The 144,179-nt window shown below is 36.1% G+C and overlaps 2 pseudogenes; one reads left to right on the top strand and one right to left on the bottom strand.

Annotated features, from left to right (window-relative positions):
* Positions 1-24,669: 24,669 nt before the first annotated feature.
* Positions 24,670-101,941, bottom strand: LOC118729638 (annotated as a pseudogene).
* A 9,538-nt stretch (positions 101,942-111,479) lies between these two features.
* Positions 111,480-114,906, top strand: LOC118729637 (annotated as a pseudogene).
* The last annotated feature ends 29,273 nt before the right edge of the window (positions 114,907-144,179 follow it).

Below are 144,179 nucleotides of genomic sequence, written 5' to 3'. Positions count from 1 at the left end.
TTTTGTGTCTTGCTGTGTTTTCAAATTCATTGATTAAATCTTGAATAATTTTTGGTGGAATCTTTAAGTTTTCTATGTACAATATTATGTAATCTGTGAATAATGAGAGTTTGACTTCCTCCTTTCCATTTGGATTCCTTTTATTTATTTATTTTTTCCTTTATCCCTGTTCTTAGGGGAAATGGTTTTAATATGAGTAAATATTGATATTAATAAAATAAGAAAAAACATTATTCTCATGTATTTTTAATTATTTTAACAGAATCAGTTGTACTAAGATATATAATGATTACCTTATTTAGAGTAGATGTACATTCAATAGAAGTAAGATAAATTACTTCATAAAAATAGAATTGCTAAAATTAGGAATATTATAGTGCTAAACAGTCATATAAATAATGTTGGTAATAAATTTAGACTGATATTTCCCATAAAAGCACATTTTAAATTAAAAATTTTGCTTATTATTCAACACAAATAGACAAAAAACAAAACTAAAGTGCATTAAATTACAAATGCTGATACTAGAAATGGATGTGAATAATCTTATCGTATCATAATCAGTGACTGAAATACTGTTAATGTCTCCTTCAAATGAACTTCACAGTATTTAGTAAAGGAGTGAGAAAAATGGAAGGAAAAATAGAAAACCATATATACACTACATACTACATAGAAAAGCATTTCTTATCCCACCTTACAACATAATGCAAATATTATATATTTATGTAAAATTACATAATAAAAGCTATAATATCTAATTAGAATTATATGGTATTCTAATAAATATAGAAATTAAAAAACTCTAAAATAAAGTTAAACTTTATTTCAATAAATAGTGTAGCCCTAACCAGGTTTGGCTCAGTGGATAGAGCTTCGGCCTACAGAATGAAAGGTTCCAGATTAGATTCCAGTCAGGGGCATGTACCTTGTTGTGGGCACATTCCTGGTTCAGGGGTGTGCAGGAGGCAGCTGATTAATGTTTCTCTCTCATCAATGTTTCTAGCTCTCTATCCCTCTCCCTTTCTCTCTGTAAAAAATCAATAAAAATTAAAAAAAATAAATAATGTAGCTTTGTTTTAATAAAACTGCATCATAAGTATTATATTTATAATAGTTGAAGTTCAAATTAACATGAGGAATGCTGTCATGGGTGTTTACATGTGGACGTGCGTGTGGTGTGAGAAATTTAGGAAATTTCAGTTTATTAACAGATTTTCTTCTGTTACATTTAAAAAACATTTTAAGTGTAAATTTCCTTTTAGAAGTGGGTAAAATAACTGCTAGTTTATATTATTAATTCACCAATCATTTTTTAGTTACTAGTGTATGCCTGTAAGATCATAGTACATTAAAATTAAATTGATAATATTGTATGGGCAACTATATGTTTGAAACTATAATTAAATTAAAAGAAAAAAAAGTATTGCAATGTTGAAATTTTGAATTCCTTGAAGCTTAGTCTAATAACTTATTGTCTCATACAATATATATATATATATATATATATATATATATATATATGTATGTACACCTTTGCAAAAAATATATAATTCTAAAACTAAACTTGCTCTTTCTATTGCTTATAAAACTATAAAATTTCTAAAAATGCAAAATAAAATAAAAGCATGATAACCATGCTCTGACTATAGTAAATATGTTAAAATATTTTTCACAAATGTTCCTATTACATAAGTTCAGACTGTGATTATTTTTCAACTAATAATGGAATTCAGCATGTCCCTGCGGCCTAGGGCACAAGATCTGCTTGAGAGACTGGCGTAAGTGGCACCACTGGTGATAAGAAAAAGTGAGCATTGCGAGGTAGGAGGAAAGGGACTACACTCAGGCTATCACTTTGACTTTCAGAGTAAAACACTTTGTCTAATTTATTTTACCTGATTCCTCCTTCCCCTTTTCCCATTCCAATTATCTCTCTTATACAACACCTATTACAGATCTCCGCCGCTGGAAAAAGTTTCACACAAGGAAGATTCCTTTGAGGCTGAAGCTCATGCTCATCCCCGGATTGCCCAATAGTACCTCTGCATCTTGTAGCCTGAATTCCCAGTGCACATCACCCTTACTACAGCAGCCGGTAACCCCAAAATGATAAGTGGAAGCAAAATGTTCCAATAGCTTATGGTAACTTTACTTGCCCAAGGTCGGAACAACCGAGTGAACTGTTTAACAATCCCTGGTGAGGAATTGTACTGATTTTACCTTTCTTCTGAATGAGTCTGAAGCTCCAAAACGCCTTGTAAAAACAGAACGGTGAATTTGAAAACACAAATCATCTTCATGACGGCATTGTCTTTAATCTTAGCTACTCACCTGAGCATTCTTTGGACTATAACATAAGCGATGATTTGCTTGAACAAAAGTAGCTAAAAGGAACATGCATTGCAAGCCCTCTGGGATTTGGTGACAGTCTCTCTTAAATAAACCTAGCAGAGGAAGTCGCAGGGAGGGAAGGCGTGGGTAAATCAAAATAGCCTAGAAAGTAGCACAGAAAGGCAGGTCAAATCATTAAGCTAATCAAATAAATGGATTGAACTCTTATTTTTTCTGGAAGACGGCAGCTTCTTTCTTAGAAAACACTTAATCATTACAAATTTCATGCTCAGCTAATAAAAGTTAGTGATTATCCAATTAGTAAGTGGCTCTGCTGCTTACATGCTTAATTAAAGATGTTTGACATAATTTCTCTTTCCTAGGTCTTGGAAGCTTAAAACAGAATTGCTGCTGACAATTCAGCAACCACAGAATGTTAGGCTTCTCCACCCCTCAGCATTACATTACCCTTCCCAAGTAATTCCTATTGATAAATAATAGTCATAAATGAGACAAGGTTTTTAGGTGCATTCATTCTATTCTCAAAAGGGTAGAAATCTGGTATTATTCTGCTAATATTTTCTTACGCATATGAAGACATTGAGGCTTATAATATTATATACTTATTCTAAAGTCTTATTGATAATAAATAGAAAGCAGGTTTCGGAAACCTGAGATTTTCACACTTGCAAGTCCATTGTCTCTCTAGTCAAACCAATCTGTGGGTGAGGTATGCATTATAACAAATGAGACTAATATCTTGTAGAAATTGATTGGCTTTAGGAGGAAAAATGCTGACTTTTTAAATGATCTCAACATTAGAATCACAATTTAAACAGCACGCACAAAGAACAAAAATATTAAATGTTAACAAGAGCATATAATGTTTAATGGAAGTTTTGGAGGAAAATATACTAAGGAGGGATGTAAAACATCCAAGGATATATGTATATCTCTTCTATATCCATAATACACTTGCATACAAATATATACTTGGCATACACAAATGCCAACTTTTAATGCAGTTCTTTTATACAATATTATCTTATTTAGCTACTGTACAACTATTTGTTAACTTATGGTTTTACACAGCACTCGGGTTAATCAAACAAATTAAATAATCAAATGCATTGATGGCTAGCATAAGTTTATATTTATGTATAAAATATGTAGCTATCTCTAGTTTATATATTTTTTTTAATTTAATACATTTTATTGATTTTTTACAGAGAGGAAGAGAGTGGGATAGAGTTAGAAACATTGATGAGAGAGAAACATCGATCAGCTGCCTCTTCTTCCCCCTACTGGGGATGTACCAGCAACCAAGGTACATGCCCTTGACCAGAATCGAACCTGGGATCTTTTAGTCTGCAGGCCGATGCTCTATCCACTGAGCAAAACCGATTTTGGCTAGTTTATATATTTTTAAAGCTTTTTTAAATAAAATTTATTGGGATAAAAATGGTTAATAAAATTATAAAGGTTTTAAGTGTACATTTCTATGACACATGATCTGTATATCTCATTGTGTGCCCACCACCCAAAGTCAAATCATCTTCCATCACCATATATTTGGTCTCATTTACCCTTTACTACCTGCCACCTCTTCCCTCTGTAACCACCACAGTTTCAAATTTCTATTTTTAAATTTTACCTAGTAAAACTTTCAAAGGTCACAAGAAGTAGCTGCTAATATATATATATATATATATATATATATATATATATATATATATATATATATATATTTTTTTTTTTTTTTTGTATTATTAATCTAGAGGACCAGTGCACAAAATTTGTGGACTCAGGGATGTGTGTCACACTCAAAAACAACTTTCAGAATGCTTAAATGTTGCTCAAAAAACAATTTCTGATCATTTATAAGCAATGAGAAATATTTTAAAGGAAGGAAAATAGGTGCCACATCAACTGAACAAAAGACAAATGGAAAACCAAAAGGTCATCAATAAAATGTTGCTTCAATGGCACGAGAGTCTTTTTTTTTTTTTTACATCACATTGTAACTGGCCATTAAAAGTGGATTTGCTTTGAGAATCCCAATACACAAAATCATGGGTTGATTCAGGTCAACTATCAACATGGACTGCAAGGCCAACTTGCTTAGGAAAGAAGACAATGCTTTGTGTTTGGTGGGATCAGGAAGGTGTGGTGTATTATCAGCTTCTAAAACCAGGTGAAACCTGTAACACTGATCGCTATTAACAAAAAATAATCAATTTGAATCACGCCTTCATCTTGAAACAACCACAATGGGCCAGCAGACATGACAAAATAATTTTGCTTCATGATGACATACCATCACACACTTCAAAATCAGTTAAAGACACGTTAAAAGATCTTGCCAGAAAAGTATTAACCCACCCACCATATTCACCACACCTTACTCCTTCAGATTACCACTTGTTCCTATCGATGGCACATGCACTCTCTGAACACCACTTCAAAGTGTATGAAGAAATGAAAAATTGGGTCTCTGAATGGTTTGCCTCAAAACAAGAGAAGTTCTATTGGGACGGTATCCACAAATTACCTGAAAGATGGAGGAAATGCATAGCTAGTGAGGGACATTTCTTTGAATAAAGCACTTTTGATGTTTCTCTTGAAATTATCATGTTTTCTCTTATTACAAAATCTGCATTATTAACTGATACACCTAGTACATGTTCTTGGTGATCCTATATGCTGCACTGAATTAATTATATATTTCTGTTTAACAAATAACCCTTAAAATTATTGGCCTTAAACAAAAAATATTAATTTATTATTGCTTCTTCTGTTTGTGAGCCAAAATTTCAGTTAGAAAAGAGCACAGACATTCTCATTGTATGAGGCCTCAGGAGGAAGCATTAAATACAACAATGGTGGCTTCTAAAGGGAATGAACCACCACATAGCTGGTGGTTGGTTTTGGCTCCACCCTGGAAATTTGGTCAGAAAAAAATAGATGTGCCCTTTCTATGTAGCCTGGGCTTCCTTACAACATCTTGGCAAGATTCCAAGGGTAAGTGTCCGGGGTGAGAGAGAGATAGCAGAGTAGAAGCTATATTTCCTTTTCTGTTCAACTTTTAGAAGTGAAGGCAGCATCACTTAAACTGCATTTGATTCCTCAGGCAGTGGCACCTATCTGTCCAGAATATGTTTCAAGAAACAAAGACCCCTCACTTTTTCAGAGAGGACTGTCAACTTAATACTATACTAGAGGCCTGGTGTACAAAATTTGTGCACGTGGGTGTGTGTCCCTCAGACTAGCCTGCACCCTCTCCAATCTAGGACCCTTTGAGGGATGTCCGACTGCCCGTTTAGGCTCGATCCAGGTAGGATCATGCCTAAACGAGCAGTCGGACATCCCTCTCATAATCCAGGACTACTGGCTCCCAACTGCTCACCTGCCTGCCTTCCTGATTTCCTGTAACCACTTCTGCCTACCAGTCTGATCACCCCCTACCCACTCCCCTTCCAGCCTGATTGATGTCTAACTGCTTCCCTGCCAGCCTGTTTGCCCCTAACTGTCCTCCCCTACAGTCCTGGCCACCCCTAACTGTCCTCCCTTGCAGGCCTGGTCACCCATAACTGCCTTCCTCTGCAGGCTTGGTCCCACCCAACTGCTCTCCCTCACAGGCCAGGGTGCCCCCAAACTGCCCTTTCCTGCAGACCTGGTCCCTCTCAACTGCCCTCCCCTGGTGGCCATCTTGTGTCTACATGGAGGCAGGATTTTTGATAACATGGGGGCAGTCATCTTGTGAGTTGGAATGATGGTCAATTTGCATGTTATTCTTTTATTAGATAGGATTAGATAGGATAGAGGCCTGGTGCATGAGTGGGGGCCAGCTGGTTTGCCCTGAAAGGTGTCCTGGATCAGGGTGATGGTTCTCCTGGGGTATAGAGTGGCCTGGGTAAGGGGCCTGTGGTGGTTTTCAGGCTGTCCGTATCCCCCGGTAACCCGAGTGGAGGCCCTCACTTCTGGGATTTATTTATCTTCTATAATTGAAACTTTGTAGCCTTAAGTGGAGACCAAGGCAGGCCAGGGCAGGTGGAAAGCCTGGCTTCCTCCATTGCCGGGGAAATCCAAGCCTCCTCCTGTCTCTGTGACCACATTCATCTTGTTTGTGTTAATTTGCATACTTGCTCCTGATTGGCTGGTGGGCATGGCTTGTGAGTATAGTGGAGGTACAGTAAATTTGCACATTACTCTTTTATTAGATAGAAAGATATTGTAGAATGGGTTAGCTTATCATAGTTTGTTTTTCAAGCCACAAATATAAATAATTTCAACTCCCCCATAATCCTTATGGTTTATTGCATTATGGTGTTAGATCTTAGTCCAGGATCTTATTGTGTAATTGAGATTCAAGATCTTCTTTATTGCTGTTCCTAGAATACAACTCTTTCAGTGCAGTCTGAAGATTCATGAAATTAAGAGAAAAGTGAATATGCTCCCACATCCAATTTGCAATGGTAATGCAGACATAGCTTCATTACAACAGACAGCTCTAATTAGAGAGAAAAATGAAGTCACGTAAATATGACCAGTCCATAGAAATTATGAAATTCATCAGAGTATATGATATATGCTAATTACTTGATTTGGACCTATTTCCTGGGAATAATTTTCCATGGCTGTTTGATATACACTCTGGTTTCTTGGCTGCCTTGTGAGCCATTTTTCCATCTCCATGAAATGTGGCCAATGCCTAATTTTCTCAGCCTACTCCTGTCTATAGTTTGTACTCCAAAGGTATATTTATATTTGGTACTATCTTTACCTCTGATGCTGATCTGTTAAAAATCTGTCAATACAAGTCTTAAAAAATTTGTGAGGCCTCTGTGGGTTTTATGGGTGTTTTTCTATTAAAAAACCACATATAAAAATTTGGATGAAGTATACTCTTCTCTACATTAGATTTCCTATAAAGCAGCTGTAGGATAAAACTATAAAGATTCTTAGAGGGGACTCATATTTTCTGTTTGAGGTGCCAATTTAAAATTTTCTGAGATCTATTGTAAATGAGACTTACAATCACAATGTCAGCTTTACTTTTAGATTGTCATTAATACCCTTGATGAAAGATTATCTCAGAAGCCATTTCATAATTTTATCATCACTCATCATCTACAAGGCTAGGAATGAGAAATTCATTTTAGAAAAAGAAAGATATAGTTTCTTTATGTTTATTCTCATATCCTTAAGTTTATCCCTCTGTATTCACATTTTACTAAATTCATTTAGGAGAATCAAGCCAGTATTTTCAGCAGATAGCTTGTTAACTTCTCATTAGGTACACGTTTTTTTAAGACGATAATTTATTTTTTTCCTTTTTTTCTTTTTTAATTATTTTTTAAACAGTGATAATGTTTTATTAAGCAAATTTTATATAAAAATATGAGATACAATATTAAGTGATGATTTTTATTTCACAGGAAGACTCCCCAATTTTTTAAATATTTTTCTAATTTTTTATTAAGGTATTATTACGATATATGTGTACATTCTTACCATTGCTCCGCCCATACATGCTCTCACCCCTCAGAGTTTTGCATCCATTTATAATAGCTAAGATTGGAAACAGCCTAGATGCCCATTAGCATATGACTGGATCAGAAAACTATAGTACATCTACACAATGGAATACTATGCTGCCATAAAAAGAAGGAATGCTTATATAAGCATATAAATTATGCTTATATGCATGCATACAAGTTCTTTGGTTGATCTCTTTTCTCCCTCACCTCTCCCTAACCTTCCTGCTGTAATTTGACATTCTGTTTGATGCTTTACTGTCTCTGTATCTATCTTTTTGTTCAACAGTTTATAATTTTCTTCATTATCCATAAATGAGTGGGATAATGTGGTATTTTTCTCTCATTGACTACTGGCTTATTTCACTTAGCATAATGTTCTCCAATTCCATCCAGGTTGCTGCAAATGGTAAAAATTCCTTCTTTTTTATGGCAGCATAGTATTCCATTGTGTAGATGTACCATAGTTTTCTGATCCACTCATCTGCTGATGGGCACCGAGGCTGTTTCCAAATCTTAGCTATTATAAATTGTGCTGCTATGAACATAGGGGTGCATATCTTTTTTTATTGGTGTTTCCAGTTTCTTAAGATATATTCCTAGGAGTGGGATTACTGGATCAAATGGGATTTTCATTTTCAGTTTTTTGAGGACACTCCATATTGTTCTCCACAGTGGCTGCACCAGTCTGCATTCCCACCAGCAGTGCACTAGAAGATAGAAATTATATCAAGCATCTTCTCAGATCATAGTGGCATAAAACTGGAAATCAACTACAATAAAAAACAATCCAAAGAAATAGGTTTTAATGATTTTATACCTTTACATAATAACATCTATAGAATCGTCCAAAGGTCATCATACTTCTGCTAATTTTATCGTCTAGTAGGTCATTTTAACTTGAACTGCCACTTGATCTCAAAGTTTCTGACTCGACTTTCAGGGTTATTTTTGTTTTGTTTGTGGCAGAACTATACTCTTAGTTGTGTAGCCTTAAGTAATGTATGTTAGTTACTTATCACTATGTAACTCAATACCCCTAAACAGCACTTTAACAACCATCTATCAATTTCTTTGGATGGGATGTCAGGCAGAGCCAGTGAACACTGATTTTTTTTTTTTCTCTGTCCCACAAAGCCTACTACCTCATTTAGAAAACTTGAAAGCTGGGTACTGGAATTGATTGAAGGTTTACCACTTAGATTTTTGGTAGCTACAGAAAGTGTTGGTTTAGTGACTTAGCCAGATATATTTTTAGAGTATACACACATAGACCCTGAGGAGACTTATACTTCCTACCACATGATGGCTGGGTCTGAAACGCTGTACCCAGAGAGAAAGAGGGATGGGCAGAAGTGATTTTATCTTTTGTAACCTTGTACTACCTTTAGCTTAAAAAGTCATGCAGGATTAATTCTATCACATTTTACAGAGTAAGGTATTCTGCTTTGTCCTGTTTTGAGTAGGAAGAGGAATCCTTCTTTGATATAGGTATGCCAATATCATAATGAAAAAAGAGTATGTGGGATTGAATATAAATAGGTGTGGTCATCCTTGGAAAATGCTATCTTCTAGCACCACGGGTTGACTAAAAAGTACTGAGAACATGAGGAATTTCAGCACTCATGAGAAAAATCTTATAGAAGTAGCATGTTGTGCAATAAAATAATTACTTTAATCAAAGCATCTATATTTCAGAATATATTGAAGTACAAGCAAATTTTCTGTCAACATTTTCATGTGATACATTTTTAATGTTAAGAACAAAGGCATAGAAGAATATGTACAGTCTCAAATTACTCTTAAAAATTTTATTTTTACCAACTGAGTCCCAGCTACTTTATAAAAAGTGGAAAATCAAATATATATATGAGTTTCAATGGAGGTGAAATTTTATAGGTGTGTATCATGTGCAAATTTTTAATAAAATTACAATCTGTGTGTAATGTTTTCATTGAAGTATTTGGTAATAAATTAACACATATTATAATAGTTGTTGTTGTTTTCTGCCAGCAAAAGTCTTCATTCTGCCTAACTGGGGGTCATAATGTTTAGCTAAAGGTTTGAGACAGTAATGGTAAAGCATAAATGAAAAAATGCATACCCAAGATTTTTTAAAAATATATATATTTTATTGATTTTTCACAGAGAGGAAGAGAGAGGATAGAGAGTCAGAAACACCAATGAGAGAGAATCATCGATCAGCTGCCTCTTGCACACTCCCTACTGGGGATGTGCCCGCAACCAAGGTACATGCCTTCAACCGCAATCGAACCCAGGACCTTTCAGTCCACAGGCCGATGCTCTATCCACTGAGCCAAACTGGTCCAGGCTGCATACCCAAGATTTAAGGGCACACCAGGAACTTCATTCTTAATTCATTCCCCCCCCCCTATAATCTCCTGGTGTTCAGTGAAAATATACTGAAATTTTGGCCAGAAGAAAGTTTCAGAAAGCAAAAATGTGAGCCGCTTGCCCAAAAGCTGTCTGCTAAAAAGATTAGAATTAGACTCTTGGAGGATCTAAAATTTTATATTCTGTTGGAAAATGTTGGTTGAAACAGAATTCCCATGAAGACTATATACTTTTACTAAAGGTGAATCAAGACAAACAAACCAACAGACCGGTAAGGAATAAAGGCATAAAGGCAACGGATTTACACTCAGTTAGCTGAAGTTAAAAAGTATTCTCTGAGTGAGAAGGCCTCATTTTTCTCACAAGAAGCTCTAACAATGCCTATCATTTATCGCAGCCTTGGCACTTAAGGTAGGTGAATGGCAGGCAGAACACAAATCAAGTAACCATTATCATTATCATCATTCTCATTCATCAAGAGCATATCAGTGCTTTGTGCATATGCTGAATGAAAAAAATCCACGATTAAGTGTGGATTGATGGATACATTCACCTACCTCAGAGTTTCCCCAGTGAATGACCTCTTAGAAGAGATTAGAACTCATCATAAACACTGTCATTAGTGTAATCAGTAGAATTCCATTACACTTGCTGCTTATTTGTCAAATATGCTTCAGTTGAAAGCTGAATAAAAAAGCCTCATGTGCTTTGTCTCCCACAGGTCCGCCAGAAGCCAGCAACCACTGTCACTACATGAATGATGCCCCCGGGACAGGCAGACTGTCTGGACTCTACTACATTCTGTGTTCTTTCAGAAGAGTGAGCAAAACTCCACAAAAATTACCTGGGTTTGTTTACCCTAATTTTTTTTACTCTTCCACAGTGCAGTGGGATAATTGCTTTTATAATGCATACCTAAACAGGTGTTGGTGAAATCTGCTTAAAATATTTGTTTTTACCTGCTGACTGTCCAGAAGGCCCCAACTGCCTCTTTCTGGTTATCCCATGCTCCACGTAGGAGTGTAAATTGGAACTCTGAGTTAGTGGAGTTTGCTTGAGACCTGCTGTGTACTGTGTTATCAGTAGTTATTTCAAAGTCCAGCATTAATAAACATTCACCTCTATTTTCTATTAGTGGAAGTTCTTTAACCTTCACTATAAGCCTCAGGACTGTATTAGAAAAATTTACTGCTGCTAACTTTGCATTTGACTAGGGGACGTTCAAATTTGAAACTGTATTAGTAAATTTTATCCAAGTGGCAGTAACACAGCATATTAAGAAAGACTTTTCTGCCAGGACCAGTTTGGCTCAGTGGATAGAGCATCGGCCTCAGGACTGAAAGGTCCCGGGTTCTATTCAGGTCAAGGGCATGTACCTTGGTTGCGGGCACATCCCCAGTAGGGGGTGTGCAAGAGGCGGCTGATCGATGATTCTCTCTCATTGATGTTTCTAACTCTCAAATCCCTTTCTATTCCTCTCTGTGAAAAATCAATAAGATATATTAAAAAAAAAACTTTTCTGATATTTTTCCCTTTATTGACTATTACCTTCCCATTTTTCTTCTGCATACTGAAGTACAATATGCATGTATACAAGAGCCATTTTAAAGTACTAACGTTAAGAGGCAACAGCCCTGCCCAGCATCTTGTTTACCCTCATGAGCATAAAAGGGAGATAAACCAGGGGGTCTTGTTCAGAAGATTATGAAATCAACTGGAAATTGATTGCTTATAATAACCTCCTATACTTTCGACATTTTAAAAAACAAATACATTTCATAGCTTGATATTTCTGGAAGAGTATCTGTGCTTAAAAGTATACGGAAAGCACCATTGATCAATATTATCATGATATACTATGCTATCTATATATCAGGATGTATAAGTCACTGATATTTGCTAATAACTACACAGAGTCATTAGTTCAAGTGAATTGATAATTTCATCCTACATGTGTGGAATACTTTCACGTCAATATACTGTGAAGTGCCTCAGCATTAACTAAATTTCTATAGGAAGGATGTCTTATATATTATTGTGTAATGTTTCAAATAGAAATTACACTAAAAAATCTATTTCCTTTTAAAGGTATATAAAGGAAAATAAGAATTTCATTAATAAGATATTAAAAATAATTAATTTAAGTATATGAGGATTCAATATATCACAACAGTAGCATGACATTATCTTAGATTATTCATGTTCTTAATGCATCTTTCCATTTGCAGCTACTATATCATGTTGATTGTAATAGGTACTTAAATATTTAGTGTTTGTAGGGTGATATCAATGTACAGGAGGAAAATATTCTAAATTAATTTGGTAAGTCACAAAAAAATTTATCTTAATCATCAATGTCAGTGAATCAAAATAGTCAAAGCATGAAATTATAAATAATTATTCCTACATAATTCATACATTTTATGTTAAAATATACAAATATACTAATGTATAATCACTATTATGATTTTTGTGGAGAGTGTTTTCTTTAGAAAGTTGTTTTATTTTTTGTTTGTTTTGTTGTATAAACAACACTCATAAAATGTCATCTATAATTTTATTTTTTCTAAAATACTCAATGAGACAATAATTTTAGTTTTTTCTACTTACAATGTTTTACAAAGTGTTTAATTAAATTTTTCATAAAAATAATCATTTTGCAATTAAAATGTTTACCTTGTTAAAAATATTTAATTAAAAACAGAATCATAGAAACAATTATAATGGGCATATCATGGCTTATAAAGAAATGCAACTCACTTGTAAGAGCACCCAGCTTACTAGGTTGGAGCAGAGGTGCACATGGAGTTATGAGAAAAGGAATTTGTTATTTTCCTATCTAAAAAGCTTAATGTACTTTCTTCTTCCTAAAATGAATTTCCCCATAATGTTCACCTGGAAAAATATTAATTTGATTATGTTGAGCCTTGCTGAAATATCATGTAAAGTATAAAACCTTGCCAGATGTTTCTCATCCCTGTTAGTGGCTTTCTATTATTGCCATAGTACAATTACTTCTGCTTTGCTTTCATAATCTCACCACATGCTGTTATAAATTGATTAGCTTTTGCATGTGAGAATTGTGTGTGAATTTGGAACATGAAAATCATCTTACCTATTTTGTATGTGAACACATAAAACATATCAATTTATGTCATGCAGACATTCACAAAATAAATTCAATATTAAATTTTGATTATTTAACATAAAAAATTATCTAGAGAAGCACTCTTAGAATGTCTCTAATATTTAAAATATATTTTATTTATATATATATATATAAATAATATTAGTGACATTCTAAGAGTGCTTCTTAGAGAGAGAGAGAGAGAGGGAGAGAGAGAGAGAACGGATCACATTAGCACTAACCCTAAAAAGAACCAATATTTTTTTGAGAATTTTGATATACTAATACCTAATTATTGCTTATTTACTTTCAATTATTTCTAAATTTAAACCAAACGTATTTAAAATGTTAATTAGCTACCTAGGCAGTTCATCTGGTTAACCACCTCAATTTAAAAATGACATTTAATCAAGGAAAAATATGGGTGAAAATAACATTTGAGCATATTCCTTTCCACTGTTTTTTGTTGTTGTTGTTGTTGTTTTTTATCTTGCAAAATAAAGTACTTAAGGAACATCATATGTAAAGGAATTCATCCTTGATTTTCTAAGACATAGTTGATAAACATTTTTACTTGAAACTCCCAAAATTCTCACCAGTCCAAACCAAAGTTAGTACGTATCTTCCTCCCCAAAATAGCTCATGCTGCATTTTCTTTATTTTATATATTACTGTTTTAATCCCTCGAGCCTATAACATGGTGAAATGTTACTTTTCTTTGGTACCTAACTCAACTTTGTCTGCCATGCCTCTCTCACTATCTTTCATGACTGTCATACACTATTTCCAGAGTTACGCTGCTGATTCATGGCCTCGATTACTGCAATGTAAGAATTTAATATTACTGGCTTTCTACCATATTACCTAACCTAAAATTTACAATGCCTCTTTATTGCATAAAAATAAAATTCCTCTGATTTAAAAGGCCTCCATGTTTCTTCCTAGCAATTTATCACACACTGCTAATTTATCTTCTCTGAAATAATAAGACACTAGAGTCCCTGAAACTTTCGAATTGAAGGAATTGGGAGGGGCGATGGACCAAGCTGGGCTGCCACCTGGACATGGAGGATCAGCAGCACGTGGCTGGTCTGGAGGTCTTTTTAAGGGGAGGAACAGGAGAGGGTTGGACCCAGGGCGGAACAGGAAGGGGTGGGCTCCAGGACACTTTGGCACGTGCTGATTGATGGCTCAATGTCTTGGAGATGTCTCTGTGACAGATGCCAGTAATGTCATAACTCCACCCACCAGTTGGGAGGAGGGAGAACCTTATACTCAGGTCATTGTGATTTCTGAAGTTCTTCCCAGTAATTATAATTTTTTTTTTTTTTAATGTGAAGAGTCTTTTTAGAAGAGTCTCTTTAGACTCTTTATCAGCACTTCCTCACTGCCTCTAATCAGTTACCTCATGGTCCAGGCAATGGCATGTGAGTGGTTTTATGCCTCTTTAATGGAATTTAATCTGTAGCCTTTGTGGGCCTCTCATTTAGAGGCTTTGCTCTCAGTGCCTGCTTGGTCGTTGCGATGTGCTGTTCGGTTGCTTGTCTGCAAAGTATTAAATGTCCGAACACTTGTTTAGAAAAAAAATGGCAAAGTCAATTCAAGATGAAAAATTATATAATTTAATAGTAGAAATAAGAGATATTGAATTCATGGACATATATTTAGTGGTGGTAATAGTGTCAATGTTCCCAAGGGCCTTTAACAGTATCTAATAAAATCTTCATAATAATGACTGAAAATAAGTATCATAATCTTATTTTAAAAAATAAAAAAATTAAAATTGAAAAGTTAATGTTCTCATAGGGGTGTCAAACTCAATCAGAGAAGGGGCCAAAATCTAAAATCCAGCCTAAATCGCGGGCCAAATGGTTTACTGAACAGTCATAAACTGTCATTGTGATAGAAACGCAGCGGAATGCAGTGATGACAGCGCGGTGCGGGCCACATTGCAAGGCCTGGAGGGACGGATTTGGCCCGCGGGCCTTGTGTTTGACACATGTGGATAGGTCACTGACTCTGCAAATGATAGTGCAGCAATATGTGCTACAATCTATCTTATGTGGAAATTTATTCCAATATAAATCTTTAAACTTTATAAGTAGTGAGGAAAAGTTTTGGTATAAAAATAAAAGCAATTTTAAATTTATGTTAAAGTAGTTGTTTATTTTTCACTTACTAAGGTAGCACAGTAACCGGGAATCCTAGAAAAGAGGAACATGAGATACTCTGTATTTAATATAACAATTAGCTTAAAAGGACTTATTAGTCTCCCTTTTACTTTTGGAAGCTATAGCAGAGCATAATAAGCAGCTGTGTGGACATGGGCACAACTTATTTGAAGAATAGAAATTTCTCATTTATTTCCAAAGTAATAAACAACAACTCCTCTAATTTTTCATGGACAATTTAGAAATATGATGGAGACAGGGTCACAGCATAATGAATTTGTTTTGTGGCTAATAGATGCAGGTCTATTGTACTTACAAAGGCAATCACAGATTAACAAAGTAACCCTTATGTAATTAACCTACTACAAATACACAGATTAATCAGTCCTTTTCATCACTGACCTAGTTTGAAAAAAAAAAAAAAATCTCTCACATCTAAAACTAAACAGCAAAAGAGAACATGAAGAGAAAGGTAATAATTCTATTGCTTTCCTAAGACATTTACAAATGACATATATGAAATAGTATAAATATACATATTAAGAATATAATATCTATACTGTTTGTATTTGGCTGGGAAGTTTGGATCCTTACCAAAATATTAATGAAATTTTGTATAATAAATTTTGTATAATAAATTATGGAATCATTCAATGGAATGGTGATATAAATTTCACTTATGTTTGAGAATGCTATGAGTAATTTACCTATATTTTAGGTTATGGGAAGCTTAATTGATTTGTGGAATCATCTGCTTATACTTTTTTATTTTCCTTTTATCAAGTATTTAATTCACTTCATTTAAGTAGATGCAAAAAGAAAATGAATTGCTCTATTTAAAATATTCTTTTACAATCTCCCTTCTTTACCTAGTCACCAGCCTTTAGGGAAAAAAAAAAATACACAAAAAAACCAAGGGGGTTTAAAATTAAACATTATATCTGGCCAGACATAGGTACTCAGCATCATTGATAATTCCTTTCTGAGGAAATATAATCTATATGTATAAAAATGGACAACAATTCCCTTTGATGAATTAAATATAATTCAAATTTCAAAAGTAAACACAATAGAAGGACCAACAAAAAACATGGAATATGTAAATGTAGGTGACATTTATTATTCTTCACTTAGTTTTGATACATTTATACAAATGTGAATGTTACAAAAAACATGCTTATTTTCAAAAAAATTTTACAAGTATTTATATCTCATTGGATTATTCAGTGCTACCTTTAAATTAATTTTAGCCTTCCATAGTTAAATCACACTTGCTGGGGATGTCCTTATGTCCAAGTTATTATAATATTATATAGCAAATAAAAATAATTTAAAGTTGTAAAGACTCTGAGAAAAAATAATACTAGCATCTTTCATTAAGAACCTGATAATATTAGAGAAAGTTAATCTGGCCAAAGTCACAGAAGTATTTATTGTCCTTGATTAGCACCTCTAATTCCTTTTACCTTGTTCTCTCCATAACATCTTCATTATGCTCACCAAAGGTATTTGCTATTCTGCTACGGTTAAAAGATTTCAATTTTCATCTATATGAACACTGTAGTCAAGGAAATGTTTTGACTTTCAAAGTCTTAACTATAGAAGCATTATTACATTTTCTGGCAACGTGTATCTGTACACCTAAAGGCATAGTAAAATCCTGAGGGTGCTAACTCATTATGAGTTGTGGTAGAGAAAAAAAAATATTCAGAAAAAGAGAGAAATATAAAGCTGTAAAGTCCAATGTATTTTTTTAAAAAATTTATCTGATTTTTAGGAAGAAGGATAGAGAGATAGAAACATCCAAGAAAAACGTTGATCGGCTACCTCCTGTACACCTCCTACTGGGGATCCAGCCCACAACCCAGGCAGGTACCCTGACCTAGAATCAAACTGGAAACCTCTTGGCTCATAGAAATGCTCAACAATTGAGCCACCCTGGCCAGGAAGTCCAATGTATTTTTAATTAATGTGTTCTTTTGTTAAATAAAGTTTTATTTAAATCTATACAGCATGTCAAATCATTTTATTTTTAGCTTGTTATAATATACTTTAATCTGTACTAAATTAAGACATTGATACCTTGTTAGCAACACTACAAATTGCCATTGTCACCAAACTGTGTTCATGTCACTAACTTCAATATACATAGTGATAAGAATTTTTCCCATTTGTAACAAGTAAATTTATTCACATTGATAAATTCAAATCAAATGTTATGCATAGAATAAATATATGGGCAATTTGTATTAATATGATAAAATATTGTGAATATCTTAGATTAGAAAAACTTGGTAGTCATCTAATTAGAAACAAACACTTATAGTTGATGGTTTTCTTACTCAAATTAGAGAATATTTTCTTCTCCACCTTAAATAACATGCTTTACCTGGAAAATATATGCACAATTAGATATTATAAAGCTGTCAAATTTATTTCATATTCCTTATTAAATAGAAAAAATGACAAGCAGAAATCACCAGAGATGATCTCATATTGCATGAAAACTCATATATTCTCTGCATAGCCATGTGGTCACAATAAGTCTCAAATAGATATAATAAAAAATGAAACATTCATGTAAGGAAAACAAAATTCATGAGTATTATCAAGTTGCTCTAGCAATATATAACGGTCAGAAAAATAACTGAATAATTTAGCAGTAAAATTATTTGAAATAAATTATACATATTTAACAAGTCATGTAATGAAATATTCTTTTGAGAATTAGATCAATGTAAAAAAAAAAAGGAAAAACAAATGTTGGAGTCATGGGCCTAAACATTATTGTTGACATAAATGACTTAAATTTTCAGCAAGATAGATACTGTCTAGAAGGCTGAGAAGTGCTAATTTTGGTATAATTAATTTTTTTCTTAAAAGTAATCTCACATTTTCTGCATGCATCTATTTTTTTAGGTTGATCTAAAATCTAAACTTAATCACACTGTCACATATCTGTAGCAAATATGCAATTTTGATTATATATATAGTTCTATCCAAAGATATTTTTTTAATATCTTAAAATATTGTGATTTTTAAGGTTTATATCTAAGGGATTGGGGCAGAAAGTCTTACATAGGATATTCTGTTTGAAAGAAGATACTACCTTTTAATGATCAAGTTATCAAATTATGACATACTTCCAAATTCTCCAATTTAATTTCCTCATTTCTGTAAATATATAGTAAAAAATAAGCAGCGTCAATGTTCATTGAGTTAAAATGTATTATGCCAAAAGAAGGGTCTTAGACTAGATACAGAATGGGTCAAAAGTAGGCTTACAGTTGTCCATATGGAAAAAAATAATACGATGATAAATTAATAATAATGTAAGAATAAACTGTATTCCTCATCCTCACTACTGTAAGCCCACTTTTGACCCAGGCTAAATTGTGGTTCTTTTTCTTTAATTCTAGAAGATTTTCATATCTTAGAATATATTAATACTAGAAGCCTGGTACATGAAAATGTGTGCATGTGAGGGGGGCGGAGACAGAGGGGTCCCTCAGCTCAGCTTGCACCCTCTTACAGTCTGGGACCCCTAAGGGGATGTCCACCTGCCAGCTTAGTCCTAATCTTCAGGGAATCGGGCCTAAATTGGCAGTCAGACATCCCTCTGGTAGCCCGGGAGCCCTTGGGATATGTCCCACTGTGGCTTATTCTGTATAATATAATTATTTTGTTATATACTAGTTCATTATTTTTCATTATCTTTCAGTTTCTGATTAATTCTCTTTTTACAATACACAATACTAGAAAATTCAACAGTCTAGGAGAGTCACATAAGGGTATAAGTATCCCTTCCAGTTGTATGAAAAAAAAAGAGAAAAAAAAAAAAAAGAAGAAAAAGAAGAAAAGCAGAAAGATAGGATGAAATTACTCATCTTCCAGGGAGAACAATAAATTGTGTACTCTTTTCCCTATTGATCAGAATGTTACTAATACCTAGAGCTTTCTCTCATTTTACTTTAAATTTCTTACTTAGATTTTGTGGTGATATCGTTGTGTCAGAATGCATGGGAGAATGATCAGCAGGCACTCTGAGGGAGGAAATTTTAACCTTTATTTCACAGATCTGCTAGTCCAGGGGTATTTCAGATCCAAAGCCTGAACTCAACTCATGGGGAGGCTCTGACCTACATACCTCCTCCTGTGGTGGCCCCTGAGGGTCTCCACAGCTCCGCCCGACAGTCAGCATGGGGAAGTAAGACCACAGTTTTAACCAGATACTGACCTAGGTTGCAAGCACCCCATTTTCCTTTTCAGTATCATAATGCAATATTAATGACTTTTTAAATTGTTTTTAAACATCTTATGATATAACACAACCATTCACACCTATAGTTTTCTACCCTGTTTCCCCGAAAATAAGACAGTGTCTTATATTAATTTTTGCTCCCAAAGATGCGCTAGGTCTTATTTTCAGGGGATGTCTTATTTTTCCATGAAGAAGAATACAGTACACATTTATTGTTAAATGAAAATAAAGAAAATTTATTACTGTACACGGCACGGTAGTAAGGTAGTTATCAACACAAACCAGACAAACTGTGAATCCTACACTATCAAGAATTGACTCATTTATTCAGTGACAATCATGTCATCATCTTCTGGAACATCATCATAACAATCCAATTCCTGAATTTCCTGGTGAATTTCTTGTGACTCCATTTCTTTCAGAATCAGTGGACCAAATCTCTCATGTTTAGCCTAGGGGGGGGGGGGGCTTATTTTCGGGGGATGCCTTATATTTCACTCAGAAGGAAATCTGTAAGTAGGTCTTATTTTCTGAGGATGTCTTATTTTCGGGGAAACAAGGTATAGTGCCCCAATCTTTGTAGGCTAATACTGATGGACAGTGGAGTAAGTGAAACAAAGGTCTATGGAAACCTTATTTTTGAGCCCTGCATGAGAGAGTAGAAAATTTGAATTTAAAAGTATCTCAGTGATTTTTTCTATGGTTTCCAAATGTCTCCTATTTTCCTAAACTCACAACTTTCCATCCTCTCCTGTGTATGGTTTTATGCTCATTGCTATTTTCTACTAACCTCAATCCCCCATGCTTCTCTCAGCACCAGACTTATCTATCCAAATATCTATTTTAAATTTCCTTTTAGAAATCTGAAGGCAATTTTTTAGGGGAAGAATTAATTGCTTACTCCTGATATTTCCTTATAAGTGCATAGAGATCTAACAGTCGGGGTGGGGGGACCATCCTAACCTCATTCTATATTTTATACCATCACCAGGAAAATTTATTTGATTGGAGAACTGGGAGTAGTTATGTATAGGCCTGATCTATCTAGCTTTCTTCCCATTGGAACCAAAGAATCATCAATGGATATATTCTTTACTCTGCTTATGCCTAGTCCTTTACTGTGTTCTCCTTTCATTGCCACACACTAATACAAGAAATTAAATTTAAATTCTGACATATCAATAGAATAGGAAAGGTTTTTTAGGCTATAATTTGCCTTAAGATCCAAGTAGCCATAGAGAACGAAACAAGTGTGCCTAAAGAGTAAACGCATTTTTAAATCCTGCATTCAAGGTGATTTAACAAACATCACAGAATGACACATTCTGCCTTCAAAAGGTTAATGCCTGAGGCTGTCAAATAGACATGAATTGATTAAATGAGGATAAAGAAGGATAAATTAAAATTTCACCCTCAGCCATGATATTAAATCTTTTCAATCTCAACTATTCATCTCCCATTTCTGTAAAATCCTCTCTCAGAAAGAGATCATATATTCAAAGTTAGCTGTAGCAATAAGGGTTAGAACACTATTCTGAAGATTTTAAAATAAGAATACAAAAGTACGTATTTCAAGGGCCTAACACACCCCACAGGAGATCTAATTAGTTGCTTGTGGTCATTTTGAGCATTCTACTGAATACATCTGCCCCCAGGATGTCCAATATCCCTCCATCTGCTTGGTCAGCTATATTCTTGAGGGCTCAACATGAAATATTGAAATAAGCAAAGTAAATGCGTGGGTCTTAAATAGAAAACTCAGAGAACTGAACAAAAACTATAGAAATAATGAGAAATAGTTCTAATCAATGAAGTGTTAAAGAGAACATTAACTGTCAGATGTACAGAAATGATTATATTTGGAAAGTTACAAAACAATAACATGTTTGATATGTTCAAGGCAGAAACTTCATAAAGCACCCAAGGTGGGAAGAATGACTGGGTTGTAAATTTTTATGTTTTAAAAAACAAAAAACTAATGCAATGGATTTGATGACTAGAGCGCTAGTCTTACATTGTAATTCCACTAGGAGTCTAGTTCTCATCCAATGTTAGTCATACAGAAAAAGAAAAATTGTGCCAAATTCTGGTACAGTATATAAAGTCTCTTTTCTGATACAGTTCACTCTGCCAACAAAACACTCAGTCCAAATCAATAAGTAAATAACTCGAGGAAAATACAGTTTGAAAAGAATTGAAACAGAATTAAAGTGTAGAGGACAAAAATAAATCCTTTCACAATACTGAGAGATTTCTGCATTATTTCAGTCGTGGAATGCACCTGCATATAACTAACTCAAAATTGGGCATTTGTGAATCATATATATTTCACACATGTGAAACATTGGTAAAAATGGACATAATTTATTTTATTTAATTATATTTTTAAGAGTCCTTTTAAAAATAAATTGGAAGAGGGTGAATGTTTTTTTTAATTTTTATTAAAAAATCAATCAGCAAACAAGTTTACTGTTAAGAAGTAGAGGTGAATTCTTTATATCGATATATTGAATATTAACTACTTATTGGAGCTGTTGTTTGCAAATATTTCCCATTATGCCTTTTTGTTTCATTGGCAGTTTCTTTTTGCTGTGCAAAAGCTTTTTAGTTTGATATAGTCCCATTTATATAACAATCCAATTAAATAATGAACAGAGTTCCTAAATAGACAATTCTTCCAAGAAGACATACAAATGGACAAGGGACATATGAAAAGATACTCAAGCTTCATGAGCTGTTAGGAAAATGGAAATCAAAACTCCAGGATACCACATCACAACAGCTAGCATGGCTATTATCAATAACAAAAGTAATAGCAAGTGTTCGGAAGGCTTTGGAGAAAAAAAGACACCTCATTCACTGCCGGTGGGAATGCAGACTGGTACAGCCTCTATGGAAAACAGTATGGAGGTTCCTCAAAAAATAAGAACAGAGTTAGCACCTGGCCAGATGGCTTAGTTGGTTGCAGCAGCATTCCCTACACCAAAAGGTTTCTAGTTTGGTTCCTGGTCAGCACATATATCTGAGTTGAGGCTTTTATCCCTGTTTGGGAGGCAACCAATTGATGCTGCTCATCTCTCTCTCTCTCTCTCTTTCTCTCTCTCTCTCTCATTCTTTCTCTAACATATCCATGGGTGAGGATTAAAAACACACACCACAGAATAGAGTTTTCATATAACCCCAAAATGTGAAAACATTTATTTACATATATATATATATATATATATATATATATATATATATATATATATATAGATATAGATATAGATATAGATATAGATATAGATATATAGATATATATATATCTATATATATATATATATATATATCCCTATTTTCATTGCAGCATTATTCACGCTGGCCAAAGCATGAAAACATGATTACATACTAAAGATCTGGTACACATGCACAATGGAAATCTACTCAGTCATAAGAAAAGATGAAATACTGCCATAGCAACAACATGAATGAACCGTAAGAATATCATGCTAACCAAAATAAGTCAGACAGAGAAAAAAATTAGAACCATATGATCTCACACACATGTGGGATATAAAACGGAAAGCAACAAAGGAACAAACAAAAACTCATAGACACAGACAGCAGCACGGTAGTTACCAGGGGGAAGGGGAGTAAGGGGGTAATAAAGGGTAAAGGTGCTGGAAAGTGATTTTGCTTTTAAGTGGTCAACACACAGTGTAATATACCAATCACGTAGCATAGAAATGTACACTTGAAATCTACATAAGCATATTAACCAATCTCACCTCAACAAATTTATTAATAAAAAAGAAAGAGTAGCAAGAATGCGTGGCTTTCTAGGTGTTTTTGTAGAACTCCTTAAAAAAATAAACTTTTTCTTTTCTAAGTGTAATATTTTAATAACGATAATTATAACAGATGTTAAAACAGCTCATAAAAGCCAATTATTTCTTTACTATATCAGGTATTTGACATAATAACTCACATCAATTTTAATAACTCTCATATAAAGCGTGGTGAAAAGAAATTTTGTTTCATAATTAGGAAACTTATACTAAAACTTGCTGCAAAAAATCCAACAGTTTGAAAATATGATCTATGCCAAAATAGTATAAAATGATGCCAGAAGTCTTCAAAACAAAACATTTTCCTTCCTAATATTTTCTCTTACTTTATCTCATTTTATGCTTTCTGAAATTGTTGAGACTCAAATTCAAGGGATGCTGGGTTGTTTTGATTTGGCTCCTTCTGTACCTGTTTTTTTTTGTTGTTGTTGTTTGTTTGTTGTTTTTCTCTACCACTGTTATTCTTGGATTTATTTTCTTCCTTAGCATCTGTTTTTTTGACTTGTTTCCGTCTTGTCTTTCTTCATTCTAGTTTTCTTTCCCCTTTCTTATGATCAGCTATACTTCTATGATCTCATTCTTCTTTCTCTGAATCAGAATTCTTCATCATAAACTATCAACTTGTCTTATTCTCAAATAGGAATTCTCTCGTCTGTATTTTCTTCTTCTTCATTTCCACTGTCTTTATAAAAAGCATCTTCAGCAATAGCTTGCATTTGGCCATCAGGTGCATGAAGGAACATTTGTAAATTTTCAAATAAATACATTTTCCATATATTCTGGAGTGTTTTGTTTTGTCATGTTTGAAAGACTAGCACACAGTTTTAAGCCTGGTCCAAAATCTCAAAGTAATCATTATATGGCAACTCACTGATAAACTCACAATCCTGGGCAACTGTAATCTCATATGTAGAATATTGAACAACATTATAAATCATGTATCTATATTCTGAAAGCATCAGAAATGATAAATTGAAAGATTTTATAAGTTCTACATGTTTGAGCATCAGACTGAAACAATCAAGTTTATTGCCAGATAGTGAGTCTGTCCCAAACTCTAACTAGGTTGATGCATCTCCATCACTTTACTGATAATAAGCATATGACTTATCATCCATCTCAGTTCTCATGAGAAAATTGATAGCATAGTGCTTGCCTTTCCTTGTACCAATATCCCTTAAGTTTCCTTCTAGGAATGATGCAGTTGCTACATAATCTATTGAAAAGTTACTTCAACCCGATCACCACAATGGATATCAATCTATAATAATAAAAGTGTAATATGATAATTAGACCGGATGTCCTTCGAGATGAAGCACAGAGGCAAGGGCCGAGACAGAGGTGGCTGCTGCAGTGGGTGGGAGCCAAGGCCCTTGCACGAATTTTGTGCGTTGAGCCTCTAGTATCAATATAAGAGTCTCTGATGATATGTTAGTAATTCAAGGATGGCAAGCACCATATTATCAACATAACAGAATCCTGATGCTTCTGATTTCTTACCTTGATGTAATCCTCCAGCCAATTAACAGCCACATCAGTTTATTGTAAGTATAAGTTCACAGCCCCAGCAACTGAGCCACCAGTTGAGAGCTGACAAAGAGTCCATCAAACATGGGACAATGTTCTCCAACATCAAATATCTGCATATACTTCTTATACTCAGACTCATTATCTGGTCTTATTGAATGTTGCAAAGATTTTTTTCAAAAATAACAAGAAGCATTTGTTGAGAATTTTGTATGTAATGGCATTTTAGATACATCTTTTAAAAAATGGATTTATTGTTGCAAGTATTACAGTTGTCTCCCATTTTCCCCCCATTTGCTGTCCCAACCTTTCATTACACTATTGTCTTATCCATGACATAAAGGCATATAAATATTGGGTTAATCTCTTTCTACCTCCCCACTTCCCTCTGAGATTCCTCAATCTGTTCTATGCTTTCATGTCTCTGGATCTATTTTGTTCATCAGTTTATTTTATTCATTAAATGCCACATATAAGTGAGGACATGTGATATTTGTCTTTCTTTTACTGTCTTATTTTCCTTAGAATAAAAATCTCTAGGTCTTGTCACGCTGTCTCAAAAAGTAAGAGATTTTTTTGTGTGTGTGTGTTTTTAATAGTTGCATAGTATTCCATGCTGTAAATGTACCATATTTTTTTTTAATCCACTCATCTACTGACGAGCACTTGAGCTGTACCAAGATCCTAGTTATTATAAGTAGCACTGCAATGAACATTGGGGTGTATCTTTTCTTTCTGATTGGTGATTCAGGATTCTTATATTCCAGACATGGGATCACTGGATAAAATGGCAGTTATATATTTAAATTTTTTGAGGAAACTTCAACTGTTTTGCATAGTGGCTGCACCAATCTGAATTCCCATCAGCAGTGTACTAGAGTTCCCTTTTCTCCACTTCCTTGCTATCACTTGTCCTTAGTTGTTGACTTGTTATGGAGCTATTATGCCAAGTGTGAGGTGACATTTCATTGTCATTTTAATTTGCATATATCTGACAGTTATTGAATGAACATTTTTTCATATGTCCCCTTGCAATCTGTATGTCCTCTTTAAAAAAGAGTTCTATTTAGGTTCTTTGCCCTTTTTAAAAAAAATGTTTTTATTTCTTTTAGAGAGAGAGGAGGAGGAGAGATGGAGAGAGAGATAGAAAATCAATGAAGAGAGGGAATCATTGATCACTGCCTCCTGCATGCCCCCTATTGGGGATGAAGCCCACAACCTGGGTATGTGTCCTGACTGGAAATCAAACCTGGATGGTTCATGGGTCAAGACTCAACCACTGAACAACACTGGGTGGGCATCTTTGTCCATTTTTTTAGTTGTATTGTCTTCTTTTTGTTAAGTTGATGAGTTCTTTATATATTTTGAAAATTATCCCTTTTCAGATGTATTATTGGCAAGTTTGTTCTCCCAAAATAATGGAATCTATTTTCATTTTGTTAATGGTTTATTTTGCTGTCCAGAAGCTTTTTATTTTGATGTAGCCCCGTTTGTTTATTATTCCCTTGGTTTCTCTCCCTAGGCGATATATTGGTGATAATTCTGCTATGTGAGATGTCTGAGATGTTGCTGCTTATGGCCCTGATTATATAGTGGTTAGTATTTTGTGTTGTGAATGTAGAATTTTGATGTACTAATCACTGTGTTATTTTGTTATTTCTTTAGCAGTGGCTCTATGGGGACTGTGTATTTCCACTTTTCTGTATAATTCATAACTTAGCATCAAGTTATGGGTCATGTAGATTCTATTAGATGCCATAAGATGGCCCTGTCCATAATAATAATTTAAAATATCACAATTGTCATAGTAGCCCTTTATTTTTTGCCACCTCCTTGACAGTACACCGTGGGCATCAGGGCTATAGCCCGGTCTGGGCTCTGGCTCCTCCTGCTTCCATGACTGGGCAAGAAGAGGAAGAAAACTTTTTGAAAGGATCATATGAAACACACTTGAAAGTATAATCTATGACTTATAGCCAGATAAAGAATTGTTGTGTTCATATGATTAATGAAAAGCCCACACATTTCAGGGAGAAGAGGAACAAGAAAGGATAACATAAAATTTATTTGCTAAATAAAGATATCAAAAAGTTTTTCATACTTAATAAAAACTGGCTTTAGTAGTGGAGGTTTTTATAAACCAACTAGAAGCCCAGTGCATGAAATTCATGTCCTGGTACTTTCCCTATGCCTGGCCTGGGATCAGGTCCATTTTTCTCTGCTGCCTGCAGCTGGCCCCGCCCCCTGCCACCACCCACCTCCGGTTCCCCATTTGTCATTGGGTGATCAGGGCCTGCCAGCCAGGGAAAGGGACCGAGAGATGATCAGTGTGCCTCATAGTGACTGGTCAGCGGTCATTTGATCATTCCATCATTGGGGTCAATTTGCATATTGCTCTTTTATTATATAGGATTGGGAAACACTAGAATGAATTGTAGGAACCTACAAAGAAGATACATGAGATGAAGTGCATATTATATAAAATTATAAATATACACTGAGTGGCCAGGTTATTATGACCACCCATCAGTACTTCACTGGGCCACTTTTTTTGCCTTCAATACTGCAACGATTCTTCTTGGCATTGACTCCACGAGATGTTGAAAGGTAATTTGAAGAATCTGACACCACGCCTGATGAATAGCACTGTCCAGTTCTGTGATATTTTATGGTGATGGAACCAGCTGCCTGGTGGCTGTTTTAACTTCGTCCACAAATGCTCAATTGGGTTGAGATTTGGTGATTGTGGGAGCCACCTAAGCAAGGTAAAACCTCCTGCATGTTATTGAAACCACTCCTGCACAACATGAGCACAGTGGCATGGCACATTGTTTTGTTGGAAGAAAGTCATCTCCATTGGGATACAACATCAACATGATAGGATGGACTTGATCAACAACTGTACTTAGGTATGTTGTGTTATTCAGACATTGTTCCACACAAATTAAAATGCCCAAATCATGCCAGGAAAAAATGCCCCGAACCATAACACTGCCCCACCAGCTTGAAGGGTTGTACTTATACATGTGGGGTAAATGCTTTCATGCTGTTTTAATGAAATTCTCACTCTGCCATCTGCATGATACAACTGGAAATGTGATTCATCGGACCACATGACTTTTTTTCCAATGCTCAACTGTCCAATCTTTGTGTTCCTGTGCAAGTTGGAGATATTTTATCTTGGTAACTGTAGACAACAAAGGTGTTTGAACTGGCCTTCAGCTTCCATATCCCATATGATGCAGTGTATGGCTAATTTGCCTACAAACATATATATAGTTTGGTATAGAATTATGTTACTGAAAAAATGAAGTATGCATCAACACAGTATGATAATAAATTATAATCTAGGTCACTAGCCAGATAACCTAAATAAGATTGGCAAATTAGACTAAATTGTAATAGATAGATGGAAGTTCTTTATTCTAACTTGTTTTTAAAAAGACATGATTTTTTTCAATAAGTTAAATCAAAATTGATGACATTAACTAGGAAAAATAATTGTAAAAACAACATAGGAAACCTAAAGAACTATATTATATTTCATATATAAATGTGCTACTCTTTTTACAATATATAAGCATCTAAGGAATTCTTAATAATTATGTATGTAGTGTCCCAGGACATCAGAGCAATGGTGATGTGAGAGAAATCCTTGATCCCTCTCCTTAAAGTTTCCACAATTTGAACAGTAATTCTACAAAGGAGTCCTTGCTTAAAACACAAACACTTTGAGGTATCTGCATATTGAAACACTTAAAGGTGGGTAAGTGGGAGTGAATCAGAAAGGGGAGAAAGAAGAAGAGCTCAGAAAAGACTCAGATACAGCCTGCTGCTCACTGAGGGGTAAAGTGTGGAGAGGGAAGGAATCAGGTGTGGGCAGCATGCCCTTCATCCAGAATAGCAAAGAGATTTGTGAGCATTCCTGCAGGAGTGAGCAGTATGAGCTGGGCTGAGCTCAATGCCATGGGCAGGAATGGAGAGAAGGGGTGCAGCCATGGCTGTCTGGCAATGGCCAATACAGACTGAAACAAAGCCATAGACCCCAGGCCCTGAACTTCTTGTTGGAAAGCAGAGCACATTATCTTCAAGCCCAATAATAGTTTCTACAAAAATATGTTTTCCCTGAGCAAAAGACGCACTCTGCGACTATGGCAACGTCAAGTGGAGGCACTGGAAGAACACCACTGAGGTCTGCTGGTCACCATCACTGGGAAGGCAAAGCAACAAAGGAGACAGATTGGGTTTCTCTAGCTCTCTCCACACAGACACATTGAGACTGCGCTTATGGTGGTCATTCGGCTTCCAAAAACAACACTGAGATTTCAGAAAGTTAGAGCCCATTACCCACTGAGTTTCCCTGTGGAGTTGGTCCCCTGGGATCTGATCACTGTGGGGTACTAACCTTCTTAAGGAACAAAGGTCATCTGCATCACCCAAGGGAGATATGTAAAGTCAGAAAAGTGCAAGAGTGCTAAAAATCTTGTGATTCTGCACCACCTACTCAAAATAATAGAAAGACTTCAATTTACATATACATACTTCCATGGACAGAGAATAAATGTATCAAATACTGTGAAAAACCAAGGTATTGAGGTAACTCAGAAAGAAAATGAAAATATACAGAAAATAAATTTAAAGACATGGAAATATTTTATTTAACTGATAGAGAATTTAAAATGGCAGTTATAGAAGAACTCAACAAAATACAATAAAACATGATAAGCAGTTCAATGAATTCAGAAACCAAATCAATGAAAAAATAAAAGGAGTAGTATGCCAAAGAGATTGAAACTTAAGAAAACAAACAAATAGAAATTCTAGAGATGAAGAACTCAATAAAAGAGATTAAGAATGAACTAAGGAGCTAGAAAATAGAACTGACTGGATAAAGGAAAAACTTAGTGATATCAAAGATAAAAATCTGCAAATTATACAGAAGGAAAAAGAGAAGAACTTGAGTAATTAAAAACAAACAAACAAACAAACAAACAAACAAAAGCAAAAACAGACCGGTTCAGTGGTTAAGTGTTGACTCATGAACCAAGAGGTTGCAGGTTCGATTCCAGGTCTGAACACATGCCCAGTTTGCAAGCTCCATCTCCAATGTGGGGTGCTCAGTAGGCAGCCAATCAATGTTTCCCTCTCATTGATGTTTCTATTTCTCTAGCCCTCTCCCTTCCCTTCTCTCTAAATGAATAAAAACATTAAAAAAAAAAAAAAAGGAAACAACAAACAAACAAAAAAACCTTGATAAGAACTACCTGGCTCTGTCAGAAAGAGTAATATAAGAAGAATAGGCATGCCAGAAGAAGAAGAGATGGAACACATACCCTATTCAAATAGTTGAGGAGAACTTCCCAAATCTACTGTTACAGAAACTGAAGAAGAACCAAGCAATGCTTACTTAGAGAGATGGACTTACACTTTATTATTATGTGTGAGCCGAGAGAAACTATTTCAAATTCCAACCCCAACATGGAGGAACTATCTCTATTTATATGTTTTTACCTTCTTTGTCTCCCAAATGTGGAGTGTTTCCAGTCCCCTTTGCAAGTTCTTAAAGAGCCCTACATGCTGGGGTTTTGAGACCTCAACCAAAAGCTTAGCCTTGAGCCATCATTGACAATTTCATCTGGGGAAGGTTTAGGGCCTCTCTGGAATAGTCTTATTTTCCTTATTATTTAAGCAAGCAAGCATTTACAGAAGCCAAATAGCAGGATTAAAATTTCCAACAGCAGTGTTTATATAAGATGGATGCTTCACTATGGAAGGAGCTAGATCCTCAAATTTAAGAAGCAAACAGAATACCTAGTTACCTCAATCCCAAGAGACCTTCTCTAAGGCATATTGTATTAAAACTATAGAAAATTAATGACAAAGAAAGAATGCTCAAAACAACCAAGAATTTAAAAAAGTAACTTTTAGCTGAAACTGGTTTGGCTCAGTGGATAGAGCATTGGTCTGAGGACTCAAGGGTCCCGGGTTTGATTCTGGTCAAGGGCATGTACATTGGTTGCGGGCACATCCCCAGTGGGGTGTGTGCAGGAGGCAGCTAGTCAATGTGTCTCTCCCATAGATGTTTCTAGCTCTCTATCCCTCTCCTTTCTTCTCTGTGAAAAATCAATAAAATAAAAAAGTAACCTATAAAGCAGTGATTTTCAACCTTTTTTTTTTTTATCTCAGAGCATACATAAACTAATTACTAAAATTCTATGGCAAAGGAAAATATATATATTTTTTGCCAATATGACCAAAAAATCAGTATAATTTTGATTTATTTACACCCTGACAGGTTTTATTGTGTTGGCTGCTGTCATTTTTTAATTTGACGCAGGGGTCCTCAAACTTTTTAAAGTGGGGGCCAGATCACGGTCCCTCAGAGAGCTGGAGGGCCGGACTATATGAACTACTAATTCCTACTGTAACACCTCGGCTGCGCTCACTGCCCAAAAAACCTGGCGGGCCAAATCAGACTCCTCTGCGGGCCGCATGTGGCCCGCAAGCCGTAGTTTGAAGACGCCTGTAAGGGAAAAGAGGTCAGAGCCTCTGACTAAGTAGTCAGGTACTGCATGCTTTAAAACATGCTTGCTGCATGCTCCTATACCCTGGCACACTGTTTGAAAATTGATGCAGTCAAGGAGAGCTTATTGGGTTATCATTGGACTTCTCAGCAGAAACAAGCCAAAAGAGGGTAAAACCAAATATAACAACTGACAGGGGCAGAAACAGAATATTGGGGACCAGCTATAATTGTAAGAAACATTAGTCTTGCTCTCTGAACAGTGATTATTCTGTCCTGATTAAATAAGGCAAATTCTCTCCTGGTTGGTTGTGCAGGAGGGACCTAGGAGCTCACCTGGAAATACGGCCCATCCTGTCCACCTGGGAGCTGCCTATTACCATGGAAAGATTAATAACCTCATTGCAGAATCCAGAGCCACTAACCTTTGAAGACTCCCCAGCCTCTTGCATTTCAGCAAGCCTTTACAAATCTCCAGCCTGCATTACTTGTAAACTGCCCATGTGGCATACCCTTTTGCCTACTTCCCCTCGTTATCTTTGTCCTTCTACCCAATATAAACAACTGGCTTATGGGAAGAGGCAGGGCAGATGGGTGACCTGCTGCTCTCCTATACTGCCAGCAGTATTGGAATAAACACTCAAATAAGATTCAACCTTGTCTCTGTTTAATTGACTCAAGTAGTGTCAGGCAGCCCAGACCCATTGATTGGATGGTTACACAATTACTGAAAGAGAGAAATACAAAAGCAGAGGGAATTTATCTCCAGAAGGCTCTCATTACAAGAAATACTCAGGGGGGGTTATTTTACCTGTAAGAAAGTACAACAGTTCACAAAAGTATGAGTAAGCATTAACAAACTTATAGCATAAACAGAAATAATTTATGAAAACAAAAACATAAAAGGGGAAGTGGTAAAAGTCTGAATTTCCATCCTGTACTCTCCATCCTATCTGAAGAGAGAATTCAGTATATCCATTTTCATGTGTATATAGGTATGTGTGAGTGAGTGTGTGTGTGTGTGTGTGTGTGTGTGTGTGTGTGTGTGTGTGTGTGTTGAGAGCTACACTTTAGAATTTGCTTGAGGGCATTAGTTGGAATAAATATTTATTAAGGGTAAACTACTTCAAGTGGTACTTGTTTGCATAAGTTGTCCTTAGGTGTTAGGTGCTTAAAGTCTCTTTTGGGGATATTGCTTTGCATAAGATGTTTGCATTTAGTGTCCCTTTAGGAGATGTTAATTACTTTAACTGTCATTAAATTGTGAAGATTTAGATCCTGGTAAAGTAATAACCTGGAGTGTGACTGAGAGGAACTTCTGAGATAAATTATGTTTGAATCCTGAAGATTTGTTTTAGGATATATAAACCAGCCACTAGAAGGTAAGTCCTATGGAAGCAAACGTTGTGTCTCATTATTGATTTATATCAACATAGCTACTTATAGAAGACACTTAATTATCTAGTAGATGACTGAATGAGTTAGATGATGGATTTTTGTTTAGAAGTATTCATCTCCTGATTGCTACCCATTTTTGAAATAAAAAGCTCTTAATAATAAAAATATAATTTTTTTACTCAAAATATTCTTTGTACTCTGAAGGACATGTTACATCCACTTCTGGTGCCTCCATCTGGTGCATACTCATCTTTCCCCCCATCTCCATATACCTTACTGTGATGTTTAGTATTATGCATCAGTGGGACTGGGCTATAGTACCAGGTTTTGGTCAAACATCAGTCTAGATATTCTGTAAATTATTTTATATTCTTTTAGTTATGATTAATATTTGAATGGGGAAACCTAAATAAATGCAGTTTATGCTCAACAGTGAGGGTAGCCCTCATTCAATTATTTATCGTCCTTAAGAGAAAAAACCATACTCTCTTTCAGAGAAGAAATTCTGTCTCTATACTGACTTTGAACTCAACACTGCAACATCAGCTCTTGCCAGCCTACCTTGGTAATTCAGACTTGCCATTCTCCACAATCAATTAAGTTTATTTCTTAACAATCTTCCCCATACCCCCCGATTATTGGTTCTGTTTTTCTGAAGAACCTGGACAAATACACTTACCCTAAGTGAGTTTATTGTTGGCAATAAGATGTCTCTACATAGGAAAGGTTAGCATATGAAATGTTTTGTCTCTTAATATTATTAAAATAATAGTATAATCTATATTGTAGTATAAATTTGACAAGGCATTAGAATGTGATAGGAATTATTTCCATTTAACCAGGACAATTTTGTCCAACCCTTCCATTCCCAATTAATAAGATAAGGTATAATAACCATGATGAAATCTTAGGCTAGATCAATGCCAGGTGGTTTTATTTCTACCAACTACTTCAATAATGAAGCCAGATTTCTTCTTAATCACATAGTAATTTAGCAATACATTGGAATAAATTTAGTAAAAATTTAAAATTGTGGAACCTACATATATAAAAGACTAATTTGCTAAGTGTTCCTCTGCTCGTCTGACCAGTCATTATGATGTGCACTGACCACCATGGGGCAGACACTTAATGCAGAAGCTGCTGTGACAGAGAAATGGCAGCACAGACCTGGCACCGACAAAGCAATACTCAGCTCCCACCACGTGGGACACAGGCCTCGCCACCACCTGGGGCAACAGGCACTACGAAGACCCCATGGCCAGCCCAGAAATAGTCTCTGTGGGCATGGGTAATGATGTCATGTAGCAATGTTGTCATGTAGCTTCCTCTCCCTAGTGTAGGGGTGTCGAACTCAATCAGAGAAGGGGCCAAAATCTAAAATCCAGCTTCAATCGCGGGCCGAATGGTTTACTGAACAGTCATAAACTGTCATTGTGATGGAAATGCAGCGGAGTGCAGTGATGACAGCACGGTGCGGGCCACATTGCAAGGCCTGGCGGGATGGATTTGGCCCGCGGGCCTTGTGTTTGACACATGTGCCCTAGTGACTAGCCTCCTTGCATTTTTTTCAGCCCAGCTTTATAACCAAGTGCAAACATTTTACACTGTAACCAAATGTCTGTGAAGTGTTTGCCTGTGCCTCATTTTATTTGATCCTCAGAGAAGTCCTGGAGTAGGTAGATAGGAGATTTGGTGAAATTCTATTTTCTTTTCATTAGCAAGAAAACAGATATAGAAAGTTTAGAAACTTAACTCAACTGAAAAGAAGTAGGAAATGGTGGACCTTGCAAATGACTTCAGGTTTTCTCATTGCACAGACTATAGGCAAACATTGTTGGAGTTAAATATTTTACCCTTTGTTCTCCCTCAGTAATCTACGATAATAATCTGCTTTGTGTTGCTGATAATTACCTGAAAGAGAAGTTGGGGTGCTTCGCTGGGCCGGAAAAAGTTTAGCTAAATCAAAAAGTAGATCTAACTAAGGAAGTTTATTCCATATATATAAAAGGCTAAGTTGACTTGTGCATGCACGATACATATAAAGCTCTCGCTGGCGCCAATTGCACATCTGTGTTTTCAGTGGGAAGATGTTCCCTGAAGTTGTGCATTGCAGAAGCCCTATTGACAAATCAAAATTTAAAAGAAGGAATTGTTATTATCTGTTTTTATTTTATTATGCCCTGATATATTGAATATTAGACAAAATTTATTAGACTCTAAGAGTCCATCAATCCTATAAAATTTTAGTAATTGAATTCCATGATAAAAATGATAGCACAGTGGTTGAGTGTGGACCCCTGCATCAATAGGTCATTGGTTCTATTCCAGGTCAGGGCACATGGCCAAGTTGTGGGCTTAATCCCCCCATAGGGGGTGTACAGGAGGCAAATGATGGATGTTTCTCTCTCATCCATGTTTCTAGCTCTATGTTCCTCTCCCTCTCTTAAAAAAAAAAATCAATTAACTTTTTTTTGGAAAAATACCTTTTAATGTTTTTATGTTATGCTCTGTATTTCACTATCATTACTGACCTATTACTCTTATTAAGATAGAATTTTCTTTTCCTCCACATTCTCGCCAGCACTTTGTTGATTTATTGATGATATCCATTCTGACAGGTGTGAGATGGTATCTCATTGTTGTTTTGATTTGCATCTCTGGGATGATTAGTGACTTTGAGCATTTTTTCATATGTCTCTTAGCCTTCTGTATGTCCACTTTCAAAAAGTGTCTATTTAAGTCCTTTGCCTGTTTTTTGATTAGGTTGTTTATCTTCCTTTGTTAAGATGTATAAGTTCTGCCAAAACCAGTTTGGCTCAGTGGATAGAGCGTCAGCCTGCGGATTTAAAGGTCCCAGGTTTGATTATGGTTAAAGGCATGTACCTTGGTTGTGGGCACATCCGCAGAAGGGGGTGTGCAGGAGGCAGCTGATCGATGTTTCTCTCTCATCAATGTTTCTAACTCTCTATCCTTCTCCCTTCCTCTCTGTAAAAAAATCAATAAAATACATTAAAAAAAAAAGATGTATGAGTTCTCTATATATTTTGGAGATTAGGCCCTTATCAAAGATAACATTGGTAAATATATTCTCCCATACAATGGGTTTTTCTTGTTTCATTGATGGTTTCTTTTGCTGTGCAGAGCTTTTTATTTTGATATAATCTCATTTGTTTATTTTTTCTTTAATTTCCATTGCCCTAGGAGCTGTATTGATAAAGACATTGCTACAACATAAGTCTGCTATTTTGCTGCCTATGGATTCTTCTAAGATTTTTATGGTTTCCTGTGTTACATTTAAGTTCTGTATCCATTTGAGTTTATTTTTGTGTATTGTGTAAGTTGGTGATCTAGTTTTATTTTTTTGCATGTGTTTGTCTAATTTTCCCAACACCATTTATTGAACAGACTGTCTCGATTCCATGGTATGCTCTTGCCTCCTTTGTCACATATTGATTGATTGGCTGGATCTATGTCTGGGTTCTCTGTTCTGTTCCATTGGTCCATGTGTCTGTAAAGGCCTGGGTCCTGGGTATGGGAGGAAAGTTGGTACCAGCAGTCAGGGGAAGGAAGGCCTATTGTACAAATCTTCGTGCAATGAGCCTATAGTATAAGATAATTCTTTAGAACTTGATATCTCGAAAAATTTTCTTCTGAATCCTTCTTCAGTTTTTAAATCACTGGTATCAGAAAAAAATAAAAACACTCGCTTCAATTCAGATCTGCCCTTTCAGAAAGATATTTCTCATACCCTACAATATCTCCACTTCTTTGTGACCTCTGACATAGTATTCTCTAGGGAAACTAGAGAACCAAATCACTCCACAAAGATAATACTTTATGCTAATAGAGTGCCCATTATTTCCCAAGTTTTAAATTTACTACTTTTTACTACTTACATGAATTATCTTTTAAAATAATATGATGTGGCACATATTTTTATTATTACAAATGTACAGCATAAATATATAAATACAATCCTGAGGTCATATTTTTGATTAAACTAAAGTGCTGGGTTTTAAACCCTCACTGTTGATCTCAGGGCCCTTCTTATAAATGGCTGCACCAAGAATCAAGTACAGCCTGGAAACTCAGCAAAATGGTTAGCAAAAAAATGCATTACCTTTTAATTTATTTTAATAGCTTAGTGGTTTTGTTGACTAGGCAATTAATGTATATGTTTTATCAAATATATCACCATAGAGAATTAATTAATATATATCTGTGATTAGCAAAATGTGGCCACAGGGAAAAATCTGGCCTCTTGACTGTTTTTAAAAATAAAATTTTAGTGGAACACAGCACATTTATTAATTTAGTTGTTGTCTATGGCTATGTTTGCACCACATGGCAGAATTTAGTAGTTATAGCAGGGACCATATGGACTACAAAGTTTACAATAATTGCTATCTAACCATTTACAAAAAATGTTTCCTAACATCTGATATAGATTTATTTTATGTCCTATAAGACTATACAGAAACTACTTAGCTTTAAAATAAGTTATATTATAAAACTGAAGACACCTTTATAACCTACCAATAATTTAAAAAATATTACATAATCATATTTAAAGAGTGAATTATCTTTCTTATCTTTCTGTAAAAGTGACATTCAAAAATTTTGTTATATCCTATATAATAAAAGAGTAATATGCAAATTTACTGAACTGAGGAACAACCAATTGCTATGACACACACTGACCACCAGGGAGCAGAAACTCATATAGTATATTTCATATTCTTCCTATGAATACATGTATAGTAGTTTTTATCAAGCAATACACAAGTCTCTGTTTTTAGAGAAAGTTTAGGGAACTATGGCAGATAACTGCCTCCATTTTCTATTACTCATTTCTGTGATAGTCCAGACTATTTTCAAATAGTTCATTTAGTAATGATTGAAAAAATCAACATTGAGTGTTGCTTCAGCTGTTACTTGGCCACTCATCTAAAACTTTAACTAAAAAGAGTTAAAATGTAACTATCATGCTTGTGAAATACAATCAGATCCTAGCCAATTGTGAACAGATGAGAAAATCAGAGGGGACATTTTAAAGGGTTACTTTTTTTTTTTTTTTTTAATATATAATTTTATTGATTTTTTTACAGAGAGGAAGGGAGAGAGATAGGGAGCTAGAAACGTCAATGAGAGAGAAACATCGACCAGCTGCCTCTTGCACATCCCCGCCCGCAACCTATATACATGCCCTTGACCGGAATCGAACCCGGGACCTTTCAGTCCGCAGACCTATGCTCTACCACTAAGCCAAACCGGCTTCGACGACTTTTTCTTTAAGGAAATAGAAGAAAGAAGAGACATACAATTTTAAAAATACATATTTTATGGCTTTATTTTAAATCCATATCACCAAAAACAAATTCCTTCACTGCACTGAATAATAACATACTAAGCTTAAAGGAAAATGCAGCCATTTGTTTGAGGAGCTAGTAAAAATCCCTGGATAATTACACTTTGTTATAAATTGCTTTCTATGTGTATTAAATACTGATTTCATTTTCTGGTGCTGAAACATTTCTTCTTGAACTCCTAAATTTCATCTCATAAAGGTATCAACATTCTGCATCTCCGTATGCATTTCCACCACAAATAATGTGAATTGATCCTATTTTATAAGTTACATGAGCCTCTACAATTATAAAACCTGATTCAACCGGTGATACTTGTATATTTTATCCTGAAAAGTTGAAAGAAATATAGATACAGCTTTTAGACCAGAAAAATTATTAAGGTAAAATCTCAGAATTACACAGACCTTGGTTGTATGTGTAAAATTTTTTTTGAATTTACTTACAAACCAAGCTTTGTTCTCCTTCTAATATAATGTTAATATTTTTAGTTGCAATTTCAAACCCATATCAACTAATGTAAACTAATTCAGGACATAAAGTTTAAAACATATTTTATTAAAGTATTATCTGTGTAGTGCCACTATTTTACATTTTGAGTTTTGTTTTAAACTACAGATTTTATTTATTTTCCTAGAATCCAAGCAAAGTCCTTTATCTCAAGCTAAAACAAACAAAAAATGTACATAATCTATTTAGGGAAGCTATGAAGGATTATTTGTAAGTAGTAGATAAAATGAAGTGCTTTTCATTACATTTTAAATATATGATAAACAATGTATACCTAAGTTTGCTGATTTTAGATAAAGAAACTATTTGTGTATTTGGTCTTTTTATAATGGTTAATAATTTATAATATATCTTGATGTCTACTTTAATTTTATACAAAAATGTGATAAGGAGAAAAGTAACTTGGAAGCAAATTATTATATTTAGCATTTATTTTCAAAACATATCATTCTGATTTATACAAAGTTCAATTTACAATTTCTTAGCCCTCCTAAACAACTCATCACATCTATCACAAACATTAGTATTTACATTTAGGGAAAGCTCATTTTTCTAATCCTTTACTTATTTCACCAAAATAGGTATATATGAATTTTCATATGAATTTTGTGCATATATATATATATTGCATTGATTTGGCTTAAAATATTTGTTCTAGTGTATACATTCACATCTTTAAAAGAAAGGCTTTCATATAGTATATTTCATATTTTTACTATGAATCCATGTATAATACTTATCAAGCAATACACAAGTAAGTCTCAGACAATATCCTAAGGGCTTTACAAATCATTTACAATTTGTCAATGATTACACTCTGGTTACATTACCAGGCATTGCCATTACATTATCAGATATGGAAAAGGGAAAGTGAAATAACTTCAGTTTCTGGTGAATCATACAAAAATGCCAGGCTTTCTCATTACATTGAATTTCGTTGAGGATTTCATGTTTATTTCTATGCAGTTAAGATTAAGCTGCTGCTCCCTAAACCTCTATTATAAACAAGGAAGGAGTGCAGAGAGTGAACACACATACAGACTTTGAAGTTAGACTTTCTTAAGTCATATTCTAGGTTATGCCACTGATTAACTCGGGCATACAGTAGATAACGATTTTGAATTTCACATTCCTTATCTAGTAAACCAAATTAGTATAATAGATTAAATAAAATTAAAAAATTCTATTCATTTATAACACTGTGAAGCAATTAATATAATGTTCTGTATTTATATTTACAATACCTGATCTGCTATCATGTTAAGCATCAAGTCCACTTAAATTTAAGTTTTATTATTTGTTTTAAATTAAGCAAAAACAAAACAAAACAATTTCTAATTAGCCTTTATTTTCTCTACAGAATTAATGCCAAGAAAGCTAGAGTAGTAATTTTAGATGATTAATTGAGTTCTAAATTTATGAGTTAATACATTATAAAAGTATAATTCAACACTCTATTGTTTTTGTTTTATATTTTGGGGGCAGGAATAATCATTTATTCACTTCTATAAGTTTGTTTCTGGGCTTTTTTTCTTCTTCTTAGAATTTCATGGAGCTTGGACACATTTTATGTTCTCAAAATACATTTGAATGCTGAATAAATAAATAAAAACTATTTAAATAAATGATGTCCAAACCAGTTTTACTAAAACTAGAAAACAAAGAACATTGTAAAATATTTTTAAGCAGTGGCCCTGGTGTCAGGCTGCTGGGGTCCAAGTTTTACTTACCAACTCTGTAAATGGCTGAGTTGCCTACTGTTGTATTCAACTTTTTCTTCTGCAATGAATAACCCCTAAATATCAATAGCTCACTGACACAGATCTTTATACATATAATTGATTTTTTACAGAGAGGAAGAGGGATATAAAGTTAGAAACATCGATGAGAGAGGATCATCAATCAGCTGCCTCTTGCACACCCCCTACCAGGGATGTGCCCGCAACCAAGGTACATGCCCTTGACCAGAATCGAACCTGGGACCATTCAGTCCGCAGGTCGATGTTCTATCCACTGAGCCAAACCGGTTTCGGTACTGACACAAGATCTTGATTCTACAAGTTGACTTGGGCTGAGGTACTGTTCTGCTCTGCGGGGTCCAAATGTGTCTGACTCCAGCACCTACATTGTGTGCAGATGTTCTTTTTTATTTATAATATGTTTTTATAGATTTCAGGAGAGGGCAGGAGAGTGAGAGAGAGATGGAAACATCAGTGATGAGAGAGAATCATTGATGGGCTGCCTCTTGCATGCCCCACGTGGGGAATAGAACCCACAACCAGGGCATGTGCCCATACCCGGAATTGCACTTCATCCTCTTGGTTCATAGGTCAATGCTCAACCACTGAGCCATTCCTTTCAGGAAGTCAGAACTCAGTGCATAATCCTTGTGTTTTATAACATTTTGTTTTCACATTCTTCATCAAAGTTTGAGAGGACAAAAATAGCATCTCCTATAGTTTCACTTTCCCAAGAGAATTACTTCCTTGAAACTCTTTGTTTTTTTCTTCAGTTATATTCTATGGTTGCATTTGTTCTCATTAACAGTGAAATGACATTTCTTTCTAAGTGCTCTTCTGAAGAGGGGACAAAGTAAAACTTCCCTGAACTTCCCATTGCCTCTGCCATACATTCTACATGCACTTGGGCATTGTTGCATTTGTAATCTACACTAGTAAAAGAGAAAGATGCAAATTTACTATACCTTCGTGATGCCCACGAGCCGATCAGGAGTGGGTATACAAATTAACCCAACAAAGATGGTGGGTTAATTTGCATATGCAGGCACCAAGCGGCTGGGGATGAAGTAGACATCCCCAGTGGCAATGTCGCAGCCGTTCTGCACCTCCCCAGCTGCTCCAGGCCTCTGGGCAGTGTGGGAAGGCTGGAATGAAGGTAAAAATACAGCTATGAGCTGGAGCAAAGGCGGTGCCAACAGGGAAGGAAGGCCCTTTCTTGTACAAATATTCATTTATTGAGTCTCTAGTCTATTGTATATATATAAAATCCTAAGCCACCAAACAACTGTATGACAGGTCAAGTGGTTTCTATGATGGGCACTGGCCACCAGGGGGAAGACACTCAATGTCAACCTCCTCTGTGGGCCAACCTCTGGCAATCACTCCCTCTAGCTGGCCAAACTTCAAGGTCCTTTCCCCAAGCTTCCCCCCACCCATGGATTGGCCCCAAGCACTAGCTAGGCTGAGGGACCCCACCCATGCACAAATTTGAGCACTGGGCTTCTAGTAATAAAATTTTTTCAAAACACCCCTGAGATGAAGAAGAGCCTTTATCTAGATTGCTCAGTTTTCAACCGAGTGGGGCAGAGGGCGGGAAGGATGTTTCCTTCATAAAAAGTTTTGAATGTTAATCCACATTATAAGGTGGCAAAAAATGTTGATTACTTTTTTTCTGAGTCAAAATAATTTGACACCTAATGAAAAATAGAATATTTTTTTCTTTCAAGTTTCCATTTTTCAGTCTGAACTCTATCCTCCAACGCTATATTGAGTTTGCTGTTTTTTTCCTGAGCAGGATGCAAGGGTGGTTTCTTTCCTAGGTCCTATTCTAGGTCAATTCAAAGAATAAAGCCACGAACAAAAGGTGGTAGATAAAAAAGGGTGGAATTTATTGGAAACAAGTACAGACTCCTACATAGGGAGAGGGTCCCAAGGGAGGACCAAAACACTGAGCTCCTTTTTTGCTAAGGTTTATAAAGTCTGCAGCTCTTTGTCCTTGATATTCCCTTCAGCTTCAAAGCTCAAATCTCATGTGAAGCCCCCATGTTTTCCGCCCTTTTCAGTGGTACAATTCTCTATCTCCTGTGAAAATCTGTTTTTCTCTTTCTCCCATTTGTCAACATTTCTCCATCCCCTGTGAAAATTTGTTTCCTCTTTCTCCCCATTCCCTGTGTCTTTTTCTTATCTTCTGTGAATGGATGTCTTCCTCTCCCTCTCTCCCCTTATCCTGTGGGTCTCTCTCTCTCTCTCTCTCTCTCTCTCTCTCTCTCTCTCTCTCTCTCTCTCTCTCTGTCTTTTGGCAACCCCAAGCCCTCACCTTTGCAATCATCCCCTCTAATTCCTAAAACTCCCTAAACCTGCCTATTTTACACCTGAAACTCCTTTCAATATTATACCCTAGCACCATTATTTCATATTTAGAATAAGGGGAAGGGTACGTACTTCTGTCCACATATGAAAATGAGGTTTCATTAGTTGCTTTCCAGCAGACGCTTCCTCCAAACACACTAAATCCATGGGAGCTCTTGTATGCTTCCTTATCCCCACATGCCTTGATTCATCACCCTGCATCTTTCTACTTTACTGTCAGATACAGGAGCATAAAGGTCTGTTCTGCTCCTGGGACTACACTTTCCACTGCCTCCCTCTAAGTCTAAGGAAAGCTCTCCTTGCACTTGAAGAAAGCCTTGTACTTCATCCTTCATCCAGAATATCAGCTGCTACACTCACACCTTCTGTTTCTTGCTTTTCCAACATAAAATTAGACCTTAGATCTTCAACTTCCTATAATGAAGGTCAAAAAACCTTAAAGACAAATTTGCCGAGACCAGTTTGGCTCAGTGGATAGAGCGTCGGTCTGCGGACTGAAGGGTCCCGGGTTCGATTCCTGTCGGGGGCATGTACCTTGGTTGCAGGCACCAAGGTACCCGGTGGGGGTTGTGCAGGAGGCAGCTGATCAATGATTCTCTCTCATCGATGTTTCTGACTCTCTATCCCTCTCTCTTTCTCTCTGTGAAGAATCAATAAAATATATTTTAAAAAAAAGAAGAAAGAAAACCTTAAAGACGAATTTTACTTTCCACTGTAATACCTTTCACCCAGCCCATTGAATGCCAAATGGTTTCTTACTTAAATGTGGGAGTGAAGGGTAGCAGTTTAGGAAAAATGGGAAGTTCACTTAAAAAAAAATATCTCACATCCGATTTCTTTGAATTCTTTATTGAAATTTACTTTCAAACATTTCACCCTCTGATGTGCATCTCCTATTCTCCTATTTCAGTGTTCCTGAATTTCCCTGTTTTAAATGTTTCACCTCATTAAGACATTTTATTTATTGGTTCTCTCTGCTACATATTTTATTTTTTGCCTATTTGTATCTCATGATCATTTTTTAAATCATTCATTTAAAAATATTCTCAACACCTTTGGCTTTTCTTCCATGTGATTTGACTGGCATTCTTAATCTTTATTGAATTGAACTGTCCTTTGGCAGCTACTACTAGTAAAATCCTCTTTTTTTGATCAACAACCTTGGATAATTATATTGCCTCACCTTTTCTCAGTCTGATTATAGTCTCAGATAATCTCACTCATTTGCTCCCATTCTCCTTTGTTAAAATGGATCAAAGGTCCTTCCTCTTGTTAAAGGCCAGCCAGTTCCTCCATCCTTTCCTGTATATATTTTATTGTTTCTCTGCATCTTTTCCTAAATTGTCAATCTTTACTAGAGTGTATGTCTCATCATGGAAACTAGGTTTTTCTACTTATCCTATCTAATAAATAGGTAGTATGCAAATTTGCCATCACACCCTCACAAGATAGCTGCCTACAACCAAACTGGCATGGGGGTTAGTTAGGGACAACCAAACAACTGAACAGCAGGCTGTGTGGGGTGACCAGGCTGGCGAGGGGGCTAAGAGGAGTGACTAAGTCAAAGGGGGGGGGGGCAGTTGGGGGCAGCCAGGCCAGCAGGGGGCCAGTTGGGGGAAATTAAGCTGGAAAGGGGGAGGCATTGAAAGGCAACTAGGCCAGCAGGGAAAAAGTTGGGGACAACCAGGCTGGCAGGGGGTCAGTTCGGAGTGACCAGGCTGGCAGGGAGGAGGCACTGGAGGCTACCTGGCCAGCAGTTGGGGGCAGTTAGGGGCAATCAGACCAGTGGGGGAGGGGCAGTTAGGGGTGACCAGGCAGGCAGGTGAGTGATAAGGAACCAGCAGTCCAGGACTGTGAGAGGGATTTCCCAGATTGGAGAAGGTGCAGGTTGGGCTGAGGGGAACCCCTCACCCTGTGCACAAATTTTGTGCATGGGGCCTCTAGTAAGTAAATAAATAGGTATTCAGTAATACATAAATTAATAAACCTTGTGCTTTCCTCACATGTTCTTTCACCTACAGTCCCATATCCTTTTCAATTCACAATAAAAGTTCTGAAAAATTGTGTACCCTTGCTTCTTCACTTCTATATCATTGGGTTGCTCTTCAGTCTTTTGCACTCAGATTTTCATCAGGAGCGTTCCTCCAAAATTGCTGTACTTCAAGTCATAAAATGGTTTGCACCCTTCAAAATGTAATGGTGAAATGTATCCACATTTTATAAACTCTTCCCAAGACTTCCTTACCCATTTCCTGCCTTACTTTTTTCTTAAAACTATAGACTACAACAAAGCTTTTATGTTTTATATTTTTTCTTCTGTCTTGTCTGCTTCCCTTCTCCAGAATATTGTCTCAATAATTACAGAAATGTTTACCCACTCTTTTTACTGTTGCTTCTCTTGTCCCTAAAGAATCACTAGTGCAGGAGAGATTTTAAGTTTATATTCTTTGTGGAAAGACTGGAGATTCTGTCTTTAAATAACTAGCTCATTAGATTTATTGACCACTACTGAAACATCTTTTTCTCTCTTGGCTTCTAAGATAATACAGGATTTTATTCTCTATTTCAAAGATTTCAACTTTTCAGTGTCCTTTGTTGAGTTATTGTTTCTCATTTTATTTCAAGGTTTAAGGTTATATCCTGGGTATTATTACATATATATATATATATATATTTTTTTTTTTTCCCCCAGTAATGTTATTTTATTTATTTATTTTTATTTATTGATTAAGGTATTATATATGTGTCCTTCCACCCCTCACCCCCCTGGTGTCTATGTCCATTGGTTAGGCTTATATGCATGCATACAAGTTCTTTGGTTGATATCTGCCCCTTACTCCCACCCTCCTCTGCCTTCCCTCTTAGGTTAGATGGTCTAATTGATGTTTCTCTGTCTCTGGATTTGTTTTTGTTCATTAGTTTATGTTGTTCATTATGTTCCACAAATGAGTGAGATCATGTGATATATATATATATATATATAATTTTTTCCCCCCTGACTGGCTTATTTAACTTAGCATAATGCTCACCAGTTCTATCCATGCTGTTGCAAATGGTAAGAATTACTTCTTTTTTACAGCAGCTTAATATTTCATTGTGTAGATGTATCACTGTTTTCTAATCCACTCACCTGCTGTTGGGCACTTAGGCTGTTTTCAAATCTTAGCCATTATATATTGTGGTGCTATGAACATAGGGGTGCTTATATCCTTTCTGATTGGTGTTTCTAGCATCTTGAGATATACTCCTAGAAGTGGAATAGCTGGGTCAAATGGGAGTTCCATTTTTAATTTTTTGAGGAGACTCCATACTTTTTTCCACAGTGGCTGCACCAGTCTGCATTCCCTCCAGCAGTCAACCAGGATTCCATTTACTCTGCATCCTCCCCAGCTCCCCAGCTCCCCAGTATTTTATTTGTATCTATAATAACAGTTAATTAAATACAAATGATTTAAAATTAATATTCCCATCCAGACACTTCCTAATTTCTCCACATGTGTGTATTTATCTGACTACTTGACCAACCTCCTTAAATGTTTTTAGGCACTTTAAATTTAGCATGATCATGATAGAAAGCTTGATTTTTTTTTCCTAATCTATTCCTCATTCAGCATACCCCATCAGAGTAAAAGATACTACCTTACACCTGGCAAAAACAAGCATCCATGAATTCTCTGTGATTGCTCATATACATTCACATTTACATGAGGCATCATTAGAAGTAGTTAGTGTGATACATGGTTATAAGCTAAAATGTTAAGCCCCCACTTCTTATACACCCAAAGTATATAAAATGTGTTCACCTGTCACTTCTTAACTGCCATTTCACTAACTCAAACTATATTACCTTTAATTCAAAACCATTATATCTTGCTATTCCTGTTCTTTTTTTTCTATTATTTCTTCTCTTTGCTGAATAGCTAAAGGGTGTGTTAAAACATAAAAATTGATATTGTGACCTCCATGTTTAAATAGCTTCCAACTGATTTGGAAAGAACAAAAAACAAAAAAACAACAAAAAAAACAACAAACACAACTTTTTGAAAGTTTGCAAAATCTTCCTTGATCTGGAGTGTGAGCTCTTTTTAAAATTTATCTTGCACTTCCCTTAGTGTGCTTGCTGAGCTCAGGTACATTGTTTTTCTAGCAGGTCCTAAAAGAAGCAATATTTTGGGGAGTGGGCTTTGGTGTACTTGAATTTGTTTTTCTATATGCCTGTAATCTTCTGCTTTCTACTCTCTTCATGGCAGATTCTTCATTTTACAAATCCCAGGTAAATATATCCTTTGTGGGGATCCTTCTCTGACAAATAAGTTCAAATATTAGCTTCCCATTATTATTTCTAGGAAATAGAATGCTTACTTCTTAGCACATCAAAAGCTGTACATTTTTAATCTGATTTTCTTTATTGTCTACAGCTAAATATAGTATCAATTATATTTTAGCCAGACCATGTCTTTCATATTCACAGTAGAATCACAATGCATAACTTCATACTTAGTATAAGCCATAGATTATTAACTAGTTGATAAGTAAAATAATAAAAACATTTTTATAATAATATTTTATAATGATAGTTTAGAAAACATTTCATAGCTTCTGCCTAGGTAATTTATATTCATGAACTATTTAACACTCCTGGACAGTAGACCTATTTAGCCATCCTATCTAATAGAAGAGTAACATGCAAATTGACCATACCTCCACTACACCCACAAACCACACCCACCAGCCAATCATGAGCAAGTATGAAAATTAATCCAACCAAGATGATTGTGACCACTAAGCTGCAGCAAGCAAAAGGCTTGGGTTTCCCAGGCAATGGAGAAAGCCAAGCTTCCCACACATGTGGGCTGGCCATGAACTCCACTCAAGGCTACAAAATTTCAAGTATAGAAGATAAATAAATCCCAACACAAATGGCAGCAGCCACAGAGCTGGAAAGAGCAGGAGGCTTGAGTTGCCCATGGCAATGGAGAAAGCCAAGCTTCCTGCACACTCTGGCCTTCCCTGGCCTCTGCTCAAGGCCAAAATAGAAAAAAAAGTTTCAATTATAGAGGATAAGTAAATCCCAGATACCAAGGCCTCCACTTGGGTTACTGGGGGGATGTTGCCAGACTGCAAACCATCACAGTCCCCTCAGCCCATGCTCCAAGGGAACCCCAAACTTGATGTGGGACACCCTTCAGGACAAACCAGATGGCATCCACATGTGCATCAGGCATCTGTCCTACCTAATAAAAGTATAATATGCAAATTTACCATCACTCCAATACACAAGATGGCTGCCCCGATGTGGTCAAAGATGCTGTCCCCATGTGGACACAAGATGGCCAACACAAGATGGCCAGCAGTAGAGGGGAGTTACGGACCAACAGGCTGGCAGGGGAGTGGTTAGGGGGTGATCAGGCTGGCAGGCAGAGCTGTGGAGAGCCAGCAGTCCTGGGTTGTGAGAGGGATGCCTGACTTTCCATTTAGGCCTGATCCCAGAGGTTCAGCTAAACAGTTTTACTGTCCAGAAGATTGAGCCTAAATGGGAATTTGGACATCCCTGGAGGGATCCTAGACTGGAGAGGGTGCAGGCTGGGCTGAGGGACACTCCTTCTGTGCAAGAATTTGGTGTACTGGGCTTCTAGTATTTTTTATAGCAAAACCAGTGCTCAAAAATTTTAGCTAATGGCCTCTAGGGAGAAAATGATCCAGGCATGGTATGAATTCAAAGATTTATAGTATAGTGTATGATTATAAGCTTAAATTTCAAACAGCCACATCTACAAAAGTCAATATTATTGAAAGAACTTTTACCCTTCATCCCATTTCACATCTTTATTCTTTCTTTTTTATATTCATGGTAAAGGAGAGTACTTTTAACAATTGACACACATTGATATGTGAAGATTGTTATAAATATTTTAAAATGCTAAATTGGAACTTTGAAAAGCATTCCATGGCAAAACTTACTTCTTATATCAAAGTATGGTTATAACTTGCTTATCCATCATTTTAGATGAAACTGAGATGGTAGTTAATCAACTGTTCTGGTTAAATTAAACTTTATTTATGTTGTTTTAAATTGTTCTGTTACCCATTGTTCTAAAGCTTATAATAAAAAAAAAAACTTGGAAAAATGGAAATCAATTTTCTTTGTACAGTACTACAGTCTTTGCAACATACATTTATCTAACTTTTCAACATATGTGCATGCATAAGAAAGGGTCCTTAAAGTCCAGATATCTATAGCTTTCTCTAAAAATGATTTGTTTTCTCTCTTTTGATACATTTCACAATCACCATTACATTTTACAGTAAAGAGCTGCATGTCATAAATTCTAGAAAAGTTTCCATGAAATTAGAGACATCATGAAATGGAAGAGACCTCAAGATTTTTGGTTTATCTCTATACTCAGTGCAGGATCTATTTCTGAAATAAACATTTAAAGTAACTATTCATTTTCTATTTGCATTCTTTTAGTGAATAGATATTTAAAATTAAAAGACATAAAATAGTAGCTTTGATTTAGCACTAAATTCTGCTAGATAGACTATCAGGTAAGTTGTCATAGATGTTACATAATTAATTTTCATAACACTCCAACAAGACAAATGTGATTAACTACATTTTTCATGTTAAAGAGTTTATTTCTCAAGATCTTTCTTTTTGTTTTTATTTGAAAGAAACTGTGGGTATATAGAAGCAGTGTGTGAAAAGGATAAAATAAGATTCATTGATAACACTCAAGCCCACACATATACATACACACACATTCCCACATGCATTATACCTCCTCCAATGCATTCATCACCCCAAAAGGGTGGGCTGATAAGAGAGAATTAGATTCTAAAAATTAAAAAAGATATAGTGGTATAATTAGAAAAAGTTTAGTAGTCAGTGTCCCATAACAAGAACATTCTATTAAGGCATTCCCATGTTTAACTGTGTATTCTCCCCTGCTTTTGCATCTTAATGGACAAAGCGTGCAGTTTAAAAGCCTAATCACATGACTTTGGCTTCCAATCAGCTTTCTAAGGATCTTATCCCTATATATAAAAGAATAAGCTATACTTACCACATATTGTATAAGACTACATATAAGAACATAAAAAAGTTAAAAATTATGACCAGTAATAAAACAAACAAAAAAAAATTAAGGGTAAGTATAATAAACCAAAGGGTAATACATCAATAATATAAGAATAGAAAGCTTCATAAGAGAAATACTAAAGGATAGCAGCCAGCTTTTTAAAGTATAAAAAATCAGTAGAATGTTGAAAAGGAAAATATCTCAAAATGAAAAAAAGTAAAATAAAAAGGAAAGAATGTGAGTTAGAAGCTATAAACTTAGAGGACTAATTCATAATAACAAAACATGCATGATAATAAATTACAAGATAATTAATAAAATAAGCATAAAAATTTACTCAGCACATATATTAGGGAGAAAAACTCCACATTAAAATATATCATTTTGAAATTAAAATAAAGCAAATAAAAGTTATCTCAAATCCAAAAATAATACTTCGTCACCTTGATAATAATGTCAAGACTAACTATAATATAACAATTTATTATAAAAGCATTAAAATCGGGCTGATTATTTTTCTAATGAGCTTTGCTGTGAGCTAGTAACCATGTTGTTCTTAACAAGTTACTTTGGACATGTTCCAGTAAAATAAGAAAATAAACTTAACACAGAAAGTGTCAAAACACAGAGAATAGCTAAAAATCTGTTCAGTAGGCTAAAAGAAAATCAATGAGCATGAGAGTAACAAGGTGGCATTGACTGAATCAAAGATTTTGAAGACAAAGAGTAAATCTAGAGATCTGGCTAAGCCTTTGGGCAAACTCTAGAAATAACAACAACAAAATGGTATAAGGAAATGAATTATAGTGCATTAATTGGCTTTTAAATAAAAATATATACTTGATAGCAAAAGTGATGGACTGAAATATATCTCCCCAAAACATGCCTCTTTGGCATAAAAATTATTTTGACCTAAAGGCACTTGAAAAATATCAGGTATAAGAAGGGTACTTTACTTTCTTCCCTTCCACACTCCACAGTTTTCCTTTCCTTGAAAGCAGTAGATAAATAACCCCAAAAGAAGATATTCTTATACCAGAGGGAAAGTAAATTCTTACCATGACAGACTAAAAGTTAAAACTGAGAGAATTCTGTGCAAACAGACCTTGTTAAAAATAAGTCTTATCTTCCTTTAGGCTCCCCACATATTTAGTCACTTGTGTACAATTGCCTTTATTTGTTCACCCTCCTGCAAAACCATTTAGACTTACCACTTCTTTAGGTTTTCTTCTCATTAGGAGGGCTCCTGTGGTATATGAAATTTACATTAAATACATTTGTATGCCTTTTTCCTATTGAGTTCTCTTATATAAATTTAATTCTCAGACTCATCCAAAATTCTTAAGAGAACTGAGGTAAAATTTTGCCTTTCCTACAATACTATGCAGGGTCTTTTTATTTTTAACTTCTGGAATAACTCAATATATCATGGCTATAAACCTGTTGCTAATTTAAAGATTCAGTAGAAATTATGAATCTCAGTCATTAGTGATATAAACATGGAAAATATCCAAATCTGTACAGAATTTTTATGAGTTTAGTTGAGCCAAACTGATGACAATTGTCTGGAAGCAAAATCTAATCAATTGAGAAAATGCTCTGGGTAATGATAGGTTTACAGCTTATTTAATACATTAGATTCAAAGGAAGAGACATACAGGTATTGCATAAAACCCATTGGGGAGGTGGGAGAAAGCAAAGCAGTAAAATTTCTGAGACTGGATAAAAAGTAAAATGCTGGGACACATACTTCTTTTACAATGATAGGTATAGGATATTTAACAATTGACATTTACAGCACTCATAAATGGTATTCTGGGAACAAGATAACAATGAAGGGTTCTATCATCTGCTTTGGAGGCAAGGTTGTACTCTGAGGGGTCCAGATCGTATTCAGACATTCCAAGGGTATGTTATCTTAGATGACAGGCTTACTTAAGGTAAAGATTGAACTTTGTCAAGGAAGATACAAGCCTGGGATGTGACTATCTGCTATCACTTTCTTATAGTTAGGAATGTTGATGTTCAGACCATCTTATGTGGTGACTTTCAGTCCCTGAGTTTGTAGAGTGAAATATTTCACATAAAGCATATTATTTCCATTATGAAACAGAAAAAAAAATCAAAAGCTATAAATTTATATTTCTATTAGAAGCCCAGGGCACAAATCTGTGCATGGGTAGAGTTTGCCTGGCCTGGCCCCAATGGGGGTGGATCAGGACTGGGCCTTTCTTGAGAAGAAGAAAGGAGGTTGCTGTCCTACCCACCCAAAGGGGAGGTTGGCTGCCCGACCCACCCTATCGAGGCCCAATCAGCACCTGGCCAACCAGGGGTGAAGGGGCCATGGGCAATTGGCCAGCATGCCCCACCCCTGATTGGAGTTGGGGGGCTGATTGGGGTGGGCTGGCAGTGGGGAGTTGCTGTGAGCATCATGGCCAACTGGCCCCACCTCCAATGGTGTGGGGAGGCCAATAGGGGACAGGGACAGCTGAGGGGAGTGGCCACAGGTGGTAGCCACTGCCTTGCCCCTGATCAGAATGGGGGGGCCAATTGGAGGTGGAGCTGACTGGGGGGAGGGGCCTATGGCCGATAAGGATGGTGGGGCCGGTCATGATAAGGGGCTATGGGCTGGTCATGATAAGGGGCTATGAGCTGGTCATGATAAGGAGCTATGAGCTAGCCAGCCCCACTCTTGAGTGGGGTGGGGAGGACTAATTGGGGGCCAGTAGTTGGGGGTAGGGGCCATGGATGGTTGGTTGGTCGCCCCATCACTGATTAGTGTGAGGGAGCCAATTGGGGGCAGAGCTGACTGGGGGGAGGGGCCACGAACCGATTGGGGTGATGAGGTCCCATTGGGGGCAAGACTGACCTTGCAGAGGGGCCACAGGCAGTTGGCCGACTGGCCCCGCTCCTAAATGTGTGTGGGGGGCTGATCTGGAGTGGGGCCGGGTAGGGGGAGAGGCTGCAGGAGGTTGACCAGCTGACCCTGCCCCCTATTCGTGTAAGGGGGGGGGGGCGATCAGGTGTGGGGCCAGAGGGAGGGCCTGTGGAGGTTGTCTGCCATCCCCATCCATGATCAACCAGTTTGCTGGCCTCAGTGGGTGTCATAGCAACTGGTCATTCTGGTAGTTACAGTGTTCTGGTCACTAGTTATATATATATATATATAACTAGTTATATACATACATACATATAGATATATAGTAAGAGAGTGAGAATGTTGGAACATGCTTCCAGAGAGGCCGAGGACTATAGAGTTATCAATGCTGACACCGGTCTAGGCCTTGAGATACGGTCTCATGGCCCCTTCCCAGCACGTAGGCCTTCTTTCAAGGGCAGAGCAGGACTGACTCCGTTTTGTACTGTGTAACTGTCTTGTATAACTATGTCTCTGACATAACCCCTTTCTGAGAAAGACCACAAAATGTGTCAATTACCCAACCCACCCTTAAATCAGCCAATAGAAATACAGAGGGAAGTAACCCAGTGTACCCAGACCCTGGCCCTCACCCCACCAATCAGAACCAGCCAACTCAGTGGTTGGAGCATCACCTCACCACCCAAACCTAAAACCTATAAAAAGACACACTTTCAGAGCTCGGGGCTCTTTGCATTCTGCCACTGCATCAGTAGAGGCAGGGAGACCAGACTCTAGTTTGAATAAAGGCTCTTTTGTTTTTTGCATCGGACTCAGCTCCCTGGTGATCCTTGGGGATCTTGAAATCTGGGTATATATATATATATATATATATATATATATATATATATCCGTCAGTCCGCAGACCGACGCTCTATCCATTGAGCTAAACCGGTTTCAGCAAAATTTGCTTTTCTTTTCTTTTCTTTTCTTTTTTTTTTTTAAATATATTTTATTGATTTTTTACAGAGAGGTGGAGAGAGGAATAGAGAGCTAGAAACATCAATGAGAGAGAAACATCGACCAGCTGCCTCTTGCACACCCCCTACCAGGTATGTGCCGGCAACCAATGTACATGCCCCTGACTGGAATCGAACCTGGGACCTTTCAGTCCGCAGACTGATGCTCTACCACTGAGCCAAACTGGTTTTGGCCAAAATTTGCTTTTCTTAATTTCTCATAGTCTCCAAACTATTAGCCCCCTGCAATAAAATAAGTAAATCATTTTTCCCATTACTATTATGTTTAGTTTTATATTACCCATAAAACAGTTAAAAATTAATTCTTGCCCCATCAATATTGCTTAGTGGTTGAGCATTGACCCATGAACCAAGGAGGTCACAGTTCGATTCCTGGTCAGGGCACATGCCAGAGTTGTGGGCTCAATCCCCAGTAGGGGTCATGAAGGAGGCAGTTTGTCAATGATTCTCTCTCATTATTGATGTATTTAATCTCTCTCTCCCCCTCCCTTCCTCCCTGAAATTAATAAAAATATGTTTTTTAAAAATGAATTTTTTTTCATACACAGTGTTTTATTAGCTGTTCTAAAAATATTACAAAGTCAGTGACTTAAAACAACAGAAATTCTTCCACAGTTTATTCTTTCACAGGCAGGAGTCCAAAATCAAGATATTGGCAAGGCCACACTCCCTCCAACAGCTCAAGGGGAGAATTATTCCTTACCTTTTCCATCTTCTGGTAGATTTAGAAGTTCCTTTTTCCTGGGACTGCAGCACTACATCTCTGCCTCTGTTTTCACATGGCTTTCCCTCTTGTTTATCTGAGTCTCAAACTCCCCTTTGCCTTTCTCTTATTGTCAGACCTGCCATTGGGTTTAGATCTGACACTGACTCTAAGATACCTATCAAGACCATTTTTCAAAATGAAATCACATTGTCAGATTCCAGGACATGGGCTTATCTTCTGGAAAACAACCATTGAACCAATTATGCCATGCTAATAAAATTGAAAAGAAACCATTGTTTTAATAAAATGCTCTTTGAAAAATGGGAAGTATCATATTACTTGGAGGAAAAAAGCTAATTCTTAAGTTTAATTTTTAAAAACTTAAATGCATTGATTGACTACAGCTTGAGTCACATGTGGGAAAAAGTTACTCTTGTATAGAAATAGACACATAATACAAAATTTAAAGCCCAGATATAGAACTGCAATTATTATTATAAAAATAATGTATAAGCCATTGCAAAAATTCAATTGCATATTAAGTGAAAACTTTTAATAAATGGTGAATGTATGATAGAGTGCCTAATGCATATAACAAAAACCAGATGTTCTAAATATAATCATACATTTGTTAATGTAAATTCAACTACAAATTCTTAAAACTTTATCTTTGGAACATATAGATAAAAATCTACTGAAATTCTGTGGGAAAAGTAAAAATAAATTTTGGCATTTTTCTATTGAAGCTGGTGAGTACACAAATATAAAAAAGTAGTACATGACTACATTTAACTGCTAATTTTTATTTAGTTAAAATATCTATTGGACTTGATGCTCAAAATACTCAATATTTTAAGATTAAATATTATATATATATATATATATATATATATATATATATACACTTAAGTAATTTCTGGAAGTACTGAAATCTTCATGCAGATTAATCTAAATAAATTTTAATATAGACCAGGGGTAAAAAAGATAAATTTAAAAGCCCACAAGCTAAATCTGGCCAAATCTGTGACAAGGAAAATTCTGTGATGTCCTAATTTAAATGATAGCAGTGAGAGGGGGGAAGGAAGAGACGTGGTTAATCAGTTAACAACTGCAGGGCAAAACTCACAAGGACTGCTTATATTCCTTCGGTTTACTGAAACTTAATTCACTTCCAAGGTGACTGTTCCCACTTTATCTGATAGAGAACAGCAGGAGTCCCTGTGCCCAACTCTTCAGGTGGTTGTCTACCCAAAAGAGCAAGCACTTCTTTAGAAACTCTGCGCCTCTTTCAGAACTGCCCCTGCTTCAACTTATTTCACCCACCTTATCCGTCACCAATGTAAATTCCTTCAAAACCACTTACAGCTGTCACCCCCTACTTGAGGTATAAAGGAGCCCACCAGCTCCCGCCAGAGACAAGCTCCTCTTCTCCACCCAGCGCTGCTGCTGCAGGTTAGACACCATGCCTCAGCACCTGGTCCTTTACGACCCCATCTGCACTTTCCTTTTATTTTTATTCATTTTAGAAAGTAAGGGAGAGGGAGAGAGAGATAGAAACATCGATGATGAGAGAGAATCATTGATTGGCTGCTTCCTGCATGCCCCTTACTGGGGATTGAGCACACAATCCAGGTATGTACCCTTAGCCAGAAGCGAACCTGGGACCCTTCAGTCCATAGGCTGACGCTCTATCCACTGAACTAAATCAGCTAGGGCCACACTTTCTTTTAAAAAGCCTTTCACTGTTTTTTATTTTTTAAATTATTTTTAATTTCTTTATTGATTAAGATATCACATATTTCTTCTCATCCCCCCCCCCCCCATTCCCATCCCAAACCCCTCCCCAAGCATGCCCCAACTCCCCTGTTGTCCCTAACTACTGGTTAGGCTTATATGCATGCATACAAGTCCTTTGGTTAATCTCTCCCCCTTACCCCCACCCTTCCCTACTTTCCCTCTGAGGTTTGACAGTCTGATCAATGCAGGAGTCCCTGTGCCCAACTCTTCAGGTGGTTGTCTACCCAAAAGTCCCTGTGCCCAACTGTGCTTCCCTGTCTCCGGGTCTGTTTTTGTTCATCAGTTTATGTTGTTCATTATTTCCCCTAGATGAGTGAGATCATGTGATACTAGAAATACACTTATAAGAACCAAAAATGAGACAAGCAATAATGGTTATGCTGAGAGGCAAATGACTCAGTCTGTAGTGAGTTTCTTTCTGGTCCAAGAGTTCTTTTGAGTCCCAATTTCAATGTGTATGTGTCAGCAATGATTTTTTTTTTTACACCTGCATTGTAAATAAAGTTTTATTGGAACACCAGTACACTTGGTTTATCTGTTGTCAATACCACAGATATACCTGGTTTTCCAATACCATAGCAGAACTAATTGTAACACAGAGCCCACAAAGCCTACATTACTTAGTACCAGGCTTTTTACAGAAAATGTTTGCCAACCCCTGCTATTGTTCAGCATGTGCAATAAAACTTGCTGAGACAATTAAAATATTCTGTATGTGCTCTCTAAATAAGATTGCTAGGAGTCACATGAGGCTGCTGTTGAAGATTTGAATTGTGGCTAATGTGAGTGAGAATGAGCTTTGAGGGACAAGAAACTGAGAAATTTTAAGACAATTTGAAGACAAATTTTTTGTTTCAATCCTTTGTCTCTGTTAAATTTTCTAACCAATTGAGAAACTGAATTGTTATTATACCTATTTTTATTTTAAGTACTTACATGCGACTAGTGGCAATGTTACCAGACAGTGCAACTATAGATGGTACTCCAGTTGTATGTAGAATGGCATATCATTTTAGTTGAGAAATTTAATACATTGTGGCAGTTCCCCCCACCCCCAAGGATTCCTGTTATAAATACACCTGTTGCACCATTCACAAGTAATTATTTCATGCTAAAAAAATAAATTTGAATAAAAAGTTATTGAATGTGATAATTAACACAGTGTTACAGACTTTTAAAATGTCACAGAAATATTTACACTTTTCTGTGTGTGTTATACACACATCACTATTGACTATCACAAGGAGGAGGAGGATTTAAAATAATGTTAAAGACATTTTTTGGACAATTGAAATACAGTTGTCCCTGTCATCTAGTAAAAATACATGGCTCAATTTACTGAAAAGATGGAGTCAAAATTAGCTTTTTTTTTTTTTTTACATGAACCTATCTAAATAATTTGAACATTTCTTAGTAATTACCCACAAGCATATGTACAAAATATATAATTCAATTTGTTCCTTCTTAGTGAAATGGTTTCTTTGGGAAACTCATTTGGTGAGTTTCACATGCAGATATTCATTTACAGAAACGAAAGTAATACTCTGAACTATATCCATATAAACTATGGAATAAATATTGAATTTTACAAAATGTTCTCTGATTTGCTACTTTGTGAAAATGAACTAACATTTGTTCAATTCACTTCTCTCAATGAATATTGATAGTGTGAATGAAGAGTTTCAAGTGGAAGTTATTGAACTACAATAAAATATGACACAGAAAACTAAATATGATAATGCACTATATTAGAACTCGATAAATACATTGGGACATGTTATCATAGATATAAAAAAACATTGTGAAAAGATTATATCTATCTTTGGAAGCACTTACAATGGTGAACAGCTGTATTCTACTATAAAACTGAATATAATTATTTTTCCATGTTAAAAGATTCAAAGCTGACTTTTTATTGCATTCTACAGCCCAAAGTATAACAATGACATTGATAGTTCTTGATATAGAAGAAATGGCGACAAATAGCTAGAACCAAATAAAAGGAATAATAGTTTTGAAAAATAGTATATGCTATCTTTAAATGTGTCTATTTTCTGTATCAAGTGTAAAATGCAATACTTAATATAATATAGGTTATAATTATATTGTTTATATTATGTAAATAAAATAATGTTTTTGTATATAATAATACAAACAATATATCAAATAATGTGCTATTACAATAAACCAAAATTTGAATTTTATTTCTGATAATCAATTTTTCTATTTCTGTTCTGGTTCACTAACAGATTGGGGGCAAAGATATGTTAGTTGTTCATGTGAAAGTAATATAATAATTAATAAATAATAATAAAAGAATAAACTCCTATTTTGCATACTCACAACCATAAACCTATTCTGCCCCACCCTGTATTTCTGTTTACTACACTGATTTTGTAGCATTTGAGTTTTCAACTTTTACAATTAACAAAACAAAGATTACTTCAATATGCTTACAGAAAGAATGTATCGATAAATTATTAAACACAAGAGGCCCGGTGCATGAAACTCGTGCATTGGTTGGGGGGCGGGGGGAGTCCCTCAGCCCAAACTGCACCCTCTCCAATATGGGACCCCTAAGGAAATGTCGGACATCCCTTTCATAATTTGGGACTGCTGGCTCCCAACTGCTTGTCTGACTGCCTGATTGCCCCTAACCACTCCCCTGCCAGCCTGATTGATGCCTAACTGTTTCCCTGCTGGCCTGATCATCCCCAACTGCCCTTCTTTGACAGCCCAGTCACCCCCAAATGCCCTCCCCTGCATATTCTCTCTTTATTGGATAGGGTTTTTTTCTTTAACATATTGGACAGTGTACCTGCCGTGGTCTTGACAAATCAATAAAAATGTAAACCCAAATTAAACATGTCATAAAATAAACTCCTTAAACAGGAATTTCATGAGACCTTGGAAAGTTGATATCATGTGGTTGTTAGGCTTATATTTGAATAAGTAGAAGGTTTATAGGTGATGTCACACTTTTTTGTATTTTCTAAAAGTTTCCTTTTCTTTTATAAACAATAGACATGTAATCAACAGTCCATCGTTCCCTCCAAAAATTATTTTGAAAGGGCAAAGTCAATTGAAGCCAAGTCTGTTAAGTAATGTAGGTGACAAGATGGAAGGTTTTTTCACACAGAGGTCTACTAACACTGTACTTATCCATTTTCCCACAAACTTTTGGCCCATTTTTTCCCTTCTGCTAGAAATACTCCTTCTAAGATGCCTTTCTCCTCTTAATAATCTCAATCCTCTCTTCCTATGAAAGTTCTGCTGGGCCCTTTGAGGGTTGGCCAGGTCTCTGTGGCCTTCTCCTCATCCTTGCAGCCAGATCTGCTGGCTCCTTCCTCAGTGTTCCCACAGTGCCTTGCACACAGCTCCATCACAGTCCACACAAGCAACCAGTTGTCACCATTTCCTAAGAACATCCTGTCCTATTCTCTTCCCTTTACAGGGGAATCAAGCTGGAGTTTTGCAGGTTGGGAAGAAGCTGGCAGCGACTGAAAGAGGAACTCAAGGGAGAGGCGTGCCCACAGCTCTGGCCACAGCTGGAAGATGAACATGCTGAGAGGGGCACAGGGGTTTCCCAGCCTACAGGCCTACAGGCTCACAGCTGGGAGCTGATCACTCTGAAAGGGGAGCAGATACCACCCAGCTAATAGGCCTTACCCCTGGCGGCAGCTGAAAGGGGAGCATGCGGAGAGGGGTGAGACTGCTTCCCAGGCCCACAGTCCTGGCCATGGCTAAAAGCACAAAGCTCCCATAGGGGGGCTGGCACCTCTCAGCTGACAGGCCCAGAGTTCTGGCTACAGCTGGGAGCAGATTGGAGGCGAGGCTGCCTTCCAGGCCCACAGCCATGGTTGCTGCTGGAAGCAAAACATGCTGAAAGGGGCATAGGTGCCTCCCAGCTGACAGACCACAGCTGGGAGCAGATAGCACTGAAGAGCGTGGCCGCCTCTCAGGCCCATGGCAGGCTGGAAGCGGATGGCTTAGGGACCTGGCCACTTCGCAGGCCCATGGGCTGGGGCTGGAAGCGGATCGTGGGGGGAAGGGGGAGTTGGGTGGGAGTGGGAGCCTCCCGGGTGGACAACCAGGGCTGTGGCTGGGAGCAGATGGCGCCAGGGATGCGGCCACCTCCCAGGCCTACAGCCTGTGCCACACTGACAGCTCTCAGTGGCAGCCTCCCCGGGACTGGGGTCTCCGGCAGGCCTGAGAGGACTGGATGCCACCATCTGTGTGTATGGGCGCTGCCATTTTTATCTCAGAGTGATGCTTAATTTGCATATTACTCTATTATTAGATAATATAATAGGATAAGTATATATAAAACTGCAATTGATAGTAGGAGATTTTAGCATGAAGAGCTACGTTGAAAAGAGTACAAATTCAAATATACTGATCTTATAACAAATAATGGACAAGGTATAACATCTGGATTATTTAAACAATAAAGTGCAATAATATTATTTATATTTATAAGTATAAAAAATAATAAAATTATTATCAAATTAGAAAAGGTGAGTTTAGTTGGCATAAAATGTGGTAGGGCTTTATAACTAAAGTGAGAGATTTAAAAAAATGAATAAATATAGCATATTCTTTAAAAATATGGAAGACAATGAAATCTTAAAAATAAATAAATTCCCCAAAAGAGTTAGACTTGGACTTATGAGGAGCATGTCAGGGATTATTGCTGCTCATTATAATATTTTTTTTTTTTACCAGATTTGATTGTTTAATATAGCAGAGCATTGCTTTGTTAAAACTATTTAGAATATACTTTAAAATTTGAATAACAAGCTACACCAAAATAACAAAAAACATACTCAGGAATCTGATAAATTTGAAATACTTTCTCTTCTTGAGAAGAATGAAAAAAGGGGGAGCAAGAAGTAAATGCAGATTTCTTTTCTCAGTAGAGTCTAGTAGACTCTTTCATTTATTTTTAATAATGATACATATCATTTTAAATATACACAATAAAATATCTACTGAAGAACTGCTCATCAATCATTTAATACTCCAAATTTATCAAACTAAAATTTTAATTTGGGATACAATTAAAAAGCAATTACATTAAATTTGATAACATGTTAGAAAAAATAAGCTAGTGTGGACTTACCTAGCAATAATGTCTCACCTCGCCTAACCAGATCAGGGAATGTTTACTAGGGAAAGCTATATTTTACATTAAATTAGTTAGCAGAGAGTTCCTGAATGAGGTGTCACTGTCTATGACAGAACACTGTATGGAAGGTGTTGGGTAGTTCTAGAAATATAAATCCACCTATAACCCTCTTGAAAGGTATTTGGTAACTAAGAATTCATGTTTGTCAGTTGCCTTCAAATGTCATCATTTGTACATTGTAGGATCATGGTTAGTAAAGGTTTCCAACGTGTTAATATATATAAAATGAAATATAAAATTTGTACTCATTGAAAAACATATCTTTTAAACACAAATTATAAAGAAGTTAGAAAAGGTACTTTGCTCTTACCCATTAGGATTAATTTGTAGACTCAATACCACATCAGCCCCTCCTTAAGTTCTATAAACAAGAGCAGATTCCTGTTTCCAGGAAACAACCTTCAAAATCAGAAAATTAACATTGATAAATTTTTAACATCTAATCCTCAGACTATATGAAAATTTTGCCAATTACTCTACTATTTTTTATAGTAAAAAAAATATATAGTTCAGAATCATAGTATTTCCTTCACACTGGAAGGTTACATCCATTCCTTGTACATTTTCCACTCTTAAGCATAAGTTCAGTATATTTATTCATTGATTGATATCTCATAATAAATGGAATTCATGCTTTTATATTTTATTTAATGTATTAGTCTCTGTTAATACCATTATTCACTGTGATGTTAAAATTATTTCTAATTGGTACAGCAGAAGAAGCTCTTGCAAATTGGTTTCTGTGTTCTCTTGACCACTTTATTTTTTAGTAGACCAATATGGTTTTGATTCATATTTGCAGTTTATTTTTAAAAATGTTTTATTGAATTTATTGGGGTGATTTTGATTAATAAAATTGTATAGATTTTAAATGTACAATTCTATAATACATCATCTGTATATTTTATTGTGTGTCACCTTTCAATGGAGACCTCTGTATATGCCTACAAATATTTGGAAACAAAATTGTTCATTCCCAACCAGTTTACTTATCTATGCTAGAACATGAGAATATTATCTAATTTGATTTTTCTGTTCTATGTCACCTTTTTAAATTAATTTCCTTGCGCTAATTTAAATAAGAAAATTGTTAAGTGATAAGTATTTTAGTTAGTTTAGTAAAAGAAACAACATAACTGTGGGTATCTGGGGAGAACAGCTTGTATTTGCCAGCAAACTAGCCAGAAGGCATGCTTTACAATTTTTTCAATCCTTTTGCATTTGACAAGAATACCCACTGTTTCCTACCTTTCCAAAGGAAAGGTCGTCCACTTTTATTCACTCTTTCTCACAGCCACACCAGAGCAACAACTTTCTGCTCTGCTTGAGCTCCTCATCAATATCTATTTTTGCTCTCCTCTGTTGTGGAGGACAGATGTCCTTGATTTTAGTGGACTAGTACAGATTTTCAGAATCAAAGGCTACTCTACCTCCTATCATTTTCACAGATAATTCAAAGTAATCTTTCATCCCTCTTCCTTGTGGACTATCATTAATGAAAGTTGCATTTTTAATGTTACAGTCCTGCTGACCACCACATCTGAAACTGCAAGAATGACAGTCCATGCAAAAATCTATCCTACTGTGCTTTTGCTCAAGGTCTTGTGAAACTGAGAACCAGTACAGAGTGTCATGGAGTTTTGACAACTCATTTTGAATGAAAGCTTTGTTGTTTTGGCACCAGGAAAAAAAAAAAAAAAAGCTAGGGAGACTTGTTAGTTTACAAAGTTGGATAATTCCCAAATGCTAAAAAAATAACAAATATAAAAGTAGAAAACATATTTTATGAAAATGCTGTAAATCCTAGGTAAGAGAACATGGTGAAAGCTTTTATGCACTACATTTGGTTAACCTCCAACATTTAGATGTCTTGGACTCAACTTACATAATTCAGGCTAGTATTTGTAAAACAACTTTAATAACCAATTAGTTGATTCAGTACATTGGCAGACCTGTTGTACCTGGTCTATCCAGAAGAAATCATGATCAGAATTATAGTGATGTGTGCTCTCTTAAAAACTTTTCAAAACACCTTGAAAAAAAATTTTAATTCTCTTAGATAAGTACATGTATACCTGTTATATCAACCAACAGAATACTCATCTATGAGTTCATCTATGTTTTGCAGATTTAGATTACTAATTTCTTTGTCTATATCTTTTCTTAAATGTGTTTATAGTTACATTTTAATTTTCAATTGCTTGACTATAATCATATTGGTTCTGAAGAAGAAATAGAAAACTGTGTGTGCTCATTTCTTATTCTTAATGTGTATTCTCATATCTTTATCTTTTTACAGTTGTTAGTGATACAATAAAATTATCCATTTAATACGGAAACATCAAAGAAGCATTCAGAAATTCTTTTTTAAACTTTTTTTTAAAAAAATATTTTCTCTTTCACATATATAAAGTTAGTGGGAAATTTATAAGATATTATTTAAAGTAAGTCTTAGCCGAAGTGGTTTGGCTCAGTGGATAGGTCCCGGGTTCGGTACCTTGGTTGCGGGTGCACCCCCATTGGGGATGTGCAAGAGGCAGCTGGTCGGTGTTTTTCTCTCTCATCGACGTTCCTAACTCTCTGTCCCTCTCAATTCCTCTCTGTGTAAAATGAATAAAATATGTTTAAATAAATAAATAAAGTAAGTCTTATTGTTTGACAATATGGAAATATGGGAATGTTTTAACACAACAATTGATGATCTATATATATAAAAGCCTAAGCGACCATCACAACCAAACGGATGAATGAACAGGCTGCTTGTGGTGACCAGGCTGTCATTGAGGGGCAACCAAACGACTGGGCAACAGGTTGTGTGGGGTGACCAGGCCAGTAGGGAGGTCCGTGAGGGGTGACCATGCCAGCTGAGTGGGCAGTTGGGGGAAACTGAGCCAGCATGGGAAACACTAAGGGGAGACCAGGCTAGTGGGGGCAGTTGGGAGTGACCAGGCTGGCAGAGGGGGCTGTGGGGGGCAACCAGGCCAGCATGGTGGGGGGAACTAAGGGGCAACCAGGATTGCAGGAGGTCAGTTAGGAGTGACCAGGCCAGAGGGGGGGAAAGTGGAGATGACCAGGCTAGCAGGGGGCAGTAAGCGACCACTAGGCCAGAAGGAGGGGCAGTTGGGGGCAATCAGGCTGGCAGTGGGGACAGTAAGGGGTAACCAGCTGGTGGGGGGGGGCTGTTAGGGGTGACCAGGCTGGCGTGGGGTGGATATGTGGGGCAATAAGGCCAGAGGGGTCGGGGCATTTGGGGGTGACTAGGCTGGCAAAGGAGGGCTATTGGGGGTGATCAGGCTGGTAGGGGAGCAGTTAGAAGTCAATCAGGCCAGCAGAGGAGCAGTTAAGGGGTTATCAGGCAGGCAGGGGAGTGGTTAGAAACCAGCAGTCCAGGATTGTGAGGGGGATGTCTGACGGCTGATTTAGGCAAAATCCCCCTGAGGGGTCCCAGATTGGAGAGGGTGCAGGCTGGGCTGAGGTGACCCCCCAACCCTCATGCACTGGACTTCTAGTATATTATAAAAACATTATTTGAACTTAAGTTTTTTTAAAAAAAACTTACTTAAAATGGCTATCTTATCTCCTAAGTGTGTGCATATATATGAATGTATATGTATATGTATATAGATGTATATATGTAAATATGTAAGTATGTAGCAGTATCCTTTATGATTCTGTAACAGAAAGCAAATATTCTAACAAAAATAATTGTAGAATTTCTCATGTCAAATGCATGTTTCTTTGTATTTTATAGAAAATATATTCAAATCGAATGATTCCTACTAAAAGTGTCAGCTTACAATAAAATGACTACAAGCAACCCAAGAAAAGGATCTCTTTTTATGTCATGCACATGTGATTTCAACAACAGTATATATGCCAATTTAGAAGATGAAACTGGTAATATGCCAGGTGTAAGAATGGCAGATTGAATCAGGACAGACTTATCCAGTTGATATTTTGCAATTAGAATGATTTTTAATATTAAGATTGCAATTTAAAAATAATATTCCTTTGTAAATACTATGAAACTCCTAAAGTATATACATAAGGGAAAGCAGCAGACAAGATTCCTTTGTATGGAAAAAAAAAAACCCACAAAAAAACACAGGTGTTTTTGTTATTTGTATAGTAGCAAATAGAGAAGAAATGTTCCAATCAACCAACTTCCAAAAGGTCAGACCAAGGTAATCAGTGAAAGTAAAGTAGCTGTGTCTCAAAAAACAAATACCTCTTAATAAACTACTTCTCAAAAGGAACATGGCTTATTTGGCATTAGAGAATAGTAGTGTTACACACAAACATTACCATCTGTGTATGTTTCAAAGTATATCAAAATAGATTTGTTTTTGTGTGTGTTCTGCAGTTTCCATTATTTTGGGCAGTTTGCCTCATGTTACCAGAGTTAGTTGTTAAGTTACAAAGAGCATATCTTAGATTTTGGAATTCTGAACATCACCCTTAATACGGCTGAACATATTCCCTGACCACTCTGTCTCCTTTCATATCTCATTAAATGCACATGCTAATTTGCAATTAGACATAGTTCAGTGTAATAGTAGTAAGGGAATTGATAGTGGTCTGTTTGCTGCAATGCAGTACACTTCATTTCAAAGTTGTGCTTATATCCAAATTGAAAAGAATGCTCAGTATTAACTATTCTTCCTAATGTGATTGTATTATTTCATAGTCATGACTTATCTGATAATAGCATTTTGCAAAAACTCAAGACACATTTCTAGAACAATATATAAACATAAATTAACTATTATATAAAGGCCCTTTACTATTTCATGACTTATTTTTCAAATCTTTCATCATTTATTTCTTGTGATTTAACAATATATTATTTAAATTAGAGTTGTATGTAGTAAGTCAAACCATAAGCTATCTAAAACAAACGAGCTTTTAGGTGTTCTGTTCATCAAGAAACCCATTATTTTTGTAGCCAAGAAGTTCCTAAGGTATATGTTGTCAATAGTGTGGACAAATGAGCTCCAGTGTATACTAAAATTATCACAAGGAGTTAATTTTCATTTCAGCTATTAATAATATTTGTTTTCCATGCAACATAATTGCTAACAAATTCTAGGCAATGTGCCAAGTTTAAGGACTCAGATATGAAACACATAGGCCCTGTCCCCAAAATGCAAAATATGTTGTGTGGATTTTGAATTTCTAATCCTCTTAAAATAATACCTCTAAGTATTTTATTTGGCAAAATTCCTCTGAGAAAGTGGGGCATTTATTTAATCAAGAAAATGATATAGGTCTTCACAACATCCCCCTGAATTACCACAGAGCTAGGTTTTATTTTTGAGAATGGATAATAAGATTGTTTTTCTTTAAAATAAGGAATAGAAATTTATTCTGAGAAATATTTTTTTAGCTAAAATGTTCAGTGTTGATTTAAATGTTTATCAGATTATGACAAACATTTTTAAGCATATGTACAATTACACATGATCCATTAAAATAAGCTAAAGAAACATTAAGATAATCTGCAAATATGCTTAATTATTAACTATACATATATTTGACATTGTTATTTTTCTATAAAACATAACAATATCAATTAATACTTGTATGAATAAATAAATTATTTTGTAAATTAGATAGTTTGAATTGTCTTTCTGCTACTTAATTGTGACCTTGAGAATCTAATTTATCTGTTTTAAGATAAAATTTCTTTTGTTATCTGTGACTAAGAGATTATAATTGACCATATATCAAAATGTCTATTTAATAATAGAAACTTTTCTGTTCATAGAATATTGCATGTAAAATACTTACAAAAAGCAGTAATTTATGGATATTTATTATACATTTTGAAGACATACACACATATACTTCTTTTTTAATATTATAAAACTGATTTAAAGAAATCCCTAAAACAGATACTGAACAAAAAATAAAATTACTAGATGGGAGATTCACTTCTGCATTTAATGAGTTTTATATTATTAGCCCTTCAACAGATAGCAAATAAAAGTCTACAAAATATTTTTAAATTATTTGCTGTAATTGAAGACTGAAAAAAATGCAGAAAAGAAAAGGGGAGGCAAATCAAATATTAAACAGAGAAGTAGTAATGGGTGGTAGTTGTGTCCATGAAGGTTCATTTTCTCCATGAGGACACTCCTCACTCCACAAAACATGAGGCTGGAAAAACACAACAGAAAGTTCCAATTCAATTAGCATTAGGAGTCAGAGGACAGCGTCCAGGACTGTCAGAGCTGGCGAGTGAGGCAAAGCCTTTTCTTTGTCACAAAGGCAACATCCCATGAAGTGGAAAACTCAAACATATGCAACGAAACTCCATCCAAAAGCTTAGCTAGTTATTGAACTGCACATTTGTGGGGAAGACATTAACAGGCCCAGTGAAACATATTTGGTAACATTAAACACTCATCAATGAAAACTTCCTCAAGCCAAAAATGGTCCTACCCCACAAAAAACACACAAACAAACAAACAACAACAACAACTATATATATATATATATATATATATATATATATATATATATATATATAGCTAGTATCCTATTGATGAAATATTGAACACTTTCTTCCTAAACTGAGGAACAATAGAAGATTATTTACTCTTACCACATTGGTTTAACCAGAAGAAAATAAAGTCATACAAACAGAAAATGAGGCAGCCTATATAACAAAATCTATAATTAACTGTCATAACTAATAATCAAATTGAGCAAACAGCAGAGTACAAAGTCTATGTCACCATACATAATTTAAAAATGTAATTATTAAAATATATGTATAGTAGCATTTAAAAACATAGTAGTGTTTAGTGTATAGTGTCCAGCCTCTAACTCAGAACCACTCACGCACCTCCTCCCTCCCTATTGCTGGCACCCAGACCCACTTTTGTTTAATTTTTTATTCAGCACACCCACAATCATAATCAGGAGGCTTCTTCTTTTTTTTTTTTTTTAACTGGAAACTGACATGCTGATTTATGATTAAAAAAAAGTAGCTTGATACAGAATATTAAAAATAATTTTTAAAATAACTAGCAAACTTGAGGACATATAATACTGATTTATTTTTTAAAATACATATTTTTGTTGATTTCAGAGAGGAATGGAAAGAGAGCGAGAGATAGAAACATCAATGATGAGAAAGAATCATTGATCAACTGCCTTCTACATGCTCCACACTGGGGATCAAACCTGCAACCTGAGCTTGTGTCCTGACCAGGAATTGAATCATGACCTCCTGACTTTATAGGTCAACCCTCAATCACTGAGCCATGCCAGCTGGGTTATATTACTAGATTTTTTGATGTATAAGTACAAAAAAAAATTAGAGGTCCAGATATACAATCACATTTATTTTAATCAATTAATTTTTGACAAATCAATTGATTGAAGCAAGTCCTTTTTAAATTTTTATAATTTATTTAATTATTGGGGTAACATTGGTTAATATAATTTTATAGGTTTCATGTGTGCAATTCTATAAGACATTATCAGTAGACTGTTTTGTGTGTTCAGCACTCCAAGTCATATCTTCTTCATTACCATTTATCCCCCTCTACACTCTTATTCCTTACCCACCTTTCCCCCTAGTAATCACAGTATTGTTGTTTGTGTCTATGAGTTTTTGTTGTTGTTTTGTTCTGTTCTGCTTAATCCCTTCATCCTTTTCTCCCAACCCTGCAATCTCCCTCCCCTCTGACAGCTGTCAGTCTATTTCTTTTTTGCTTTTTAGTTCCTTTTGTTCATTAGATTCCGCACATTAAATAATATGGTACTTGTATTTCTCTGTATTATGGTAAGTGAAATAAGTTAGTCAGAGAAAGACAAGAAAGTCCTTCAAAAACTAATTGAATATTCATGTAGGAAAAAACAGGTCAATATCTACTACTCAGTATTTATTAGCAATGATTTGAGTTGTATCAGTGATGTAAATGTAAAAGCAAAACCTGTAGCATTTTTAAAGAAAAATTTCCTTAAGAACATGAGACAGATAAAACATAGAATGAAATATAAAAACTAGAAAAGGAAAACTAGTTTTTTGTTTTTTGTTGTTTTTTTTTTAATAGCATCAAGATGGTAGAATAAAGGTCAGTGGTCATTTTCCAATGGAAACTCTAATTTGAAAAACACCCACGATCCAAAATTTCTTAGTGGGAACTTCAGGATTCAGGTAAGAGTTTGTGACAACATGGTGGAAGTATAGATAAAGCAAAGAAGGTTTGAGAAGGCAGGTCTAGACCCCCAGTAGCAGGCACACCAACCACACAAACCTAGATTTATCCTATATCCCTGTGGAGTAATCTCCAGGCTTGCTCTTCCATTATCCTTCCACCAGTCTTAACAACTATGGACCTGACAGGGACTACATCTACCTGAGCCACTGGTAACAAGATAAATTCTGGAATTAACTATGAACCCAGAATCAGTCACATATGTCTGGGAATCCAGTAGGAGGCATACCTGCCAAAGTCTCCACTAGCAGGCTTCTGACAATGGACCTGACTACTACCTGGACCCAGAAGTATACCAGTCCACCTCCCACAGCCCTTCCTGTCTGCTCACCTGGAGGCAACCCTATCCTCAGACAGACACAGCTGGAACCATACCTCCAATGTCTGATCCACTGACCATGTGGTCCTAGAGGCAGCTCTGGTATTCCAATGATCTCATTAAAATCTCCTCCAGCCTTCTCATGGACCTGGCTCCAGTCCCACCCAACAGCAGACCTGGCTCCAGACATGCCACCTGCATCCCAACAGTGTTACTCTCAGATACTGGTAGTGGCCTTCCCTTGACAATACTAGTCAACCAGCCCAGGGATGAGAGGTTTTATCTGCTGAAATAAGTTTATAGAATGCTCCTTCAAGCCATCATACACTAATACAAGCTTACAATGATAATGAAGAATCAGAAAACATGACATCAGTAAAGGAACTTAGTAAAGCTCCACTAATTTACCTTAAGGAAATATAAATCCATGAACTTCTTGACAAAGAATTCAAAGTAATTATTTTACAGAGTTTAAAGAGCTACAAGAAAGCACAAATAGACAACTAAAAAAAATTGGGGAAATAACACAAGAACAAAATAAACTATTTCTTCCATAAATAATTAAAAACCATAAACTATAAAAGGGAACCAAAATAAATACCTGAGGCTAAAGAATATAGTGACTGAACAGAAAAACTCTATAGAGAATTTCAACATCAGAATTAATCAAGCAAAATAAAAGTATTAGCAAACTTGAAAACAAGTAAATTGAAATTTACTAGTCAGAGAGAAAAAAGAAAAAGAAAATAGGAAAAGGAAGCTTACAGGACTTAAGTTGTAGCATCAAGTGAACTGAAACACACATAATGAAATCCTGGAAGGAGGAGAGAAAGAGAGAGACATTTTACTAAATGAAATAATGGTTGAAAATTTTCCAATTCTTAGGAGGGAAATGTATATCCAGATTCCTGAAGCCTCCAAATGGGTTAGATATAAAGAGGTCTACACTGAAACACATAATTTAATTAACTAGTTCTTCAAGTTGAAATGAAAAGACACTAAACAACAATGCAAAATATTATAAAAATAGCATCTCACTTCTAAAGCTAAATATAAAGGAAAGCACAATATTGCAATACTGTGATGGTATTGCATGAATCACTTTTTATATTGTGTAAAAATAATTATAAACATAGAACATTTTAATGGGAACACTGTAAAAAAAGTAAAATCTGATATCAATTACATGAAGTGTCTGAGTAGAATAAGGTGTAAAGTTTCCCTACACAATTGAAGTCAGGTTGTTGTCCATTTAAAACACACTGTTATAGCTACAGAATTTGATGTGAGTCCTAGCTGGTTTTGCTCAGTCATTAGAGCAAAACGGACTTGGGGCTGTGGGTTCAATTCTGTCAGCACCCATGGGATGTCAGACCTGAACTCTGCTTCTACAGAGGTCCTGATGAAAGGGAAGAGCAGGCCTCTGCTGAAAAGGCTGAGATGAAGAATTTCGGGATGATTAGACTGCTCCAGCTCTCGAGTTCACTGCTGCTCAGCCTGAGGTCACAGCCTGGTCTGAAGGTGTGCAGTTGCCCTCTGTGCTGACTCAGCAGTTCCCTACTGAAGGCCCACCACTGAAGACTGGCCTGTAGCCCCCACTGCTCAGGTCTCTGTATGGGTAGCAACAGCCACTGAGTGGTCTTAAGCTATTCTTCCCCAATGAACTCTTAGCAGAATGGAAATAATGTTGATGGAAAAGAAAGTTTCTAAAAAGAAAGAAAGAAAAAAGAAACAGCTAATGAATGCATAAATAGACAAATTTCTCATCTTTCAAATCAATAAATTAAAATAATTAGAAAATAATAAACCAGACATAGTCCTTGATAAATATGTATGATAAATTTAGCTAAATATGTTGCTGAAAGATAGACTAATGTGTAATTATATGGAAAATGTTGGCATTTATTGGTGAGCTATAAAGAAAAAAATAGGACTTTCTCTGTGTATATATTCAACCAAATTTCTCCACTAGTATGTTTAATATATAAAATTCTTAATATAGTATACTACAGAATTTAAATCTATAGTTTGAATTCCAATAGCCCAAGAGTCCATCAATTTGAGTAGCAAAAGTCTAGAGTTTGCCCAGCCTGCTCCTCATCCATTACGCTCTGTAGGAAAAAGCCAGGGAAGCATACTCTGATTCTCACTTACCATCAGCCCTGCTTTCACAGCGGTGCAGAATTTTGATGTTCATTGCTCACGCTGTCCTTCTTCTTTGTTGTTGCTGGTCCTATGCACATGGGCTGTCATCTCTGCAGACACCAAGCACCCTTTTACCATTTTTCTCATTACAATGACTTGTGTCATTTAGATTTACCACTAAATACCTGAAGTTAACTGCTGTCTCTCTCTCAGTGAGTTAATTCTAAGACACCTTTCCCTACCTTAGCCCATAGTACAAAAGACATTTTTTTCTACAACTCTGTTTTATTAATCATGGGTTATGAGACATTAACATGTGTAGACCAAATTTTGTGAATCACCATTAGAAAACATATTGGGCATGGAAAGTTATCAAATGGAGAAGAATATAGTACATCAGAGTGAGTAAGAGTAAGATCACTTTGTGCAGGTTTTGCCTGTTAAATGTTTCTTTCCAAAGTATCCTATGGCTTATGCAAATCATGGGGTAATAACTCATAATTTCAGACCACTTAACTTGACATCTTATTGTAATCATTACAAATTTATGAATAAGGACTTTATTGAGCCCATTTTGCCTTCTGAGGAGGCAGAATCTAAAACATTGTAAATAACATGTCCCAAGTCATAGTTGTAGTTGTTGATAGATCTGGGACTCAACCTAAACAATGTGCCTAGGCTCTACCAGCAACCTCACTGCCCCAGGACTCTAATAATAATAATAATAAATTGACAATTGTGCAGTGACAGTTAGAAAACTAGTCTGCCCTGGGTACCAGGAAGGTTGTCTCTCGCCACAAGTCAATCATAGTGATATTTCTGACCTAGACAATTTTTATAATGCAAATAACATAGGTAAGGAGTTGACTTAATTATATATCAAAACCTTATAATGTTAATGATATCTTTAAATTGTGGAATTTGCTTTTTAAAAAGTTTTTCATAATTTTTAACTTTCCTAAGATTAATGCTTGAAAAGAAGTAAAACATAAATGAAGGAATCACAGTAGTCAAAGGTCTAGTGTTTTTTCCTAGTCAGAAGCTGACCACAACATTTTAACAAAGAAAATTGATTTTTATTTTAATTATAGGAAGGGAAAACTGGCTAGAACCTGCAAGTGCAATAGCAATCGTTTGCTTGGCAAAGATCCCTTCTAGCCATGATAGGTCAGTTTCCACTACACAATGTACAAAACACACCAAAGAAAACAAAACAAAAGAAAACAAAACAATGGTTACTCTAAGTGGTGCTGTATAGCTTTCAGATCTAGACAGATCCCAGAATGATGCTGATTGACACCAGAGGTTCAGACAGCTTTATCACTGCAAGTCAGCATCATGTCAGAAATAGTCTAACACTAGAATGTTTCTGCAAATGACAAATGACAAACTTTCTACTTAGGTTGTGACATGGAAAATATGTAGTTAATGATTTGAGAAACTTGTTAGGACCTCCTGTGTGTCAGGTATTCCTTTAAGTGAAGAAGAAGTTTGCTTAATTTGCTTCTGTAAGTGATCCATATAAAAGTTTATTGTTGTTCCAGACTAAACTATCTACAATAATCTATAATAATAAAAGCATTATATGCTAATTAGACCAAAGTCCTGCCAGACAAAGCCGGGGCTGTGAGGGAAGCCCAGGTCCTGGGTGCCAGTGGGAAGCCAGTGGCAGCACACAGGGGAAGAAAGTCTACTCTTGCATAAATTTCATGCATCAGGCCTCTAGTAATTTAAATAGACACTTTATAAAAAAGCTGAATAATATTTTAACAGAAATAATAATTATAGGTTAAAAATAATTCAAGTATAAATAATAGGGAAAAGAAATAAAATAGAAACATCATAATGATAGGAATTACAAATAAAAGTGAGAAAATATCAGAGGGAGATTGTAAGATTAAGAAATTCCAAGCATTGCAAGGAGGAACAGTAAAAAGTAAACCATTTGCATTCTGCTTATGCCTATTCATTCACTATTCCTTATTCTACCCAATTGTGTGATAACTGCTATTACTTCATTGAGAAATATGCCATTAATTTCTTATTATATTGTATTTAAAAATATAGGTACATAAATACTGCTGTAATAAAAGCGCACATTTACCTTGTGCATATTAGGCAATGTTAAGCCACTTCACAAGCATTAGTATTTATAATCCTGAGATTATTCTTTTGAAATTCAGGATAAATGTATGTGTGTGTAGGAGCTTGTGCATGTGCACACAAGCACATGTGTTATATATCTGTATTTATTCAAAGAAAAAAAGTGCAATATATAATTAATAAATTGTATTTCATATACAATGTATTAGGTATAGCATTTGTCACTGAAATACATTAACTTTTTCCTTAAGTATAAAAACAAAAATATATTTTTCTAAAATAAGGACAGCATTAAATACATTGTTTTAGCACTTCTCAACCTTGAAACATTACATACTTAACAGTTTTTATTCCACACAATCATAAAAGCATTATTAGACAGTAGAGGCTCGCCAAAACCAGTTTGGCTCAGTGGATAGAGCATCAGCCTGTGGACTGAAAGGTCCCAGGTTCAATTCCTATCAAGGGCATGTACCTTGGTTGCGGGCACATTCCCAGTAGGGGTGTGCAAGAGGCAGCTGATCGATGATTCTCTCTCATTGATTTTTCTAACTCTCTATCCCTCTCTCTTTTTCTCTGTAAAAAAAAATCAATATTATATATATATATATATATATATATATATATATATATATATATATTAAAAAAAGAAAAGAAAAGAAACTAGAGGCTTGATGCACAAAATTCATGCAAGAGTAGGCCTTCCTTCTCTTGGCTGATGGAAGCCTTTTGGCACCCAGGACCCAGGCTTTCCTCATAGCCCCAGCTTTGTCCAGAAGGTCATCTGAAAGGATGTACAATCTAATTAGCATATTACACTTCTATTATAGACTAGTGGCCTGGTGCACAAAATTTGTGCATGAGGGTAGGGTGTGTTCCTCAGCCTGGCCTGCACCTTTTCCAATCTGGGACCCCTTGAATCATGTCCCACTTCTGGTTTACAGGGATCGGGCTTAAACCAGCAGTCAGACATCCCTCTCACAATCTGGGGACTGCTGACTCCACCTGCTCACCTGCCGGCCTGTCTGCCTGATTGCCCTAACCACTCTTCCAGCTTGCCTTCTCACCTCCCAAATGCTCCTCTGCCAGCCAGATCACCTCCAACTGTCCTCCCATGCCAGCCTGCTCACCCCCAACTTTCCTCCTCTGCTTGCTTCCTTGCCTCCTCCCTCCCAGTTGTCCTGCTCATCCCCATATCAAGCAAGATAAATAATTGTATAATAGTAACCTTGTTTTAAAACATATGCAATGCTAATTTTAAGAGATGAAATGTTTTTAATTAAATAAATAAGCAAAACCTTAAGGATAAATTTTACAGGCATTAAAAAGAATAGTGTGATATCATCGGCATGGTGGAATAAAAGTTTTCTACCATTTACTCCCAAAGAGCAGAGGTTTATCCGATCATCACACATGAGATAACTTTGTGAAAGCCCAGTGGAGAATTCTAGCACACAATTCCAGCAAAAGGGTCTAGGTTGAATATATTTAAAAGAGTAAGGGAATCAGTTTCCCTTTACTTGTGTTACCCTTCTCATAAAACCACACAGAGAACTTGGCCCTGATTTCTCCTGTAGGGAAAAGTGAGAGTGCATCTGGCTCCTCCAGCCGGGCATTATGCTGTCAAAGATATCCACTTCTTTCTCACCCCAATCAGGAGACTGAGTGTGTTGCACAAGCGGGGTGTGGAGAGGGCCTGGAAGAACAGCAGACCGGGCTCTCAGAGAGCATTACAAACAGGCAGATCCTAACTGGGTTGCAGACTCTAGCAGGCTTGTCTATCATGAGCTGCTGGGGGCATATTGCCCTTGGATCCCACCAACAGACCAATAGGTATTCTCAACGCTCCTATAACCCAGACAATTGTCCCCTTCCCCAATTTCATTGCTGACTTCCTGAGGACACTGTCCACAGCCGTGGGAGTAGATTTTGTAGACAGATAGTGATCATTGACACAACATCCATCCAACTCTGTGGAACTTGGAGGAACCACATAAATTTATGCATCTAGCACTCTCTAGATAAAAGGGAAGCTGTCAGCTCTCAGCCTGGCCTTGCAGTATGGAGAGAAGGCATGCACTCTTAAGAACATCCCACAAGAGAAAACAAGTGTGCAGCATTGTAGTCATAAAAAACGTGTGAGAAAATATCAGAATCCCTGACAGGGCTGGTGAAAGGTGTTAATTCTCCCAAGCCAGTCAACAAAGACTAGAAGAGGTGACTGACTGGTTCTTCCAATGTGATATGCATTGACACCAAAAGAACAGGCAACAAAATAAAAAATAAATAAAAATAAACAAGTGGAACTACATCAGGTTAAAAAGATTCTTCGCAGCAAAAGGGGGAAAAAAATAAAGAAGCAATCTCCAGAAAAGTAGAAAATATTTGCAAATAATACCGTATATCAGATAAGAGATAACACCTGAGGACATAGGAAACTCACATAACTCAATAGAAAACACAGGCAAATAATCCAATTAAAGAATGGGAGGGGACTTGCATAGACATTATCCCAAAGAACACCTACGTATGAATGGCCAAAAGGTACATGAAAAAATGCTCAGCATCATTAGTCATCAGGGAAATGCAACTCAAAACCACAATGAGATAGCGCCTGACATCTAATAAAATGAATATTATAAAAAAGCAAGAGATACAAAGTAGTGGTGAGGATATGGAGAAAGGGAACCCTGTGCACTGTTGGTGGGAATGTAAATTGATAAAGCCACTAAGGAAAACAGTATGGAGTTTTCTCAATAAATCCAAAATAAAACTACTATATGGCCTAGCAATTCTGCTTCTAGAAATACATCTGAAGAAATTAAATCACTATGTAAAGAGAAATCTGCAGAGCAGTGTTCATTGCAGTGTTATTTATGACACTCAAAACATGAAACAACCTGAATGAATTGTCCATCAATGATTGAATAAATTGATTAATGAATATTGTATATATATTACACTGTATATGTATATTTCAGCCACGAAAAAAGAAGAAACCCTGCCATTTGTGCAATAGTGGTAAAGCTTGAGGGCACTATGCCAAGTGAAATAAATCAAACAGAAAAGGACAAATACTGTGTAATCTCACTTTCATGTGGAATATAAAAAAATAAAGCTCATGTGAACATATAGTAGAATAATAGTTATCAGGTGCTAAAGGATAGGACAGTGGGGAGATACTGGCCAATGTGTACAAATTTCAAGTCAAAAGAAAAGTAGGTTCTGGAGATCTAGTGTACAGAATGGTGAACATAATTGAAAATACTGCATTATATATTTGACAGTTGCTAAGAGAGTGGACCTTATATGGTATCCATACAAACATACAACAGTAAGTAATCATGCAGGGTGATAGAGGTGTTAATTATTAACTTTATATGATAACCATTTCACATTATATATGTGTGTCAAACCATTTTGTTGTACAGCTTAGATCCATGCAATATTATATATAATTTATATCACATTTTAGCTGGAAAGGAGAACTTAAAGTAAAAACAATGTAAATAGATGAATAAGACTTGAAGAAAAAATAGAGAGAAATTATTAGTAGCATATTTTCCTTTGCCAAAGACAGTGAAAATGTAAAGAAATGTATAGTACCTATGTACTTTTAATTTGTTAACAACACTCAGGTATTAGAATTGATCAATTGATTAAATGTAGACATTAAAAGCTTAACCACTGAAAACTACATGTCTCAGTCCCTGAGAAAATTTAAATATCCTGATTCAGAAAGATTTTTCTATTAAAAAAAACCCTTAATGTAAAAAGTGTCTAAATTTTTAATTAATTATTTTTATTAGTATAAAATGATACTATTTTTAAAATTATAAAATAGTAAAAGTGCTCTAATTGCATCTTTATTTATCAATGTAATGATCTGTTGTCAATCTGATATTTTAGTATTTACAAATGCATACTAAGAACCAGCAACCCTTCAATTTGACAGTTTTATTCATATGAGATACTTTTAGCCATAATCTTCTAAATAACCACCTAGCATCACCACCGCAAAAATGTAGACATCGTAAAGAAACACAAACCAAGTCAAACAAACAACACACTAAATAACTTTCTAACTCAAACATATTGTTTTTATTCATTTGTTAAAGATTTGTTAAATTTTACCAGGATCCAAGGTTGTAGATATACAGGTGGCTTTACTTCAGCTTATTGTTTTAGATAATTTTGCTTTTCTTAGTGTATGTGTGTGTGTGTGGTGGGGGGGGGTGATTTTGCAAAGCATTTTGCATTTGTTAAACTAATACTTTGATTTTGGAAAATATCTTGGCCATTGAAAGGAGAGTGAAAATAATAAACACCCTAATTTTTAAGGATATGTTTTTCAAGTTATATAGCATATATTACCTGTCATAAATTTGTGAGGGGTGTGAGTAAATGTAGTTTGTATTCCACATTATTCATATAATAAGAGTCTCTGAGTGAAGGTCGTGGGTATCTACATTTTAATCACACACCCCAAGAGGTAATTAACAAACACTGTTTTGAGCACTGTTTTGATCACTGTTTTGTTCAAAATAGTACTCAAAGGCACATATGTTACTAAAATAAGAGAAGAAGTAAAAAGAAAATTGCCCCAATTAAATTTCAAATAAAATGATAACTCAGTATTATTTTTTATTTTGAATGAATAGAATTAAGGTTAATCAGTTTTATGTTTTGACGTTTTTCTATTTCTATTTTATTTTCTTGTGATTACAGGTAAAATGTAAGAGGTTGGCAAAGTCATGTCATCTACTCTAAGAAGGCAATGAATGGTTATGTAGATTTTTTTAAAATCACTTAAAATATATTGTATTTGGTTTCATTATTAAAGAATTCGGGGTGTGTGTGTATGTGTGTGTGTGTGTGTGTGTGTGTGTGTTTTCAATTGTCTAGGTTGTGTTGTGCTTATAATAATGAGGGGTATTGATTTTATTGATAAGAGTGTTTGAGTATTTTGGTCAGACTACTCTGAAATGAGTTCGCATAATTTGTCAATCACATAAGTTTTACTTGGTATCCTTTCTGCTTTTGTCAGTAAATGTTAGCTTCATATTTAAATCCATGTTCTCTTTTTCCTAGGCTCATTGCTAGACTATTTTTCTCCCCTTCTAGTGTACTCCAGTATGTTGTTATGACTAAATTTTAGCTTATGGGATGCCAGTCAAGTGAATGTTCCACTTCATGAGTCAACTCATTAAAGATTTTCATGCACACACTCTCATGCACTTGTTCTTGTTCCTGTTTGCAATCAATATCCAGGGGAACCTTGCAGTTCAAGCCTGTGACTCTCTATGACTGTGGATAAAACCCACAGACATAAGCATCCATAAAACACTGGAAAATGAGCTAGAAATGCACTTCTATTTTTCTTGACACATTATATCATTAAGATCATATTTATTGTGTTTCGTTTACTTATATACACACAAACATTATTAGAAATTCATGCATCACATAATATTTTATTTTAAATAGCCTGTATTAAAACATATTTCCTAATGTTTTCAAAGTATTTTTTCATAATGAAATTGAGGCTAATGAAACTGTAATATGGAGCTTTCTCCCCTTCCCCCCCCCTTCCCTCCCACACACAGGAATACAGAAATCTGGAAGAAGCACCAGCCCAAAATATACAGTGAAAACAAGCTGAATGAACTGCGAGTCTGCAGCTTTGCTGAACATATCAATTTCTGAAGGTTGTCGGGCAAGCACTTGACACGAAAAACGAAGGTACTGGTGGTTCCCACTGGGTGAAATGAAACCAGAGCCCTCATTTAACCAGGGCAGCTATACCTGGACACCAGAGAAAAGAGTTCAGGTTGGGTGGCTGGTGAATAAGTAGAGACAATGTTCACTGGAGAGAAAATGATGCTCTTGGAGAAACAATGTTTTGTTCAAAATAGTACTCAAAGACACCTATATGTTACTCTTGGAACCTGAAAATATAGGGGAAGTGCATATCATCACACAGCTTTTCTCTAAAGCCCCACTAGGCACTCACAGAAAGGTGGGTAGAGCCCCGGAGTCATCTTCCTCATGGTGCATAACCACAAGAGGAGAAAAGAAGCTACCCTGATTGGGCAATGAAAGTCCACTGGAACTTCTTTCCCATAAATCCCCTTTGGAACAAATAACTGGTGAAAGTCAACAAAAACTGTAACCAATAGGGAGGGTACTGGTGGGGAAAGAATCTAAATAGATACTTCTTCAAATAGGACATACAGATGGCCAACAGACTATGAAAGGATACTGTTTATCACTAATCATCAGAGAAATGCAAATTAAAAACACAAGGAATCACTGGCCTGGTAACTCAGTTAGTTGGAGCTTTGTCCAGTACATCAAAAAGTGGTAGGTTTGATTTCCTGTCATGAAACATACCTAGGTTTCTGGTTCAATCCCTGGTCACGGTGCATACAGGAGGTGACCAATTGATATTTCTCTCCCTCTTCTCTCTCTCTCTCTCTCTCTCTCTCTCTCTCTCTCTCTCTCTCTCTCTCTCTCTCTCTCTCCCTGTCTCTCTCTCTCTCCTCCCCTTCTCTCTCTAAAGAAATCAATAAAAAGTGTTCAACATTACAGTCGTTACAGAAATGCAAATCAAAACCACAGTGAGATACCACTTCACTCCCACTGTGATAACTGCAATACATTTAATAAATAAAAAATAAAAATAGAAATAACAAATGTTAATAAAGATGTAAAGAAATTGGAACTGCAGTAGATTAAAATTAGAAACTGGAACTAAATCTTATGTAAATAAATTGTATACAAATAGTAATAAAAAGGGCATTGATATTAAAAAAAGATAAACAAAGAAACATTGTATAAAACACAGAACAAAATAAAGCTGGAATTACTATATATACAGACAAAGTAGACTTCAGAAGAAAGAATATTGTTAGGCATAGAATAAAAATTACAAAATGATAAATGCATCTATTATCCACTAATACATAGAAATCCTAATATGTAGTCTCCCTCAAAGAATTTCTAATATGTAAAGCAAGAAATTACAGAAATGAAAAGAGAAATAAACAATGCACAAATATATTTCAACTAGTGACCCAGTGCACGGATTCATGCACATTGAAAGGAAATTAATTAGAAGGTGGCTGGTGATTGTGGGACTGGTAAAGACGGGCTGAACAAGCCCTGGAGCCAGCCTCCCACAATTGGCTCCTTGGCTGGCTGAACTGGGGTGGCACCATGGCGTGAAGGGCATCTGTGAAGTGAACAGGGGGTTCCTCCAGCAGGTAGGGTCCTTCTGCCTGGCCTGCAGGGATTGGGCCAAAACTTGCTCTCTGACATCCCCCAAGAGGAGTGCAAGAGAGCACTCTGCAAGGTTGCTGATATACAGGGTGTGGAACATAAATGGAAGTGTGCAGTAAACCATATTCGGGGCCGAGAGTGCCCCAGCAACAACATAACCCACAGTCAAAGATGGAATCGCATGGCCTAGGAGGAATTGGGTTTCTTCCTCTTTGGTTTCAGGGTGTGTCACCCAAGAACTGCTGCTGTCAAGTCACTGCAGCTCTGCAGCTCCTGTGTTGAGCATCTGCCCCCTGGTGGTCAGTGTGTGTCATTGCTACAGGTGGATGGACACAGCATATTAACCTTTACAGTGGTGCCTCACACAACGAACTTAATTCTTTCCAGGAGCAAGTTTGTTATGCGAAAAGTTCGTTATGTGAAACGCGTTTTCCCATAACAATACATGTTAAAAAAAATAATTCGTTCTGTAGCATAAAATATGCTAAGATTACATAAAAAAAAGATAAATTTTTTGTTATTATTTTTATCTAGATACTCCTTTGGCTACTTTGGCTGATTTGATTGCATCCTTATTTGTCAAAATGGTGAAAATGGTGGTCGGTCTTGCTGAGGCCAAACTCTTTGACGAGGTCACACTGTTTTACCCCACATTCACTCCTTCTAATTATTTCCTGTTTCATTTCAACAGAAATCACCTTCCTGCTTTTTTTAGAAGACATGATATAAAAAAAATATTGAGTTTAACTTAAAAGGACGACTGCCGTGATACGTGCGTAATTTAATTCGTAATGAAGAACGATTGCCGCGATACGTGCTTAAGTTAAGCTCAGTGACTAACGACTGCCTGCAGTGCCTGCGCGGAAGGATGCAATACATTGGCAGCAATCGTGGAAGCTCGGGCGAAGCAGTCGTGGAAGCTTGGGCGACTTCGTTGTGTGAAACGAAGTTCGTTGTATGAATCATGAAATGAAGTTCGTTGTGTGCAGCGTTCGCTGTGCGAGGCGTTCTTTATGCGAGGCACCACTGTGTATATACATATATATATATATATATATATATATATATATATATATATATATATATAGACTAGAGTAGAGGTGTCGAACTCAATCAGAGAAGGGGCCAAAATCTAAAATCCAGCCTAAATCGCGGGCCGAATGGTTTACTGAACAGTCATAAACTGTCATTGTGATGGAAACGCAGAGGAGTGCAGTGATGACAGCGCGGTGCAGGCCACATTGCAAGGCCTGGTGGGACAGATTTGGCCCGCGGGCCTTGTGTTTGACACATGTGGACTAGAGGTTCAGTGCACAAAATTTGTACACTAGAGAGAGTATCCCTCAGCCCAGCATGCATCCTTTTCAATCTGAGACCCCCTCAAGGGATGTCCGACTGCTTGTGAGATTGAGCATAAATGGGCAGTTGGACATCCCTCTCACAATTCGGGACTGCTGGCTCCTAACCACTTGCCTGCCTGCTTGCTTGCCTGACTGATCACCCCCTAACTGCTCCCTTGCCAGCCTGATTGCCCCAACTACCCTCCCTTGCCAATCAGATCACACACAACTGCCCTCCCCTGCTGGCCTGTTCACCCCCAACTGCCCTCTCCTGCTGGCTATCTTGTGGTGACTATATTATGTGGACATTTCTTTAATTCTTATCAGCTGAGCCCGAGGGCACTGGCAGAATTCTGTTACCAGTACTGATTTCTTATCTTTATCCATGTGATTGGAATCAGGAACAAATAGGACCTTGACTTGATATGCTAAATTTTGTACCAAAAAATGAGGAGCTTACCCAGATCTTGATGAATAGGATCTGGGCACACCTGAAACTCCTTTTGACCTTAAACTCCCCTTTGGAAATCAATAAATATGCTGTGTTATCTGTGGTGAGTGGAACTGTCTCTCCATCAGAGAGATGGAGCCTACCTAGTGCCCAGCTTTATGAATCTATTTCTGCCTCTTGTCTCTTTCTTTCTCTAATTTCTTCATCCCCAGTCCCTCCACTCAGGAACCTGTCGTTTTTCTGTGGGGGACTCAGAAAACAGAGAAAATGCCCACTGCAATCTTATAATGTCGTGGGGATGGCCATTGTGTGACAAAGTGGGGCAGCCATCTTATGGCAGCCATTTTGTGATGATGTGAGGCTGGATATCTTGTGACAATGTGGGGGCATCTTTTGAGGACATGGGGGAAGCCATCTTGTGACGACATGTGGGTGGCCATCTTGTGATGATGTGAGGGCATGAGGTCCACCTAAGCTTTTATTAGTATAAATTCTTGACATCATTCTTCAAGTAATTAATGAAAGTAGGCAGAACATCAGTAATATATGGATTTCATGAAATATAATATTAACCAACTTGGCCTAACTGCCTTTATACAACACTTTACCCAACAACAGAATACACATTTCAATTGTTCAAGAAATAGTCAACACTATAGCTCATAGTTGGACCCATAAAAATAACTTCAGAAATTTAAAATTGCAAAGACCATAACAAATTAAAATATGTCTATAAATATCTGCAAAATCCTCAAATATTCAATATTTATAAAACAAGGTACTTTTAAATAACAACTGTGTTAAGAAAGAAATCTCTGAGGATATTAAAATATATTTTGAATTGAACAACATTGAAATGCAACATAAAATTTGTCAGATGCACCGAAAATAGTGCTTAGTAGAATATTTATAGTATCAAATTATCATAGTGGTGAAGAAAAAAGAGCTTAGGTAAATGAGATCTTACTTAAATTTCCACCTTATTAATCAAAAGAAAAAAGAACAAATTAAAGCAAGCAGAGAAAAGAACATTAACAGCACAAGCCAGTGAAACTAGAAATAGAAAAAACAATAGAGAATATCAGTGAAAAAAAATGTTTCTTTTATAAAAAGTTAATAAAATTGATACAGCTTCTGGCTACTGAACAAGACCCCAGATCCCAAAGTCATTAAAATTATAACAAGAGAATACTATAAACAAGTATATACATACAAAGTCAACAATTTTGATGAAATGAGCCAATTTCTGAATAGACAAGAACTACCAATATTCAATCAAGATAAACCTATTACACCAAGAACATGCATCTGGGAAAAGATAGTTTCTTCAAGAAATGGTGTGGTAAAAATTGGATATAAACATTCGAAGAATTAAATTGGATCCTTATTCACAGTAATACAAAAATAAACTCAATAGGGTTTAAAGACTTAGACATAGACCTGAACCTATAAATGACTACAGAGAACTATAGGTATAAAACCTCTTGACATTAGTCTAGCAATGTTTTTTTTAGATATGACTTCAAGACATAAGTAACAATAACAAAATTTGACAAATCAGATTGCATCAAAGTATAAAGTTTCTGCAAAGCCAAAGAAGCAATCTACAGAGGAAAGATACAACTAACAGAATGGGAGAAAAATATTTGTTAACTATATATTTAATAAGGGGTTAATATTCAAAATATAAAAGGAACACAAGCAACTCAACAGCAATAAAATAAATAGTCTGATATAAAAATGGGAATGGATTTTAATAGACATTTATCAAAAGCAGACATACAAATGGTAACAAGTGCTTGAAAAGTGCTCTACATCAGTAATCATCAGGGAAATGCAAATCAAAACCATAATGAGATATCGCTTCATACCTTTAAGAAAGGATATTATAAAATAAAAAAAATTAAAAAGGTAGCAGATAACAAGTGCTGGTGAGAAGGATGTAGGGAAAGAGAACCTTTGAACACTGGTGCTTGCAATGTAAATTGGGCACCCACTATGGAAAACAGTATGGAGGTTCCTCAAAAAAAAAAAAAAAAAATGAACAATAGAACTACCATATGGCTAAGCAACCCCACTTCTGGATATGTATCAAAACAAAACAAAAGACTAATTTGAAAAGATATATGCATTCTTATATCATTGCATCATTATTTACAATAGCTAAGACATGGAAGCAACCTAAATATCTATCCATGAATGAATCAATAAAGTCTGGTGTACATAGCCCTAGCCAGTTTGGCTCAGTAGGTAGAAAGTCGGCCTGTGAAACAAAGGGTCCCAGGATTGATTCTGGCCAAGGGCATGTACCTTGGTTGCAGGTTCTCTCCAGCCCAGGCCCTGCTTGGGCTTGTGCTGGAGGCAACCACTGGATGTTTCTCCAACAGTGATATTTCTCTCTGTCTTTTTCTCTCCTCTACTTTCCCTAAAAATTAATGGGGAAATATCCTTGTGTAAGGATTAAAAACAACAACAAATAAAAAAAACAAAACGCATGATATATATACACAAGAGGCTTGTTTCATGAAGATTCATGCAATAGACCTTCCTTCCCCTGGCTGCTGGCACCAGTTTTCCTCTGCTCCCCCCGGGACTCAGGCCTTTGCTTCAGTTGCAGTGGAGAAGTCATGCCTCCTCAGTCTTCAGTCAACTCCAGTCTTCAGTTTTCACTCTGTGCCTGCATATGCAAATTAACCTGCCATCTTTATTAGGTTAACTTGCATAATCACTCCTGATTGGCTAGTGGGCATCACGGAGATATGGTCAATTTGCATGTTTCTCTTTTATTAGTGTAGATAGATAGATAGATAGATAGATAGATAGATAGATAGAATAGATAGATATACAATGAAGTATTATTCAAGCATAAAAGATGATAAAATCTTTCCATCTGTGAGGGTATTATGCTAACTAAAATAAGGCATAGAGACAAAGTTAAATATCATATGACCTTTTTAATATGTGGTATCTAAGAAAAAAAAATGGACAAAACAAAATACATACAAGCTCATAGATAAAGAGAACAGATTGGTGGTTGCCAGAGAAAAGCAGGGTTGGGGCAGTAGAAACAGGTAAACATAATTTGTTTAGTTTCAATAAATTGAATAAAATTTAAAAATAAACATGGAAGATCATAAAAGTAATAATAGGATAATAAGTCATTTAGATAAGGACAAGTGTCACCTTGTTCTCTGAGAGTAAAGAAATATATTGCTTATGATATATATATATATATATATATATATCCTCAAAGGAGGATGAAAAATCATTAATAATTAATATCTTATGGCTTTAAGGTACAGAAACAAAATATACTGAGAGGTGATAGGAAAGTAACTTTGAAATAATATTTAATCTTTTAGAATTTTCAAATATGTTGGAAAAATATAACAGTAAAATAATTTTCAAAAGCAGTATGGTTCATTTGAAAATACGATGAGCTTATTATTTTGAAATAGACTACCTCAGGAAGTTCCACAAAATTTTATAGCAATGACCCACAGCTCAAAAACTAATATAAAAAAAAAAATGTAACATGGGATGTAATGTGCTTATTTTAGTAAAAAAATACTTAGAAAATATATATTTGTACAGTACCTTGATTTATGTAGAAAGTAATTTCAGAAAAATATTTTTAGAGCTAGTCCTTGAAACTATAAAATTGGCCATTGTATACATAATTATATTGTACTAGAGACCCAGTGCACAGATTTGTGCACCAGTGGGTTCCTTCAGCCTGGCCTGCAGACATCTCTTGAGGGGTCTCTGATTTTGAGAGGGCACAGGCCCAGCTGAGGGACCCCAATGGTGCACAATTGGGGCCAGGAAGGGACTGTGCGAAGGCTCCAGGTTGTGTCTGGCTCATGTCACCCAGTCCTAATCAGGCCAGCCTGCCAGGGAGGGACCTTGGGAGGTTGTCTAGCCAGTTAGGGATCATAGAAGAGATCCAGGACATGTCCAGCCTGTCTCACCCAGCCCCGATCAGCTGGACCCCAGCAGCAAGCTAACCTACTATTTAGAGTGTCTGCAGCCTGGTGGTCAGTGCATCATAGCTACCAGTCAAACAGTCATTTAGGCTGTTATATATAGGTAAACAATTTTATTGTGTAAGTAATAACTTTTTAAGAGTGGAAGAAAGTAGTGTGTGTTTCGAATGATGCTTTAGTTGGGGAGAGAGGAATTTAACTAGTTAACTAATACATTACCATTCATGTATAAGTAGCATTTCAGTGATAAATTAAATAAAATAAATGCTATAGCAAATTAATTTTTATAGTGCTGGTGTGTATAGTGAAATTGATGTCAATAGTAAATTAAATAAAATCAAATTTCTATTTTATGATTAATCTTATATTTACTAATCTTAAAGTACATAATAAAAATAGTACATAAAGTGTGACCTTTGCATTATAATACTAAGACAAATGCATTCATAGTTGAAGAAATGAGTGTATAAGTGGACTATTTATGTGTATTTTTGAGCACATACTTAGAAAGGATTTTACTTTTACTGAATTTAAAATGAAATAAGAAATATCTGTCTTACGTACTCGGTTCATGATACAACATCAATTAGAAATGTTTAGATATATGCCCAGAAATGATGTGAAATTTAAAAAAAAAAATCTGAAGAAATTTATTTAAGTTCTATAGGTAAAAGAAAAAACAAACAACAAAAGACAACTTTATCCCAAATATTAACTCATTCTTGTTTAATCTTACTAATACAGGCTAGCAATGTTTGATGTGTTGCTAAGAAAAGAAAGTCCAATAAAATTATTAATATCAGTGTTGAATAACTTTTAAAAATCCTTCTTATTATACTGAAATAATAAATAAACTCCAAACCTCAGTAGCTTAAAAAAACACAAACATATATTTATATTTCTTGCTTTTGCTACCTATCCACTGAGGTTTGCCTAGGAGTCTACCTCCTATTTTGTTTCCCTAAGTAAAAACAAAATCCAATTACTTATAATAAGTAGAACCAGTGAAACAATATATTTTTCCCAATCTTCCCAATAAACTTTCCATCACCGTACAACTTTTCCCTGTTTTCTTCTTCCAGGCGATAACCATTTCTTCAGAATACATATAGGTTGTGAATAAAATGAAAAGGGGCCTTTTTACCACTCATCTGCCATTAATTTCCTGCCAGTGGAGAGTGGTCATTTATAAAGCTACAGTTTTCTAAATAATCAGCACTATTCTTCCTGGAGTTGCCAAAAGCAGCCTTTGAATTCAAAGACCATCTAGCAAAATCTTGCTTAGCTGTGAAAATAAGCCTGAGGATGCTCCACCAAGCATACAGCAACCAGCTACATCATTTACTATAATCCACAACAAAGAAGCTTTTAAATAGAAAAGCAACTGAGTTGGAAACTTTTCCTTATGAGCAATAGTAGCAGCAAGGCAAGGGCCAATAAATGAAAGCAGTACAGTGGTTCACAGAACCAAAGTGGTGGGGGCATTGTGGTGTGTAACGATGTGGTACTAGTGATCCCTTTCAAAGGGTCTGTTTTGGAATATTGCTGGAAAATACTATTATTCTCCAAAAGTTACTTATGTGCTACTTCACCAGCAGTAAGAATTATTGACATCATTGAAAATGACAGCACAAATAGTAACTTAACACAGAAATGTCTAAGCATGACGCTTTCTCTCTTGTGTGTGTTTGCTGTGAAATTGATACAAAACTGATTTCCATAGTTGACAGATTATTTTAAAGAAAGAGAGGTACATTTTCAATTTTCAGCAAATGTACCATATGAAAATCATGATACATCCAGGAAATACAAGTAATGACTATCATGTGGATGGTAAAATAAATTCTATTGTAATAAATAAACAAACAAACAAACAATAAATAAAATGTTTTCAGTTACCTTTGTTACCATGATAGTGGTGCTATTTGTGAGTAGAGAAAAAACAGAAAGTATGACATACCTTATTATGCAATCCCCAAACACACACCAAAGACAATTAAAAGAGATATATTCACTATTGGAAAGGCAATATAAAACAGTGACTGAGGGGCAGATTTCACATCGGAAAACCCATGTTTAAAGTTACAGGTTTTCTACTAACTAAGGAGTGGTTTCATGTAAGTGACTCCACTTCTCCAAGCCTCAGGGTCTTCATCTGTCATGTGGGAAGTTAATATCTGGCTCATTGTGGCTGAGTATTTAGTAAAATACTATAAATATAAAGCCAGCATTTGCTTGATGAGATGGGAGTGATATTTATAATAGAACAGTATGACAGGATGGCCAATCAATTAGGGGTCTGTAAACCTTGGTTTATACCAATTAGAACATGAACTCACCTTTTTCACTTATCTTCAAATACTTCATTTTCCTTCTCTATAAACTGAGAGATGAGAGTATGTATTGTAGATAAGAATATTAAGATAAGAACATTAATTCATTCATTCATACACTTACACTGAGCATTTCCAATGAGCTATCACAGGGCATAATGAATACAAAGATGAATATGGCAAAACATTATCCCCTCCAGATCTGAAGTGTCCAGTGAGGGAGTCAGAGAAGCAAGCAGCAGTACCAAGCAGCAGAGGAACCATCTTCACAGAGTATGGATAGAACACAGAGGAGAGGAACTAAAACTGCCAGAAAAAGTCAGAACTTACTTACCCTGAAATGCTATGTGTAATGGATCTTAAGAAGCATATATGTATTTCCAATGTAGTTGTAGGAGAGAAAAGTTAAATTGACTTCCAGAAGGAAGAACCAATGCAAAGTCAGGGATGAGTGAACAATACTGTTGAGTGAGCAGGCCACAGCTGCTGAAGTGAGCAAGTCCAATCTGGTCTGGGGGTCTTCTCTAAGGAGGCGATGTGGCAAGCTTTACAGTTACTTTTAGATATGAGGCTCACATTAAGATTTGGGAAACGACTCATGGAGAACTGTATGAAATGGTTGGATATGTAATAAAATCAGTTAACTCTTGGGAGACAAAAAGGAAGGAATTACAGAGGGTGGCCAAGTTTTTCATCCATCAATCTTTTGGAAGGACTCTGGTTTTGCGAAAATATTGAGTCAGTAAAGTAAAACAGACCCTTGTTAAATGTTTGGAAGAGAAATTGTGGTCAGCAGGCCCTGCACAATGTAAGGAGGCTAAATTGCCCCTGGGTCCACAGAGCACTAAGCAGCATCATATTTCCAGGTCACACCGCATAATCCGGAAGAAGGGCTGCAAGAAAGAAAGAGGTTGATTTTGCAAGTACTGACAGGATTACTGGTAACAGGGACAAGACTGTGAATACCAAGAAAAGTGATAAATCACAGCTCTGCTTTTCAAAATTCTTAACTCTAAAATTTCTTTAAAGCTACTGATTTTTATATCTTCTCCAAGCATGCAACCTAACAATGTATCTCAAAGAATGCATGTTATATAAGAAATGATATTTTTAAGATAAGAGGTAGGAAAGGTATTTACATTATTAAGTTTCCCATTCTATCACACATTTATAAGGGTTGACCTTGTCAGTTCTGTTCTAAATAAACTCTCGTTTAATACTCCGGCTTCTCAGGTTTTTGTTTTTTTATTCACTTCATCAGCTACAAATCAAAATCAAGACATAGATTCTCCCCTTCAGCTGAGATCCCAATTACTACTCATTCTCTCCTTTGAAGTAAGCATGATTATGATGCTTAGCAATCTCAGTAATTATCATGCAGGAGGGAAGGTGAATTATTCTTAGATGTTCCTTCAAAAGGATGAAAATTTGTAATACATGTCTCATAATAGTCTGAGAATTTTAAAACATCAGAACTATTTTTTCAAACCCTAGAGACAGGAAATTTGTGGCTTGGAAATTTAAAAGAAAGGTTTCTTTGAAGCATGTGATGGTGAGGGTAGGCATCATACTGAACTAAACAAATTATTGGAAAACTATAATTTCCCATATGTTAAAACCACATGCCTTCAGATGCAATCACATGCTAGATGTCAGGTAAGCAAAGTTCAATATAAAACCGTATTTTTTTACCTTTTTAATTCTCTAATACTGTAATAACAATGCTCCCAACACAATTGTTGTCATCTCAATGTGCAGGATTTAAAATGTAATATCACCATCAATGTATTTTTATCTTGGTCCCTTCTATTCAATAAATTAGGTTTTACCTATCATGTCTTATTCCATGTAACTTTTCTTTAAATCGTAAGTAATACATTTTACTTATTTAAAAAAAAAATACTTCTCTTTTGGGAATATCATGTGCTTAGCAAATTCTCAGGAAAGATATTTGTGTCGTAGAATGCCTTCCCAGACTTAATCAATTATTCCTGCTATAGAATAATATTTTAGGGATGTGTCAGAATATGCTACTAACAATATTAAGCGGAAGTTGCGAACCAGGAGAGGAACAAAAATAAACAAACACACATCCATGCACACATGTATATTTAAAAAACCATGAACAATTTTGCTATAGCACTTTGGTATAATAGTCCAATCTCCGATTCAATATGAAGTTATTTTCAGCTTCAGTGTTTAATTTGTTTAATTGTTAAACTTGAGTCAAATGACAGGCTTACCCACACTTCTCATAGCATCAGTTGCCATGACCTTTGCCATCTCTTCAGGAGTCATGCATAATCCTGTTCTCCTAGATGAGTCCAATCCTCATTGTGTGCATAGACTCTATTTTCTTGTCACATATTTGAAGACATCAAGACATGACACATAGCACCAATAATTTTTTGCTGGAAACCAAATCAGTTTCACTGAAAAAGAGATGTTGACAGGAAGCCAGGAAGGCTGGTCAACAACCTTAATTGCTCTAACCTTTAATTGAGATTATGTTAGCTGAAGCAGAATCTACCTTATTTGTCCTGTGTAAGTTTCTGTTATTTCCTGCCTAAGGGCTACATGTAAATTTCTGTTTATGTTGCTTAAGATGTCTTCCCCAAAGCCTCAATAAAAGGGGATGGCAGGGCCAGAGCAGGAGTAGTAGTTCTCCCACTAGAGTTGGACTACCGCCTGGCCCCCCAAATTGCCAAATTGAATTTCTTCAAGTCTCTTCATTTGTGTGTGGCCCTTCTCCAGAAGCTGAACCCTGAATTGGAACTCTTTCTACTCGGGCCGTGAAAGAGAGTCCTACAATATATCTGGCGCCTTCAACGCGGGGCTTCTGGAGGAGAAGATATTTTTCGCCTAGAGCGAAGAAGGAAAAATACACCGAGAAAAGGTGTGGAAGATTCACCAGAAAAAAGGTGAGGGAAATTCACCGCACTCAAAGCCCACGGCCAGCTGCAGAGTCGCGAACTGTAAGTAGGGTGGGAACGCCTTTTTCAGCCAGGCTAATGGGGAAGAATTAGGTTATAAATATAAAGTAAACTTTATTATAGATTTTTGGTTTGTAAACTTAAAGAATGTGGTTTCTTGTTCAAATTAAAATCTTAGTTTGTATTTGGAATTTAAAATCTGTAATAAGAAATGAGACTCCACTGCTGAAACCGCCTCTGGTGAGGAGAAATTAAAAGGTGACAGGAGAGGGCAGAGCCATCTGCTCTCCGAAAATGAGATTACTTAATGCTTTGTTTAAAAGTTATAAAAGAACTTGCAAACTAGGTGTTATCTTGGCCAAATTGGGTGCTAGTTATTACTCCGGAAAGCAAAAAAGAAAGAAAAAATTTAAGACCTGTCTTTATCTATTAAGCATGAAAAAATGTGTGGCCAGATCTGTTGAAACTTCTCCAAAAGTAAGCTTGATGTGGGGGAAGGAAAGAGACACAAGGCAATCCTATAAGGAAGACCACTCTCTCAGTAAGCTAAGGAATGTGGTAACTTGCATTTGAATGGCTACAAACTTCCTCCAAATTCCTGTGGCAAAATTTCTGTGGAAGTTTGCTTAATTATAAAAATAAAAAAATAAAGTTTAAATTTGCCTCATAAAAAATCTAGAGGACAAAATTGAAGCTCTTAATTGATTATGTCTTGTATTTTTCTTAGAAATGTAAAGTGTCATTAATCTAGGTCATGCAATATATATTTGACTTGGCAGCTTTAAAAGTTCAAAGTACAAATTAAATTGGAAGAAATTATATAGTTGTGGTAATTAAAATACCTAAAGTATAACTTGTTTTTGAGAAAATAAAAAGTGTGTTTTCTCTAATAATTAGGAATTAAAAATAAGTTGCTTATTATTGGTCTAATTAAAAAAAGAGGATTAATTCTGTGATCTCAACCAAATATTTTCTATGCAAAAACTAGTCTAAATTTAATTGATATCTTAAGATAATAATAAAAGGTATTATAATATTTAAATCTCATATGGATATAGATATTTGTTTGATGGTTTTTTCCATGTTAAAATTTCAAGGCCTTAACAGAGATGATTCTTGGAAAGCTCCAAGGGCCCGGAGAAATACAAGAAATTTATTCTCTTCTTAAATGATTTAAAACAGATTTAATAAACTTGAAATTGCATGGAAAGCCTTATCAAATAAAAATTAATAAATATAAATATTTTAGAAGGTTTATAGGCATGTATTATTACTGGCAAAGAAAAGCAGTTAACTTTCCTGGCGCATGGTAAAGAAGACGGTACAGACGCCTGACACCTGAGAATGTCTTTCTTGCCATGTTAGCAGTATTCATCTGTACGGTAATATTACCTGGGACAAATGTGGAAGTGTTTAGGACTTAAGTTCCTGACCCTTCATGGGTAAAAGTCCTTATGTGGGCTGATCCCTTGCCTAATGTAGTCACCAATAATACTAAACACCTTGGTCATCCAGGAGGAAAATGGGTGGGGCAAGGAAGTATAATTACACAGGTGTTGCCACCCAGCTTCCCTTTTTGTATGACACAAAATCAAACCACTGCTCCTTTGTGTATAAAATTAAAGAGAGGTTTCTGGCTTGCACCAAAAGTAGAGGAATATCACTACTTGCTCCTGGGAGAGGTGCAGAGAATGTAACTAAGACCTTGTCTATACAAAAAGAAATTGACAGCCAGTTTGAATTTGAATTGCCATTGGCTTAGAACAAAGAATATCCTTGCATGGTATTATTCTACAATGTCATTTATAATTTTTGATATTTTACAACAGTATATTGTACAATTATTCCAAAAAAAATTAAAAACCTAATTTTTGAATGTTTGGCAGCAATTTAAAAGGACATGAAAAGATTTAATCCCTTCCACTGTGTGGAAAGCCTCACTGGGAAGGCACTTGAGCATTCTATATTGGCCTTTCTTGCCTTATTTGCAAAGAGGGCCTCTCTTGTCACAATTCAATTGCCCACAGCTGTTGCTTGAGTTTTTAATTCATGCTGAGGTTAAAGCCTCATGGTGGCTGATACCATGGATCCGTCTCTCGCACAATGGCTTGAGCTGGGACCTCCCTGGAGAAGAAACCTGGGTTCCCCAAGATATGTGATCAATGCAGGGGCCCCGCCAGCAGGTGAGGGGATCCCAAGGCAGGTACTGGGCATGGAGGCCATAAGGGCATAGGCTACCAAGGAGACAGAACTGAACCTCACATCACCCTGCTTGGCCCCGGAGGATGGCTGGTTAGCCAATGACGGGTAAGATTCCTCAAGGGAGGGACAACCTAAGACAGGCACAGCCGCAGAGGGCCATCAGGAGAGGACTTGGGGACCAACAGAGGTGGGGCACAGATCCTCACCCCTCCAACGCTGTAGGGGCTTAAACACTCGCCCTTTTGAGGGATGTCTCCTGCCCCATGGCTGCTTCACGCTTCCCATGACCAGCTCAGATTGGGACCCAGGCAAAAAACAGATTTGGTCCAGCTCAGATTGAGACCCAGCAACAAACAAGAGACTTGGCACAGCTCTTATTGAGACCAAGCAACAGAGAAGTGGCTAATGGCGACTGTCCTACATCTAAATCCAGCCTAAATCTACGAGTTCTCAGGGCTTTCTCAAGGATGGATATAATCCTTTCCATTAATATTTACAGAGTAAACTAAAATTGTTGTTAAGGTACTAATTTGACAGTAAAATAGTCAAGTTTTCAGATTAATTTAAATTGGCTAAATAAAATGAGTTAATATTCAAGAAAATTTAATTGTACAACAGGCTGTTCCTAAAATATTAACCAAAATTTCTATTGGTAGTCCATTTCATGGTAAAATTGTTTAACATACAATAAACCCTAAAGCAGTCATAGTTTTAGTACAAAAAATTAAAATTTAAAAGTTATCAAAACAGCATTATAAAAATTTTTTCAAAAGCCTCCTAATAATTAAATAGAAAACAGGGGGATAGTGGAAAATACCATGTAAGAAAAAATGTCCTGTAAGTAAATTACATCTAGAAAATTTTTTCTTCTTTTGAAAACCAATTTTCATTTGTAATAACAGTAAGACAGCCATGAAAAACACACATAGTACCAAAATAAGTCAAAGAAAAATTGTTTGGGCAAAGAATTAAAAGTATCCCAAGTAAAATTTATAGAAAAGATTCCTTTATTAATTTTGGTCGAGATATGTTTGTATATTCTCAGAAAACAACTCCAAGACCATGTGGATTCCTGCAACAGAGAAGAATTGACAGGAATACTCCAGCTGTAAAGACAAGAGTAAAAACAGACCAGAGATGGAAGATGCTGACGATGCCTTGCCATACTAGCAGTGAGCAGATGTGCGCTGCAGGTTGTCCAGGACCAAACCAGAGGTCGGACCTGCATTGCCACCATTTTTCCACCATCCGGATACCATTGCTGACATGGACTCAGAACTGTTGGACATTAAAATTTGGACTCAAAAAACTGTTTGACATTGAATCTGGGATTCAAAAACTGTTGGCCCAGAAAGAAACTTACTGCACACTGATTTCATTTGACTCTCAGCATTGCTTGTTTCATTTTTTGTTTATTTCTAGTCTACATATGTAAAATTTTTTAAGGAAAGAAAACGGGGGAGATGCTGGAAACCAAATCAGTTTCACTGAAAAAGAGATGTTGACAGGAAGCCAGGAAGGCTGGTCAACAACCTTAATTGCTCTAACCTTTAGTTGAGATTATGTTAGCTAAAGCAGAATCTACCTTATTTGTCCTGTGTAAGTTTCTGTTATTTCCTGCCTAAGGGCTACATGTAAATTTCTGTTTATGTTGCTTAAGATGTCTTCCCCAAAGCCTCAATAAAAGGGGATGGCAGGGCCAGAGCAGGAGTAGTAGTTCTCCCACTAGAGTTGGACTACCGCCTGGCCCCCCAAATTGCCAAATTGAATTTCTTCAAGTCTCTTTTCATTTGTGCGCGGCCCTTCTCCAGAACCCGAACCCTGGATTGGAACTCTTTCTACGCGGGCCGTGAAAGAGAGTCCTATAATTTTTAATCTTTTTTTAAAATCTATTTCACCTTTTCTATCTATCTACATGAAAATACTGTCTCTGATTTTGAAGAATCAGTGGACAAATAACATATAAGAAATTTCTCTTAACACTCACATCCTCTTTAACTTCTGCCTATCTCCCTATTGATAGTCAAAGCAATAATAATAATAATATATTATATATTTAAAATATAATATATTTATAATATAATATATTTATATTTATAATATAAAAATCCCCATTATCTATTTACTTTCTTCAATTTTTCATTTTACCCTCTTTACCTCTTGACAGCAGTCTTCATAATACTAAATCTACTTGTCAAATATCAGTACATACTTAATTTTAATTGCACAAACATGTTTATATAAGTAAAAGTAGGTAAACTAATTTTGTCAATTTTTAAACATACAAATTTGGAAAACATACTTTACTACATAACGGAATTTCAGTTTTAACAGATACCTCCATCACCCAAATTAGTCTGTTATATCAAGACCTTATTGTATCCTACCTAATAAAAGAATACTATGCAAATTAATCATCACTCTGCTACACCCACAAGACACCCCCACCAACCACGTCCACCGACCAATCAGAGAGAGTATGCAAATTAACCCCAACCAAGAGAGCAAGAGGGAGGCTTGTGTTTTCCCAGACAATAAAAGAAGTCAAGTTTCTGCCTGACCTTGCCAGTTTAAGCCTCCACTCAAGGCTACAAAGTTTCAATTATAGAAGGTAAACAAACCCAAACAGAAATGGCTGCTGGCCACAGAGCGAGCAGGAGGTTTGGCTCCGCTCTAGGCTACAAAGTTTTAATTGTAGAAGGTAAATAAATCCCAGATACCAGGACCTCTGCTTGGGTCGCTGGGGGACATGGCCATCCTGCAAACCACCACAGGCCCCTTACTCAGGCCACCTCATGCCCCAAGGGAACTCCTACCCTGATCTCGGACACCCTTCAGGGCAAACCAGCTGGCCCCCACCCGTGTACCAGGCCTTTAACCTATCTAATAAAAAAGTAATACGCAGATTGACCATCACTCAACACAATATGGCTGCCCCCATGTGCTCAAAAATCTGCTCCCATGTGGACACAAAATGGCCAGCAGGGGAGGGCAGTTGGGAGGTACCAGACCTGCAGGGGAGGGCAGTTGGAGGTGATCAACCCTGCAGGGGAGGGCAGTTAGGGGTGACCAGGCTGGCAGAAGAGTTAAGTTGGGGCAAACAGGCTGGCAAGGGAGCAGTTAGACATCAATCAGACTAGTATGGGAGTGGTTAGAAGGTGATCAGGCTGGCAGGCAGAAGCAGTAAGGGGCAATCAGGAAGGCAGGCAGATGAGCAGTTGGGAGCCAGCAGTCCTAGATTGTGAGAGGGATGTCTGACTGCCCATTTAGGCCCGATTTCACCAGGATTGGACCTAAATGGGCAGTCAGTCATTCCTTGAGAGGTTGCAGATTGGAGATGGTGCAGACTGGGCTGAGGAATACCCCCCTCCCACCCCTGTGCATGAATTTCATGTATCATGTTTCTAGTTGGCATATAAAGCACAACTGATTTCTGAATATTTATTTGTATCCTTCTTCTTTGCTGAATTAATTTATCAGTTCTATTAGTTTTCTGATGGAATCTTTAGGGTAAGAAATTAAAGCAGATATAAATAAGTGGAAGCATACACTGTGTTTATGGATAGGAAGATTTAACATCATTAAAATGTCTATACTTTCCAAAATAATCTACAGATTCAAAACAATTCCTATCAAGATATCAATGCTGTATTTCACAGAACTAGGAAAGTTATCCCAAAAATTTATATAGAATCACAAAAGACCCCTGATAGCAATAGGGATCTTGAGAAAAAAAGAACAAAGTTGGAGGAATTACACAAACTGAGAGCACACTATTCTCCAAGGTGGTAGTAATCAAAACAACTTGGTACTGACACAAGAACAGGCATATAGATCAATGGAACAGAACAGAAAGCTCAGAAATCAATCCATGTCTTAATGGTCAATTAATATTTGACAAAAGAGGTAAAAGCATGCAATGGATTAAAGACAGTCTCTTCCATAAATGGTGTTGGAAAAAATTGGACAGCAACCTGCAAATAATTACAACTAGACCACAAAAGCACACCATACATAAGACTAAACTCAAAATGGATAAAATACTTACATGTAATTCACAAAACTATAAAAATCCTTGAAGAAAACATAGGCAGTAAAGTCATAGGCATCACTCAGACATATTTTTGCCAATATGTCTCTGAGGTAAAGGGAAACACAGGAAAAACATAAATGGGACTCTATGAAACTGAACAGCTCTGCACAACAAAAAGAAGCCATCAAGAAGACAAAAAGAGAACCCACTATATGGGAGAACAAATTTGATAATGATTCACCAGATAAGGGGTTAATCTCCAAATACATAAAGAACTTATACAACTCAACACCAGGAAAACAAACAATCCTAAAAAAATGAGCAAAGGACCTGAGTAGATACTTCTCCAAAATAGATGGATAGATGGCCAATATACATATGAAAAAATGCTCAATAGCACTGATCATTAAAGAAATGCAAATAAAAACTCCAATGAGGTATCACCTTATGTCAGTCAGAATGAAAACTATTAATAAATCAACAAATAAGTGCTGGAGAGGATGTGGAAAAATGGGAGCCCTAGTGCACTGTTAGTGAGAATTCAATATGTTTCAGCCAATATTGAGAGCAGTATGTTGTTTCCTCAAAAATTAAAAGTGGAACAGCCCTTTGACCAGAAATTCTACTTCTGGGTATATATCCTAAGAATCCCAAAACACCAATCAGAAAGAATTGTTCACTGAAGCATTATTTACAATAATCTAGATCTAGAAACAGCCCAAGTGTCCATCAGCAGATAGATAAGTGGGTAAAAAAAGCTGTGGGACATTTACACAGTGGAATACTATGAGGCTGTATCAAAGAAAGAGATCTTACCTTTGGAACAGCACGGCTGGACCTGGAATTTATTGTGTGAAGTGAAATAAGCCAATCAGAGAAAGACAAATACCACATGATCTCTCTTAAGATAAAAATAAACTGATAAAAAAAAAAAAAAAAAAAGGACCAGAGGCATGGATAAATTGTGCAGATATCAAATGAGAGAAAAGTAGAGAAAATGGAAAGAGGTCAACTAAAGGATATATATGTATATTTGCATAACCTATGAAGACAATGGAGACAGTCAATGTGGTGAAGCCCTAGGTGTTTTTTTTTGGGGGGGGAGGTTGAGAGCAAGGAAAAGGTAAGCAAAGTGAGGAGGTGAAGACGATATGGGTAACACCTGTAACAGAGTCAACAATAAAAAACTTTTGAGAATAACTTTAATGACTTAATAACAACTGATGTTTTTCCTATATTTCGAAGTCTTGATGACCATTATATAAAATCCTCCAACACTTAAACAAAAACAGTGTTAATGGCTTTTCACAATTGACTAATTTTTAAAAAATATATTTTATTGATTTTTAACAGAGAGGAAGAGAGAGAGATAGAAAGCTAGAAACTTAGATGAGAGAGAAACATCGACCAGCTGCCTCTTGCACACCCCCTACTGGGGATGTGACCACAATGTACATGCCCTTGACCGGAATCAAACCTGGGACCTTTCAGTCCACAGACCGACGCTCTACCACTGAGCCAAACCAGCTTTGGCTACAATTGACCAATTTTTATTGCAAATCTTCATCATAGCAATATTTACTAAGAGTTTTTAATGGTAAGAGTTTTATTTTAAATTTTTTTTAATTATTATATATTTATAAAAAAATTTCTGGTCTTCATTTAATGAAGATAAGAAATTCAAGAGTGATATAATTTCATAGTTCACTCTGAATATTAATTTTTGTATGAAATCATTAAAGTAAATTATTCATAATTGAGACAGAAATGGAATTTACCAAAATTAGATTTAAAAATTAGATCAAGTCATATTTTTATTAAAAATTATTGTTTAAAATCCAGTGCGTGCAATGCTTCCTTCTAATAAGTATTCATTTATAAAAAATTAGAGATCCAGTGCACAAAAACACATAATCTATATACTCACTCAATTTTAAACTGATTTAAACTGAATTTTAAACTGATCTATCCTGAAGAAAACAAAATGTGATCTTCTATACCATTTACATAATGCCTTTTTCCTACTTAAATCTTGAGTTTTACTTTCTACTACGGGGCCAGTGCACATATTCATGCACCTTGAAAGGAACTGTGGGGCATGAGGCTGCAGTGGGCACAGGGGAGGGTCTTGGCCCATCCTTCACACCTTTTCCCAGCCTCTTCTGCCACAGCCCCTGGTCCCACCTGCCAACACTGCTGACACTCCCACGTGCTGACAGTACCAGCCCTGCTCACATCTGCTGACAGCATGGAGCAATTGGGGCCAGCGCCAGCAGTGGGCGCGAGCAGCTGCTGCTACCCTGATAGCTCCTCAGGAGCAGGAGGAAGTGAAGAAGCCCTCAGAGGCAATTGTGACTGTCACCATTTACTGGCAGTGGGTGCAAGTAGCAGCAGCTCTAGAGCCAGCTGCAGGTGTGAGCGGGCCAGCACCAGCAGTGGGTGTGAACAGAGGCTCTGATGCCAGCTGCAGGTGCAGGTGCGAGCAGGGCCATCACTGGCAGCAGATGTGAGAGATGGCTACCAGCCCCAATTGACCCTCAGGAGCAGGGGGAAGTGGAGAAGCCCCAAGGGGTGATCAGGGATGACCGCCACTGCTTGCACCCACTGACACTGCTGATAATTTGGGGCCAAAGCCAGGTGCCAGCAGTGGGTATGAGTGGGGCTGTCACCAAAAGCAAGTGCAAGCACTCAGCAGGATCTTGGCATGTGGAAGAAAAGAATTTTCTGTAACTACCAGAGGCTTGCCTCAATGATAGTGACCAGCACCCCACCTTGCTCTGGCACCCCCGCTCACCTGCTCCACCGTCCTGCCATGGCTGATGCCCACCTTGTTCCACACTCTGCCATCTCCTGCCAATGCCCCCATGTTCCTCACGTGCCCCCTGTGTTCAGCACACATCATAGAGACTGGTTGTTCAGTTGTTTTGCTGTTCAACCTATTTGCATATTAGGGCTTTATATATATATATATATATATATATAGATTCATTAGATTCATCTAGTGTGATGTGTAAGCACATGGTCTGGCTCAGAGAAGATACTCATGTGAAATATATTATTAACAAATTAGTGAAAAGCAGTGAAAACATTGTCCTATTTATACAAACATTGACCATTGGCAAAGGATTTGGGACAAGATCATATCATTGTGTTCATATAAACTAGAGAATTGAATTGAATTTGTGCATGAGTGTGGTCCCTGGGCTGGGCCTGTGATCTGGGCCTATTGGGGTTGTCTTGTCCAGTTCCGATCAGGGCAGGCCAATCAGGGCCTGCCAGATGGGGGGAAGGACTGTGAGAGGTTGGCCAGCCGGCCAGGATATGGGACCGCCGGAGGTTGGCTGGCTGCGGGAGGCGCCCTGACTACCAGGGGGCAACTCCTGCATTGAGCATATGGTTATGTCCAGGCAACTGGTCATTCCAATCATTCTGTCAGTCTTTTATATATATGAATGTATAATTTAACTTGGGAAGTATTTGCATCTTGAACCGAAAATATGATGTTGCACTTCAAAACCTGTTTATTTATTTCTGTCCAAATTAAAGTAGTTTTTAAGATTTTTGAAATTGCATGTGTAGGTGATTTGTGCTAAACTTGTTCCCTTTAGTGCTTGGAATTTATGTAAATCAAAGCAAAATATTTAAAGAAGTAAAAAGGTTTTTTAAAAGATATATTTCAAATCCTTTCTCATGGAGCCAATAGAAACTGGTGGAGAGGGTGACTTTTTTGGGAGAGAAATCATTGTATTTAAGGATAGGATATAATTCACATTAGAAACATTTTTATTTAGTAAGTCTCCATATGCTAGCACAGAAAAAAAAAGGGCTGGATGAAAGCAAGAGGGTGGTTATCAAAATAAATTTTTAAAAAATGAAATTACAAAGATAGTAACCATAGACTAATTTATATTTTTTATAGCTTACAGATACAGGTGGTTAAAATGCTATGTATTCTAGTTTTCCAATTAAGTAACAAAAGAGTTCGTTATGGAGTCTTTGTTTGAATGTGGATGGAGTGTGTGTGGGGAATGTATGTGTCTGTGATGTATGATGGCCAAGTTTATATTGGAGGGATGAAAATGTGGGTTTTTAACCACAATTCTGTGTTACTCAAAGGCTTCCTATGTAATTCTTTATTTCATTGAATTCAACCATATGACAATAAATAGGAAAGTACATTTCTTCTACAACACCAAGATTTTTAGGTGTCTGTAAAAAAAAAAGAAAGAAAAAAGATAGTATTAGAGAATGTATACATTGGTTTCCCAATGACAAAAGATATCTTTAAAAAAAAAAAAATATATATATATATATTATTGATTTTGTACAGATAGGAAGGGAGAGAGAGAGGTAGAGTGTTAGAAACATCGATGAGAGTCATCGATCAGCTGCCTCTTGCACACCCCCTACTGGGGAAATGCCCGCAACCAAGGTACATGCCTTTGACCGGAATTGAACCCAGGACCCTTCAGTCCCCAAGCCGACTCTCTATCCATTGAGCCAAACCGGTTTCAGCGACAAAAGAAATCTTAAGAGTTAACTGTAAGTGCACTGTACGATCAGAGGACAGCCTGGGGAAGATCCAGCTATCTCCACACATCTGCCCTGAGTAACAAGAAGGGGAGCAAGTTCTCTGAAACTGACATATTTCTTTAGTCCCCTATGTCTCTGTACATCATGAATGATTTACTGACACAAGTAATTTTTTTTTATTTAATCAGGGTTGTGGCTCTTTATTTCCCATTTCTTGTTAACTAAGTTTAGGTAACCAAGCTAGCATAACAAATTTCCCCAAGAGAAAAACCTTAGAGAGCATCACGTTCCACCTCTCATTTACTGGAGCAAACTCCTGGCTGCAGCACACAACAAATGCAAAACAAATGAGTAAATAGATACAGAAATAAAACAGCCACAGCCAAGCAAAGCATAGCCTCTTGCCCCCAATTTCATGGGAAAAAGATCCCTGATTTCATTTGGTAGCTTGCTTGTAATGCCACAGTGCTACTGCCCCCGGCCAGCTGCTGTGTGTCATTGTTCTCTGCCTTTTGCTGCGATGCAACAGAAAGATGGTGCATGCTAGTTGATATTTGCTGGTTTAGACTTTGTTCAACTGTGCAGCTGTAATGGAGCACTTCTATTAAGGGGAACAATATATTTTCAATGAGTCCTTTGTGCTTTTTAACTGAATTCCCAGCACACTATAAAATATGTAACATAACCGGATATGACGTGTTTTAAAAGAAATGCATTGATACTCTATTATTCAGAAGATATTTTTGTACTGAACATTTCAATATTATATCTCAGTTGAAAGCACTTCAAAACATTAATCAATCTGGCTTAGTGATAAAAAGGATGTGGCAAGTTGTTAGGGTGAATTAGTGATAAAGTCTGAGGAACTTTAAAGGGATATTTGCAAAATGATATTGAGAGGTTCCGAGATTTATTTCCCCCAACTCACCCACCACTAGGCTGACTTTGAAATTACCAATAATTTTCAGAATGAGGATTTATCATCTTATTGTAGGCAAGAATGATGCTCAAAAATCATAAACTGATCATTTTCTTACAGAAAATGGTGGCTAATTCAATTTCAAAATAAGAGCCAATTGACAATCTCTTAGTTTTTTTTTTCTACTGAATTTGTTTTTCTTTTTATAGAATGTATTGAGGTGATACTGTTTAACAAAATATACAGCTTTCAGGTACACAATCCCACAACACATCACCTGTACACTGTATTGAGTGTTCACCAACCCCAGGCAAGTCTCCTTCCATCATTCTTTATATTATTTATATCTTTTAAAAGAAGTAGCAAGCCAGGAATAAGAGGGCAGTGACAGAATTTCAATAAAGCCTCTGATTTTAGCACAATGGAAAAGAATGAATATGAGCTTTTGAAATGGATGTAGCTAATGTGTTATTAAATGCCCTTGCCGCTGCTGCTGCTGCTGCTGCTGCTGCTTCTTCTTTTTCTTCTTCTTCTTCTTCTTCTTCTTCTTCTTCTTCTTCTTCTTCTTCTTCTTCTTTTTAAAAATATATTTTATTGATTTTGTACAGAGAGGAAGGGAGAGAGATAGAGAGTTAGAAACATCAATGAGAGAGAGTCATCGATCAGCTGCCTCTTGCACACCTCCTATTGGGGATATGCCTGCAACCAAGGTACATGCCCTTGACCAGAATCAAACCCAGGACCCTTCAGTCCCCAAGCCGACGCTCTATCCATTGAGCCAAACCGGTTCGGCCCTTGCCGCTTCTTATCACAGTAATTAGGATTGCCAAATTTAGTAATTAAAAATACAATATACCCAATAATTTCAGTTTCAGATAAGCAGCAATTAATACGTATATATACTTGTCATAAAAATTTCTTATCCCGAGTTTAACCTGAAGCCCTGTAGTTTATCTGGCAACTTTATGTAGTCAGTCCTTGGAGGCTTCCTCTAAAGCAGCGATTTTCAACCAGTGTGGTGCAGGGACTTGTAAAACATGCGGTACCTCACTATTTAGTCAGGGGCAGTGACCTCTTTTCCCTTAGATTGTCAAATAAAGAAATGACAACAGCCAATACAACAATAGCTGTCCAGTGCGAATTAATCAGAATTATAACTTTTTTTTGTCAGATCAGCAAAAATATATTTTTCCGTGTGCCACAGAATTTCAGTAATTAGTTTATGTGTGCCATAAGATGAAAAAAGGTTAAAAATCACTGATCTAAATTCATGCTTGGCTCAGTTTTTTTGTAGAAAACCATGACTGGGTTCACTAATTGAAAAACTTTTGGCTTCCCTCTCAAACACCTTAGTTATGCAGAGAACTATTTAGCAAAAGAGCAAGCAATCATAATTTCAAAAGCGAGATTTGTGTAGATATTACAGTGTTCTTTAAGGCAGACAGACATACAGCCTCTCACTCATGCATGTGACAGTACCTGAGTGACAGCTCATAGTTCAAGGGCTAAAATGACTATTTGAAAATCTTGGTTCTGTCATTTAGTAACTATATGACTTTGGGCAGTTAGCTGCACTCTTTCCATTTCCTCATCTTGAAAATGGGGCTAATAATACTCTCTACCTCGCAGGGTTGGTTTCAGGTTTAAATGTAACACTAAACACAGTGTCTGCCAAATAGCAAGTGCTCAATAAACACTGGTACATGTAATAATCACTTAGAAATATTGATCAAAGTATGCTAATGTCATCAGCTACCATGAGAAAAAAAAAAATATCACATTAGGGTTCTCCATCCCTGGATATGACACTACTAGTAGCCCCGTGCATGAATCCTTGTGCCAATAGCTTGCCAGTAGCTCGCTGCCACCCTCCAGTAGCTCTCTGACCACTGCCCTGCCCTCCTGTAGCTTTCCCTCGTGCTCCTCCTTCTCACCTCTCTCATAGCTTGCTGCCTGCCCTGCCCCCTTCTGTAGCTCTCCGCCATCCCCTTGTAGTTCGCTGCCCCACTCTCCTGCTGATCCGTGATCCTGTTGTTACACGATCTATTGTTACGGTTCATAGTGTAATGACCATTTCATATTACATCTTTATTATGTACTAGTAGCCCAGTGAACAATTTGAAATCACATGGTGCCATCCACCCTCTAGTCGTCAGTCCGGCCCTGCCTCCCTCGCAGGCCCCTGAAGTAGCTGCAGCCACTGCTGATCAGGACCTTTCTCAGAGCAGGTGCTAAGAGGGCACCCCACCCCACCCCCAATGCTGTGTGCATAGCCTCCTCCTGTCTGGTCAACCTGTTATGGCATCCCAGTTAATTAGCATTTTATATTGAGAGAGGATTCTAAGATCTTTTCCATGACATCATTGCAGTTTGTTTGCTCTGAAATGCTACTCAGGTATACCAAACACCTCTTTTATTTAAGGAAGTTAACTAGAAAAAAAAAAAAAAAAAAAAAAGAGGGGGGAGAAGCTGTAGTAGTACAGGACACAGACCTAAACTCAGGTTCTAATTGTCACTATTAACAAAAGTGACACTTTTAAAAGGTGAATCATGGGATCTCATGTTTCTGATTCAGTGGTTAAGTAGGAACTGATTTTCTGCAAATGTGCCCACATGATGCTTATGCCATTGTTCCCTGAAGGACACTTTGCATAGCAATGAGCTGAGAGGGCATCAGGACTCCAGGGAATGCAGGATGTTATAAATAAAAAACAATTTTATAATAACTTACCAGAATATATTTAAAATTTATGTATTTCATATAAAAAGGAGAATTAATTGGTCTTTGTAACGAATCAAAAACTCTTGTTTAAATATCTTACATAATATAATACTAGGTAAAAGTAAAACTCAAAAGGTATCACTCTTTATTCTTTCATTTATCCCCATTTCCCAATGCACTTTATTTTCAGAAAAGCAAATTAAATTTTAATTAAAAATAACAATTAAAAAAACAAACCTTATACTCTTCTCATAGACCGTTTCCCTCTTCCTACTCATTCTTTCCCACTATATATCAAATGGAATTATTTCCATTGTGTAGTAAATATCAGGATAAAATAATTATGATTAAGGTTTATTTTAGACTAGGGTGTTTGGGTAGCTCTCTCTGAAAAAAGTGATAATTGAGCTAAAGGATAAATAAAGGTTTTTGATTTTTGAAATGAGATAGAAATGGATAAAGGGAGAGATATTCATTTCATTTGCTTTCATCATTTGCTTACAAATTTTGATGGATGATTATTTCAAGTTTATTTCATTTCCCTTTAAACTCCTTTGTAGGTAGCAGTAGCTTGCTGTGTATCATCTAAGGAAGAATGCCTTGAAACCTGATGATAAGAGGTGATGTCACATCACACTCTCCTTGTGGTAATGTGATATTTGTCTTTATTTTCTTTCACACTACTGCTGATTTACAGGAATTATCTTAGCTCCTGATCTCTTGCAAATCATCAGTTGTTATAATCCAGGAAGGGCTGTTAGTTATTTGTCCAATTAATGATGCATGAGACAGTTCCTCAACATTTTTTCTAGTTCAGAAGCATATGAATTACTTACACTTTGCTACCTGATTCCTATTATTTTCGAGGGAAAATAATTACATATTTAATCATATTGGATGATTTAAATGACATTTAAAATGTCAATTGATATAATTTCTAGTATGTTTTTAAACCTTGCTATATCTTTTATCTCTCAGATTTTGCTCAAACAGGTTTTTCTTGCCCACCTGTAACTCGCTATTACCTACCTGACAGATTGGGCACTCCCTCCTTCTTACTCAGATGCTCTCTGATCATTCTGTAAGCTTAGTTTGTTAAAGCAGGACTCAACAAATTTACTCCAGTTGATGAGGAAACAAACCAGTCCAGTCCTGTGAAAATTGATCCCACTATTCCCTTGCCTCCATAGTTTTTTCACACACGTGTGTTAATAGTATTTAGCAAAGGCTTGCTGGCAAATGTAACCTTCTCTCTGTACAGCTTTCTCTCTTCTGGCACTTTGTCTTGAGAATTCTAGCTCCCTTAGTTTCCTCAAAACAATGAACTCTGTCTCAGTTCACTTAGTTCACTAGTCTTTCTTTACTTTGTCCTACCAAACTATCTGAAAAATTCAAAGTTCTGAAAGTTTAAGGTCTCTTGCCAAAAAGAGGTTTTAAAGCTAACACCTTAATTTTAATGGAGAAAGGGGAGGACAAGCTCTTCCCACCCAGAACAGGTAATCCAATTCCAGCCAGCAGCTATCTTTAAACAATGTGTTCATTTACATTTGAATGGCTACACCTTTTGATAGCCTAAGGGCAAGTTTACATGTAAACAAGTTTGCTTCTCAGTTCCCAGGGCAGAAAAAACAAGGTTTAAAATTATTAGATTTTAAAATTTATTCTTAAAAATATAAAAGTTTATTAATTAAAAAAAAGAAGGAAATTAAAAAACCTGATGAACAATATTAACTGTTGATTATAATTGAATCAAAGATACGGGAGGGGAGTGGATTGACAATTCTCAGGGGAAAAGGGGAGTGGTGGATGTGGGAAGAGACTGAACATAAACAGTGCACCTATGGATGAGGACAATGGGGGTGGGGAAAGGGCCCAGGGTGGGGTGGGAACCTGGTGGAGGGGGGAGGAAATGAACAATAAAGATTAATTAAAAAAAAAAAAAAAGAATAAATTACCAAAGTATATTTGACCTAACGAAGAAATATCAAAAGTGACATTAATTTGATTTAGAGTTATAAGATTTTGTGGATCAAAGGGGTAAGTAATTTTCTAAAGTTACACTATTATTTAATATGTATCCTTGATTACATGAACTTGAAAAGACCAGACTTAAAATGTCACAAAAGACATTTGCAGAAGGAAAACTTAAGGAAAATATAACATTGATTAGTGATCCAAGGAGAAAGAACTAATATTTTGGAAAAATATCTCATGATGCTTTTTCTAAGTGTGGACAAAATATTCTCTTATCAGGATGTTAAAAAGAACATACAAGCAGACAGAAGCTGCGGGTTGCTGAAGGATTCCCAGGACCAAACCAGAGACGGGAGGACCTGCATTACCACCATTTGTCCACCAACCAGATCTGAAATATCATGGCTGGCATGTACACATAAGGAACTATCTGGCATTGAAATTGGGTCACAAAACAACTGTTGGCCCAGAAAGGAACTCAATACAGACTGATTCATTTGCCTCTCAGCATAACCATTATGGCTTGTTGCAGTTTAGGTTCTTACAAGGGTATTTCTTGGATCACATGATCTCACACATCTAGAGGAAATAATGAACAACATAAACAGACCCAGAGAAAGAGAACCAGGGGTCAGACTCTCAAACCTTAGAGGGAAAGTAAGGGAGGATGGGGGTAAGGGGAAGAGATCAACCAAAGGACTTGTGTGCATACATATGGGCCTAGCCAGTGGCCATGGACAATGAGGGTTGGGGGGGCGGGGCATATCTAGGGAGGGGTTTGGGATGGGAATGGGGGAATAAGGATAATTATGTGAGACCATAGTCAATTAAAAAAAAAAGAACATGATAAGATAAATAAAAAATATTGACAGAAAAGTTATATCTGTGACTTTACTGCTTCATAATCTTCTAGTGTTTCTTAGAAGTGGACCAACGTAGGTAAATGCCTGTAAAAATTAATAAATTTATTTTATCAGGCTTTTATTCACTACAGTGAAATACAGTCAATTCAATATAAAGTCTGTTTTTTCTATCTATGTTTTACTCACTTCATTTTAAGCCTCCAAGCCTCTATTAATTTCTTTAACCATATCTTTGTGACTATTTTCAATTCTGTTTTCATTTCCATTTTTGAACTTACCTAAACAGACCAAAAGCTGAAGCAATCCAACAAACTGATTTCTTCATTCCTATACTTGGGCAGTTGACTACAACTGGAGAAAATCACAAAATCTTCAGAAAATTGTCTCTGAAAAATAATGTCCTATGAGCTCAATAGGGCTATTTACCCTGCTCTCCAATCTCTGTTCTGATAAGGTTTTTCTCTATTTTTCACAATTTCTAATCAAACCATTTCTAATCTTCTCAACTATCCTACCCTATTACCTTACCACTCATTCTCAGCAGAAAAACCTGTCCTTTACTTCACAGACTTGTAGAAACACTCAGGTAAGAACCCTTCAAATTCCTGATATCCCACCTACAAAGTGATGGTGTATTATAACTGTCTTCTTTTTTTCATTATGACAGAAAATGTCTTATTCTGGCTTAGGCTGACTCCTCCAATTTTTCTTAGGATCCCCTGATTGCTACCACAGGGATTTCATTCCAACTTTTGAGCTTTATCCCATTGTCTTCTGTACTTTCTCTCTTTTTTACTTACATTTATGATAAAACCTCATGTTTTTCCTATTTTGTCTTGTACTTCACTCCCCAGTTTTAGTTCCCTCTTTATTAGCTGACATTGCCAAGCATCTTGAAAAAAATATATATAAACTCCCCACATGTGCTTTCTCTTTTCCCATTTTTGTTTAGATATAGCAATATAAACTTCATCCTTTACTTGCCCACTGAACAAGCTCCAAGCAAGACTATTTCTAAATGTTTGTTGCTATGTCAGGTGATTACTTAGTTTTCATTTATCTATTCTCCTGGGAGTATTTATAATAATATTGTAAACCATAACCTCCCTATTGAAGCAAAAGTTCCCTTAGCTTTCTCAATGTTAAGTTCTTTTGGTTCTTCTCCTACTGAACTCCTTGATTGCGCCTTCTCAGCCTCCTTAAGGGATTTGCCTTGGTGAACTCATCCGTGCACAGGTCACTCTAAACTGTTTGCTGATGACTCCTTTGACAAATCTCTGAAGCACCTGTCACTTATTCTGGTCACCTGACTCACTAAACACACTTGTAACATTTCATTCTTTATTCTAATCAATGAAAAGATGAAAATAAAATCTCTAGATTCACTTCCAATATGGCAACTTCATTTCATGATCACCCACCTAACAAGAATATATACAAGCCTTGGAACCCTACAGTTCCTCTGGCAGTATGGTTAGGGAGGTATTGTATGGTGTCTATTAGAGGCCCAATGCTCGAATTCATGTACGAGTGAGGTCTACCCAGCTCTCCCCAATTGGGGCCTACCGGAGCTGGGTCAGCCAGAAGGAAGGGCTGCTGGAGGTTGGCCTGCTGGCCCTGCCCCCAATGGGAGGGGGAGTGGGAAGGGGACAATCAGGGCTATAGCGTGGGTCAAAGCATCTGGTTGTTCCAGTCGTTCTGGCATTCTGGTTGCTTGGATTTTATATACCATATTTTTCGGACCATAAGACGCACCGGGCCATAAGACGCACCAGTTTTTAGAGAAGGGAAATGAAGAAAAAAAGATTCTGAAACAAATAGTGTCCTAAAATATTTTATGTGCATTAAAACCCAACATCACAGTCATAAACACATGTAATCAACCCTGTAAAGTAAACAGCAGCATTTAGAACCATTTTAGAGCCGGGCAAGCACACAGAGACCTCACAGAGCCGGGCAAGTAAAAAAACTTTGTGTAGGACCATAAGACGCAGGGACTTTTCCCCCCCCACTTCTGGGGGAAAAAAAGTAAGTCTTATGGTCCGAAAAATATGGTAATTCTCAAGATGTCTGACTTAGACTCTTGGGCACAGTAAAGGCTGTGAGGATTTATGAAATGCTGTTTAGGATTTTAAATTCTCCAGGTAATCCCTAAAACCAGATTTTTACTGGTGATTTTCTCCCAGCATAATAGATTAGGCAGCCTGGATTGACCAAAGAGGCATAAAAGACTCCACTGGGAACTTCTGCCTTGAGCTAAGATTCACTGCACAGAATTTGTGATTCAAACTGAAGGAGAAGTACATATGTCCATGTGATAATAAAGGCACTAGTAAGCTTATATCTGGGTGTTTCTAAGAACTCTACTAATTGCCTGTACTTACTTTCTCTTGCTGTACCTTATCTTTTCCCTTTAAATAAAAGCCTTAGGTTTCTTTGCTCTGTTTCTGTGAATCCTCTCAAATATCTGAACTTGTGAAGTTCCTGTAATAGTTAAAAAAATAAAACATTCAAAGTGAAGTGAAAAAAATTGTTAAACACACCAATAAAAATGAAAAATAAGGACCATATCTGTCAAATAACCAATTCCTTGTCAGAAGTAGTATGCATTAGAAGAAGAATATTGTTTTTAATATTATGAAAACCACTTCTCTCAGAATTTTATAGAACAAAAATTTTTTTTTTAAATCTACTTTTATTGACTTCAGAGAAGAAGGGAGAGGAAGAGAGAGATAGAAACATCAATAATGAGAGAGAATTATTGATCAGCTGCCTACTGCATATTCCCAACTAGGGATCAAGCCTGTGTCCTGATTGGGAGTTTAACTGTGGCCTCCTGGGTCATAGGTCGAGGCTCAATCACTGAGACACACCATCTGAGACAAATTGTTTTTCAAGTACTGAGTAAAATGAAGACATTTTCAAATAAACAGAGACAAAGTAATTTCTCCACAATTACGTTAATAAATATTTGACAATTTTCAGAAAGAAAAGTAAACCCAGAAAAATGTCATCAATTAATAAAGGAGAAAAAGAGGGCAAGCACACACTATATTACATACATCAATAAGCCCAACTATTGTGTATTAATTATAAAGAGTGAACATCTTTACTTCGGAATATCAAACAATATTGAGGTGAAGGCAGAGTATACAATACTAAATTTGTTCACTGTTAGCGATCAGTTAAAATATTAAATAACTAATATGTTTTAAGATACAGGTAAATATAGTTGTTAAAAATGTAGTGCAATTAATAATTGTACTACATGTCTAATTTGTGAAATACGGGTCCTGGTTTTTCCTAAAACTAGGTAAATCTCTAGATGAACTGAACAAGTTCATCCTTGCAGGAGCCCAGGCATCCCACAGCCACAGGCTGGTCCCACTGCAGTAGCCCATAGGCTCACGCTGCACGCTGCAGATAGGCATTGGGAACAGCTCAGAGCAGACAAAAACTGAAGCCCTGAGATTTCTCACTGGTTTGATTGGGGCTGCTGGTGGACTTGACTCCACTGCCTCACTCCTCCCCACTCCTAAAGCTACCGTGGGCCTTGGGGCATGGAACAGGGGGACGTGGGTCCAGACAGAAATAGCTGAGGAGGCAGGATTGCACTGTCCAGCAACGAGGGGGAGAGGTTTGTCCTCGTCGCCTGCAGCTGTGTAGTCTGGGCCGCTGTCCCTGAGGAGACTGAAGATCCAAGGTCCCTGGGCAAACAGTGTGTGGGATGGGACAGGCGTGGTAGGACAAGCCAGATGCTTCCTACCGACCGGCCTAGGAGGATGGCTGGTGCGCCTGCAGAGCCCGCAGTGCCTGCAAGCTGCAGCTTAGGGAGGGATTCCAGGCTGTGACGGGACTCCAGGTGATCCAGAGTCCGCAGGGGTCTGGCCAGAAGGGGGCTTTGGACCTTCAAGCGATGGCTCTGCTACCAGGTGTGTTACAGACCAGGGCCATCACCCAGCTGCCCCCTGCCCAGGAGATCCCCCAGCACGGTGAGGGCTGCCCGGGCCCTGGGAGTGTGCCACGGGGCTCCCTGTGTCACTGACCTCATGCTGGGGATGAGCATGCGTAGGCCCAGCTTCTCCTAGCCGCTCTGACCATCGCTACATTGTCTTGAAGCCAGGGGGCTGCTTTGTAGCCAGGATCTTCCTAGGCCGGGATGTGATGCTGATCTATAGCTGCGTGTCTTCTTCTCCAGCGGGCTCTGGGCCAAGCCCGGGTGCCAGTATCCAGGCCTTTGCTGCTGTCAGGGTTATGGCCCCCGAAGGCTTCCTGCCAGACCTGGCAGAACCCCCCTGCTGGACCACTCTGCTGATCCAGAGCTCAGCCAATGAGAGGGTCCCACCGCATCGTTGCGCCATTGGTGACGTGTGGGGACCTGAGCTTCTAGGATTCGGACCTCAGTGCCCCATTGGACCTGGAGGATGGCTCAGAGCTCAAGTATACTCCACCCACGCAGCCCCCATCTCTCCTTGGTACCAGGAAGCCTGCACAGTGAAGAAGAGGGGGCAGCTGGACAAGGACACCCATCCCCAGGACTGTCCCATAGGCACAGTGGACACATGGCCCCAGTTCCTGGCTGCTCCACAGCACCACACCCTGATGGCCTCTGAAGTGGAAGACATTGACATGAATTGTTCACCTTAACACATTAAGCTGGCAGTCTATGACAACTCGGAAGCTGTTTGCTGTCAGGAGAACCAGAACTTGCATTAGTTCATGGTATGAATGAACTTGTTTTTCAAATATCTCGTCAATGGGTCCTGAATATAAGCTTCAGGTGGGAACCTACAATAACCACCATGAACACAGCCAGAAAAGAAACATCATGGAAGGTTCCTTTGAACCACAGCAGATTCTTGACTGAGATCTTGCCTCCTCTTTGAATCTTCCCAGGGGTATACCTGAATTTGATGGAGGGGAAATATAATATTACATCTTTGTTCTCACTAACATAACTGACATTTAGCTTTATTCCCAAATATGAATTCTAGCAGTAAATGATGATCATAAAAGCAGTATCTGTGACTTTCCCACCAAACCAAATCAAATCAGTTCATTTTTATAGTAGGATTGTTAGGGGAGGGGTGGGGAGTAATCAGAAAATAGTACTCACAGTTGTCACTAATTGGCATCATGGGATATCTTATAATTTGAGTTACTAATAAAAAAAAAAGACCATATAATACAACAAAAGAAGAAAAAAGTAAGTACACTAAAAAAGACTATAGATATGAATATTTTAAAATAACAAAATGACATTATGAAATGTTATATTCATAAATAAAATATTATAACATTTGTACAATTAAACTATCACTTCCCAGAAATAAATGAATCACTGCTATTGTTTAAAAAAGTTATATTCTGAGTGCCAAAACCAGTTTGGCTCAGTGGATAGAGCGTCGGCCTGTGGACTGAAAGGTCCCAGGTTCAATTCTGGTCAAGGGCATGTACCTTGGTTGCGGGCACATCCCCAGTAGGGGGTGTGCAAGAGGCAGCTGATCGATGATTCTCTCTAATCGATGTTTCTGACTCTCTCTCCCTCTCTCTTCCTTTCTGAAAAAATCAATAAAATATATTTTTAAAAAGTTATATTCTGAAAAATATGAATAATCATTAACATTTTCAGAATGATAATCTATGTATCCAGAAACACATGTTTAAATACCTTGCACTTTTTTCTATTTGATTGTTTTATTCTTATCGATTAGTAGGAGTTCTTTTTGTTTAACAGATAAGAGTTAATAAATGAATATGACAATGTATCAGGGTATAAAATTAACACCCAAATATCCATGGCTTCTTTATACATAAACAATGAACTCACAGAAAGAGAAATTAGAAAAAATAACCACATTTACCATTGCACCAAAAAAAAAAAAAAAAATTAGGATACCTAGGAATAAACTTAACTGAGGAGGTAAAAGACCTGTACTCAAGAAACTATAGGACACTGAAAAAAGAGATAGAAGAAAACATACACAAATAGAAGAACATACCATGCTCATGGGTTGGTAGAATCAACATCATTAAAATGTCCATACTACCCAAAGCAATTTATAGATTCAATGCAATCCCCATTAAAATACCCATGGCATATTAGAACAAACTCTCCAAAAATTCATTTGGAATTAAAAAACACCCCGAATAGCCACAGCAATCCTGATAAATAAGAAGAATTTGGAGGGATCATAATACCAAATATCAAGCTATATTGCAAAGCCATTGTTCTCAGAACTGCCTGGTACTGGCACAAGAACAAATATATAGATAAATGGAACAGAACAGATAACCCAGAAATCGACCCAAACCATCATGTTCAATTAATATTTGACAAAGGAGTCAAGAGCATACAATGGAGTCAAGACAGTCTCTTCAATAAATGGTGCTGGGAAATTTGGTCAGACACATGCAAAAAAAAAAAAAAAAAAAAAATGAAGCTAAATCACCAAATTACACCATACACAAAAAGAAACTCAAAATGGTTAAAGGACTTAAATGTAAAAATTTTCTGAAAAATCTTAGAAAATTCCATAGGCAGCAAAATATCAGATATATGACATAGCAATATCTTTATTGATACAGCTTCTAGGGCAATGGAAACTAAGGAGAAAATAAACAAATGGGGTTACATCAAAATAAAAGTTCATGCACAGCAAAAGAAACCATTAACAAAATAACAAGAAAGTCCACTGTATGGGAGAACAAATTTGTCAATGCTATTTTTATAAGGGTTTGATCTCTAAAATTTATAGGCAACTCATACAAATTAACAGAAGGAAGAAAAATAATCCAATAAAAAAATAGACAAAAGACCTAAATAGACACTTTTTGAAAATGGACATACAGAAGGCCAAGAGACATGAAAAAATGCTCAAAGTCACTAATCATCTGAGAGATACAAATCAAAACAACAATGAAGTACCACCTCACACCTGTCAGAATGGCTATCATCAACAAATCAACAAATGACAAGTGCTTGAGAGGATGTAGAGATAAAGGAACACTCTTTCACTGCTGGTGAGAATGCAGACTGGTGCAGCCACTGTGGATAACAGTATGGAGTTTCAAAAAACAAACAAACTGAAAATGGAACTCCCATTTGACCCAGTAATCCCACTTCTAGGAATATATCCCAAGAAACCAGAAACACCAATCAGGAAGGATATATGCACTCCTATGTTCATAGCAACACAATTTACAATAGCTAACATTTGGACACAGCCTAAGTGCCCATCAGCAGATAAATGGATTTAAAAAAGTGGTACATCTTTACAATGGAATACTATGCTAGTATAAAAAAGAAGGAACTTTTACCATTTGCAACAGCATGAATTGAACTGAAGAGCATTATGCTAAGCAAAATAAGCCAGTTGGAGAAAGATAAATGTCACATGATCTCACTCATATGTGGGATATAATGATCAACATAAACTGATGAACAAAAATAGATCCAGAGACAAGGTAGCACTGAACAGACCATCCAACCTCAGAAAGAAGGCAGGAGTCAGGGGGTTAGAATCAACCAAAAAAGTTGTATGCATGCATGTTAGCATAACAAATGGACACAAATACTGTGGAGGTGGAGGTTGCCCTCAGTGGTGGGAGTGGCAGGAGGGGAGTGAATCAGGGAAAAAGGACACATATGTAATACTTTAAACAAACAAACAAATAAACACAAAAAAATAGGTTTGTATGTTGCCAATATATAATTATATATTTTCATATTTACATATTTAGAAATAATTTTGATAGATCTAGTTGTTGATTTTATGGTAAAATTAATAATTATTTTCAATGTGGTTAACATATTTAAGTTAAAGAAAATATTTTTGCCTAAGATCATAAAGGCATTCATCAAGCATACCTATGGAAAGCTTTATAAATTATGAGCATTAAGTATTTTTCATAGTTTAGAGATACAATTTACCTGTATCAATTTTAATCTATGTTGTGAATTAATGGTTAAAATTATTTTGTTTTTTAATAGATATTTCCTTGACCTAGCACAAATTTTTTGGGGGAAAAATGAAACATCAATTTTCCACCTTATGGTTCTGCAAAATTGGTCCCAAATCTAGTATTCTTTGATATTATAGGAGATTTTCTGTACTATGGTCTATTTGAGTCTACTGCCAATACTTAATTATTGTAGTTTGATAACAATTTTCTTGCTATATGGTTGAATAAATCCTCTCCACTTGGTTCTTTCTCTTCCATATAAATTTAGAATTCCCTTATTATTTTCCAGTAAAAACCAGATGTAGACTGTAACAACATTGAATCTATAGATAAATTTTGGAAGAATCAACCTATCCAGAATATTGAACATTCTATTTCATTAACATGTTATATCCTTTTGCTAATTTAGGTATTTCTCACTATTCTGAAAAAAATATTTTATATTTTCTGTGCAGAGTTATTTCTGATTTTTAATAGGACAATTTCCTCAGTATTTTGTTGCTATTTTAAATTATATTGTATAAATTCAATTTCCTAATTGTTTAATGTACTATGTATAAACTCAACATCTTATGTATCAATATTATATGCTCACTAACTTTCATTGTGTATATGCAGATTCATCAGAGTTCTATGCACAAAATTATGTCATCACAAAAATATTCTTATTGATACCAATAAGAATAGCTATTCAGGAATCATTATTCAGACATAAATCCAAGTAATATTTCTGTTATGAGACAAAGACAAAGGATATTTATACTAAAGGGAACAATTATATCAAGAAAAGGAAGGTATTTTTATTGGAACAGATAACGTAACAGTGATGTTAATTCTCAACAATGCTTTTAATTTCCCATCCACCAGCCATGTGTTTGTTAGTCACAATATCTGATATCTTTTTATATTTAAATAATTCTTTGGGAAACAAGATTTCTTAGGCTATTTTGCCCTATTTTTAATATTCCAAGCTTTGAGGTATAACATGCAAGGCAGGTCCTTGGCCTGGCAGTTCTGGCAGATAATTTTCTTTATTGGGGTGGCACTGGTTAACAAAATTATACATGTTTCAGCTGCACAATTCTAAAACCCATCATCTGTACACTGTATTGTGTGTTAGCCATCCCAAGTGATGTTTTTATCCATTATCATTTATTTCTCCTCCTCCACCTCCCCTTACCCAACCCTTCCCTGACAATCACCATAGTACTATCCATGTCCATGAGTTTTCTCTTTTTTTTCTTTTAACTCTATCACAATTACCCCTTACCTTGCACACACACACACACACACACACACACACACACACACACTAACACCCCACAACAGCTGACAGCCTGGTCTCTGTTTATGATTCTCTCTTTTGCTTGTTAGTTCATTAGATTCCACATATGAATGAAATCATAAAGTAGTACCTGTTTTTCTCTGACTGGCTTATTTCACTAAGAATAATGCTCTCCAGGTGCATTCATGCTGTTGCAAAAGGTAAGACTTCCTTAATTTTCATGACTGCATAGTATTCCATTGTGTAAGTATACTATGGCTTTTTTTATCCACATCTACTAATGGACACTTGGGTTGCTTCCACATCTTGTCTATTGTAAACAGCACTGCAATGAACATAAGGATGTATATATTCTTTCAAATTAGTGTTTTTGCTTGGGCCTTTTTTTTAAATGACATCAAGTTTAAATGAGACTCAGATATGAATTGGGATGTGTTTCCTTTCTCTTCTCTGGGAAAGTGTACTACTATAAGATTTACATAATTTCTTTCTTAAATGTAGATCATCTTGAAATCATCTTTGCTTAGTGTTTTTTTTTTTGTTTGTTTTTGTGAGAGGGATGTTTATAATTATAAATTCAGTATTTTAATATTACCAGTGCTCATATTTCATATGTGGGCAAATAGTATTTTTTTAGATTTTGTCCATTTTATTTACATTATCAATTAATTTTATAGCTAAACATATAATATTGCATTCTCTTACAAAGTTATTAATTTGAAAGGAACATATTTTTATAAGTGAGTGTAATATTTTTGTTTATTATGTCATTAGTTTATCATAATGTAGTAATATATATTTTATTTATCTGATATTTATTATTGTTTCTTAAATCAGATAAAATCTGAGTTAATATTTCCTATTTTGATGGTAAATTTGCCTACTTGTTCTCTTAGTTTTGTTAACTAATTATTCCTTTATATGTTGATTTTAGTAGTTATATGTTAATTTAGAATTCTATATTTATAATGAACTGAGAACTTAACATTATGATTCTACTAAGAATTTTCATGGTTTTAAGTGTAATTTGGCTGATATTAGAATACTTATGCAATATATTTTTTAAAAATTTGTTTTCCTATTACCTTTTACCCCTTTATATTTCTACTTTTTTTTAATTTAAGCATGTCTTAAGTGAACCATAGGCATGTGTATTTCTTCTTCTATCCAGCATAATATTTTTCTATTTGTTGAAATATTTAATCCATTTATAGTTGTTATTGTTTATATATTTATGCTTTTCTATCATGTTATCATTTGTTACATATCACTCCTTTTTTTCTACTTCTAGATAGTCTCAGTTGTATGAATTGAACAAGTATATTTCTCTCTTCAATTGGATTGTTTGTTTTAAATACTTCACTTTCTATTATTTACCATAGAGATTACAACTTGATTTGACATATCAGAGTTAACAGAAATTTTTTTACTGTTTTCTAGAAATACAAATAACTTAAAGCCTTATAATAGCATATCAATCTATATGTTATTATTGTTGTTTATTTTAATTTGATATATATTTTAGTCTCCAAATACATTTAAATTTTTATAGAGTTAGCTTTTATTCACTATTTTTAAATCCAGACATTTAGGCTTTCTATTGCTCTTCTTTTTTCCTACATATTTATACTTTCATTTAGGATATATTTTGTCTATAAAGACAACATTTATTTTTAAAATCTTTATTGTTGAAAATATTATATATGTCCCCCTTCTATCCCATTGATCTTTTAACCCTTCTCTGCCCCCCTCATACCTTCTCCCCATCCCCAGGCCTTCACCACCCTATTGTCTGTATCCATAGGTTATTCATATATCCGTATCAAATACAACATTTTTAAAATTTTTATTTCCTTTAGTCTTGCTCTGGACAAATACTTTACAGTATTTTATCTTTTGTTTATTTCCTAAGAATGTATTAATTTCACCTTTGAGATTTTATTAGATTTAAGGTATAGAATTCTAGATTGAAAGCACTTTCAAACTATCATCCATTTATTATTTGACTTTCATTGTTCAAGATGAGACAGCTAGAGATAATATGTCTTCTCTTTGGCTGTATTAAGGTTGTCTTTTTGTTGCATTGGTTCTCAGATATGATTAGAGGTTTGTTTGTTTTTTAATTATTCAGTTCATATTTTTTTTAAACTGACAAGTTATGACTCTAATTTCTTACATTTGTTTCTACCTATTTTTCTCTTTCTTAAACTACAAAATATTTGTATAATGTTTTTCATTGTATTTTTCTGTTTTTATTGTTTCTCTATGTTTTAGTCTGAATACAATTAAATCAAATTCTGCTTAATCTTCCCCATCTCAATTTTTAAGTTCTAAATTTTAGCTATTGCATTACTCAGTACTATAAATTTAAAATATATTTTCTACCAGAAATCACTCTTTTATAAGTCTCTTGGTTATTCACTGTGATTTTTTAAAAGGTATGTGCCTGATGACAACCTTAAATCAATCATTAAGTTAAAAAATATTACATATCTCAAAAACACTACTAATAAGATAAAAAGGTAAATCAAAAACAAGAAAAATACTTTTCTCCAGAAATTAATGCCAAACTATAATTCCAAAATGAAAAAGTAAATTGTAGATAAATGTTTAAAGAAGGGGCAGGAGGCAAGGATGGGCTAGAAGGGCTCAATGTAGGGACAAAGGGAACAACTATAATTCTTTTAACAATAAAGATTAACTTAAAAAAAAAAAAGAAGAAAATCCTGCAATATGTGACAACATGAATGAACTTTGAAGATATACTGAGTGATGTAAGCCAGCCACAGAAGGATATATACTTCATGATTCAACTTATGTCAGGTGTCTAAAATTATCAAACTTATAGAAGAAGAGAGCAGAGCAGTGACTGCAGGGGCAGAGGGCAGAGGAAAAGGGCAGTTGATAAACAACGTATATAAAGTTTAAGTTACACAAAATTAGTAAGTTCTAGAGATCTGCTGCACAACATTATGTTTATGGTCAACAGTATCGTTATTATACACTTAAAAATCTTTTAAAGGGGTAAATCTCATATTAAGCTTTTCCCACAAAAACATGAAAATGAAAATGTTAAAGAAAAGAGAAAATGAATATATAGGCCATAGGAGACTAAACATGTAAAAGATGATAAAGTTTATTACTACATCCATAAATTTAAATTAAAACTAAGGAAACTATTCTCTAGTAATCAGAATGGCAAAAGTTAGACATTAAGTGTACTGGTAAATTTTGAAGAGAGAATTCTCTTACACTGGTCATGGGTGTATAAACTGTTACAATCATTTCAGAAATAATTTCATATTTTATGGAAAATTTATAGATTCTCATACACAATAATTGATAGTTTTAAGTATAGATTTTAGAGAAGTTGTATCATTTCTGCCCATGAAAATGCACAAGATATATTTATTTTAGCACTGCTTCTTTTTTTCATTTTTTTTTAATACATTTTATTGATATTTTACAGAGAGGAGGAAGGGAGAGAGATAGAGAGCTAGAAATGTCGATGAGAGAAACATCAACCAGCTGCCTCTTGCACATCCCCTACTGGGGATGTGCCCGCAACCAATGTACATGCCCTTGACCAGAATCGAACCTGGGACCTTTCAATCCGCAGACCGACACTCTACCACTGAGCCAAACTGGTTTTGGCAGCACTGCTTCTTTTAATAAAATGTGGAAATAATGTAAATGGCCATTCAACCAAAAGGAATAAATAATTATGCTATGTTCTGGAGTACCTCAGTTCTTCTCATATCAACTTTTAGCAACAACAGAATAGAATATGGATCCATCTAATTCTATTGGAACACACCATCCTTCTTTCAAAAATATTTTCCACACTTCTACACAATTTTGTAGATCAGTCCAAAGCAAGAGGCTATAATGAGAAGAGACTATTCCTCTTTCCCTATCTGTCTGCACATCACTCTAAACAGGAAAGTATACTACAGTTCCAACTCTTTACTCAAATGCTTATCTTCCACTCAGCTCTGGGTATCCGCTGACCCACTAAGGGTAGTCAGCCTCCCATGTATTTCTCTCAGTAAGGCTGTTTTAATATGATGTTTTCATATACCAGCTTATTTCCCCCCCAAAAATCTAACTAGATAAAACATATGGTCATCATATGGCCTGAGAGCAGTGACAAGAAATCACATTTTTTGCCTGTGGTATGTAGGAGGGGGTCAGAGAAAATCACGTGATGGAGTTTACTCTCTCTCCACTTCATTATTCTTCTCTTTCCTAGTAATTCTCATGGACTGTATTCTTCTTTCTTTTTTCCTATGCATTAGTTCATTTTATTGGTCAACAATATTGTATTGTATTGTATTGTATTGTATTGTATTGTATTGTATTGTGTTGTGTTGTGTTGTGTTGTGTTGTATGGTACACTTATTCTATTTTAGAGCTGAAACCAAGGAATAAGGAGGAGTAACAGCAGAAGGTTTAATTTTTACCTTCAATTTTACCTTATACCATTTCTTTTGATAACACAAATACTTACCTGACCAGAAGTTTAAAAATTAAGCGAGATTAAGAGGGGAATGGAGGTTAGTGTGTTTACAGTAAACAATTTAATTTTGACATGGTGTGAGAGCAAGTATCTCCTTGAACACAGACATTCTTCTGAATCCTGCCAACTACTATGCCAACTGTCAGAGCACTCACTGCTCTATCTTGTGGCCTAAGTGTGGGAGCACAGGCTAATTCTTGGAGTACTTACTTCTATATCCTGCTCACAATGCCAATTGTGAGAGCAAGCTTCTCTTTGAATCCTGCTCACTGTACTTAGTGTTGGAAGCACAGGTCCTTCTTCCTGCCGACTATGCCAATGGTTGGTTCTGAACCCTTCTGCCAGGGGTGGACCTTCTTGAAGGCCAGGCGGTAGATGGAGAAGCCATGAGAAGTCACGGGTATATAAGAGAATATTGTAGAAGCCAGTGGCCATGTAGCCATTGCTGACAAGGAGCCATTAGACCACATGTGTCAAACACAAGGCCCGCGGGCCAAATCCGTCCTGCCAGGCCTTGCAATGTGGCCTGCACTGCGCTGTCATCACTATCACTGCACTCCGCTGCATTTCCATCACAATGACAGTTTATGACTGTTCAGTAAACCATTCGGCCCACGATTTAGGCTGGATTTTAGATTTTGGCCCCTTCTCTGATTGAGTTCGACACCCCTACATTAGACAAAGCAGTTCTCTTTACTTACTGTAAAGTCCGATACAGTAGGTAGCAGCAAACCAGCTAGTTAACAATAAGTCTTCTCCATACAGTAGTAGCCTCTGTCCCACAGCCATTATCTGAGCAGCCATGCACTGCCTCTAGACCCATAGACCCTCATAGTAGCCGCATCTGTGCTCACTCACTTTAGCAGCCTCACTACTACTTAGACAAAAGAGGCTTCTGCTAGAAAATAGTGACATCAATATTTTGGATTATGGATGTCTGCACAGTGTCTGCATCCTTGCATCTGCATAGTCCTTGGACACCCTTATTAAGATTCTTATGCTCAGAGTGGCCTTGGACATCTGGGTACTTTGAACAAGGCTTCAATATTCCAATTGGCATACTCTGGCCTAGTTCCCTTACATAGCCAAGGAGTATGAGATGGAGGAAAGTAGAATGTGAATTTATAAATGCAGAGGAAATATATTTTAATTGCATCTGCTTCTCTAATCTTGGGAGATATGTGTGTGTGTGTGTGTGTGTGTGTGTGTGTGTGTGTGTGTGTGTGTGTTTTCCTTCAGAGACACTTGTATAATCAACACTTGTTAAGTTTTGATGAAATTTTGCTAGATTCAATCTTTTCTGAAACACCTTTTGGAAATAGAGGTCCTACTTTTCTACTAACATGTTATATCTTTCAAAGAGATTTTCCCAAAAGAAAAATAATGTATATGAAATAATTTACTTTGAAAGAAGATTGTGGTGAAATGGGGTAATTTGACTCCTGATCCTGTTTCATTTTATGAACACCCCAGCAATGATATGCTTGTAAGGCATACATAGAGTATCTGCTAAACAGTCTTCCACCCACTCCCCATTTGGGTCATTTCCTAATGTTGAATGCTGTGTTGAAACTCCAAAGCAACACAAAATCATCTGGAGTATACAACAGTTATACTGATTTGACACAAATTATTGTTTTTAAATATAATTCTCCATTTTTCTTTTTTTTTCCTGGGGATTTACAGTCAGTGTATAGTATAATTGTGATTAAAAAATTATGTAGGAAATACTTCAGAATACTGGTTCTTGTAATAGTGTCCCAGATGATCAACTATATTAAAACAAGTTGCTTAAACCTTTTGTACTCCAGGATCATTAATGCTGAAATTAGTTTGACTTGACTATTTATTTACTTCAAAATTATCTATACCATTGCTTGTTTTATCTAATGTGGTTTCATGCTCAATTTTACATTTATTTTAAATATTTGAGATTATAAAAATACAGTGTAATTTTCTATATATTAATTTTATTTTTAGTTAAAAATTAATGGGTTATATGCAAACATTTTTCTTAAACAGGAAAACATTCCTCATATAATTCATACATTTTATTTTTATAGAATAGTATCTGATAATTATTTCATTATTCTCTTCATTGTATTCCATGATTTCCAAACTTTAAAGAAGTGAAATTCCATTTTATTTTTAAAGACACAAATATAAGCATAAAAGTATTCTGAAAACAATTTTTTAATCTTAATATGTTGTACTACCGATTTGATAATCTCTTAAGCAATTTATTTGGAGTTAAACAGAGAAAACTCTAGTAGTATGATGATTAAAATGTGATATTCTAGAGCAGTAGAGAAATTTTTATTGTCTAAGTGATTTGGACACAGACCTCTGGTTTAATAGTTTTGAATTTCTTCATTACAAAATTATATTGCATCTCTATAATTTTTCTTTTTGGCACAGAGGACAGGTGTTCTACAGATGGAGAGACAGTTGTGGTTTTATGGGATGTGCTCTCCCAAGCACATTAGTGTTTGCCATTCACAGGGGTCCTTTCTAGAGATGACATATGCTCTCAAGCACATTTATTGTTCAAAAAAATAGTCCTTAGATTAGGAGAAAAAGAAAAGACATGTTTAACTTTTAGTGTGTAAAGGAGAGGAGATGAAGTGAGTTTTCTGATACAACCTAGATGCTGATTATATATTGTAAGAAAGTGTTTTCTTGATCACATATAATTTATATGGAAAATAGACTATGGTTGCAATATATACTAGTTTTAAGCCAGGAAAAAAACACCCCCAATCCAACCCAACAGAAAGTAAGAAGGCATGAACATCAACAGATAAGAGGTATCTGATGACAGTAACAGAAATAAGATGTTCGTAAAATAATGAGAATGTTGTAATGAAATATGCAGTTCCATTTATCTGCCCACAAGACTACTTCGCAGAGCAAGCTTTGCCATCTCTCAGTGAGTGAGGTCAGTAGCACAGTTAACTGAATCCTGTGGGCAGTAGTAGTATGTGTAGAATAATTACTACAAAGCACGCCTCCATGGTAAAGTTGCTTGGCTAAGACAGAGGAATCTGGGGATTTGATTAGTTCTTTTTGTGTCCATAATCCCTAACCCTCTGTAGTTAACTGAAAACTTTCATTAAACCGAGTTGATATGGAAAGAGTAGCAGCATAACAATGTCTTGCTAACAGTTTTAATTTATATTTCATATTTTATATCACATTCTAAATATAACAATTTTGTTTTTGAATGAGAAACAATTTGAAATATTAGATCTCAATGCAATTTTATTTTGAAACATGATGTGGTTATTCATACACCAAAACTCTAGTTATTACAAAGGGAAATTATGCTGTAGAAAACCTGACTTTGAGAAAATGTATTGATATTTTCTAAAAGAAAGAACTAATACTTTTTAATTAACATTTAAAAATGCAACTCTGTTTTCCTGATAAAGTCTTTTATCTTAAAACTATTAGAAAACATAGTGAATTTATGTTTTGTAGAAGAAATGTAAAGGGTTTTCATATTAGTGGTAAAAATAATCAATACCATATCTAAATACCCACTAGAAAAAGCAAGCAAAACAGATGAACAAAAACAAAAAGAATGATCAAAATTCTGTTTCTTTAGAAAAAACACTCAGTCTTCATTATTTCTGAATAGTAAGCAGTCATTAAGTATTTATTTTGGTCACTGAAGATATATCTAGAGCATAATTACAATCTAATTAAAAGAGGAAAATTAAATCTCACTAATAAAAAAAACTATAATTTTTGGCAGTCTTTTAAATATAATCAGGATAAATATCTGATACCATGAGATTATTAAAGAAAATCAACAGTGAAGAAAATAATCATCTTCAAATTCAACTCAGTTTTTTCCTTATAATTTTTAAATTCTAGTGATATGAAATTTTTGAACTGGAACCCAGATTCTTTGTCCTTCAGAATCGAAGAATAAATCTATGGTCAGAAAGTGGTACAGCAAAGGTGGAGATTTACTGAAGAACAAGTACAGACTGCCACATGGGGAGAGGGACAGAGTGCCACAGAATGGACTCCCCATGTGGGGAGGGGGAAAGGGTCCCACTGAGCTCCTTTTCCCTATGGCTTATAAAGGCAGCAGATCCTGGTGCCTTGAAATCCCCTCTGATTGGTCACTATTCCCTTAGACTGGTTACTATAGTAATTCCTGGGCTCAATGGTTGAACCTCAACTGGAACATGTGAGTTTCTCTCTCCCTCCTTCCTTATTGTTTTCCTATTCCCTTTGGGCTTTCTGCTTCTTCCTCTGAATGAAGGGCTACCTTCTCTTTATTTTATAAATATAGACCTTGTGCTATTCCCAGCTCCCCCATTCTATGGAAATATACCTTCTGCTGCTCTGTAGCCCTTTCTCCATGGCCCCCCTAATTTCCTAAACCAAAATTTTACCCAAAAATTCCTGTTTCACTAGGAGGCACATAGGATTAAAAATTTCAGTTTAGGCAATTGTAAGTTAAAAATGAAAAGTAAATATTTGTATATAAAGAATAAAATAATATTTAGGTAAATTAGTAGTCTATATCAAGCAATAAATAGGATTTGCTATGGATATATTTTATGTGAGCTGATCACAGGTGTAAAAGTCATAGTATGTCATATAATCTAAGCATATATCATGAAAGTAAATAAAAATTTAATTCTCAACATATTATTTAAATAAAAAATTAGCATTCTAATAATATTTATAATCAAAGATAGTATAAATAATTGTCATTTTAGTGCAATCATCCATTTTCCTATGTCTGGTCCTCTCTTCAATCGTTCAGTATGTAACATTAAGTAATTAATGACTCCAATCTCCTGTGTCTGGGCCTCTATTTACGGTCAATATCTAATATCAAAGAAATAATCTCTGACTCCAATCTCCAGGTTTCCCTTCCAATTTCAGTGATAAGAAGCAATTTGTTAGTATGATATTGTTTACCTAATTAAAGACAGTGCATCTAATCAAAGTTAACCTAAAAAAGACAGTTATTATCAATCTGCAGGTTAACCTCTCGGAATGCTAACTAACATGTGAAAGCATTGAGCACTGGTCCTCATTCAAAGTAGATGATCCATAAGCATTACTTATTGGAATATCTGTTTAATCTGAAATTTTATTTATAGGAAATTATATCAAAGCTCACACAATTTTGAAAACCAGTCTATGTGTACTTAATTGAACATTTCAAGTTTAATTACTAAAACTTCAAACATTGAAAAATAATTATGTTAATATATGACAGCTAGGATTGATGGCTAAAACATGCAGGTATTTATTATACAAATAATACAAGGTAGCCAGCAAAATCAACCAAATATAAAATCATTTCTTAAAATAGTGTTAAGGAGAAACATAATTTTAAAACCTGAATTTGCTATGAAGATTAAATAGCAAGCCAAAAACAATAATTCCCTGAGATCTAACTATATATTTTTAACTATTTTTGAATGTTCAAAATAAATCTATTGCACAGAACATTATTTTGAAGTTTTAAATGTACTTAAAATTATTTTTTAAATTCAATTTTTCAAGGTGACATTACTTAACATGAACTGATAGATTTGAGGTGTTGGTTTCTGTTACAAAATTTGCATATTGCATGCTGTGTCCATCACCCAAAGCCAAATCTTCTTCTGTCGCCATATATTAGGATCCTCTTGCCAACCCAGCCACTTCCCTCTGTCAACAACCTCACTGCTGTTTGTGTTCACTAGTTTCAGTTTTATATCCCACGTATGAGTGAAATTATAAGGTTCTTAACATTTTCTAAATGACTTATTTCACTTAGAAAAATGTTCTCAACTTTCATCCATGTTGATGCAAATGCCACTATTTCATCCTTTCTTATGGCTGAATACTATTCCGTTGAGTATATGTACCACATGTTTCTCCAATCCTCTATCAAGGGGCACTTTAGTTGTTTCAATGTCTTGGCCAGTATGAATAATACAATAATACTACAATAAACATATGGGTGCATATAGTTTTGAGAATACATGATTTTAAAGTTTTGGGTATATATACTGGAGAGGAATTTTTGGTAGTATAGTAACTCTATTCTCAATTTTTTTTTAGTAATTGCCAAACAGCTTTCAATAGTGGTTGTACCAGTCAGTCTACATTCCCACCAGCAGTGGATGATGGTTCCCTTTTTCCACAACCACTGCTACACTTGTCATAGCATGATTGTTGGTAATGGCCATTTCAACAGGTGTGAGGTGGTATCTCATTGTAGTTTTAATTGCATTTCCCTAATTGCCAGTGAGGTTGAACATCTTTTTAAATATTTATTGTCTTTTCATGTGTCTTCTTGGATGTGGTGTATTTTCAGGTCCTCTGCCCACTTTTTGATTGGGTTGTTTGTTTATTTAATGTTGAGTTTTTTATATACTTTAGAAATTATATACTTCATTGGGGCTATTGTTTGCAAATATCATCTGGCATTTGTCGGCTGCCTCAGTTACTTTTGCTGTGCAGAAGCTCTTTGTTTGATGTAGTCCTACTCATTTATTTTTGTCTATTCACCTTGCCTTTGGGGTCAAGTTCATAAAATATTTTCTATGAACAAGGTCCATAATTTTGGTACATATATTCTATTTTAGTAACTTATTGTTTTGGGTCTTAAGTTTAGGTTTTTTATTCATTTTGAGTTAATTTTTGTACATGGGGATAAACTGTAATTCAATTTCATTCATTTGCATGTGGCTTTCTATTTTCCTAGCACTATTTATTGAAGAGGCTGTATTTACTACATTGTGTTTCTGTCTCTAATGTTGAAAATTATATATCATGGGCTCTATTCTGTTCCATTGATCATTGTGTCTGTTTTCTGCCAATACCATGCTGGGAGCAGTTACATTTCCATAAGACAAGGAGGCAGCAACAAGGACATCTCCATAACACAGAGAGAGGCCTACAGCTACATCTTCATAAGACAAGGGAACTGGGAGTAGCCAAGAGGTTCTATCTTTACAAAATAAAGAAGAAGAAGAAAGCCCAGAGGGAATAGGAGGACAATAAGGGAGGAGGGTCTCAGGGATTACTATAGTAACCAATTTGAGCGGGAATAGTGACCAATCCTAGGGGATATAGGACACAGGAAGTGCAGCCTTTATAAAGCTTGGAAACAGGAAGTCTGTGGGACTCTTTCCTCCTTCCCCAGGTGGGAGTCTGTACTTGTTCTTCAATAAATCTCCATCTTTGCTATACCCTCTTCTGTCCATGGATTCATTGCTCGATTCTGGCGGACAAAGAATCTAGGTCCCAATCCAAAAACTTTGTTTCAATAATTGTAACAACTTGTTACACAAAGAAAAAAAAAAGTTTTTACCTCTACTAAGTCAATGTGGGGGGAAAAAAAAGTGCAGTATATTTGTCACTCTAAAGAAATATATGGTTATTTTCAGATATCTTCAAATGAACTTAACACTTCAGAAAATTTCCCCAAATGTCCAATTCATCTAGTCAATATGGCTGAGGAACTAAACAAATCCTGAGAAAACTTAGGCTTTTTACTTGTAAAAAGCTTTAACCTTGCCAATAACAGTACAAAAAAAAAAAAAAATGTCATTTTTCATCTGGCTACAGCTAGCTTCTTATGGATCGCCACAGAACTGTTCCAATTCTCTTTGTCATGGAACTGAGAAAATTGAAACTATTCATCAATCCTAAAGAGTAGCCTGCTGGATTTTAGACTTTCAGTGACTTTGTCTTGACCTTGTATGTCTTGGTTGAGCCAAAAAAGGTGAAATATACTTATCTGGTAAAAAGTTAAAGGTCACTCAGATTTTTTTTTTAAAGTGTGAACTTCTATTGATTGATCATCTTTATGTAAATCATGAGAAATTACAAATCTAATGATCAATGATTACTTTTAGTGGCATGATAAAATTTGAAAAACAATATGGGAAAAATGATAATGTAGATGGATCATGCATGTATGTTCTTTGGCTCATAGTGTCAGCAAAAAAATAAAGTAAAAAATAATGTTATATATTTAGCTATTTCTAACTGCTGATCCTTTTATTCTTTTGTGTACTTAATCAACTTAATATATTGTATTCTGCAAAATGAATTATAGGTATAAATATGTTTGACTGAATTCATTAAAACTACTGGAAACTAATCTTCTGAAAATGGGTAAAATTACTCATCCTTATGAAACACGGAAATCAAACTGAAAGGTGTGGTTTTCCTCTAGGCAGGGTGCAAAGGTAATTTCTTTCCCGGATCCTTGTCCAGGTGAATTAGAAACATCACATGATCTCACTCATTTGTGGAATATAATGAACAGCATAGATTGATGACCAAGAGCAGACCCAGAGATTGAGTAACATCCTCCATCAGAACCTAAAACTTCAGGGAAGGAGGGGTTTGGAGAAAGTAAGGGGGAAAAATCAACCAAGGGACTTTTGGGCATACATATGAGCCTAATCAATGAACACAAATAACAGGGGGGTGGGGTATGAGTGGAGGGTAGGAGGTAATGGGGGGATAAGAACACATATGTAAAATAATAATAATAATAATAATAATAATAATAAGAAGAAGAAGAAGAAGAAGAAAGAAAGAAAGAAAGAAAGAAAGAAAGAAAGAAAGAAAGAAAGAAAGAAAGAAAGAAAGAAAGAAAGAAAGAAAGAAAGTGTGAGGTAACCGGAACCTAAAGAACACCTGAGAACATCTTTCCTGCCATGCTAGCAGTCATCAGCTGTACGGTAATATAACCTGGGGCTATTGGGGAAGTATTTCTGGACTTATGTTCCTGATTTTTCATGGGTGGAGTCCTTACGTGGACTGATCCCCCACCTAATGTAGTCACTGATGATACCAAACACTTTGGTCATCCAGGAGGACCATGGGTGGGGCAAGGAAGTACAGGATCACCACCCAGCTTCCCTTCTGTATGACACAAAATCAAAACACTGCTCCTTTGTGCGTAAAATTAAAGAGAGGTTTCTGGCTTGCGTGGACACCAAAGGAAGGGACCATCGCTATTTCCTTTTGGGAGAAGTGCAGAAAATGTAACAAAGACCTGGTCTATACAAAAAGAAATTGACAGCCAGTTTGAAATGGAATTGCCATGGCCAAGAGCAAGGAATATCCTTACATATTATTCTACAAGGTCATATAATTTTTCCCAGATTTGAGTTATCCCCATTACCTATAATAGTACCTAGCACCCCTGAGTATCAATAAAAAAATCATCTTTTCGGTGCTTGGAGACAAAGGTAACACATCTCTAGATATTTTAGAATTACAATAGCATAATGTACAATTATCCCAAACAAACTTACAAACCAAGTCTTTGAATGTCTGGCAGCAATTTAAAAATGACATGAAAGGATTTAATCCCTCCCACTATGTAGAGGACCCCCTGGGAAGGCACCTGAGCATTCTATATTGTCAGCCCAACCAAGGCTCTCCTTTGACTTCTCCTGTGATCTTCCTATTTCACTGTCCTACACTTTATCTCTTGATTGAAATATTTTCATCAAGAAGACAAGAACTGAGATCTTATCATCTCCCCATAAAATATCATCATCTTTTGGCATGATGATGTATCTGAACTCAACATCTTAAAATCTAAGAATCTTAGAACTAACCTTTAAAAAATATATATATATATATATATATATTTATATATATATATATATATATATATATATATATATATATATATATATAATTGATTTCAAAGAGAAAGAGATAGAAACATAAATGATGAGAGGGAATCTGTGAACAGCTACCTTCTGCATGCCCCCTACTGCGGATGGAGCCTGCAACCTGGGCATGTACCCTGACAAGGAATAAAACCATGACCTCCTGGTTTATAGTTTGATGCTCAACCACTGAGCCACCCCAGCCAGGCAGAACCATCTTTCTATGACTAATTAGTGTGTGCTTTGGCACTAAAAAAGTAACACCTGATTTTTATTGACAAATATTGGGGCAGTGAAATTATGAAAGATAATAAGCATACCAAAATCAGTGACTTAACATGCTATATTTGTCATATGAAAATGTTGACCGGACAAGTAAGTTTTTGTGTGTTTTTTTTTGAGAAAATACTGACCAAACATTTAAATAGTATCAGAGAAAATTTGCCTAATGCTCTGTCACCTTGCATAAATATTCTTTAACTTTGAAATAACTTTCTCAGTACAAAATTATGAAACTTTTTTAATAGCTGATTAATGTCATTTTTCCACATATATTTAGTTACTTTCACCTGTTGTTTCTTTGTTTCTGTTTGTACTTTATAATTTAAAAAAAAACATTCAGATTATATGATATAAAAATTCTTGGCATTTTAAAGTGTTATGATTATACATTGTTATATATAGCTTAATATAAAATAAAAACCTCAGGCCACACCCCCACCGTAGAGCTGCCTGGGGGATATCTGGCCGTGCCCCCGACCTGGCAGGGCTTGATAGATTTCCAGCCATACTCCCCACCCAGTGGGGCTTGAGAGGGGACCTCAGGCCACACCCCTACCCTGGTGTCAGGCTAGAGGACACATCGGGGGACCTGAGGCTGTGACCCCCACCCAGTGAGACTTGATGGGTTTGGGGCCAGCTGGGTCTGGGTCTCATGTGATTTTGAGGCATGCATGAGTGGGTGTGGACTTGACTCCGAGTCCTTGTGGCATGCCCCAGACTCTGACAGGAGGAAGATTTTCATGTACATTTTATTAATTTTCTTTAATCTCTGACACTTCTATTATAGAGTAAGGGCAAATAGCAATATTAAAATATTTCCTCTAGCCGAAACCGGTTTGGCTCAATGGATAGAGTGTCGGCCTGCAGACTGAATGGTCCCAGGTTCAATTCAGGTCAAGGGCATGTACCTTGGTTGCGGGCACATCCCCAGTAGGGGGTGTGCAAGAGGCAGCTGATCAATGTCTCTCTCTCATCGATGTTTCTAACTCTCTACCCCTCTCTCTTCCTCTCTGTAAAAAAAATAATAAAAATAAAATAAAATAAAATATTTCCTCTAATTCCCTTTTAATGTGCTCAGATTTTTGTGCACCAGGCAACTAGTGTGTGTGTGTGTGTGTGTGTGTGTGTGTGTGTGTATATATATATATATATATATATATATATATTCAATTATTATTGCTTATTTCCAGGTGAGTAAATGGAAGTTTAAATCAAGTACATAATGACCCTGAAATCAGAACTCCACTTCTGTCATCACTAAGCTATGCTGTAATTTAAGATCAACATATATTGCTTCAGGTAAATCCTGTTATATGGTCCTAGTCCATTACTTATATTTATCACGATTTTTATGCTTTCTCTTTAACTTTATCCAAATTCTCATTATACTTTTTTATTAGGAATAAAAGTAATAGAAGAACAATTTCCTTAGGCATTTTTCAGCATTTGGGAGGGAGATTTTATGCTAAATAAGTAATTTTTAAAAACTAGATTCACTAATGTAAAAATGGAATATATTCAGAAAATGTCTAGGGATGAATTTGTTCATCTATGAACAAAATATCCCCCTAGTCATCTCTCTAATTGACCTAAAATTAAAGCGCAGATTTTGTTTATAAGAATCTTCCCTAGAACAGACATGTTCTAAAAAGAAAAAAAAGAAACATTAAATATATGCAGACAGATATAAAAGTGTGATATATTTTGAAAAAGGAGTTATGTTGTTTTCTATTGTTTCTGTCATGCATTATTCTTCATAGAACAAGTATAGCTAATGTTTTATATTTTATATTAAAATTTTAATTAGAGTTGCAGAAACATCAAATTCATAAGTAGTGAAATTTCTATTAGCTAATTCTTAACTTGATCAAGTTTCTCCCACTGGATGGGTCTAATTCTTCTGTAAATAGGGAGTTAGAAGTGTAGGCAAATAGCAAAGCTCAATATTCATCACAATAATATTTTATCGTGTTCTTAGAGAGCCTTGTAAAAACGTTGCAGGGTTTCATCACAATTATAAGGTTCTCCCTCCTCCCAATTGGTGGGTGGAGTTATGACATTACTGGCATCTGTCAGAGACATCCCCAAGACATTGAACCACCAATAAGTGCGTGCCAAAGTGCCCTGGAGCCCACCTCTTCCTGTTCTGCCCTGGGTCCAACCATCTCCTGTTCCTCCCCTTAAAAAGACCCCCAGACCAGCCACGTGCTGCTGATCCTCTATGTCCATTGGCAGCCTGGCTGGGTCCATCCCCCCCACCCCCAACTCCTTCAATTCTGATTTCTCTACCTCCGTAATGAGTCTCCTTCATTACTGGGGAATAAATATCTTGGTGGTCAGTTTCCTGCGCCTCAAACCTTACAACAATGAACTTACATAGACTTTAAAATAAGCAACTCTCTTCCCAAACAACTTATATAGTAAGGATATTTCAGGAGAAAATACCAAAGTCAAATTTTGAGACAAGCTTATATAGCAATGAACAATGGAAAAGTTACATGGCATAGTCACTCATAATTTTCAGTGCCTCTCAAAAGTTCAAATTCAGTTAAGCAGCTTTGTGATATTATGTCAAAGTTGAAATATTCTTTCCATAGGTGAACTAGACGCTGTTTATTGTATAAGTTACTAAATCAATACTAGAATTTGATAGAGCAAGAAAAAATATCTTCCAATTAGAAAAATAAAGAACAATATAAGAGAGCAAAAATGTTAAAAATTTTCAATATAATAAACATTATTATATATTAAATTATAATAAACATACATTGTATAAAATATAGTTGGGTTTTAAAAATATATTTTTATTTATTTCAGAGAGGAAGAGCGAGGGAGAGAGAGAGATAGAAAGCATCAATGATGTGAGAGAATCATTGATTAGCTGCCTCCTGCAAATCCCTAACCAGGGATCAAGCCTGCAACATGGGCACGTGCTTCTGGTTCATAGGTCAATATTGACCAGAAATGGAACTGCAACCTTCTGGTTCATAGGTCAATATTGACCAGAAATGGAACTGCATCCTTCTGGTTCATAGGTCAATATTGACCAGAAATGGAACTGCATCCTTCTGGTTCATAGGTCAATATTGACCTATGAACCAGAAGGTTGCAGTTCCATTTTTGGTCAAAGCACTGAGCCACACTAGCTGGCTGCATGTTTTTGGATTTTTCATTTGTTTGTTTGCTTGTTTGTTTGTTAATACTATCATGACCCAGTTTTGAGCCCTGGCTGGTGGGACATCAGTTCTTCTTAAGAAACTAATTAAGTCCACATCCTAACTTCTTTTCTAATCAGGTTCTCACATGCCAGGGCTAATATGCATGTCCCTTAATCAGAACTAGCTCCAGGTACCAGCACACAGGAATATAGCCCATGTCTCAGAGCCTAGGAAATTATTTCAAACAGCCAATCCACACCCTGATTGTGATACATAAGCAGCTCCCTATAGTTCCAGCTTGCTATTACCTTGTTTCTGGGTGCAGTACCCTATGTGGCCTTACCTGGCAGCTTCATCCTTTTTTGTAGCTATAAGTAACAGAAACATCTGCCTTTCTTTTTCTAAATATCATTGGGTATGTCCTGCAATCAAACAAATCTCCATAACTTATAAAATATTGTGGTATAGTATAATTAGTACTGGACAAGTCCATAGAATACATAAATTCTAATGAAGGCTATAACTAATTCACTGGATGAAGCACTGTAGATATAATCCCTAAATTAAAATTATTCTCATCAAGGCCACATTCTAAGGCCAGGGTAGTACTAGTACTTCTCTTATCACCTTCACTACAACTGTCAGGTGGAAATCATCTTGACCTAATACACAGAGTGGTGATTCTGGAAAATATTGTAGTATATATAAATACAAATGCACACATACATAAATTTATTGAAAAGATTATATAACTTTGATAGATTATCAAATAATTCATAGCTTCCCCAAATTTAGATATTAATGAATTAAAAGAATCTTAAATCTAAGACTTTATAAAATAAAGAATACAAGAATGATTGAATCACAAAAATTTAAAACTAGAGGCCTGGTGCACAAAATTTGTGCACTGAGATATGTGCCTTAGCCCAGCCTGCATCCTCTCCAATCTGTGACCCTTTGGGGAATGTCTAAACCAGCCATTGGACATCCCTCTCACAATCTAAGACTGCTGGCTCTTAACTGATTGCCTGCTGGCTGATTGCCCCTAACCACTTCTACCTGAAAACCCTCATACCCCCTAACCACTCCCCTGGCAGCCTGATTGGCCTGATTGATGTCTAATTGCTCCCCTGCTGGGCCAATTGCTCACAACTGCCCTCTCCTGCTGGCCTGATTGCCCCCAACCAGCACCCCCCCCCCCCCCCCCCCCCCCCCCCCCCCCGCTGCAGGCCTGGTTTCCCAAAACTACCCTCCCTTATAAGCTAGGTCACCCCCAAATACCCTTCCCTACTGGCCTGGTTACTTCTAAATGTCCTCCCTTGCACACCTGGTCACTCATAACTACCCTTCTCTGCCTGCCTAGTTGCCACCAACTGATCTCCCCTGCAGGCCTGGTCCCCTCAACTGCTCTCTTCTGCAGGCCTGCCCCCCCCCCCCAAACTGTCCTCCCCTGCAGGTCTGGTTGCCCCTAATGGCCCTTCCTTGCTGGCCCCTAACTACCCTCCCTCCTCTCAGTCCCAGTTGCCCTTAACTGCCATCCCTTGCAGGCCTGGTTGCCCCCAATAGTCCTCCTCAGTAGTCCTGGTCCCCTCCAACTGCCCTCCTTCCCCTGCAGGCCCAGTGATCCCCAACATCCCTCCCTCCCCTGCTGGTTCAGTCATCCCTAATTGCTTTTTCCAACTGCTTTCCCCTGCCCTACATCTTGTGGCAGCTATATTGTGTGAGGACATGATAATTAATTTGCATATTCCATCTTTATTATATGGGTAATCTAAATGCACTATAAACTTAATATTTAATACAAAAGCATTATTAATTTATATTTCTTTCCTATACTGGACCTTGGGAAAATCTTTAGTGGAATATGGCCAGATATTATAGTTGTCCTCATTATATAAGTCTTGAACTTTTCCATGTTCTGATATTATTCTTTTAGGGTATTCTTATTATTCATAACTCATTTGAGGTGCCTTCTGATTTTCAGGTGTCAACATCATTTTACAAATACTGATTTGCTTTTACACATTTATTTTAAAACCACCAAAAGTTCCCTATCAAGTGTTTATTTTACTGTTCTTCCTTCTGAAATAATCAGAAAATGGCTTCCACTAATCCATGACTGTGAGGGGATACCTCTCTTTCTTCTCATAGATACGGATGGCATTCTTTCCTAATGCCCAGGAATTTAAGTATCCTGTGCTCAGGACTACTGCCTCTATGTTCTGCCTAAGGAAGATCTGATGTATTACTCTGCACCTGCCATAAAAAATAATAATCTACACATTTAATTTAAACTAAAAAAAATCATTAATATAAATATTAAGAAAATGTCATTATCTTTACAAATTTGTACTGTAATGCCTTTATAATTAAGTGCCACCATCAGCAATTCTCATAGTTTACTATTTTGCTTTTTAACATTAACAACACATAGATTATTTTGCTCTAACTTTAAGTGATCTTAACTCTTAGAGTTACTTTACTTATTCACACATCTGCTAACCTTGAAAGTGTTTCCCTAGCCAGGTGAATAGTAGCTTTTGATTCATGATTTCAGACGAACCAATGATTACCTAAGTAATTAATTTAATTAAGAGAACAATATCTTAAGCAGGTTCCTTCAGTAAAGTGAAAACTAGAAATAAATACTTTATGTATTTAATATTGCGCTGATAATGTTGTTAAAAATTATCCCAGACCTCTAGTATCTTGATGAATTCCACAGATGAAAGTACATATTTTCTTAGGATGAGGTGCATGAATTTTAGGCCTCACAAAGTACCCGAAGATAAAGCTCTGGGGAAAATGAATCTATTTTTTCACATACATATATAGATCCTATAATATACAAACAACACAATGTACAAAATAAAATACATGTTAAATAAAGTAATTGAAATGTAAATTTCAATGTATTAGTTTAATCACAAATGGACATTTTAAGAGAAAATAGTAAATCAGAGGGTAAATCTACAGAAATTATTATCCATAATGCATTAGAGAGATTTAAAAAAAATGAAAAGCATGAATAAGCTTAAGCAACATAGGGGATAATATAAAAAATGAGAGTTGAACAAGAACAAAAACAACAGAAGTTATTGGTCACAGACATCACTAGAACATATAAGGCAAGAGTTTTCCAGAAGTGATAAAATGATATATATAATATATATATTCACAGAGCCCGGTGAGTCAAAATAATATTAATAAAAATAAATCCAGCCCTGACAGTTTGTCTCAGTAGGTTGAGCATCATCCCATGCACAGAGAAGTTACTATAATAGTTTGAATCCCATTCAGGCCATATGCCCAGTTTGAGGACTCAATTATCAATAGGAGGCATGTAGGGGGCAGCTGATATAGGTTTCTCTCTCTCTCTCTCTCTCTCTCTCTCTCTCTCTCTCTCTCTCTCTCTCTCTCAAATAAATAAAAGCATTTTAAATAATAAAAATAAATCCAATCTTAGACACATCAAAGGTATGACTCAAAATGAATAAAATAATTATGTATCCTGTTATGCTAAGTAAAGATGTGAAACATAAAATGATACCTGTATAACATATCAAATAGATAAAACTAACTATAAGTGAAAAGTTAACATTTATTTGATTATCAAATCCTATCTAATAAAAGAATAATATGCAAATTAACTATCACTCTACTACAAAAATGGTGGCTCCCATAGCCACAAGATGGCGGGCACCCAGTCTTCTCAGCCCCCTGGAGTCCCCCAGTCTCAGGGAGGGCTGCCACTGAGAGCCGGCAGAGTAAGCTGCCTGGTAGGATGCTGCCCAGAGGCCCTCCTGACACTTTATAAAAAACAAAAACAAATTCACTCTCCACAGCCCTATCCGCTGCCATCACTGGCAGCCTGGGCTGGGATCTCAGCCTGGGAGGGGCGTGCACACCCATGGCACAATCCCCTGGTTGTGCAGCAGCCTGGGGTTTCAACCACTGAGTCACAGCAGCCAGGCAGAATATGGAGAAATCTTAAATGTTTCTTTTTAAAAATATATATTTTATTGATTTTTTACAGAGGAAGGGAAAGGGATAGAGAGCTACAAACATCTATGAAAGAGAAACATTGAGCAGCTGCTTCCTGCACACTCCCCACTGGGTATGGGCCCCCAACCAATGTACATGCCTTGACCAGAATTGAACCTGGGACACTTGAGTCTGCAGGCTGATGCTCCATCCACTGATTCAAACAAGTTATGGCTGTTAAATATGTTAAAGAAAAAAACCATATTTAATAAAGAGGAAATATGCAGGGGAAAACATTTGGGGGTGACTGGGTTATCAGGGGAGGACAGTTGGGGATGATCGAGCTGGCAGAAGAGCAGTTAAGCATCAACCAGGCTGGCAGGGGAGCAGTAGGGCATCAATCAGACCCACAGGGATCAGGCCTAAACAGGCAGTCGGACATCCCCCAAGGGGTCCCAGATTGGAGAGGGTACAGGTTGGGCTGAGGGACACCCCCCTCCCCACACTGCACAAATTTTTTGCACTGGGCCACTAGTGAAACTATAAACAGTTTGCATCTTCAGTTTTGACATTCCAGCTGTTATTTATTTATTTATGTAATAATGTAATATGTTTTAAATAACAAATATAACAAGAAAGAAATTTACATCTATTGAATACCAGTTTTACCTTGGCTTTTTAAAAATAATAATCTTATCTGTCAGTTATCATTATATCTTTTCTTAAAAGTATGGAAACTAAAACTTGGAAGAGAAGTTAACTTTTTTTCCTAGATTACATGCTAATAAAGAGCAAAAGCCAGGTGGCAACTCACATTTCTTTTTTAATTTCTAATTTACAATGCATATCTTGATCCTTTGGAAAGTGTACTCATCCAAATGTGACTTTTTAAATATAAATTCATGAGAGAATCAGAATGGAGATGGAAAAAGCTAAAGATATAATACACTATGAGGGACTCAGTACCTTCACTGTATTCCTGATTGAGAATGGAGAAAAATTCTTTAAATATGCTATAGTTTTATATGTTATTTTATTAATTCCGTTTTATAAATTGATAGGGTTTTAATTTTTCTCAGATTTTGATTTATTTAAATATTTTGTAAAACCTGTGGGGTTTTTTTATATGATTTATTCAAATTCCATGTGTGGTTACTTCACAGTAGTAGAAAGCAAAAAACATATCTAAAAAAACAAGCTAAACACACCTTTTAGTTATATAAAATAAACCTTTTGTCAGCTTTATTATTTAACTACAATTTTCTGTATCTAGTTTTACATTCCTATTTAAACACATTATTTCTACCAAGGTAATTACTTTCTAAATTAAATAAACAGATGCTATGTTAGCTGTGATTGTATTTAAGAGTAGGCACCATTCATTGTCTTCACCTTGGCTTCTTGCTGTGCCTCTTAAACAATCTGAGTTGGGTTGAGTTTTGTTGTTTTGTTTATTTTTGTGTTTGTCTTATTACTGAAAGGAAGTTGCACTATTTCCATATGCTCCACAGTAAAAGCTTTTGTCCAAGTATTCAGGTGACAACAAGGATGCATTTCTTCACAAAGCATTTCAGTGTCTGCTGATAGAAACATTTTCCCTTTAGCTTTTCAGAGTTTATTACAGAATTTGTCTTTTCTTCCCATTTTTTATCTTCCTTTTTAAAAATGTTATAGCCTAGCAAACTTAGAAGCACTAATTTATGATGTCTTTATAACTGATACTGCCTTACACTTAATATTATCTGTAGCATACTGAGAAAACTATTGGGGAAGAAGGTTGCTAGGGCAAATTTGAGTTTCAAGCATATGGGGGCAAATAGCATCATCCTTTTTATAAACCTTTGGTTCTGCCTGGACATAAGATGAATGTCACAATGTTGGTCTTCCAGAGAACATGCTGAGATTTTTGATTCACTTCCCTGATTCTTGTCTATTAATAAAAAATTTTGACAGTATCCTGCTGAGTAGCAAAATTCAGTGACAACTTCCAGAGAGGTGTTGCCAACAAAGACTTTTTAGTGCATGTAGTTTTCATCTGTTGCAATTTAGTACACAACTTTTGTCTTTGTTAAGTTGTCTATTAATCTACAGCACTTTACTGATCTTGGAAACAGTCACCATATTAGGTATACCTTTTGGGATGTGATTTAGTGAGAAAATCTGTAACCTAAAGCAATTTTCATTAAGATTATACCAAAGACTTGCATTGAAGCTACAAGGAGGAAGTATTTTCTGGAGGTAAAAAGCATATCAAATACCAATTATTGGATCTTCACTTATTTTTGTTCTATGCTTTATCATGGAGAAAACACAGGCGCTTTTTTCCTGCTCACTTATCATTGAGATTATAAGGACATCGTCATTTATCATCATTTTTTTAAATCCTCACAAAAAATTATATTTAATTATTCATAATTTGTTGAACCTTTTAAAAGCCTTTTTTTCTTTCAATTTTATTTTGATACTAGAGGCCCGATGCACAAAGATTTTGCCAAGAATAGGCCTTCCTTCCCCTGGCTGCTGGCACCGCCATAGCTCCCGCCCAGAGCCGCCTTCTGCCTCTTGCCTTGTCGCGTCAATTTGCATATTCCCTCCTTATTGATTGTGGGCACTTCCATCTCTGTCAAGGAGTTACAGTTATTTTGCATATTCCATCTTTATTAGATAGGATACCGGTAATTACTATGTAAGATTGTTAAAAGGGAATAATGCTAAGGAGAATATTATTAATGTTTTTCCCGCTTGCTTTTATTTCTATGGAAGCAAGTTATTGGAAATTTGTTAGCAAATGAAAATGGAGAATTTATCTTTATGTTTCAAAGATTAATAACCATCTGCTTAAACTAAGGATCTATTAATGGAAAATTCTGGAGATTGAGGGTATTGCACAAAGAAAAAAATGAGGGAAAACAGGAAAGACAACAATTGAATGAAAAAATTTTAAGAGTTTATATATATATATATATGTGTGTGTGTGTGTGTGTGTGTGTGTGTGTGTGTATGTATATATATATGAATCATTTTATAAAAGTGTATAATAACCTTGAGTTATGTGCCATTATTATCACCATTTTACATAGCATAAACTGAGGCACAGCAATATTAAATGACTTGTTGAAGGCCATCTATACTAATAAAAGCCTAGCTGGTCCTCACGCCCTCGCATGATGCCCTCACATCATCACAAGATGGCCATCCTCACATTTTCACAAGATGGTCACCGCAAGAGGGACAT

The sequence above is a fragment of the Pipistrellus kuhlii genome, unplaced genomic scaffold (genome assembly GCF_014108245.1).
Source record: "Pipistrellus kuhlii isolate mPipKuh1 unplaced genomic scaffold, mPipKuh1.p scaffold_m20_p_3, whole genome shotgun sequence".
Taxonomy (NCBI): Eukaryota; Metazoa; Chordata; class Mammalia; order Chiroptera; family Vespertilionidae; genus Pipistrellus; species Pipistrellus kuhlii.
The sequence above is the reverse complement of the archived record's forward strand: the minus strand, read 5'-3'. Positions and strand labels throughout refer to the sequence as shown.